This window comes from Salmo salar, chromosome ssa01 (genome assembly GCF_905237065.1).
Source record: "Salmo salar chromosome ssa01, Ssal_v3.1, whole genome shotgun sequence".
Classification (NCBI taxonomy): domain Eukaryota; kingdom Metazoa; phylum Chordata; class Actinopteri; order Salmoniformes; family Salmonidae; genus Salmo; species Salmo salar.
Window position 1 is genome coordinate 79,004,444 of NC_059442.1, and position 127,891 is coordinate 79,132,334.

At 41.8% G+C, this 127,891-nt stretch overlaps 3 protein-coding genes across 6 annotated transcripts; 1 reads left to right on the forward strand and 2 right to left on the reverse strand.

Moving 5' to 3' along the window:
• Nucleotides 1-4,004: 4,004 nt before the first annotated feature.
• LOC106612641 (delphilin) lies at nt 4,005-14,827 on the reverse strand. Its single transcript, XM_014213998.2, has 7 exons — nt 14,317-14,827; nt 13,860-14,096; nt 13,559-13,648; nt 13,115-13,192; nt 9,163-9,468; nt 8,843-8,941; nt 4,005-5,893 (listed from the first exon to the last, which is right to left on the reverse strand). Exons 2-7 carry the CDS (start codon nt 14,061-14,063, stop codon nt 5,741-5,743), a joined length of 930 nt encoding a protein of 309 aa, XP_014069473.2. The 5' UTR covers nt 14,064-14,096; nt 14,317-14,827; the 3' UTR covers nt 4,005-5,740.
• Nucleotides 14,828-19,760: 4,933 nt separating this feature from the next.
• Nucleotides 19,761-88,996, reverse strand: LOC106612630 (leucine-rich repeat-containing protein 1). Of its 3 annotated transcripts, none has more exons than XM_014213976.2 (14): nt 88,396-88,996; nt 60,633-60,750; nt 56,797-56,875; nt 51,869-51,958; nt 48,065-48,121; nt 47,417-47,480; nt 46,828-46,902; nt 46,203-46,347; nt 45,310-45,428; nt 44,706-44,789; nt 39,545-39,660; nt 37,403-37,575; nt 23,097-23,236; nt 19,761-21,265 (listed from the first exon to the last, which is right to left on the reverse strand). In XM_014213976.2, exons 1-14 carry the CDS (start codon nt 88,552-88,554, stop codon nt 21,113-21,115), a joined length of 1,572 nt encoding a protein of 523 aa, XP_014069451.1. In that variant the 5' UTR covers nt 88,555-88,996; the 3' UTR covers nt 19,761-21,112. The 3 variants fall into 3 exon arrangements, with proteins under 3 accessions (XP_014069451.1, XP_045579034.1, XP_014069460.1); XM_045723078.1 differs by lacking the exon at nt 88,396-88,996 and adding an exon at nt 69,593-70,027; XM_014213985.2 differs by lacking the exon at nt 60,633-60,750 and having other exon boundaries at nt 88,396-88,520.
• Nucleotides 88,997-111,452: 22,456 nt separating this feature from the next.
• LOC106612617 (kelch-like protein 31) lies at nt 111,453-116,602 on the forward strand. 2 transcript variants are annotated; one of them, XM_014213955.2, is made up of 3 exons: nt 111,453-111,608; nt 113,114-114,319; nt 114,481-116,602. In XM_014213955.2, the coding sequence occupies exons 2-3, from the start codon at nt 113,145-113,147 to the stop codon at nt 115,211-115,213; spliced, it is 1,908 nt and encodes a 635-aa protein (XP_014069430.1). In that variant the 5' UTR covers nt 111,453-111,608; nt 113,114-113,144; the 3' UTR covers nt 115,214-116,602. The 2 variants fall into 2 exon arrangements, with proteins under 2 accessions (XP_014069430.1, XP_014069439.1); XM_014213964.2 differs by having other exon boundaries at nt 111,486-111,608; nt 113,117-114,319.
• The last annotated feature ends 11,289 nt before the right edge of the window (nt 116,603-127,891 follow it).

The following is a 127,891-nucleotide window of genomic DNA, read 5'->3' on the forward strand; positions in this document are numbered from 1 at the left end:
CAGTGGGGGGTTGGTGGTAGATGATGATGGGGGGGTGAATCTGCAGTATAACTGGTTTAGTTTATTCGGCAGTAAAGAGAGCAGACGGAGCAGACCTGTTCGTCTACCCATGACAAGTCAAATCCACCTGAAATCTGACAGTAAATCAAGACAGCAGACTGTTGCTCCTGACTGAGTATTCTGAGTGTCTCCGAAAAATGACTCATCAGGTGGCTCAAAACAAGTTAATTATCTGTTCGGGAGTAGACTAGGCTTTAAAATGTGCCCTCCCCCACCCGGCCAGTCCATCTCACTCCTGACCAGCCAATGAAAGCAGACCTTGGGAGTGGAGTTTAAGCCCTTGAGCGTGTCACATTCCTCATTCCTGTCACAGCTGTCCCTGTCCACCTCTGCCCAATAATTTCCCTCCCCCTGTCTGGGACTGGGACTACAATATAACGAGAGGAAGAAGTGTGTACTGTATATCCTCTGTAGCTCAGTTGGTAGAGCATGGTGCTTGAAACACCAGGGTAGGGAGTTAAATTCCCGGACCACGCATATGTAAAATATGACTAAGACGCTTTGGATAAAAGCGTCTGCTAAATGTCAGATAATTTGTACATCTACTAACAAGAGAGCTGGCCAGCCTGCCCCTTCTGTCATAGTAATTGTGTTTACATGTGCAATGCCAGATGTCAGCAGACAGTGTTGTATCATAGTGTATCATTTCAAAATCACTAAGTGATTCTCTCAGCTACAATTTTGGTTGGATTTTTATCTTTCACCAAATATACTGTACACGGTGTTGGGGGGAGGGGGGTCTAAGGCATAACAGGTAACTCTGGAATGCTGGCCTTCTAGGCAGAGTTGGAAAGAAAAAGCCATATCTCAGACTGGCCAATAAAAACAAAAGATTAAGATGGGCAAAAGAACACAGACACTGGACAGAGAAATTCTGCCTAGAAGGCCAGCATCCCAGAGTCGCCTCTTCACTGTTGACGTTGAGACTGGTGTTTTGCAGGTACTATTTAATGAAGCTGCCCGTTGAGGACTTGAGGCGTCTGTTTCTCAAACTAGACACTCTAATGTACTTGTCCTCTTGCTCAGTTGTGCACCAGGGCCTCCCACTCCTCTTTCTATTCTAGTTAGAGCCAGTTTGCACTGTTCTGTGAAGGGAGGAGTACACATCATTGCACAAGATCTTCAGTTACTTGGCAGTTTCTCGCATGGCATAGTCTTCATTTCTCAGAACAAGAATATGCTGACGAGTTTCAGAAGAAAGTACTTTGTTTCTGGCCATTTTGAGCCTGTAATCGAACGCACAAATGCCGATGCTCCAGATACTCAACAAGTCTAAAGGCCAGTTTTATTGCTTCTTTAAATCAGCACAACAGTTTTCAGCTGTGCTAACATAATTGCAAAAGGGTTTTCTAATGATAAATTAGGCTTTTAAAATGATAAACTTGGATTAGCTAACACAACGTGCCATTGGAACACCAGAGTGATGGTTGCTGAGAAATGGGTCTCTGTACACATTCCATTAAAAAAAATCTAAATAAATCAGCCACTTCCAGCTACAATAGTCATTTACAACATTAAAATGTCTACACTATTTCTGATCAATATGATGTTATTTTAGTGGACAAAAAAGTGCTTTCTTTCAAAAACAAGGACATTTCTAGGTGACCCCAAACCTTTGATAGGTAGTGTATATGATTGGTGTATTTCACTGCACTGAGGTAATTTCTACTCCTACCTGAACTAATTTCTGTGTCTGGGACAAACCCTGCCTGTATTCAGTCAAAAAACATACTTTTTTCTTGTAGCATACAAATAATTATGTAATATATTGGGAGTACTCAACAAAAACCAGTGTAAACCAAAATAAACAACTGATGAATTGTAAACAAGCTCTTACGCTTTGCGGGATTTCTTTTCTTCCAGGAATCCAGTTTTTGATTGGTTTTGTCTTTTGAGCCACATGTAGACATTTATTTATTTTTGCACACAAGAAAATACAAGACAAGGGGCGCATGCAGGTTGCTGACGCCTGCCAGATCTTACAATGCCTGGATAGGTATTTTACGCATCAGCTAACCCCATCATGTTAAAGCAATCTGGTGCCCGACTGCACAGTCAATGACGTGGCACACAACCATTGGTTGATGCATGCAACGTCTGAGCAGGAGAACGTGACCAATGTGAGTTTAAAAGCCAAGTGAAAAGTGCATGTGCAGGAGAGGTAAACAACAAAAAAACTACCTGAGGGGCTTGTAAGGGCAAGTTTCAAATATTTATTGAACAAAACAAAAAATGATATCATGATTATTAAAACAGAGAAGCAAATAGTTGGGGATTTACCCAAAGAAAAACATGATGGATCAGGGATAAAAATAAATTAGATTCCGGTCAAATGCTTAATCAACATTGACAGATCAGCAGACGATTATTGGGATGAGTCATTGTATGGAATATCCAGTAGATATTTTTTTCATTTTGTATTTGAAGGAGTTGAAGTTGTTTTAGTTATTGAGGTGGTTTGAGAGACTGTTCCATAAAAACGGACTTCTGTAAGTGATGGAAAATTTGCCCTAATCTGATACAGAAAAGGGGTGTTCAGATCAGTGGCAGATCTAGGCAAATATTATTAACCTGAATTTGAAAAGAGATAGAAAAGAAACAGGGAAAAGGTTTAGTTTGAATTGGAATATAATTATAATTATTTTTTTACATTTAGGGACAACTTATTTGCTTTGAACCAGTCATCTACATTATTTAGTTCCAAATGAATTTAAGCGATACGTTTTTGACTTTCTTGATTCTAAAGAAAGTGATATGTTAGTGTCAGCAAACATCAACCCAACCCAGTAGTAATTTAAGTTTTCTTGTGTATGTGGCTGTGTAGATGTTCTCTGCACCATGGCAAAGCTATGAATGCACAGCAACCTGCTTCTGCCAGAAGGAACACTAGGGAATAACCTTGACCAACAGGCTATCCCTCACTCCATTGCATTTTGATGTATTGTGGTGTGTATTTTCTGAGAAATATGGATAACATTTTCTTCCACTTCAAATTGCTGAGTGCAGACCTTCATTCTTTCTATAGCTGTGTTTCCAAGAAATGTGAACAAAAACATCAGAGCTCTGTCTCAGCCCTTACTTCCCTTGTGGTGTCATCAGTCAGCGTCTGTCCAGACATATCATCGTGCTGCTCGACATATCAGTCATTGTGCTGCTCGATAGGCCTTTCTTGCATCTCTGTGAGAATGAAAAATGTATGACACAATGTATTAAACCAATAATTATTGAACAATAACATGATCTATCATCAAATTTGTAAACTTTCTGGCAATAATTATTTTGCACTGCTATACCCATCAGTCTCAGGACTCATACCTTAACAATTTATTAAAACACCTGCTAGCTTCTCCACCCTACCCAAGACAGTTTCACTAAACCAGATTCAGTATATTTTCACTTCAACAGATGTAATTACATAACGTCTAAATCCAATAGAAAACCCACACATAATCTGTAGTAATATGATATTCTGCCATCTGTTTATATACAGTAGAAATGACAGCTTTCTTTGAAGAAATGCCAATCTTACATTTAAGTCAGGGAGCACCACCCTTACAAGTTTATTTAATGTACAGCTTTGCAGAAATTGAGTCAAAACCCTCACACATTTTTTAAAACATGTAAAGTGTGTGTGGAAGACAAGGTAAAAAGGTGGGCACGCCGGAGGTCGTAACCTTGCTCCGCAAACACTCCAGCTATTCGAGCAGAGTATTGAGCATCCTGCAGACTAGCTGGGAATACCAAGCTGTTGTGGCCAATGGAATACAAGACGTGCACCGGCACAGCAGAAACTAATCATAGGTCAAATAAAATGTCCCTTTCAAACAAGGAACATAAATGTGTAGCTGTGTCATTTGTACATGTACACCCTTGTGAGTTGCACTTACCTCTAACTTGGAAAAATACAGAGCTTTAAAAAAAGTTTGCAAAACAAAACTTTCAGATAACTTTTTATTGAGAAATTAAGTATTTGGCAATATAAGAATGGTGAGAATGAACATCAAAATAAAATAATATCATACAAGGAAAGTGAGGTCTAAAGTGTTCCACATTCTAGTACAGTAGCAGGTAACCGGTTAAGTACAATTCTTTCTTTGATTTTACACAGATTGGAATCAGTAAACAAGGTATCATTATTCAGAGGCAATGCAGAACTAAAAACTCTGGCTAAGAGTCTTGCAGAAAATGTGGGCACAACAGAAATCTTTCATTATTTCCACAATAAGCCTCTCCTCTGCTGGTATACCAATGCTACCTTTCAGCGACAGTGGAGACTTGATGGAATAATGTCAAGGAAGACTGAGGTTTATTGCTTTGCTGCCTAGAATGATTTCTGTCGCAACTGACATCATAACCTGATCTAAACTGAGGAACATTGGTGCTTTTCAGCATGGACTGAAGAGTAAGCAAGAATATTCTCTCAGGCGAGAGTCTTCATACACAATTTTCAAAAAATAACATTAGAAGTGGCCATCGTGTACACATGGAGGTGAGAATACCAAAGGCATTGGCGAGGCATCAAACCTGAGAAGTGTGAAATCAATTGATTTTCTATCTCTCCTTAACAACATCACACTCTCTTAATTCAAAGTACATTTTAAGACATCACCACAACTACTACATGAAAGACTCCTTTCCGAGTGACTCAGACAAGTATAGAAGTATTAAGATACTAGGTTATGACATCTAGACTCATTGGCCTTTCATACATTAGAAATATTTCCACCAGGTGAAAAGACAGCATTGGGTTGCAGGTGTTAGGAGAAGGGGGCCAGGGTTCAGACTGTCTCCAGAGCCTCGGCAAGGACTGTCACACCCACTGTATAGTCACTCCAGGCATGTGACATGTTATCTAAGCTCCTACTGGGGAGAGTAAAAGGACATCTCTCTCTCGTGGCTAGGGGGGCATACCATTTGCCAAAACATCTGCTTCAGTGGCTCATTAGTAGAGGTAGCTGGAAGAATAACACTTTGCCCAACTGAACACAAACTTCTAAATTGAAAGTGCACAACAGATTTTATGTGTCGTACAGATATTTTTCCTCTGAATAACTGTCCTTTGTTTTGTGAATCTCCCTTTCAGAGACAGAGAAGCTGGAGTGTAACAATACTCTTTTTGTCTTGATTCATTGTGGTTGGTCTCCCACATGGCTGATGCAATGCAAAACAAGTCTATTGTTGTGCCAAAACAAAGACTCCCATTGTACAATGAGTTAATTCTTGCCATGGTCTTACCATTTACTGTAGCAGCCATCAACATTAATTCAACAAAACAGTGGTGTAAATCATCCCAAAATAGCAGTGCAAGGACAACAGCCATTTTTACTAGTTTCTTAATCACGTAAACAAATCTTTAGCTGGAATATAATTTTTTAAAACAAGTCAATCTATACAAAAGACAGGAGAAAGACAGTTCCCACATAATTTCAACCAAAAAAATGTAATATGTTGACGTTTAATCAACGTGGAAAACTGATTGGAAAAAGTCATCAACGTAAGGGAATTTCGTATTTTTTTCACCCAAATTTTAACCTAAATCCAATGACATGGTGACATTTTTTGTTGATTTGACATCTCAACCAAATGTAAATCAAAACTACACGTTGAACTGACATCTGTGCCCAGTGGATTGTGTATAACAAGTCAGTTGTTTTCAACATTGCAAACTTTAGGCATGTGGTCAGGGGGGATAGAAAGCACTGTTAAAGCACTCAGAGTGGATGTGGCTGTCAGGATCTTCAAAGTCCTCTAATGCCTCACTGTCAGGGTCCTGTGTCAAGGGCTCTACATCCTCGTCTGAGGTAGAGGGGTGGGTGAGGATAATCCGAGGTATCTAGCAGGAAATTGCCCAGAAATGGAACATTAATGAGTGGGAAATAAAATGAGTTAGTTTGAAGGCATACTGACATTTCACAATTGTTGTGATGAGTCCACATCTGACTATCTGTTGTCTAAATTTACACCCCAATCCCAAATGAATGGAAAAGACACACTGAATAAAATGTGGAAATTTGACGGTGTGTATCTTTTCGTTTCATCTGGGGTTGAGGTATACTATAGTTGGATCTAAACAACAGATGGTGTGAGACATGACCTAAACTTGATATTACACCACTTATGAGCTTAGAACACATCTGACAAACATTTGAAGTGAAGAATCCCGTTAAGGGCGTTTGATAGTGCTAATACTGTAAATTATGAATTATTCAACAAGAGTGTACATCTAAGGGACACTGAGATGACTGACGAGTTGCAAAGATTGCATCAGCATAGCCGCGGTGGGAAGATGTTTTGAGATGGGAGATGCTGGAAGGGGTGGGCATGCAGCTCAGCAGACATTTTTTGTAATTTTTTTTTAGAAGGGTCTGGATTTTTTTGTGCATTTTTTAAACGCATTTCATCCAATTCTACGTAATTTACATGATCGACAACATTAGCAGAATATTTTTTAATACCACACAAATGGCCAAATGCGGGCTACTGTGTGACTCACTATTCAGGTAGGATACCATTTTTTGTATTTATTATTATTTGTATATCATTGTTATTATTGAAGGCCTACTTAATAATCTAAATAAGCAAAACGTGTTTTGTTTCATTCTGTTGGGACATTTTCTTTGGCCAAATGAAGTTTCAACTGTAATGTTGTGTTGCCGCAATATAATATCCTGCTCGTATTTTCACTATGAACAACGGCTTGACTTACTTTTGATATTACCCTAATAAAGTTTAGAAACTTTTGTGAAGGTTTGGTATGGTGTGGCTATTAGCCTATTATACTGCAGGCCTATGATATGAAGACAGAGCACACTTGCCCTCCAACTGACTCCGACAGTTGAACTTGAGGTGAAGAAGAATGTTTGAGGACTACCAGAGTTATTCCTCTAATCTAACAATATAATATTTTGATTGAAAAATAACAAATTAGCCTCCTTCATGCCTATATCTGTATAGCAGATCCTGTAGCCTATCTGACATGGATTAAGAAATGCATGCAGGTGTCGTTGCATATCTCTGGGGTTAGGCATAAGCCTCTCTTCCTTTATTTATATATGCTACCATTCAAAAGTTTGGGGTCACTTAAAAATGTCCTTGTTTTTGAAAGAAAAGCACATTTTTTGTCCATTAAAATAACATCAAACTGATAAGAAATACAGTGTAGACATTGTTAATGTTGTAAATGACTATTGTAGCTGGAAACGGACGGTTTTAATGGAATATCTACATAGTCGTACAGAGGCCCATTATCAGCAACCAGGCTAATTGATCATTAGAAAACCATTTTGCAATTATGTTGTGCTGATTAAAGAAGCAATAGAACTGGGCTTCTTTAGACTAGTTGAGTATCTGGAGCATCAGCATTTGTGGGTTATATATATATTCTTTTTTTAGATGAATATCATACAGCGGATGCCTAAGCCTATAGGCCTATGTATGTAATGCCCTGATGCATTTAGTGCTCAAATCTCTGACAGCTGAACCATGAGGTGGACAATTATTGTTTTAGGAATGTAAAAACAAACAAAAGGGTCAGGGAAAGGGCATTCCTAGTCAGTTGCACAACTGAATACGTCTTCCGCATTTAACCCAACCCCTCTGAATCAGAGAGGGGGTGCTTTAATCAACTTCCACGTCATCGGCGCCCAGGGAGCAGTTATTTTGGGGGGTTAACTGACTTGCGCAAGGTCAGAATGGCCGCAATCGAAACAAGAAATCGTTTTGCTGTAAATTTGTTATAGGCTGTTTTTAAGGACATGTCAATGTGGCTTATTGGCCAATATGACTTGTTTATCGATGGCGCTGGCGGCGTGGATGTACGCCAAATAAAGGGTTACGCACCCGATGCATATGCAGGACTGGTCAATTTCTCAAATGTCTGATACATTTTCTTCTTCCCAGTCACTTGTCTGGCACCAAATTCTCCTATCGGACACCCTGATATATACTGTATATAGTATGCTACAAATAAACTTTCACTTGTTCCAATATCTCAAGATAAGCTACTTTGAAAAACAGTGCTGTTCACTTAGAATCGCTCAAAGGTTGTTGAGAATTGACAGATTCGTAGACATTTGCTTTCCAAACAGTAGGTCTACGTTTTTCTCGCTATTGTATTTTGAAATGTGTGAAGGGAAAACTGACAGCCATACAAATATAATCCATAGATGGCAGTTCCCATTCAAGTCAGGACTGGCAGCTATTGCTAGTGTACCCATCAGTTTAACAGTCAGTGCCAGGGTTAGAGGTTCCAAAATCATTGCGTGGATTGTGTCTATGGCCACAATGCAACAAGCTGTTCAACATTTAGCGCTCGTACTGCCCAAATTGTGGCCTTACCGACTAAGTGTTTGTGATAAAACTTAATCCACAGAATTTTAGAAGCTATTGATCCTCTGTAGCTGAATTACGCTCTCTGGTGTAGTATTTTTTTTTCTTAATGGCTGTTCAGACAGGAGTAATATAATTTTGTGGAAAGTATTTATTGACACATTTTGGCAAGATTATTTACATTTATTAGGGGGTGTTACAGCACCCCCCAGCACCCCTACTTCCCACAGCTATGTGCATCAGAAAGTCTTGAGGCTCTTTAAAAAAATATATCATAATCTGTCCTGCCTTCGTCTCCTTCCCATTAACTGGACTGCTTGTTAAAGACTTGACCAGGTGAAAACCAGCCTAATGATGAGCTTCCACCTTGTCAGTTTTTCAGACTAGTGCAGATAAAGGAGAGGGGGTGAGGAAAGGAAAAATGTTTGACCCCTGAGAAGATCCTTTTGCTTACCGTCATGGTATTTTTCACCACTTGAAGTGCATTGCTTTTAAACGAGACCTCCGGTTCTCGTTTCAAGAAGGACCAATTAAGATCGCTCTGCAGATCAGACTGAAAAGAACCAAAGACATGAACAATAATGAAAACCATAACCTAGATGGAGAGAATGTTCAGAGAAAACAAGACAGTATAATAATGGAGACATTTTAAAAGGACATCTTGAGGATTTTCTGAAACCTGTGAAATATCCAACCCAAAATGATTCTGTTCTGCCTCACCTTTCTTTGTCAACACAATTATAGTTAGAGCCATTAGTGGTCAACTCCACTCACCCCTCCATTGCCGTTACAGATTCCAGCCTCAATCCTCTTGGTCAGGTCACAATCCACAGAGGGCTCCGAACCTGGCTGCTTGGCCTTGGGTCGCTGGCGTCCATCCTCCAGGTCAACAAGCTGCCAGCTCATGAGAATGTCCGTCTCTGCGGTGACGGCAACAGTGCTTTCCTGCTGGGCCCGGCAGGCGTCGAGGCGCGGAATAGCCCTCTCCCTCATGACTTTCATCTTGATGCAGCTCCCAGCATTCCTCAGGACAGTGACAGCCTCATGGTGGCTGACCTCCTGCATGTCCAGGCCATTGACCTGGATGGACAAGTGACAAATGATCCGGTTGGATGCCAACGAAAGTAGAAGCAGGGGTCAAGGGTGGGTAATAGAAGCTATCACATCAAAATGTGCATTCACTGAAAATAAACAGGTATATATATGGGCCCACAATAGCTCATTCATATCCACATTTGGTCTAAGAATTTGACATTTCATTTGTAGTGCCAATGAAAGGTCAATTCTTTGACCAATATCACTCATATACTGATATCTACTCTCTAGATATAGATATTTTTGTATACTTGCTTTTAGAGCAAAATATTTTTTGTTCAACAAACAGCATAACTCTGTTGTAACAGTAGCCTATACATGCAGAAAAAGAGGCTGTCTAACACTGCAGCCAACAGTTTATGCATTTGTGTCCATCTAATGGCACCCTCCGCTGGCCAGGAGGTGAATGGCAATGGCCTTTTTTACTAAGCCTGGTATGGAGGGGATTTTTCTTTTTTTATTTCACCTTTATTTAACCAGGTAGGCTAGTTGAGAACAAGTTCTCATTTACAACTGTGACCTGGCCAAGATAAGGCAAAGCAGTGTGACACAGACAACACAGAGACACATGGAGTAAACAATAAACAAGCCAATGACACAGTAGAAAAAAAAGAAAGTCTATATACAGTGTGTGCAAAAGGCATGAGGAGGTAGACAATAAATAGGTCATATGAGCAAATAATTACAATTTAGCAGATTAACACTGGAGTGATACATGAGCATATGATGATGTGCAAGTAGAAATACTGGTCTGCAAAAGAGCAGAAAAGTAAATAAAATAAAAACAGTATGGGGATGAGGTAGGTAGATTGGGTGGGCTATTTACAGATGGACTATGTACAGCTGCAGAGACCGGTTAGCAGCTCAGGTAGCTGATGTTTAAAGTTGGGGAGGGAAATAAAAGTCTCCAACTTCAGCGATTTTTGCAATTCGTTCCAGTCACTGGCAGCAGAGAACTGGAAGGAAGGGCGGCCAAATGAGGTGTTGGCTTTGGGGATGATCAGTGAGATATACCTGCTGGAACGTGTGCTACGGGTGGGCGTTGTTATCGTGACCAGTGAACTGAGATAAGGCGGAGCTTTCCCTAGCATAGACTTATAGATGACCTGGAGCCAGTGGGTCTGGCGACGAATATGTAGCAAGGGCCAGCCGACTAGAGCATACAGGTCGCAGTGGTGGGTGGTATAAGGTGATTTGGTAACAAAACGGATGGCACTGTGATAGACTGCTTCCAGTTTGCTGAGTAGAGTAATGGAAGCTATTTTGTAGATGACATCGCCGAAGTCGAGGATCGGTAGGATAGTCAGTTTTACTAGGGTAAGTTTGGCAGCGTGAGTGAAGGAGGCTTTGTTGCGAAATAGAAAGCCGATTCTAGATTTGATTTTGGATTGGAGATGTTTAATATGAGTCTGGAAGGAGAGTTTACAGTCTAACCAGACACCTAGGTATTTATAGTTGTCCACATATTCTAGGTCGGAACTGTCCAGGGTGGTGATGCTAGTCAGGCGGGCAGGTGCGGGCAGCGAACGGTTGAAAAGCATGCATTTGGTTTTACTAGCTTTTAAGAGCAGTTGGAGGCCACGGAAGGAGTGTTGTATGGCATTGAAGCTCGTTTGTAGGTTTGTTAGCACAGTGTCCAAGGAAGGGCCAGAAGTATACAGAATGGTGTCGTCTGCGTAGAGGTGGATCAGGGAGTCAACTGCAGCAAGAGCGACATCATTGATATATACAGAGAAAAGAGTTGGACCGAGAGTTGAACCCTGTGGTACCCCCATAGAGACTGCCAGAGGTCCGGACAACATGCCCTCCGATTTGACACACTGAACTCTGTCTGCAAAGTAGTTGGTGAACCAGGTGAGGCAGTCATTAGAAAAACAAAGGCTATTGAGTCTGCCGATAAGAATACGGTGATTGACAGAGTCGAAAGCCTTGGCCAGGTCGATGAAGACCGCTGTACAGTAGTGTCTTTTATCGATGGCAGTTATGATATCGTTTAGTACCTTGAGCGTGGCTGAGGTGCACCCGTGACCGGCTCAGAAACCGGATTGCACAGCAGAGAAGGTACGGTGGGATTTGAAATGGTCAGTGATCTGTTTATTAACTTGGCTTTCGAAGACTTTAGATAGGCAGGGCAGGATGGAAATAGGTCTGTAACAGTTTGGGTCTAGGGTGTCACCCCCTTTGAAGAGGGGGATGACCGCGGCAGCTTTCCAATCTTTAGGGATCTCGGACGATACGAAAGAGAGGTTGAACAGGCTGGTAATAGGGGTTGCAACAATGGCGGCGTATAGTTTTAGAAAGAGAGGGTCCAGATTGTCGAGCCCAGCTGATTTTTACCGGTCCAGGTTTTGCAGCTCTTTCAGAACATTAACTATCTGGATTTGGGTGAAGAAGAAACTGGGGAGGCTTGGGCGAGTAGCTGCGGGGGGGGTGGAGCTGTTGGCCGGGGTTGGAGTAGCTAGGAGGAAGGCATGGCCAGCCGTTGAGAAATGCTTATTGAAATTTTCGATTATCATGGATTTATCGGTGGTGACCGTGTTACCTAGCCTCAGTGCAGTGGGCAGCTTGGAGGAGGTGCTCTTGTTCTCCATGGACTTTACAGTGTCCCAAAACTTTTTGGAGTTAGAGCTACAGGATGCAAATTTCTGCTCGAAAAAGCTAGCCTTTGCTTTCTTGACTGACTGCGTGTATTGGTTCCTGACTTCCCTGAACAGTTGCATATCGCGGGGACTTTTCGATGCTATTGCAGTCCGCCACAGGATGTTTTTGTGCTGGTCAAGGGCAGTCAGGTCTGGAGTGAACCAAGGGCTATATCTGTTCTTAGTTCTGCATTTTTTAACGGGGCATGCTTATCTAAGATGGTGAGGAAATTACTTTTAAAGAATGACCAGGCATCCTCGACTGACAGGATGAGGTCAATATCCTTCCAGGATACCCGGGCCAGGTCGATTAGAAAGGCCTGCTCGCAGAAGTGTTTTAGGGAGCGTTTGACAGTGATGATGGGTGGTCGTTTGAGCGCAGACCCATAGCGGATACAGGCAATGAGGCAGTGATCCTGATTGAAAACAGCAGAGGTGTATTTGGAGGGCAAGTTGTTCAGGATAATGTCTATGAGGGTGTACATGTTTACGGATTTAGGGTTGTACCTGGTGGGTTCCTTGATGATTTGTGTGAGATTGAGGGCATCTAGCTTAGATTGTAGGACTGCCGGGGTGTTAAGCATATTCCAGTTTAGGTCACCTAACAGAACGAACTCTGAGGCTAGATGGGGGGCGATCAATTCACAAATGGTGTCCAGGGCACAGCTGGGAGCGGAGGGGGGTCGATAGCAGGCGGCAACAGTGAGAGACTTATTTCTGGAGAGATTAATTTTTAAAATTAGAAGTTCGAACTGTTTGGGTATAGACCTGGAAAGTATGACAGAACTTTGCAGGCTATCCCTGCAGTAGATTGCAACTCCTCCCCCTTAGGCAGTTCTATCTTGACGGAAAAAGTTGTAGTTGGGTATGGAAATGTAGGCTGGGATGTAGGCTGGTGATTTATCATATGGCAGTCATAAGACCTACATGTAAACAATCAGATCGGCTAAAACTACAGGGACTATAAACATGGAAGGATGTTTGGGTCCAACCTCCAGTACTCTGTCTCCAATGTGGACCCCCGCCTTTTCTGATGGCCCTCCTTTCGACACTCTGGAAATAAAAATGCCCTGAAAAAAGAAAATATACACTAGTAGAAGTACAACAACTGGCATTTAAATGGTGAACATGATCAAGGGAATTGTTTTAATCAACTGTGGTTTCACTGCGCCTCCAATAATCTGAATCTGGATTTGTCTGGATCTCTCATGCTTCTTAAATAAGTCAGCTGAGAGCTACCACTGAAATGTAATATCAACTGCTTAAATACATATTCAGCTATATTACTGCTGGCTAACATTCCTGCCATTTATAAATGCCACTCCACAGATATTATTATTAGCTATCGTTATCATGCAGGAGGTGGTGCTTCGATTGGAGTTGCAGCAGTGCTGCATCAAGTCTGACAGCTCTGCTGCTCCTGCGATAAGGCTGACCTCATCACGCTCCTTGTAAGGCAGAGAGCCCTTCCCTCCTGCAATGCTGATTCCCAGACTGCCCCTCTGGCCGCAAACTTTGATCTGTAGCTAAGTGGGAAAAAACACAATTAGAGAACAAATGGGCCTGTATCTCAACAGAGCGACCTACAAAAAGAACTTGGCCTGCATACAAATGAAAAATTATAGTACACCTCTACCACAAAGCTTTTATACCATGGGACTTGCATTGTAGCACTAGTAGGAACTGAAGTTTGAAAAACAAATTGAATACATTATATCATAGGGCGTGCAGATTTACTCTTAAGGGCACTTTGGAGATGACTGATTTGTGTGACGAGGTCCTGTCGGCAGCCCCAGCTTGGACCTGTTTCCCGGAGCTAGCAAGGTTTTCAGTGCTATGTGGGGGGGACTGGGGACTGGGCCCTGCTTGCTGAGCTCTGCATCGCTGCAGTTTCCTGTCCTCCTGGATGTCTCCTCTGTCATGCCTGAACCTCCTAGGCATCCCCTCTCCCTCAGAGAAATGGACAGAACCATCCTGGGAGAAGGGAGGAAGAGAAGGAAGAGGGAGAGAAAGGAAAAAGTTGCAATCTGTAGCTTTCAGCAGCTTATAAGTACAACCTTTTGATCTTGACCTCTGGAGACGGAAAAAAAAATATACCCAATAAGTGGGACGTCAAAAAAGTGAGACCTCAAAATCTAAAGTAAATCAAAGACAACAAATGAGACACATGAGGTCAATGGAAGAATACGCTCACTTCTTCAAGCTGTTCCTCCTCGATCTGCTCAGCATCCTTCTCTGGACTGGAGCAGCGTCCCCTCACGCTGTCATTAACGGGGAACAGGTTGAGGCCCCCATGCAGGAGCTCCTTGGAGGCTCCCACCCAGCGCAGGCCAGAGATGGGCCAGTTGTGGCTACTGCTGCCACTGGAGGATGTGTTAGCCTGAGCATTTCTACACCCCTGGAGAGTCAGAAAATATCATGCATAGCTAAACATGTTATGATTGCAGATTAGTCTGATTGTGGATCAGAGCTCATTTTGCTGAATGAGATTACACTTCAAAGATAAGATAAATAAATCGACTTTAAAATTGTGTCATTTAGTTTTAAACTGAAATAGTGCACAGTTTTAGACTAGTGTACGCACAGTAACACAATAAACATTCGTACATACCAGTCAGCTTACAACCTGCCTTTACTTTTCTTTTAAGTTCATAAGCAGGAATGTACACTATATACACAAAAGCATGTGGACACCCCTTCAAATTAGTGGATTTGGCTGTTTCAGCCAACAACCGTTGCTGACAGGTGTATAAAATCGAGCACAAAGCCATGCAATCTCCATAGACAAACATGGGCATTAGAATGGCCTTACTGAAGAGCTCAGTGACTTTCAACGTGGCACTGTAATAGGATGCCACCTTTCCAACAAGTCAGTTCAACAAATTTCTGACCTGCTAGAGCTGCCCCAGTCAACTGTAAGTACTGTTATTGTGAAGTGGAAACGTCTAGGAGCAACAACAGCTCAGCCGCGAAGTGGTAGTCCACAGAATGGGACCGCCGAATGCTGAAGCATGTAGCGCATAAAAATTGTCTGTCCTCGGTTGCAACACACACTACAGAGTTCCAAACTGCCTCTGGAAGCAACGTCAGCACAATAACTGTTGGCCAGGTGTTTCATGAAATGAGCTTCCATGGCCAAGCAGCCGCACACAAACCCAAGATCGCCATGCGCAATGCCAAGCTTCGGCTGGAGTGGTGTAAAGCTCACCACCATTGGACTCTGGAGCAGTGGAAATGCATTCTCTGGAGTGATGAATCACGCTTGAATCCGGGTTTGGCAGATGCCAGGAGAACGCTACCTGCCCCAATGCATAATGCCAACTGTGAAGTTTGGTGGAGGAGGAATAATGGTCTGGGGCTGTTTTTCATTTTTCGGGCTAGGCACCTTTGTTACAGTGAAGGGAAATCTTAAAGCTACAGCATACAATGACATTCTAGACAATTCTGTGCTTCCAATTTTGTGGCAACAGTTTGGGAAGGCCCTTTCCTGTTTCAGCATGACAATGCCCCCGTACACAAAGTGAGGTCCATACAGAAATGGTTTATTTAGATCGGTGTGGAAGAACTTGACTTGCCTGCACAGAGCCCTGACCTCAAACCCATCGAACACCTTTGGGATGAATTGGAACGCCGAATGCGAGCCAGGCCTAATCATCCAACATCCGTGCCCAACCTCACTAATGCTCATGGCTGAATGGAAGCAAGTCCCCACAGCAATGTTCCAACATCTAGTGGAAAGCCTTCCCAGAAGAAGAGAGGCTGTTAAAGCAGCAAAGGGGGGACCAACTCCATATTAATGCCAATGATTTTGGAGTGAGATGTTCAATGAGCATGTTTGCACATACTTTTGGTCATGTAGTGTATGAGGACTGTGTCCAAGTTCTGTGAAATAGTAGCCAATACCCCAAAAGCTATTTATTTATTTTGTACATTCCAATTATCTCTATCTTAATGGCCTAGAGCAGTCAAAAACTAGATTTTCCTTTGGTATATATATATATATTTTTTTATTATTTTATTTTATTCCCCCCCCCCACACTACTGAGGTTGGATTAATACTGAAATTGTGAAAATGATAATGCCCTTTTAGTGTAAAAGATGTTTGAAAAGTCCATCTGAAATTTCTGCCTGTTTTGGTGGGAGGGAGTTTTGGCCTTTCATGGTAACACATGCAGAAAATGTGTTAATAGACCAATAAGAAAGAGTTCCAAAACTCTCTGCCAATAACAGCTAATTTTCAGTTTTCCCTTCCCCACTCAAACCACTCCCAGACAGTCCTAGCAAAAGTCTTGTTTAAGAGGTTTTTCTTTGCTAAGAAGCTATTTGTTTATCTTTTATGATTTTAATTTAAAAACAAATCAGGTACTTAATTGTTACCCAGAAAATATTTGATAAAGTCAAAATGGCTGAATTGAACCTTTAAGGCATTGCTGTTCAAAATGAGATAAATCCAGAAGTTATTGCACAATAAGAATACAAAGCCAGGAGAAAACCTGATGCACATTATACATAAATTACAATTTAACACAGAAAAAATGTGTTAGATTATGTATTGTTAAGCAGCAATAAACTTTATTGGATTATGAACTAAATTTAAATGTACCTTTAGATCATTGGCACGAATAATGCTCAGATTAAATATTTGTATTATTGAAGGATTAAAATGGAATCATGATACAGTGAGTTCACTGTGCAGGCACTAGACAGGCTGGCCAAAAAAAGCACCATGGCATGAGGAGGAATGCTATGTAATGTAGCAGTACTGTTTGAGATAATTAGTTCTTGTGAAATTATGTTCTTACCTGACGGTATATCTGTCTACATTTCAGATGAAAGGAAACTTTGTTCTCCATTCTCAATTAGTTTACATTCTTGTTAATTAATTTACACACTTGAGAACTGCATGCTCATGCAATTCAGTGCCGGTCACGACCAGCTCTATGCATATTTATCAGTAGTTGATTGTATTTCATTTCTGTTAGGTTTCAGAGGCAAAGCACCATGTACATCATTGCAGCTGTTAAGACCAAAGGATATTGTAGCAATCTAGAGGCTTTAATCAATTATAGAAGTCTACTGACATGGCAGGAAACAGTGAGCTCTGCCTTTCCAGGAATGATGAAATCAGAGAGACAGTCCCTTTGGGAGATGTACACACTTCCTTTACAAAATGGCAGATAAGGAAAAGTAAGCTATGCAGTTCCATTGGTTATCTATTAAGGACCAGAACACTTCAGAAGCAGGGTGATATCGTGCCTTCAGAAAGTATTCACAAACCCTTGACTTACATTTTGTTGTGCTATAGCCTGAATTTAAAATTGATTAAAATGGGATTTATGGTCACTGGCCTACACACAATACCCCATAATGTCAAAGTGGAATGAAGTTGTTTGAAATGTTTACAAAGTAATTAAAAATGAAAAGCTGAAATGTCTTGAGTCATTAAGTATTCAACCATTTGTTATGGCAAGCCTAAATAAGTTCAAGAGTACACATTTGTTTAACAAGTCAAATAATAAACTGCATGGCCTCTGTTTAATAATAATAGCGTTTAACATGATTTTGGAATTACTACCTCATCTCTGTATCCAACACATACAATTATCTTTAAGGTCCCTCAGTCGCGCAGTGAATTTCAAACAAAGATTAAACCACATAGACCAGGAAGGTTTTACAATGTCTCACAAAGAAGGGCACCTACAGTATTGGTAGATGAGTAAAAATATCCCTTTGAGCATGGTGTTTCAATACAACCAGTCACTACAAAGATACAGGCGCCCTTCCTAACTCACTTGCCGGAGAGGAAGAAAACCGCCCAGGGATTTTAAAACAGAGTTTAATGACTGTGATACAAGAAAACTGAGGATGGATCAACAACATTCTTGTTACTCCACAATACTAACCTAATTGATAGAGTGAAAAGGAAGCCTGTACAGAAAACTATTCCAAAACATGCATCCTGTTCTCAACACAGTGTTAGGCTTGGGGCAAATCCAATACAACATTTTTTTTATTTTTTAAATGGAACCTTTATTTAACTAGACAAGTCAGTTAAGAACAAATTCTTATTTACAATGACGGCCTACAGTGGGTTAACTGCCTTGTTCAGGGGCAGAATGACAGATTTTTACCTTGTCAGCTCGGGATTTGATCCAGCAACCTTTCGGTTACTGGCCAACGCTCTAACCACTAGGCTACCTGCCACTAGGCAGTCTGTATACTCCATATTTTTCAAGCATAGTGGCGGCTGTATCATGTTATGAGTAGGCTTGTAATCATTACGGACTGGGGAGTTTTTCAGGATACAAAAAGAAACTGAATGGAGCTAAGCACAGGCAAAATCCTGGAGTAAAACCTGGTTCAGTCTGCTTTCCACAAGAAACTGGGAGATTAATTCACCTATCAGCACAGGCAAAATCCAATAATAAAACCTGGATCAGTCTGCTTTCCACCAGATAGTGGGAGATGAATTCCCCTTTCAGCAGGACAATAACCTAAAACAAGGCCAAATCTATACTGGAGTTGCTTACCAAGAAGACGGTGAATGTTCCTGTATGGCCAAGTTACAGTTTTGACTTGAAACCCTAGGCAAATCTTGAAAATGGTTGTCTAGCAACGATCAACAACCAATTTGCCAGAGCTTGAAGCAGTTTGAAAAGAATAATGGGCAAATATTGTACAATCCAGGTGTGCAAAGCTGTGAGACTTGCCCAGAAAGACTCACAGCAGTAATTCTAACTTGTATTGACTCAGGCGGGTAAATATTTATGTAAATAAGATATTTCTGTATTTCATTTTCAATAAATTAGCCAAAATTTCTAAAAACATGTTTCACTTTGTCATTATGGGGTATTGTGTGTAGATAGGTGGGAAAAAAATATTTTTTATCCATTTTGAATTCAGGCTGTAAGAACAAATTGTGGAATAAGTCAAGAGGTATGAATAATTTCTGAAGGCACTGTAGACTTGAAAATCATACAAGCTGTTCAGGGGATGTATCATTTGCTTTTACAAGCCTAAATAAAACCAGGGCACGGTTAGGGATAATGATACTCATTGCATTGTATTAATACAATATAAACACCTACTTGAGATAAACACATGGAATTTAAACTTATTGAATGCAACATTGAATGCAGTCCATACTTACACTCTCATTTCAAGACAAGCAGACTTCACATACAGCACACGACATTTAGGTGAGGTGTTGCATACTATATACACAAGTCATGCAATGCAAGTTGGATAGACAAAACAGGAGATGAATGGTTGAGGAAAAAGTACTAACGTGTGTATGTGAATGACCACCCTGATGAGCTCTTTATCAATGGGCTTTGTTAAAACTATGAGTTATTTCTTAATTTTTTTTGTTGAAATTAAACGTTTTAAATCTAATACAATTTGAATGGCAAATACATACAGTATTTAAGAATAATCAATGATAACGGGCATGTGCGGCTTGAATATAAAAAATATGGCGTTTATGATTTGACATGTTAACAGTTATGAGACGTTAGATGACATGTTAACAATTGTGAGATGGTGAAGCAAAAACAAAAGGTCTACATTTTTCATAAAGGACTAAAGGCTGAAAGACTAATGGACTAAAAACGGAGTTAAGGGGAATAACGAATCATGTTTGGTTTTAAACCCATTTTATTTTATCAGTGGTTAAAAGTAATCCAAATCTGTAGGCTCAGTGTCCATGCCAATTTCAAATTGTATTTTTTGTGCAGCTTGATCATTAAAGAAAATAATTTAAAAAGAAAGATGAAATCCACATTAAAACAAATGTATATGGTCCTCTCCTTGAAATACATTTAAAACAAAAAAAGTTAAATCAATGTTGTAGTGTACCATTTGAAGAACAATCTGTTTTTATGAAGACGCAAAAAACTTTAAGAAGTGCATTAGTGTATGCTTCAACTGCATTTTCAAAAGATTCCACCCTGGTCCTTATTACCTTGTTTGTAATGAAATTGGCCATTGAAAGTCCAAGCTCATGTGTTAAAGGGAGAAAGTGGCAAATGTTAAAATGCAGCTGTTTCTGGTATCTGGTATTAAGAAAACATTTCAAAGCAGTAAATCGCAATGAAAGAAAGTAAGACAGCCTTGTCACTTCCACTCAATCGGTTGTGGGAGAGTGGTTATGGTACATGTTCCAAACTTAATTACAAAATTACCAAACATGTCTATATAAAAATGAGTTTAGGATTTGATTAAGAAGTTAGACAATGGAGTAGAAAAGAAGATCCGAGGCTGTCTACTCACCCAAAGGGAATTATATTGTTTTGATAAGACATTAGCAACTGCATTTTTGTTAATTTCTTTACTTAAAAAGAAAACACTAAAAAGGAAATAAAATACGTACCAAATACCAAGATATAACATTTTTTTAAATTCTGCGATAGTTTAAGAAACTTGCTATACATTGTTTTAATTTACACCATCTGAGCTGCCAAAAAGTATAAAAGTATCAATATTCACAAATGACTATACAATAACCCTTAAATCAGTAGGTCCAAAAACTAAGTATCCCCAAAATGTAAAAAGAAATATTCCCCCAGTGTTTAAAAATAAAACAAATATATATAAAGAAGTCAACAATATTTAATATACTTAAGAGTTACAGTAGTGCAACTACCTATTGTCTGTAAAAAAAAAGGAAAAAAATACATATTTAAAAAGCACTAACTTTAAAAAATACCTTTAAAAAGGAGCACACCTGTGCATATTATTGCTGTTTGAAAAGATAGCACAATAGTTTGAAAAGAAGGCACATGGGCCCTGGTAGTCTGAGCCAGATACCGTGCAGGGTATTGGAGATGAAGTAAGATACTGGACAAGAGGATCACAGCAGAGTCCCAGGGATGAGCTGCAGGAGGGGTAGGTAGATCGCAGAGGGGTTTGTGGGGAAAAGTAGGTTCAAGGGGTTGTGCAGGAGAACATGGCGAGAGACACAGGAGGTAAGAATGTTTCTGAGGTAAGAGTCACACAGACGTGGTGACTGTAGCATTATTGACCTCGTTTTTGTTGGAATCCAGGCCTTTGGCGGCATTCAGGTCATTGCGGAGGTTCTCCGCTGCTTTCTTCATAGTCTTCAGCTCGCCTGGGTGAGGAGTGGCCCGTCGCATCAGCGTTCCCTGTGGGGAGGAAACAAAGAGGGACAGGGAGGAGAAACAGTGAGACGGATCTGTAAGACTGAATGGACCCAGATTATACAACAGGTCTGTCATTCTGTCATGTATTATATTACCTTCATAGCAACGTATATAATATGTTATACACTCAGTGACCAGTTTATGCATGGTTTGTTTCTACAGACAGTGAGTCACATGGCCATGACTTGCTATATACTGTAAAGCAGGCAGACAGGCATTGAGGCATTCAGCTACTGTTCGATTGAACGTTAGAATGGGCAAAACGGGTGACCTAAGCAACTTTAACCGTGGTATGATCATCGGTGCCTAGCGCGCCAGTTCCAGTATCTCAGAAACGGCCGGCCTCCTAGGCTTTTCATGTACGGTAGTGTCTAGGGTTTCCTGAAAATAGTGCAAAAAACAACCAGTAAGTGGCAGTCCCGTGGATGAAAGCAGCTTGTTGATGAGAGGTCGAAAGAGAATGGCAAGAATCATGCAAGCGAACAGGTGGGCCACAAACAGGCAAATAACGGAGCAGAACAACAGTGGTGTGAAATTCGCATCTCAGTCCTTGTCACGGATGGGCTATTGCAGCAAATGACCACACCAGGTTCCACTCCTATCAGCTAAAAACAAGTGGCGGCTCCAGTGGGCACGCAAACACCAACACTGAACAATTGAGGAGTGGGAAGAAAAAAATATTGCCTGGTCCGACGAATCCCGGTTCATGTTGTGTCATGCTGATGGCAGAGTCAGGATTTAGTGTAAGCAGCATGAGTCCAGGGCCTAGTGCACCTTAGGTCCCTTGATACCATTTGAGCAATATTTCCATGACCCCAAAGAATGCAGGCTGTTCTGGAAGCAAATGGGGTTATGATCCGGTACTATATGAGTCTACCTAATAAACTGGCAACTGAGTGTACATATGCACTTGGACATACAGTAAGGTCCAAAATGATTGGCACCCTTGATAAAAATGTTTTTCTTTAATACTGTATATATATTGAATGCTAAAGAAAACAGGGATACTATTTTATGCTAATACAGTTGCTCAGAGGAAGAGATTTTGTTTAACAAGTAATTTTTTCTCAAAAAGCTAGGGGTCAAAATTATTGGCACCTCTGTTTTCAATACCTTACCTTCCGAAGATAACGACTATCCATACGTAAACGTCTGCACGCATGACTAAGTCGCTTTAGATAAAAACGTCTGCTAAATGGCATATTCTATTATTAATGGAACTGAGCCCTTTTCTAAAATATTTTATGAGACTTGAATTTAAGAGGACAGTCCATAAGCGCAGACGAAGGATATCAAGGATTTGGAAAGACTCTGTATGGAGGAATGGTCGAAGATCCCTTTTAAAGGCTCAATGCAGTGAGTTATTTAAAGGTATTATTGAAAACCAGGGTGCCAATAATTTTGACTTATCTTTGAGGAAAAATAATATTAAATTGTTAAACAAAATCTTTATCTGAGCAATTGTCTTTTTTTTCCTTTTACATACAATATAGCTCAGTATTTGTATTATTTATTTTATAGTCTTTTGTTGCTCATCTTTATCAAGGCTAATGATCATTTTGGACCCAACTGTAATTTAAAAGATCTGAAAGATTAAACCTACTTTTCAACCAGTTAATGGACTCAACAATGCTTTATATTAGTTGAATATATATATTTTTAAATCTCTATTCCTTGTTTAGTGAGTATTGACAGTTGACGTTTCAAATGACCCCTGTGAATGGTGAAAGGTCTTTTCTTCCTCACTACCTCCTGTCATTCCCCTTCACACGCTCCTCACGTCTCTTCACACACATCTAGCGCTTCACCTCACCTTTTCATCATCCTCGTCATCGTCATCATCCAGGAAGTGGATGGCACTGATCCTGTTCATGGCCCTGTCATCCCAGGTGTCATCCATCACGTCATTCACCAGGCTCTCCAGAGCACCGCAGCGAGCCAGGTTGTCTGAGCCTAAAACAGGATACATTTGATGTGTGTGTGAGGATAGTAATCATTCTCATCTTTATTAATAATTGGCTTTTCAAAATGATGTTTACATGCATGCTTGAAATGTAAGACCTGTGTGAAAACTAACACAAAAGTGGCCTGAATTCTCCAACTGATTAAAATCAACGTGTTTGGTATGATTGCATCACTCAATCTGCACCCACAAACACCCCCCCCCCCCAGATGAGCGCTTGGAACCATCCAGATCACAGTTCCAAATCCCAGCTTAGTCACAAGCTTACAGCTAGACAATCTCCCCCCCAACTCAAGCTCACTGACTTGACCTCCACAAGTTTTAGATCCTCATCTGCTGCTCCACAGGTGAATGAGGGCCATGGAATGGAACATAAGCACATAGTCCTCTCATTCCGAGCCATGTCAGGGACTAAGGGGGGTGGGCGTAACAAGGAACATGCTCCGTAGTCATTCACTCAATGATTCAAATAAAATAAAAACATGACATATGGGTGCAGCAACCAGGTTGTGGAGATCACGCAAAATCAACAGTTGGATCATGCCTAGATTCTACCAGGCCTCAGCTGAGTTAGTGAGCGAGCCTCTCCTCGCCGAGCACAGAAAGATTTTAATGGCTGAAGTTCAGTCGAGAGTTAAGCCTCTTTATCTGGGGCAGCAGGCAGCCTACTGGTTAGAGCGTTGGGCTAGTAACCGAAAGGTGGCTAGATCGAATCCTCGAGCTGACAAGGTAAAAATCTGTCGTTCTGGCCCTGAACAAGGCAGTTAACCCAGTGTTCCTAGGCCGTCATTGTAAATAAGAATTTGTTCTTAACTGACTTGCCTAGTTAAATAAAAAAAGCTGTCCAATCCACTGAGGTCTTTTTATTTTCCAATACATAGTAGAGGAGCAGGCCCTTTGGGGCAGTGTAGGATCAGATCAAGATCAATTAGAGCACGTGACAAACTCAAGGCATGGGATCCCACTTAATCCGGCCCGCAGGTGGTTGAATAAAAATGCTATAAAAATGTTATACAGTGCACTCTGGAAATATTCAGACGCCATGATTTTTTTCTACATTTTTGCGTTTGTTGCACTTTGTATTTTAATAAACTGAAAAATCACATTAAAAAAGTATTCAGACCCTTTACTCAGAACTTTTTTGAAGCACCTTTGGCAGCAATTACAGCCTCAAGTATTCTTGGGTATGACGCTACAAGCTTGGCACACCTGTATTTGGGGAGTTTCTTCCATTCTTCTCTGCGGATCCTTTCAAGCTCTTTCAGGTTGGATGGGGAGCATCGCTGCACAGCTATTTTCAGGTCTCTCCAGAGATGTTTGATCGGGTTAAAGTCTGGGCTCTGGCTGGGCCACTCAAGGACATTCAGAGACTTGTCCTGGAGCCACTCATGCATTGTCTTGGCTGTATGCTTAGGGTCGTTGTCCTGTTGGATGGTGAATGTTCGAACTTCGTCTGAGGTCCTGAGTGCTCTGGAGCAGGTTTTCATCAAGGATCTCTTTTACTGAGGAGTGGCTTCCGTCTGGCCACTCTCTATAAAGGCCTGATTAGTGGACTGCTGTAGAGATTGCTGTCCTTCTGGAAGGTTCTCCCATCTCTACAGAGAAACTCTAGAGCTCTGTCAGAGTGACCATCGGGTTCTTGGTCACCTCCCTGACAAAGGCCCTTCTCCACCTGCTCAGTTTGGCCGGGCGGCCAGCTCTAGGAAGAGTCTTGGTGGTTCCAAACTTCTCCCATTTAACAGGCTGACTACAACGCTCATGTTGTGTGTGCGAGCATTGCAAAATAAATGTAGAAATGTATATTATTCAATTATTGCACCCACACTGCTCGCGAGCGTCTGCGTTGCCAAGGGCTAAAATATAAGTCAGTTCTATTTGGGACGCAGATCGCGCTGCAAGTCCTGCCTCTCCCATCTCCTCATTGGTTTATTGAAGCAGGTACCCACATGCCATCTCCTCATTGGATATACCCACGTGGGTGACTGAAAAACGAATGAGGTCAGTGGCAGTAATGCACCTAATATATGAAAGTTGCCAATCACAATATAAAGTCAAGAGAAGAAAAAGCATAGAAGGAGAGACGACTAGAAACAATTTGGTTGACCGTTTTATGTGTGGATTAATTGTTGGAGTATTGGACTTTGTGCATTTCAATTAAAATAACAACTCAATGTTTATATCCAAGGATAAATTAGCTAGCAACAGCAAGCTAGCTAAATAGGACAAATTAGCTAGCAAGTGCAAGCTAGCTAGCTAAATTGCCATAAATGTTTAATGCTTTTCGACCTGTCCCCAAATTAATGTAATTGGTTCAGAGTTTGTTTTGATATTTTAATCTGCGTGTCGTGATAGTGTTTGGTGTGGGGGGACAAAATAAATGTATGACCGATGGCGCACGCACGCAGCCAGTTTGGGTTCCGTGTAAGAATGACTGTGTCCACTGTGTTCTTGGGGACCTTCAATGCTGCAGATATTTTTGGGTACCCTTCCCCAGATCTGTGCCTCAACACAATCCTGTCTTGGAGCTCGACGGATAATTCCTTTGACCTCATGGCTTGGTTTTTGCTCTGACATGCACTGTCAACTGTGGGACCTTATATAGACAGGTGTGTGCCTTTCCAAATCATGTCCAATCAACTGAAATTTACCACAGGTGGGCTCCAATCAAGTTGTATAAAAATCTTAAGGATGATGAATGGAAACAGGATTCACCTGTGCTCAATTTTGAGTCTCATAGCAAAGGGTCTGAATACTTATGTAAATGTGAAGAAGGTATCAGTTTATTCATTTTTTATAAATTAGCAAAAAATCTAAAAACCTCTTTTTTGTCATTATGGGGTAGTGTGTGTAGATTGATGAGGATTTTTTATTTTATTTAATCAATTTTAGAATAAGGCTGTAACATAACAAAATGTGTAAAAAGTCAAGATCTCGGAACACTTTTCGAATGTGTACACACACACACACACACACACACACGTCAAGGTTTTAGAACACCTACTCATTCAAGGGTTTTTCATTTATATTTACTATTTTCTACATTGTAGAATAACAGTTAAGACATCAAAACTATGAAATAACACATATGGAATCATATAGTAACCAAAAAAAGTGTTAAACAAATCAAAAAATGTGAGATTCTTCAAATAGCCACCCTTTTGCCTTGACAGCTTTGCACACTCTTGGCATTCTCTCAACTGCTTCATGAGGTAGTCACCCGGAATGCATTTCAATTAACAGGTGTGCCTTGTTAAAAGTTAATTTGTGGAATTTCTTTCCTTCTTAATGTGTTGGAGCCAATCAGTTGTGTTGTGACAAGGTAGGAGGGTATACAAAAGATAGCCCTATTTGGTAAAAGACCAAGTCCATATTATGGCAAGAACTGCTTAAATAAGCAATGAGAAACGACAGTCCATCATTACATGAAGGTCAGTCAATACGGAACATTTCAAGAACTTTGAAAGTTTCTTCAAGTGCAGTCGCAAAAACCATCAAGCACCATCATGAAACTGGCTCTCATGAGGACCGCCACAGGAATGGAAGACCCAGAGTTACCTCTGCTGCAGAGGACAAGTTCATTCGGGTTACCAGCCTCAGAAATTGCAGCCCAAATAAATGCTTCACATAGTTCAAGTAACAGACATCAACATCAACTGCTCAGAGGAGACTGTGTGAATCAGGCCTTCATGGTCGAATTGCTACAAAGAAACCACTACTAAAGGACACCAATAATAAAAGGAGACTTGCTTGGGCCAAGATACACAAGCAATGGACATTAGACCGGTGGAAATGTGTCCTTTGGTCTGGAGTCACAATCTGAGATTTTTGGTTCCAACCGCTGTGTCTTTGTAAGACGTGGTGTGGGTGAACGGGTCTCTGCATTTGTATTTCCCACCTTAAAGCATGGAGGAGTTGTTATGGTGTGGGGGTGCTTTGCTGGTGACACTGTCAGTGATTTATTAGAATTCAAGGCACACTTAACCAGCATGGCTACCTCAGCAATACACCATCCAATCTGGTTTGGGCTTAGTGGGACTGTCATTTGTTTTTCAACAGGACAATGACCCAACACACCTCCAGGCTGTATAAGGGCTATTTGACCAAGAAGGACAGTGATGAGTGCTGCATCAGACGACCTGGCCTCCACAATCCCCCGACATCAACCAAATTGAGATGGTTTGCGATGGAAAAGCAGCCAACAAGTGTTCAGCATATCTGGGAACTCCTTCAAGACTGTTGGAAAAGCATTCCCGGTGAAGCTGGTTGAGAGAATGCCAAGAGTGTGCAAATCTGTCATCAAGGCAAAGGGTGCTATTAGAAGAATCTCAAATATATTTTGATTTGTTTAACACTTTTTTGGTTACCACCTGATTCCATAGTTTTGATGTCTTCACTATTATTCTACAATGTAGAAAACTGTAAAAATAAAGAAAAACCCTTGAATGAGTAGGTGTTCTAAAACTTTTGACCGGTAGTATTAAAAAATAGAAATCTGGGAAAATAATCTCTGTCAACATTGAAATGACTAAAACCAAATCTATACTGTGTAGAAATTACAATAGACCTACATTTATAGTCTCTTCACTCTGTCCAGCAAGCTAACAGTCATACTAGAGTCAGGGGTGGCAATTCCAGTCCTCGAGGACCTGATTGGTGTAACACTTCTTTCTCCATCCCTAGCAAACACAACTGATTAATCAAATTGCATTCTAAACTGAAGATCATGATTAGGTGATTATTAGAGTCAGGTGTATTAGCTGGGGCTGGGGCAAAACTGTGACACCAAATCAGGCCCACTAGACAATCAGGGAGCATAGCGAATTCCAAAAGCGAAGGAAATAACTATTTTTTTGGTCAATTTTGACGGTGAGGAAATAGTACGGCCCTCTGGACCTCGGTGACGACCGAATGCAGCCTGCAGGAAAAATGAGTTTTACACCCCTGGGTTAGAGGCTCTGTGATCCCCACTTCCCCCTCTTAATATGCATCATCAATACAGTGACAGATCAGGGATACAGGACTCTGTGTGCTTCTCCAGGTAGTTCATGTGATAAGTGCCCCACGATTTCGATCATGTTAAGACCGAATCTAATGCTTGTAGGACCCTGGAGAATATGCAAAGGAGTGACGTAGAATGGGAATAGGATATAACCTGTAGGATTAAACAAATTTCACTCTGGGGTAGAATTTGAAGTAAAGGCGCTTATAGCTGACCTATAAATGATTACATACAGTAGGTGTATAGAGAGGCCAGTGACCCCTGAGAAAGCTTTTAGGTGATGAAATTGCCAATGACCAAGATCAAGTAATACAAATTGAAACCCATATAGAAAGAATCACTGTGACATTACAGGTCTCTTTTTACTGTAGGCAGCTGCGGTATAGCTAGTTGTCATAGTGGTTTTGACAGTAGAACATACAAAGCTCAGTGACGGCTTAAAATATGATATCCTGGTATTTTTATCATTTTTGAAGGGCAGGACGGTATTTGAGGTTTCTGAATAATAAAAGTTCTAAATATGCTTTATGGGTAGTGCATGGCCCTGGGATGGCAACAAATGAATTCCAAGTGGTTTGAATGGGCTTTTCTCCATTCTGATTGCTTTTTACTGTTCAACAAAACTTAAACAAAAATAATAGGAGGACAAAACTGACAGTGAACTAGTCCAAGAACATTGCATAGGAATTAAAATCTCTTTTTGTAGCCTCAAATCCAGAACTCAACCAATGGTTTTCCATTTGCATAGTTATTTGTTCAATTCATAATTTTCATGAATTTCTTAAATTTCCTGCACTAATTTGTTATTAATTTACACATGGTGTTGCGTTTTTTTGTTGCTAGCATGCCTCTATTTCACCCCCACCCAAAATTCCTTTATCAGAATAATTATTCTCCTCTGACCGTATATTTTCGGTTTAAATGCAGTTCTTACTTTCGTTGGATGATTTCCAGGGGTCTCTATAATCCAAGATGGTGTAGCAGTCAGACGTCGATGTCTTTGTCCTATCTTTTTACATATTTTTCTTCGCATATCTTTTAAAAATATTTTCCTAAACCTCAACTTCTAAATACTCTCCTGCAACCCGCCTCACCCAATGTGGCGTGGATCTGTTTTTTTTCCTAAAGTATTTCTATTTACTTCGGATCTGGAATCCTTCAACTGAAGCTAGCCAGCTAACTACCTACCAGCTATTAGTCAGCAAACCATTCCTAGCGGTCATCAGCTAACCTTTAGCTCGGAAAGCGTGACTCAAACAAGAGCATAACGGACCTATTATTTTTATTATAATTATATTTCTCCCCCCCCCCCCCCCAATATCCCCGGATTCCTACCGCAAACTCTGAACATTTTCATCTGGATCTTCGCAACTAGCTAAACGCAATCCCGGGTGACTATTCCTGGCTAGCGTCTCCATCCCGGAGCAAGCACCAATTAGCCTGAAGCTAGCCCGGCCAGGGCTCCTGTGCTACCACCGAAGCCCACTCCTGGGCTACAATATCCGGGTCCCTTCTACTGCCGGTACGGGGCACGGAACCCCGCCGGAATAGCGACATAATCAGACCGAGGATTCCAACAGGCCCCTCAGGCGCGACGTCCGCTGAAGGCCCATTCTGCTAACCGCTACCTAGAGCTACTTGGAACCCTACTAATTCCACGACTTGTCTATCAACGTCACCGCACGAAGGAGGCAAAAACAGACTTACCCCCATTGCGACGTCCCCCAAAGGCTAACTTGCCTGCCCCGGTCTGCTAACTGCTAGCCAGCCTGCCCCGGTCTGTTAACTGCTAGCCCGCCTGCCCCGGTCTGCTAACGGCTATCCCCGGTCTGCTAACGGCTAGCCCGCCTGCCCCGGTCTGCTAACGGCTATCCCCGGTCTGCTAACGGCTATCCCTGGTCTGCTAACGGCTATCCCCGGTCTGCTAACGGCTATCCCCGGTCTGCTAACGGCTAGCTTGTTTAGCCCCGGCCTACTAACTGTTAGCATCGGCCTGCTAACTGTCTGAATCGCCGTGTCCCCAGTCAGCCCAACCACTCACTGGACCCATATGTTCACTTGGCTACGCATGCCTCTCTCTAATATCAATATGCCTCGTCCATTACTGTCCTGGTTAGTGATTACTGTCTTATGTCACTGTAGAGCCTCTAGCCCTGCTCAATATGCCTTAACCAACCATGTTATTCCACCTCCTACATATGCGATGACATCACCGGATTTAAACGTCTCTAGAGACTATATCGCTCTCATCATTACTCAATGCCTAGGTTTACCTCCAATGTACTCACATCCTACCTTACCTTTGTCTGTACACTATGCCTTGAATCTATGCTATCGTGCCCAGAAACCTGCTCCTTTTACTCTCTGTTCCGAACGTGCTAGACGGCCAGTTCGTATAGCCTTTAGCCGTACCCTTATCCTACTTCTCTTCTCTTTCTATGGTGATGTGGAGGTAAATCCAGGTCCTGCAGTGCCTAGCTCCACTCCCACTCCCCAGGTGCTCTCATTTGTTGACTTCTGTAACCGTAAAAGCCTTGGTTTCATGCATGTTAACATTAGAAGCCTACTCCCTAAGTTTGTTTTACTCACTGCTTTAGCACACTCTGCCAACCCGGATGTCTTAGCCGTGTCTGAATCCTGGCTTAGGAAAACCACCAAAAACCCTGAAATCTCCGTCGCTAACTATAACATTTTCCGCCAACATAGAACTGCCTAAGGGGGCGGTGTGGCAATCTACTGCAAAGATAGCCTGCAGCGTTCTGTATTACTATCCAAGTCTGTACCCAAACAATTCGAGCTTCTACTTCTAAAAATTCACCTTTCCAGAAACAAGTCTCTCACTGTTGCCGCTTGCTATAGACCTCCCTCTGCCCCCAGCTGTGCCCTCGATACCATATGTGAATTGATTGCCCCGCATCCATCTTCTGAGCTCGTGCTACTAGGTGTCCTAAACTAGGCCATGCTTAACACCCCAGCCATTCTACAATCTAAGCTTGATGCCCTCAATCTCACACAAATTATCATTGAACCTACCAGGTAAAACCCCAAATCCGTAAACACGGGCACCCTCATAGATGTCATCCTAACTAACTTGCCCTCCAAATACACCTCTGCTGTTTTCAATCAAGATCTCAGTGATCACTGCCTCATTGCCTGCATCCGTAATGGGTCTGCGACCAAACGACCACCCCTCATCACTGTCAAACGCTCCCTAAAACACTTCTGCGAGCAGGCCTTTCTAATCAACCTGGCCGGGGTATCCTGGAATGACATTGACCTCATCCCGTCAGTAGATGATGCCGGGCTATTCTTTAAAAGTGCCTTCCTCACCATCTTAAATAAGCATTAGTTAGGAACAAATATACATAGGCAGTAAGAAAAGCTAAGGCTAGCTTTTCAAACAGAAATTTGCATCCTGTAGTACTAACTCAAAAAGGTAAGAGTACCTCCTCCCAGCTGCCCACTGCTCTGAGGCTAGGAAACACTGTTACCACCGATAAATCCACTAGAATTGAGAATTTCAATAAGCATTTCTCTACAGCTGGCCATGCTTTCCACCTGGCTACCCCTACCCCGGTCAACTGCCCGGCACCCTCCACAGCAAACCGCCAAAGCCCCCACCATTTCTCCTTCACCCAAATCCAGATAGTTGATGTTCTGAAAGAGCTGCAAAATCTGGACCCATACAAATCACCCTAGCTAGACAATCTGGACCCTCTCTTTCTAAAAGTATCTGCCGAAATTGTTGCAACCCCTATTACTAGCCTGTTCAACCTCTCTTTCGTATCGTCTGAGAATCCCAAAGATTGGAAAGCTGCCGCGGTCATCCCCCTCTTCAAAGGGGGTGACACTCTAGACCCAAACTGCTACAGACCTATATATATCCTACCCTGTCTTTCTAAGGTCTTCGAAAGCTAAGTTAACAAACAGATTACTGACCATTTTGAATCCCACAGAACCTTCTCCGCTATGCAATCTGGTTTCAGAGCTGGTCATGGGTGCACCTCAGCCACGCTCAAGGTCCTAAACAACATCATAACCGCCATCGATAAGAGACATTACTGTGCAGCCGTATTCATCGACCTGGCCAAGGGTTTCGACTCATTCAATCACCACATTCTTATCGGCAGACTCGACAGCCTTGGTTTCTCAAATGATTGCCTCGCCTGGTTTACCAACTACTTCTCTGATAGAGTTCAGTGTATCAAATTGGAGGGCCTGTTGTCCGGACCTCTGGCAGTCTCTTTGGGTGTGCCACAGGGTTCAATTCTCGGGCCGACTCTCTTCTCTGTATACATCAATGATGTTGCTCTTGCTGCTGGTGATTGATTCTCTGATCCACCTCTACGCAGACGACACCATTCTGTATACTTCTGGCCCCTCTTTGGACACAGTGTTAACTAACCTCCAGACGAGCTTCAATGCCATACAACTCTCCTTCCGTGGCCTCCAACTGCTCTTAAACGCAAGTAAAACTAAATGCATGCCATTCAATCGATCACTGCCCACACCTGCTCGCCCGTCCAGCATCACTACTCTGGACGGCTCTGACTTAGAATACGTGGACAACTACAAATACCTGGGTGTCTGGTTAGACTGTAAACTCTCCTTCCAGACTCACATTAAGCATCTCCAATCCAAAATTAAATCTAGAATCGGCTTCCTATATCACAACAAAGCATCCTTCACTCATGCTGCCAAACATACCCTCGTAAAACTGACCATCCTACCGATCATCGACTTCGGTGATGTCATCTATAAAATAGCCTCCAACACTCTACTCAACAAACTGGATGCAGTCTATCACAGTTCCATCCGTTTTGTCACCAAAGCCCCATACACTACCCACCATTGCGACCTGTACGCTCTCGTTGGATGGCCCTCGCTTCATACTCGTCGCCAAACCCACTGGCTACAGGTTATCTACAAGTCTCTGCTAGGTAAAGCCCCGCCTTATCTCAGCTCACTGGTCACCATAGCAGCACCCACTCGTAGCACGCGCTCCAGCAGGTATATCTCACTTGTCATCCTGTATTTATTTATCATCTTGCTCCTTTGCACCCCAGTACCTCTACTTGCACATTCATCTTCTGCACATCTACCATTCCAGTGTTTAATTGCTATATTTTAATTAGTTCGCCACCATGGCCTATTTATTGCCTTAACTTACCTCATTTGCACTCACTGTATATAGACTTTTTGTTTTCTTTTGTTCTACTGTATTATTGACTGTATGTTTTGTTTATTCAATGTGTAACTCTGTGTTGTTGTATGTGTCGAATTGCAATGCTTTATCTTGGCCAGGTCGCAGTTGCAAATGAGAACTTGTTCTCAACTAGCCTACCTGGTTAAATAAAGGTTAAAAAAAAATATATAAAATAAAATAAATTGGCAAGCTTGCCCTCCCAAAGTTGTTCACTTGTTCTGCTAGCAAGTTTGCTAGCAGTTCTTAGATGTTAGCAGTTTCTTACTGGTGATGAAAATGGATGTTTGTTAGATTTGAATGAAATTATGGCAATGTAGATTGACGATAGTCTTTCTAAAAATGTCTTTATGCAAAAGTTTAAACATATTTTACACACACACAGACACTTGTTTTCACAATTTCAAATACAATTATCAAAAACGCATATACCAACTTCAAGAGAAACTGGTGGTGGCGGAGGTGCACTGTTTAATGACATGTACAGTACTAGTCAAAAGTTTGGACACACCTACTCATTCAAGGGTTTTTCTTTATTTTTACTATTTTCTTCATTGTAGAAAAATAGTGAAGATATCAAAACTATGAAATAACACATATGGAATCATGTAGTAACCAAAAAAGTGTTAAACAAATCAAAATCTATTTTATGTTCTTCAAAGCAGCCACCCTTTGCCTTGATGAGAGCTTTGCACACTCTAGGCATTCCCTCAACCAGCTTTACCTGGAATGCTTTTCCAACAGTCATGAAGGAGTTCCCAGATATGCTGAACACTTGTTGGCTGCTTTTCCTTCACTCTATTGTGTTATTGACTGTACGTTTTTTTTACGTGTAACTCCGTGCTGTTGTTTTTGTTGCACTGCTTTGCTTTATCTTGGCCAGGTCGCAGTTGTAAATGACAACTTGTTCTCAACTGGCCTACCTGGTTAAATAATGGTGAAATATATATTTTTTAAATTATTTTTAAAAACTCTGCAGTCCAACTCATCCCAAACCATCTCAATTGGGTTAAGGTCGGGGGATTGTGGAGGCCAGGTCATCTGATGCAGCACTCCACCACTCTCCTTCTTGGTCAAATAGACCTTACACAGCCTGGAGGCGTGTTGGGTCATTGTCCTGTTGAAAAAACAAAATGATAGTCCCACTAAGCCCAAACCAGATTGGATGGTGTATCGCCGCAGAATGCTGTGGTAGCCATACTGGTTAAGTGTGCCTTGAATTCTACATAAATCACAGACCATGTCACCAGAAAAGCAGCCCCTCACCATCACACCTCCTCTTCAATGCTTCACGGTGGGAACCACACATGCAGAGATTATCCGTTCGGGTTGGTAGGTACTACAGTGCCCATAGAGTTGTCATGTTATGTTGCTACTATGATAATAAACAAGGATAACCAGCTATCTTAGTGAATCGGGCCACACAAAACAAATTGGCCCACTCACACGGCTCTAGCGTGTGTGGGGATGGAATAAGCTAGCTAGCAAGCAAGCAGTATTCTATTGATTTGAGTTGTAGTAGCTAGCAAGCAAGCTAGCTACTACAACTCAAATCAATAGAATATGGCACGTTTTGCAGAAATTAATAGTCAAATACTAAATCTGATTAATGTCATTCTTTATTTCATGGTACACTACATGACCAAAAGTATGCGGACACCTGCTTTTCGAACATCTCATTCCAAAATCATGGGCATTAATATGGAGTTGGTCCCCCATTTGCTGCTATAACATCCTCCAGTCTTCTGGGAAGGCTTTCCACTAGATGTTGGAACATTGCTGCAGGGATTAGTGAGGTCGGCACTGATGTTGGGCAATTAGGCCTGGCTCGCAGTCGGCGTTCCAATTCATCCCAAAGGTGTTCGATGGGGTTGAGGTCAGGGCTCTGTGCAGGCCAGTCAAGTTCTTCCACACCGATCTCGACAAACCATTTCTGTATGGACCTCGCTTTTAATTTTATTTATCTCACCTTTATTTAACCAGGTAGGCCAGTTGAGAACAAGTTCTCATTTAGAACTGCGACCTGGCCAAGATAAAGCAAAGCGACAAAAACAACAGAGTTTTACAATTGTCATGCTGAAACAGGAAAGGGCCTTCCTCAAACTGTTGCCACAAAGTTGGAAGCACAAAATTGTCTATAATGACATTGTATGCTGTAGCTTCAAGATTTCCCTTCACTGGAACAAAGCCAAAACCATGAAAAAAAGCCCAAGGCCATTATTCCTAATCTACCAAATTTTACAGTTGGCACTATGCATTGGCGCTGGTAGAGTTCTCCTGGCATCCGCCAAACTCAGATTCGTCCGTCGGACTGCCAGACGGTGAAGCATGATTCCTCACTCCAGAGAACGCATTTCCACTGCACTAGAGTCCAATAGCGGCGAGCATTACACCACTCCAGCCGACGCTTGGCATTGCGCATGGTGATCTTAGGCTTATGTGTGGCTGCTCGGCCATGGAAACCCATTTCATAAAGATCCAGACAAACAGTTATTGCGCTGACGTTGCTTCCAGAGGCAGTTTGGAACTTTGTAGTGAGGGTTGCAACCGAGGACAGAGGATTTGTATGTGCTACGAGCTTCAGCACTCGGGGGTCCCGTTCTGTGACCTTGTGTGGCCTACCACTTCGCGGCTGAGCTTTCATTGCTCCTAGATGTTTCCACTTCAAAATAACAGAACTTACAGTTGACTGGGGCAGCTCCAGCAGGGCAGAAATGTGACAAACTGACTTGTTGGAAAGGTGGCATCCTATGACGGTGACACGTTGAAAGTCACTGAGCTCTTCAGTAAGGCCATTCGACTGCCAATGTTTGTCTATGGAGATTGCATTGCTGTGTGCTCGATTTTATACACCTGTCAGCAACGGGTGTGGCTGAAATAGCCAAATCCACTCATTTGAAGGGGTACTATTTGATATATAGGGTATGTCTTTATTTGTGCTGAACTACTTGCTGGGGCTGAGTTAATATTATTTTTTTACCTTTATTTAGCTAGGCAAGATATAAGTTGCAGGATATCATGGTAGCCAATGTTTGTTAGCCAGTATACCTGGATTTACTAATACTGCTGCTAGTAACATTAGCAATGTTAGCCCTCAGGCTAGCATGTGGCTAACTATAGCTACCATCGGCCAACAACTGAGTTTTAGCCAGTTTGGTTATAGACGTTCAATGTCTACTATGTAAAGAAATGCTGATATGCTGAACTGCTAATAAGTGATGCGTTTCAAGGCCGCAAGTGGTTAGCTAGTAGGGGTAAGCCAGCAGAAGTGTAAAAGGTGCAATGCTAAAAGCCTGCGCGCTGTATAAGTGCAACTTTATTTTTAGCTGACAAATGTAAAAAAATCACAGGATATGGTCAAATGATAAATTGGCTTTATTCAGAGTGCCAATTTATTTTTGCAAAAACAACGAGGACTCGATATGTGGGTCTTTACTGTCTTATGTGGACAGTGGCTTCACTCCTGCTCGTCTAGTGCTCCTCTTTACATTATAAAAAATATACATTTCTCCCGAAATACAAATGTAAAGTGATATGTCGTATTGAAAGGATAAAACAAATTTTCCCTTTAATGCAGAGTGCCAAGCAGAGAAGGATCAGGTCACATTTTTACAGTCTTTAGGCACCCGAATGGTGCAGCGGTCTGAATCTCAGTGCTAGGGGCGTCACTACAAACCCTGGTTCGATCCCAGGCTGTATCCCAACCGGCCGTGATCGGGAGTCCCATAGGGCGGCGCATAACTGTCCCAGCGCCGTCCGGGTTAGGGGAGGGTTTGGCCAGGGTAGGCCGTCATTGCAAAATAAGAATTTGTTCTTAACTGACTTGCCTAGTTAAATAAAGGTTAAATAAAATAGAAATGACTCAGCCGGATATCGAACTCCCAATTTTCCAATCTCAGGGCGGATACTCTATCCACAAGACCACAGAGATGGTAGTACATGAGAAGACCTTACCTTTACTGTCAGGTTCTAAAGGCTGCTGGGGCAAGAGAACACAGGTGAGCACTTTTTCCCCCGACTCTGGATCCATGTCATTCTGGAAGGTGAGTAGAGGCTGGGACTGGTTCTCTGACAGCCACAGGGCCTTGAGTCGCAGCATGGTCAGAGATATGGGTAGGTGGAGTAGTCTGGAGAGAGATGATAATGTGTTATTGAAAGACTGCAGAGAATATTTTGTGACCCTTATTGATTTGTGGACAGCTCAGAGTCTATGTTGGTGTCAAATAGTATGACTGACTTTGCTACATCTAAAAGCATTACTGGGTCTGGTGTATAATAAGATAAATAATATACACTACAGGTCAAAAGTTTTAGAACTCATTCAGGGGTTTTTCTTTATTTTTACTATTTTCTACAGTGAAGACACCAAAACTATGGAATCATGTAGTAACCAAAAAAAGTGTTTATTCTCCAAATAGCAACCCTTTGACTTGTGTGTGCAAAGCTGTCAACTTGGCATTCTCTCAACCAGCTTCATGAGGTAGTCAACTGGAATGCATTTCAATTAACAGGTGTGACTTGTTAAAAAGGCATCGATAGGCCGTCATTGTAAATAAGAATTTGTTCTTAACTGACTTGCCTAGTTAAATAAAGGTTAAATAAAAGTTAATTTGAGCCAATCAGTTGAGTTGTGACAAGGTTGGGGGAGGGGGTAAACAGAAGATAGCCCTATTTGGTAAAAGACCAAGTCCATATTATGGCATGAGCAGCTCAAATAACCAAAGAGAAAAAACAGTCCATCATTACTTTAAGACATGAAGGTCAGTCAATACGGAACATTTCAAGAACTTTGAAAGTTTCTTCAAGTGCAGTCGCAAAAACCATCAAGCACCATCATGAAACTGGCTCTCATGAGGGCCGCCACAGGAATGGAAGACCCAGAGTTACCTCTGCTGCAGAGGAAAATATCAATAGAGAGTTACCAAACACAGAAATTGCAGCCCAAATAAATGCTTCAAATCAAATTTTATTTGTTACGTCACAGTTACAAAAAACGTGAAAAAAAAAAAAACACAATAGCACGATTGGTTAGGAGTCCGTAAAATGGCAGCCATCTCCTCCGGCACCATTCTAACACAGAGTTCAAGTAACAGACATCTCAACATCAACTGTTCAGAGAAGACTGTGTGAATCAGGCCTTCATAGTCGAATTGCTGCAAAGAAAGCACTATTAAAGGACACCAATAAGAAGACGAGACTTGCTTGGGCCAAGAAACACGAGCAATAGAGAGCAGACCGGTGGAAATCTGTCCTTTGGTCTGGAGTCCAAATTGGAGATTTTTGGTTCCAACCGCCGTGTCTTTGTGAGACGCGGTGTGGGTGAACGGATGATCTCCAATGTGTATTTGCCACCGTGAAGCATGGAGGAGGTGGTGTTATGGTGTGGGGGTGCTTCGCTGGTGACACTGCTTGTGATTTATTTAGAATTCAAGGCACACTTAACCAGCATGGCTACCACAGCATTCTGCAGCAATATGCCATCCAATCTGGTTTGGGTTTAGTGGGACTATCATTTGTTTTTCAACAGGACAATGACCCAACACCTCGAGGCTGGTTAAGGGCTATTTTACCAAGAAGGAGAGTGATGATGCTGCATCAGATATCCTGGCCTCCATAATCACCCGCTCTCAACCCAATTGAGATGGTTTGGGATGAGTTGGACTACAGAGTGAAGGAAAAGCAGCCCACAAGTGCTCAGCATTTTTCGGAACTCTTTTCCAACAGAAACTGTTGGAAAAGCATTCCAGGTGAAGCTGGTTGAGAGAATGCCAATAGTATGCATGCAAAGCTGTCATCAAGGCACAGGGTGGCTATTTGAAGAATCTAAAATAAAAAATATTTTGATTTGTTTAACACTTTTTTGGTTACTACATGATTCCATGTGTTATATCATAAGTTTGATGTCTTCACTATTATTCTACAATGTAGAAAATAGTAAAAAATAAAGAAAAACCCTTGAATGAGTAGATCTCATTTAGTAGATCTCAGTAGTTCTAAAACTTTGACCAGTTGTGTATATGATATAATGTGAATATGATCATAGGCTAATAAAGCATTACATTTGCATGCATTAAATGTAATTTTTATGTAGCCTACCGATTTCCAGACACATCAAACACATGCAGTTCTGTGGCCTGAGAGATCTCAGAGGGAATTCGTGTCAGCCTGTTCCCTCGAACACAGAAGACATTCAGGCTACTGCAGCCTCCAATCTGGATTAGGAAAGAAAGGCATACAAATGAGACAATTTAAAACTCTAAAGACACTTTTAATTTATCTTCACCATACAATTCCATATACGAACAGAGAAGGTGTTCTTTGAGGCACACAAACATCTTGAGCAGTGAGGAGTAGGCTTTGGTAAGAACAGTTCGCATAAAAAATATAATCAAAATTAAGTATTTACCTTTATACCTTAGCATTTTCTAAATCACAGAAAATGAATTTCTGTTTATAAAAATTACCTTAATTGTTCCAAAATCTATTTAGCATAATGGGCATAGATAGGTAAACCATTAAGAGCATTTGGGAGCTTTGCCACAGAATTGGGCATCTTGATGGAATTGGGCTATGGAGTTTGGCAAAGTAGGAGCTAAAATTAGCTGCAATTAGTAGTGTGTTGAAGTAGGGACCGGATGGGCCAGCTAAAGTGCTGTAGTCAGACTGTAATCTACTATCAGCCAGCGGCCAGACAGACCTGAACAGGGACCAAATACAGTAATGGAGTCTCATCGTGTTAAAAGGATCTGGCTAAGCTGATGCCCTCACTGGAGTACTTAAGATTGATTTAAAGAGGTGCCTCGAAGAGAAGTCCAAATATCAGCAGGAGTTACAGTTAGTAGGCTACACACAGGTTCTACTCAAAGTCTAGCCATTATCTCAGAAGTAGAATATACAAAGTGCTACATGTATGGGCCCACGCTTAAACAACGTCAATACCGGGTACGTTGTTTGTCTATGAAATTCATTAGAATTGTGCATTGGAAATATTAACAAATTGCAGACCTTTTTGTTTGGGGGGGGGGGTCAATACTAAATGAATATGCAACTGTTCAATTAAAATGGAAATAAGCCAAGGTTCAGCAGATATCTTACCTTGAATGTGTGGATTTAAAAATCACAACAAGATCAGGTTTTGAAACTTTGAGCCAATTATCAGTTAATTACCAAGAACATAGCTACATCCCGACACCTGTGGTAAACAAGTAGTTGTCTAGTACTATTGTTACTGTTAGAAATGTTCATGGTTAGAGATAATAAAACAACAACATTATCTGTGCAAAGTGCTGTGGACTCACACTGAGACACAGGGGCATTGTATAACTACTAAAGGCCTCTTTCAGATTAAACTTTAACCAGACGGAGCTTGCCTTCGCTTTAATAGACAAGAGGCTAGAATCAACAACAGTATCTGTCTCTCTCACACGCACACACATGAAGCAGGCATTCTGGGACAATAAACTAGTGCTGAATACACCAGAGAAATGCAGTCAGTGTGTGTGCTTGTTTTGTCTGTGCTTGAATCCCCTGGAAACAAAAGATAGCATGCCAACAGCCGGAGAGCTGAAGCCGGAGAGCTGAAATCATGCTCAAGTACGGACAGACAGACAGTCAAGTCACACACACACAATGAAGAGTCACACAGCCATGTCTAGGGTGAAGACAGTCACAGTGGGAGATGGCTTTTGTGCCTGTGAGAGTGCTCCAGGTCAGGTCGATATGACAAATCGACCTTTGCCTGCATTGTACGACTGTGGCATACGCTTCCACTGAATGGGATTCAGCTCACAGAAACCAGATTTGCTGGTAAGCAGGTGTAAGGATTAGCCTTTTTACAATACCCATTAAAATCAGAGGGGGTCAGGTTTAGTCCAGCAAAGCTCTGCATGCAAATCATACAGTGATCACTGAGGATGCACTAACCAGATTCCACTGACTCATGCCTGAGGCTTCTATAATTTTACATCCATTTGTCCGAACTGCAGGGTAAATCATGAAGGCAAAATGAGATGCGATCACAAAATGAGATGCGATCAAGGTTTATGTTAGCTTTTTCTGAGCATGTTCAGACCTAGCATGCACAAGCATTTTGCTTACAGTATTGGGGTAAAATGGTTAACATAGCATTACATGCAAACAGACAACTTCACTCACACATTGATTCTAGAGCACCCACAGAAGAAGTGGCTCACCGCAGCAAGGGAAGAAATTGCTTTTGGATCCAGTCCGCACTCATTCAGATAATACAAGAACGGGGTTGTAAATCACAATGTACAGTGGAACTACTTCACTGCTGCATCACAAAACGTGATCGATACGGTAAGATCACAACGGGAGATGGAATAAAACTTTGAGTCATAAAACAAAAAAATAAGGAAAAGTGCTTGCATCACAGAAAGAAACTCAGAAGGAAGCAGCCTCATGTCCTGACAACATAAAACATATAGCTAAGATAATAAAAGCTTGGCACAAATACACTTGACCAGTGGTTCCCAAACGTTTTATTGTCCCGTACCCCTTCAAACATTCAACCTCCAGCTGCATACCCCCTCTAGCACCAGGGTCAGTGCACTCTCAAATGTTGTTTTTTTTGCCATCATTGTAAGCCTGCCACACACACACCCACACTATACGACACATTTATTAAACATAAGAATGCGTGTGAGTTTCTGTCACAACCCGGCTCATGGGAAGTGACAAAGAGCTCTTATAGGACCAGGGGACAAATAATAATCAATAATTTTGCTCTTTATTTAACCATCTTACTTATAAAACCTTATTTGTTCATCGAAAAATGTGAATAACTTACCATAGGTTAATGAGAAGGGTATGTTGAAAGGATGCTCATAACTCTGCAATGTTGGGTTATATTGGAGAGAGTATGAGTCTTAAAAGAAAAAATCCACAAACAGTCTGTGCCTGTATTTAGTTTTCATGCTAGTGGGGGCCAAGAATCCACTCTCACATAGGTACATGGTTGCAAAGGGCATCAGTGTCTGAATAGCGCGATTTGCCAAGGAAAGATACTCAGAGCGCAGCCCAATCCAGAAATCTGGCAGTGGCTTCTGATTAAATTCAATTTTCACAGAACCGCTTGTTGGAATTTCGATGAGGCTCTCTTGTTCACATACCGGTTAGTGGACTGGAGGCAGGGCATGAAAGGGATAACGAATCCAGTTGTTTGTGCCATCCGTTTCGGGAAAGTACCTGCGTAATTGCGCACCCAACTCACTCAGGTGCTTCACTAAATGACATTTGACATTGTCCGTAAGCTTGAGTTCATTTGCACACAAAAATCATACAATGATGGAAAGACCTGTGTGTTGTCCTTGTTAATTCAGACAGAGAAGAGCTCTAACTTCTTAATCATAGCCTCAATTTTGTCCCGCACATTGAATATAGTTGTGGAGAGTCCCTGTAATCCTAGATTCAGATCATTCAGGTGAGAAAAAACATCACTCAGATAGGCCAGTCGTGTGAGAAACCCGTCATCATGCAAGCAGTCAGACAAGTGAAAATGATGGTCAGTAAAGAACTTTAAACTCGTCTCTCAATAAAAAAAAGTGTCAATACTTTGCCCCTTGATAACCAGCGCACTTCTGTATGTTGTGAAAGCGTTACATGGTCGCTGCCCACATCATTGCACAGTGCAGAAAATACACGAGAGTTCAGAGGCCTTGCTTTAACAAAGTTATCCATTTTCACTGTAGTGTTCAAAATGTCCTTCAAGCTGTCAGGCATTCCCTTGGCAGCAAGAGCCTCTTGGTGGATGTTGCAGTGTACCCAAGTGGCGTCGGGAGAAACTGCTTGCACGCGCGTTACCACTCCACCATGTCTCCCTGGCATGGCTTTTGCACCATCAGTACAGATACCAACACATCTTGACCACCAATGTCCATTTGATGTCACACAGCTGTCCAGTACTTAAAAAATATCCTCTCCTGTTGTCCTGGTTTCCAGAAGAGGATGTCTTCCTTAATTGACCCCCCATAAACGTAACGGACATATACCAGGAGTTGTGCCAGGCCTGCCACATCTGTTGACTCATCCAACTGTAACGCATAGAATTCACTGGCATGTATGCGAAGCAATAATTGTTTCAAAACATCTCCTGTCATGTCACTGATGTGTCGTGAAACAGTGTTGTTTGATGAAAGCATTGTCTGTATAGTTTTTTTTTGCCTTTCCCCCAGCATAGTCCCAGCCATATCCACGGCAGCAGGAAGAATGAAGTCCTCCATAATAGTATGGGGCTTGCCTGTCCTAGCAACTCGGCAGCTCACCATGTAAGACACTTCTAGCCCCTTCTTATTAATGGTATCTGTTGCTTTTATATACACGTCTTACTACTCGAAAGTTGTCTTAATTCTCGCACAAAAAACTTCTGTGGCTTATTTTTCCTAATTGGCATGTTTTGTTTCTAAATGAGTGAAGGTTTCATCGAGTTGTGAGATAGTACTTTTGCACATAACACACTGTGGCTGAGGAAAGACACTACTCCCAATATAGGTGAACCCCAAATCAATGTAGTTCTCATCATATTTGTGCCTCTTCGATGGTCCAATGTCCCTGTCTGTTGTTCGGTGCTTTCCCGGGTAAGGGGGCAGTAGCTCTTCGGCTGCATCAGATTCACAACTGTCAGTGTCCATGCCAGCTGGTCTAACAACAAATGTAGAATTACTGATGCTAGCATTGGATGTGCTTGTGGAAGCAGAACAACTTGTGTCGTCAACAGGTGCAGGTGTAGGTGTAGTACTGCTGGTATGGACAAGGCCTTACTTTTTTTTAACCATTTATCAGTTTTCAAGCAAACGGAATGAGCAGCAGCTACGTTTGGCTACATATGGACCGTTAGTGGAATTCCCGCGAGAGAGTAACGGTTAATGTGATTGGATGTTAATTATTTGTCTAGGCTACCTGTATTTGACATTGTGTTGTTATTTCGATGAACACTAGATGGTTTAATTTTAGGCAGTGAAACGAGGCTACTCAGGCAAGAAAAAAACCTCACCCAAATGGATAGCCCCGTTGGAAAATATAAATGGACTGTTTGAAAATGTGAAGATTTTACTTTTTTTTATTTAAAAAATAAAAGTTATTTTATATGTGAATCACATTTGTATTGTCGTACCCCAGGTTGGGAATACCTGCACTAGACTATGGACTGTGGTTCCCTGTGAAGCATGAAGGACCTACCATTCATCAACAAATCTCACATTTGCTTCAAACTATTACATGTTGAAAGACTATAGCATACCTCTTTTGGCAATGACGCTAGTCGGTTCCTATCACAGTTGAAGTTGGAAAGTCTCTTTAGTTTTCCAATACTTCTTGGCAAACTCTAAAGAGAGAAACAACAATTAAGAAATAATACATTAAACATCTACAGTTCGCACATACAGTAATAGGTGTAGCAGTGACAGTAGACCGGCTAGTGGCCTGAGCATGGGGATTACCTGCACAGTCCCACTGTGAGGATGACATAAACATATCTGATTGGCTAGTGGTAAAGAGGATAAGTTCCTGGCGCACACTTAGATGTTTTTAGCCTATTAGGAAGTGAAGACTAAGGGCATAATGGAGGTCAAAGGTCACACAATAATAAGAGAATACATCCCTTCAGAAGTAAAATTACAATTTGTTATGCTATACTGTAAGCACAAGGTCTTTCAAAGGACCGAAGAGGGCAGCCATCAGAGTTGAGTTATATAAAATTAAAGTGTTTGTCGTGGGCTGAAAAAGTCAGCCATGTGTCTTGTGATCTCAATTACATAAAAGAAAAGTAATTGGGTCTTACTTATCAAACCTGCCCTCATAATAATATGTATATATGAGCAAGTGTAGCGCAACCACAAACCCACCTGTAGCCGATTCTCAGTGAGCACCAGTTCAGTGAGACTCTCACAGTTGCCAATGCTCTCTGGTAGCTGGGCAAGCCGATTCTGGTCTGCTTTCAATATCGACAGTCGCCTTAGTTTTCCTGCAGAGAGAAAAAAAACAAAAAAAACACGTTACATACTTTGATATAGACATATGAGAGTAGTGAGGATAGCATGGCAATCAATATAATTCGTAAAACAAGTTAGTTGATTTGCAACCAACACCAGAGCCTATGGCTAATGAAACGACAGATCAATAAAACATCAAATGATTTTATATGGATTTAATGACTGTCACATTTAATTTTCCATTCATCCAAATTTATATTGTGTCCTAGGGGCACATCACCTGTGTTATTAAATCAGTTCAGTTACCAAATGTGGACTATCTTATTATGTGATTCACAATCTCTTTTGGTAAAAGTAATAAACATTGTTTCATCTGCTCAGATTAACTTCCGGTTTACGCTCAGTTTACATTGATGTTGATCCCATCTTTGACCTAATCAGTTTCAGCATGGTCCAATGCATGACATGGTAAAACAAGTGACCAATAACAAACATGTACACAAACACGCATGCATACAAACGCATGAGTGCACACAAACGTTTATTTTACTATCCGTGTGGGGACCAAAACAATTGATTCCCATTCAAAATGATATTTTCCCCAACCCGAACTAACCCGAACTTTAACCCAAACCCCTTAACCCTAATTGTAACACCAAGTCGTTTTCCTTGTGGGGACCAACGAAATGTCCCCACTTGTCCGAATTTCTGACTTCTGATCCCCACAAGGATAGTAAAATCAAAACACACACACACACACACACACACACACACTATTGTAGTGTACAGTGCAGCAGCGTGCTGACCTATGCCCTCTGGCAGAGCATTGATGAGGTTCTGGGACACGAGCAGGTCAGTAAGGGAGACCAGGCCACCCATCTCCTCTGGAAGGTGCTCCAGCTTGTTCTCTGATACATCTAGACACAGGAGGCTTTTCATGCTGCCCATCTCCTACGGGTTGAACACACTTCAATTATAAATACATTTCACAGTCTGTGTTAGTGACTAACGATAACGGTGCATCTTGTGATTGCATTATATCAACAGAAGTCACAATATTAATTTAGCCTAAAAAATGGGTGTTAGCCTTTCACTTTTTGGGGACTCAAAACCATATCATACAAGTTCAACTGTCATTTTTATTCATTTAACTTTTATTTAACTAGGCAAGTCAGTTAAGAACAAATTCTTATTTACATTAACGGCCTACCCCGGCCACACCCGGACGACGCTGGGCCAATTGTGCTGCACCCTATGGGACTCCCAATCACAGCCGGATGTGATATAGCCTGGATTCGAACCAGGGACTGTAGTGAAGCCTCTTTCACTGAGATGCAGTGCCTTAGACCGCTGCGCCACTCGGGAGACCCATAATATCAAGGCACTTAAAAAATGACAATTATTAGTCTAAATATCTAAGAAAAATCTTACTGCAGGTATTTCAGCCAACTGGTTTCCATCCAGCCACAAGTCCTTTAAGCTGACAAGACATCCTATTGTTTCTGGCTGTGTGGGAGGAAGGATTGGAGGCAAAAGAGAGAGACAGAGACAGAGAGAGAGAGAGACACACACCGAGAAAAGGGAGCGAGAGAGAGACAGAGACCGAGAAAAAAGAGAGAAAGAGAGACAATTATACACGACTGAGGCAAATGTAAACAAGACTGGAATAATTTCAACCATGTGTAAACTGTCATTCCCTAGCCTTGTCTGGTTTCAGTCAATCTCTCAGGGAGTGTGTCTCCGTCTCGGAGTTACCTTTTTATAAACATCAAACCTGACATTATGTTGTAACAGACTATGACTTAAACTCAATGGCCCTGTCACACTACCCCTTCAGGATGATAAGAGGGAGGCATTTCTATCAGTACACCCAATTAAGTTTCACATAAGAAAAGTGTTGAGTGAGATTTGAGGGCTGCTCATTCTACACATGCGTAGCTATGCATATTGTTTTCTTCAGTGTGAATGTTATTCCAAGAAATCAACATATTTACTGAGATTCGCAAAGTCAGAAACTCACCAAATTGTAAAGTTCATTGTTCCCTAGGTCAAGTTCTTCAAGTCTGTGAAGTAGCGATAGTGACCTGTGGAATGCACAAGAGGGGTTATAAAGTCAAAAAATATTACATATAGGCTTTGAAAAAAATGCAATAAACATAATCATCATACAGTGATGGATTTATATTGTATCTGCTTCTCATTCTCAGTCTGTTTCACTGCTGTTTAATTTGAACCATGTGCGAGTGAAAATGTATTGGCCACATACCAAGCAGTGAGATGGTTAGACGTTCAGAGGGAGACTGTTGTTGTGCCAACATAATAGTCGCGCATTGGCTGAATATAGACCAACAACTCTTTAGAGAGTACACTGCATTCTATATCACCTCTAAAGTCTACACACACACACACACGTCATGTGAAACACATAAGGCTTCATCTGTGGTCTACTGAATGTGTTACATGCTTGTAATGTAGACACACAGACGTTACTTCTTACACTTTGTGGAACACAGAGCGTTTGGGGAACACTGATGTCTGGGGGGTTGGGAGCAGAGCGAAATAAGAATTTCCATCTCGCATGGACTAATAAAGTAGGCCTACTTGTCTTCTGCCTCCAATTAATTTTTTGCCCTGAAACATACAGTATCTATCCAGGGTAAGTACTTACTCTGGTAAATATGTCAGCAGATTCTCTCTGAGTTCCAGTGATACTAAGTTGGAGAGGCTGTGGAGAGAGGCAAAAGAGGGAGGGACATTTGGTGTTTGTTATTGTCCCCAAATGATCACGAACAACAGAAAATACAGTAACCCTTTTCATGAGGATTATTGATTGAAGTCATCTAGAACAGAGTCGATGAATTCCAAGAATTGGGGCTTTTAGGAGCACAACATGGCTTGGAGGTAATGTCTTTGTTCCCAAAAGAAAGGAAAATAGTTGTATTTCGAAATCGCAGCAGTGGAGCTATGTAGCTCTGGTGAGAATACATTATTATGCACAATCTGTAACTAGACGTTTCTTGCCAAGGTACATATTTGATATTTTATTTAACTAGGCAAATATTTGCTTCCAATCTCCGAAGATATGGCTTGGACATCAGTGGTGAAATATAGGCCTAACTGCATTAGTTAAATGAGGAGCAGATAAATCAAAAAATCTTGTGGACTGGAACATTAAAGCCTAAAATCAATCGTGGGTTATTGCGAATCAAATGGCACAAAAAGTAAACATGTATACAGTACCAGTCAAAAGTTTGGACACACCTACTCATTCAAGGTTTTTTCTTAATGTTTTTACTATTTTCAAAACATTTTAGAATAATAGTGAAGATATCAAAACTATGAAATAACATATGGAATCATGTAGTGACCAAAAAAAAGTGTTGAACAAATCTAAATATTTTCTATATATTTGAGAGATTCTTCTTTGCGTTAATGACAGCTTTGCACACTCTTGGTATTCTCACAACCAGCTTCACCTGGAAGGCTTTTCCAACAGTCTTGAAGGAGTTCCCACATATGCTGAGCACTTGTTGGCTGCTTTTCCTTGACTCTGCAGTCCAACTTATCACAAACCATCTCAATTGGGTTGAGGTCGGGTGATTGTGGGAGCCAGGTCATCTGATGCAGCACTCCATCACTCTCCTTCTTGGTCAAATAGCCCTTACACAGCCTGGAGGTGTGTTGGGTCACTGCCCTGTTGAAAAACAAATGATAGTCCCGCTAAGCCCAAGCCCAGATGGGATGGCGTATCGCTGCAGAATGCTGTGGTAGCCATGCTGGTTAAGTGTGCCTTGAATTCTAAATAAATCACTGACAGTGTCACTAGCAAAGCACCTCCTCCTCCATGCTTCACGGTGGGAACCACACACGCGGAGATCATCCAATCACTTACTCTGTATCTCACAAAGACACGGCGGTTGGAACCAAAAATCTCAAATTTGGCCTCATCAGACCAAAGGACAGATTTCCACCGGTCTAATGTCCATTGCTTGTATTTCTTGGCCCAAGCAAGTCTCTTCTTCTTATTGATGTCCTTTAGTAGTGGTTGATTTGCAGCAATTCGACCAGGAAGGCCTGATTCACGCAGTCTACTCCTCCTCTGTGAAGCATTTATTTGGGCTGCAATCTGAGGTGCAGTTAACTCGAATGAACATCCTCTGCAGAAGATATAACTCTGGTTCTTCCTTTCATGTGGCGGTCCTCATGAGAACTAGTTTCATCATAGTGCTTGACGGTTTTTGCGATTGCACTTGAAGAAACTTTCAAAGTTCTTGAAATTTTCTGGATTGACTGACCTTCATGTCTTAAAGTAATGATGGACTGTCATTTCTCTTTGCTTATTTGAGCTGTTCTTGGCATAATATGGACTTGGTCTTTTACCAAATAGGTCTATCTTCTGTATACCTTGCCTACCTTGTCATAACACAACAGATTGGCTCCAACGCATTAAGGAAAGAAATTCCACAAATTCACTTTTAGCAAGGTACAGCTGTTAATTGAAATGCATTCCAGGTGACTACCTCATGAAGCTGGTTGAGAGAATGCCAAGAGTGAACAAAGCTGTCATCAAGGCAAAGAGTGGCTACTTTGAAGAATCTCAAATATATCAAATATATTTTGATTTGTCTAACACTTTTTTGGTTAGTACATGATTCAAAATGTGTTATTTCATAGTTTTGATGTCTTCACTATTATTCTACAATGTAGAAAATAGTAAAAATAAAGAAAAACCCTTGAATGAGTAGGTGTCTCCAACTTTTTGACTGGTACTGTACGTAAATGTCATTTCAGTTTTTTCTTCTTTTTTTTTTGCTCAAATTTCAAGAAAGCTGTTTTTGCTTTGTAATTATGGGGTATTGTCTGTAGATTGATGAGGGGAAAAAACAGTTGAATCAATTTTAGAATAAGGCTGTAACGTAGAAAAAGGTGGGAAAAATCAAGGGGTAGCTCCACCCAGGCAAGTATATGGGTCAAATGTCCCATCCCCTTCGAAATTTTGAAAGATGCAAAATTGTGATTTGTTCAAATGATCAGTGATGAAAAATCTGCACATCGGAACTAAGTTCCTCCTTAGTCGCATCCCACAGTCTGTTGATAGACACTACGATACCATTTATGTTACGTGCGTCTGTCCACGAGAGATTAATGAGAGATTAACAGAGGTGTAGAAAATAGTTTTTTCCCCCTACAAATCCATTAAGCCTACACCATTTGGGTGACAGCATTTCAGCCCTCCACAGCTAGACGAGAGAGTGAGTGAATGGATGAACAATCAATATCTGGCCTAATACTGTGCACTTATGCACGAGTAGGTCTGTCTTTTCACATCTTCACCAACTGTCACAGAGCTCTTACTAGGTCACCATGGTAACTCATAGATCAACACAGCTTTAATATGACTTAATCGAGCACAATAAGTAACATTACTCAGTCTATAATCTAGACCTACTTATCACTGAGAGAGAGAGAAACACAGCTGAATCATTCTGCAAAACACCATATTTACATTAACCATGTAAGGTTATGCTACATACAGTAATCCCTAATTTACAGCAATATGTCAAGTCAAAACAGAGGCCTATTTAATTTTACACTAGTTCAATTTTTTCAAGTGTTCCTTAATTCAAAATCTGTTGCTGCGTTGTGCATAACACAAAAAAGGGGCCTGTCAACGAGTATAGAACGATATACGGCCGGTGAGTGTTGGAGGTGTCATATAATATTAGTGCCTCATCTGATGATGATAAATCCTAGAAGGAGCCTAAAGAGAGATTATGACTGTAGCTGCTGTCTGTAGACTGTAGTCAACCTACAGTCTACTGCATGATAACTGCATGATATATTATTCAGTTATTTGAAGGGAGAGAGGGCTGGCATTCTTTTGCAAGTGAAACGTAAACGAACTTGGCAGGCTGGAGGAAATTACACAGGAAATTTCAGGGTCGCTGGGGATAGAGGGGGACAGGAAAGAAGCAGAACTTACTGATACAACTACCCTTGTAAGTTATTATGCCATAAATCAAATAACACCATTCTTGTCCCTTTGTGAAATTATACACTGGATCGTCATGAAACTACCAAAATATATTACACAGTAACATAGCAGTATTTATTAAAATAGATTGTCATGGAAACAAACACAGTTCCAAACCACATCCATTGAAGGAGGGTGTGAGTGCCAGCAACTTCCAAAAATGTCAGTTACAGACCATTTGTAGTCACAGTATGCCATTACATTGTTCAGAACTTAAAAACAGGAAGCAGTTTCATAACCACCTGTGACTAAGAAATATGACCGACAGTAGGATACAATTTCTTACACATTTTTTTTTATATTCAAAGTCACAGCCCATATGAACATCAAAAGTGCATAAGTGAGAACTAAATTCCAACCCATTAAAACACGTTTCTGTACAACAGGACGATGAAACAAATTCTATATATTTTTTTTATGCCAGAAAGAAGCACTTACTTTCCAATGTTTTCGGGAAGAGCCTGCAACGAAATGTCATTGATGGAAAGGCATGTTAAATTCTGAAGCTCTGGAAAACTCTCAGGCAATCTGCAAAAACAAGAGAGGAATTCAAATTAAAATCAGATCTTCGCAGCTGAAATACATGGTGGCAGATTCCTGAAAAATCAATGGTTCCAACTGCATATATAGGCAATAAGAATACTATAAAATATACTATAAAGCTAATACAGGCTTACTTCTTTCCTATCTGACAGGAAAGTTTAATCTATCAACAGGAACTGTAACTTTTTCTTTCCATTTAATGACAGTGCAATTGTAAAGAATTCACACCCCTTCCCTTTTTGTTACGTTACAGACTTATTCTAAAATGGATTACATTTTTAAAAAATCCTCAATGACAAAGCGAAAACAGATTTTTAGAAATTATAAATACCTCATTTACATACGTTTTCAGACACTTTGCTATGAAATTTGAAATTGAGCTCAGGTCCATCCTGTTTCCATTGATCATCCTTGAGATGTTTCTACTTATGGTAAATTCAATTAGTTGGACATGATTTGGAAAGGCACACATCTGTCTATATAAGGTCCCACAGTTGACAGTGCATGTCAGAGCAAAAACCAAGCCATGAGGTCGAAGGAATTGTCCGCTGAGCTCCGAGACAGGATTATGTCGAAGCAAAGATCTGGGGAAGGGTCACCAAGAACACAGTGGCCTCCATTCTTAAATGGAAGAAGTTTGGAACCACCAAGACTCTTCCTAGAGCTGGCCGCCCAGCCAAACTGAGCAATCAGGGGAGAAGGGCCTTGGTCAGGGAGGTGACCAAGAACCTGATGGAGACTCTGACAGAGCTCCTCCATGGAGATGGGAGAACCTTCCAGAAGAACAACCATCTCTGCATCACTCCACCAATCAGGCCTTTATGGTAGAGTGGCCAGACGGAAGCCACTCCTCGATAAAAAGGCACATGACAGGTCGCTTGGAGTTTGCCAAAAGGCACCTAAAGGACTCTCAGACCATGAGAAACAAGATTTTTTGGTCTGAAAAACCACCAAGATTGAACTCTTTGGCTTGAATGCCAAGTGTCACATCTGGAGGAAACCTGGCACCATCCCTACGGTGAAGCATGGTGGTGGCAGCATCATGCTGTGGGGATGTTTTTCAGCAGCAAGGACTGGAAGACTAGTCAGGATCAAGGGAAAGATGAACAGAGCAAAGTACAGAGATCCTTGATGAAAACCTGCTCCAGAGCGCTCAGGACCTCAGACTGGGGCGAAGGTTCACCTTCCAACAGGACAACGACCCTAAGCACACAGCCAAGACAATGCAGGAGTGGCTTCGGAACAAGTGTCCTTGAGTGGCCCAGTCAGATCCCAGACTTAAACCCGATTGAACATCTCTGGAGAAACCTGAAAATAGCTGTGCAGCAACCATCCCCATCCAACCTGACAGAGCTTGAGAGGATCTGCAAAGAATGGGAGAAACTCCCCGAATACAGGTGTGCCAAGCTTGTAGCGTCATACCCAAGAAGAGTCAAGGCTGTAATCGCTGCCAAAGGTGCTTCAACAAAGTACCGAGTAAAGGGCCTGAATAACTATGTAAATCTGATTTAATTGATATACACTGCTCAAAAAAATAAAGGGAACACTAAAATAACACATTCTAGATCTGAATGAATGAAATAATCTCATTAAATATTTTTTTCTTTACATAGTTGAATGTGCTGACAACAGAATCGCACAAAAATAATCAATGGAAATCCAATTTATCAACCCATGGAGGTCTGGATTTGGAGTCACACTCAAAATTAAAGTGGAAAACCACACTACAGGCTGATCCAACTTTTATGAAATGTCCTTAAAACAAGTCAAAATGAGGCTCAGTAGTGTGTGTGGCCTCCACGTGCCTGTATGACCTCCCTACAACGCCTGGGCATGCTCCTGATGAGGTGGCGGATGGTCTCCTGAGGGATCTCCTCCCAGACCTGGACTAAAGCATGTGGCTGGAGTGTGTCAGCAGTTCCTGCAAGAGGAAGGCATTGATGCTATGGACTGGCCCGCCCGTTCCCCAGACCTGAATCCAATTGAGCACATCTGGGACATCATGTCTCGCTCCATCCACCAACGCCACGTTGCACCACAGACTGTCCAGGAGTTGGCGGATGCTTTAGTCCAGGTCTGGGAGGAGATCCCTCAGGAGACCATCCGCCACCTCATCAGGAGCATGCCCAGGCGTTGTAGGGAGGTCATACAGGCACGTGGAGGCCACACACACTACTGAGCCTCATTTTGACTTGTTTTAAGGACATTACATCAAAGTTGGATCAGCCTGTAGTGTGGTTTTCCACTTTAATTTTGAGTGTGACTCCAAATCCAGACCTCCCTGGGTTGATAAATTGGATTTCCATTGATTATTTTTGTGTGATTTTGTTGTCAGCACATTCAACTATGTAAAGAAAAAAGTATTTAATAAGATTTTTTCTTTCATTCAGATCTAGGATGTGTTGTTTAAGTGTTCCCTTTATTTTTTTGAGCAGCATTTTTCAAATGCACTGTATAGTTTTAAGCCTTCATGACTTGATTCCCTTCTATCTAGCATGGTCACCCAGAGACAATCTCAGACACACAATGCTTCTGTCAGTGTGGGAGTGTGAAAGTTTTGTTTGTGGGTTGTAATGCCGTACCACATTACAATCCAATGCACAACGCTTAACCTGTTAGGGCTAGGGGGCAGTATTGACACGGCTGGATAAAAAACGTACCCGATTTAATCTGGTTACTACTCCTGCCCAGTAACTAGAATATGCATATAATTATTGGCTTTGGATAGAAAACACCCTAAAGTTTCTAAAACTGTTTGAATGGTGTCTGAGTATAACAGAACTCAAATGGCAGGTCAAAACCTGAGAAGATTCTGTACAGGAAGTACCCCGTCTGACCATTTCTTGGCCTTGTTGATTATCTCTATCAATTACAGGGGATCTCTGCTCTTACGTGACACTTTCTACGGCTCACATGGACTCTCAGAAGGCGGCAAAATGCTGAATCGTGGCTTTGCAGGCTCTGGCTGAAACAAAGTAGCGCGCTTGGGTAGTGGCTGGTTACAGTACTGTGAGACTCAGGCTCGTGCCCGCGTCGACCGAAAGCTTTCTTTTCCTTTGTCTGTTTACCTAAAAGGATATTCCCGGTCGGAATATTATCGCTTTTTTTATGAGAAAAATGGCATAAAAATGGATTTTAAACAGCGGTTGACATGCTTCGAAGTACAGTAATGGAATATTTCGATTTTTTTTGTCACGAATTGCGCCATGCGCGCGACCCTGATTTACCATTTCGGATAGTTTCTGGAACGCACGAACAAAACGCCGCTATTCGGATATAACGATGGATTATTTTGGACCAAACCAACATTTGTTATTGAAGTAGCAGTCCTGGGAGTGCATTCTGACGAAGACAAGAAAAGGTAATCAAACTTTTATAATAGTAAATCTGATTTTGGTGAAGGCTAAACTTGCCGGGTGTCTAAATAGCTAGCCCGTGATGGCTGGGCTATGTACTTAGAATATTGCAAAATGTGCTTTCACCAAAAGCTATTTTAAAATCGGACATATCGAGTGCATAGAGGAGTTCTGTATCTATAATTCTTAAAATAATTGTTATGCTTTTTGTGAACGTTTATCGTGAGTAATTTAGTAAATTGTTAGTAAATTCCCCGGAAGTTTGCGGGGGGTATGCTAGTTCTGAACGTCACATGCCAATGTAAAAAGCTGGTTTTTGATATAAATATGAACTTGATTGAACAAAACATGCATGTATTGTATAACATAATGTCCTAGGTGTGTCATCTGATGAAGATCATCAAAGGTTAGTGCTGCATTTAGCTGTGGTTTGGGTTTTTTGTGACATTATATGCTAGCTTGAAAAATGGGTGTCTGATTATTTCTGGCTGGGTACTCTGCTGACATAATCTAATGTTTTGCTTTCGTTGTAAAGCCTTTTTGAAATCGGACAGTGTGGTTAGATTAACGAGAGTCTTGTCTTTAAATAGCTGTAAAATAGTCATATGTTTGAGAAATTGAAGTAATAGCATTTCTAAGGTATTTGAAAATCGCGCCACTGGATTAGACTGGCTGTTGCGTAGGTGGGACGAATTCGTCCCGCCTGCCCTAGAGAGGCTAACCATATTATATCATCTGCAGGTCAGAGCACTACATATTCCCTTCCCCGACTGAGTAGCTGTAAAGCTGTCTAACAAGAACATCTAAGCCAGGGGTACTCAACTCTTACCCTACGAGGTCCAGAGCCTACTGGTTTTTCTGTTCTACCTGATAATTCATTGCACACACTTGGTGTCCCAGGTCTAAATGAGTCCCTGATTACAGGGGAACTATGTAAAAATGCAGTGGAACTGGCTTTGGGGTCCAGAGTTGAGTTTGAGAGATCTAGGCTGTTTACAAGGTAGGCAAATTGCACATCCCAGGGCATGGCCAGTCCCAAACTGAACCATATAGCATTGTGACTGCCTCCACTAGGGTACAAACTATACAGACCTCACCATGAGACAGCTGACAGGAAAACTGGCCCATATAATATTAATTAGCATAAATTACCTGTTAAATACAGCAGATCTAATACTGTAGTTCCTCAATGTCATCAATGAAATTGTCACTAAAACAGGTCCATCAGCAGTTCGAACAAAAAAGAAATCCTATCTGAAAATACCTTTATAAAAATTACTAAATTTTCCTCTCAATATAGCTTGTGTTCTGCTTGTGTTTGAACGACTCCTTCTCTAGTTGTCATGCAAAGTTCCTAGATATAACTTACTACAGTGCTGCTACAATACTGTGTTGCTACGTTATGTTTGTTTTGTTCACTCCCATTTGCTAAACATTTATGGCGACATAAATTCAAAGTTCAGTTACCTTGTTAATGGGTTTCCACTAAAGTCTGCTACTTGGAGAGCTTTACAGTTAGAAATGCTCTCTGGAATTTCCATGATGTCTATATGAGGGATGAAAAGAAATACACGTTAGATACATCTTGATCAACACACACTGTCCATTTATATTTTCCAACGGGGCTATGCATTTGGGCAAGTTTTTTAAATATTTTTTTATAATCGCCCGAGTAACCCCGGTTTAATTTTTTTTGGCAGTGAAACATCTAGTGTTCAGCGAAATAACATCACAATGTGAAATACAGGTAGCATAGTCAAATAATTATCATCCAATCACAACCGTTACTCTCTTGCAGGAATTCCACTGACGGTCCGTATGTAGCCAAACGTAGCTGCTGCTCATGTTGGTGTCTGTACTGGCGCAAAAGCCATGACAGGGAGAAATAGTGGAGTGGTAACAAGCGTGCAAGCAGTTGCTCCCAACGCTACTTGGGTACACCGCAGCATCCACCGAGAAGCTCTTGCTGCCAAGGGAATGCCTGACAGATGACCAAGTAATGCTTTTACAACATACAAAAGTGCGCTGGTTATCAAGGGGCAAAGTATTGACATGTCTTTTTGTATAGAGACCAGTTTAAAGTTCTCTGTACTGACTATAATTTTCACTTGTCTGACCACTTGCGTGATGACGAGTTTCTCACACAACTGGCATCTGGGTGATGTTTTTTCTCACCTGAATGATATGAATCTAGGATTACAGGGACTCTCCACAACTATATTCAATGTGCGGGACAGAATTGAGGCTATGATTGAGAAGTTGGAGCTCTTCTCTCTCTGCATTAACTTCATCGGGGTAGGGGGCAGTATTTTGACATCCGGATGAAAAGCGTGCCCGTAGTAAACTGCCTGCTACTCAGGCCCAGAAGGTAGGATATGCATATTAGTAGTAGATTTGGATAAAAATAAAATAAAAACTCTCAAGTCTAAAACGGTTTGAATGATGTCTGTGAGTGTAACAGAACTCATATGGCAGGCAAAAACCTGAGAAAAAAATCCAACCAGGAAGTGTGGAAATCTGAGGTTTGTAGTTTTTCAAGTGATTGCCTATCTAATACACAGTGTCAATGGGGTCATTTTGCACTTCCTAAGGCTTCCACTAGATGTCAACAGTCTTTAGAACGTTGTTTCATGCTTCTACTGTGAATGGGGAGAGAATAAGACCATATGGAGTCAAATGACTGAGAAAATGACATGAGCTCAATCTCGCGCGCTCCCGTGAGAGTTAGGTGTGTTCCTTTTCATTTCTGAAGACAAAGGAATCGTCCAGTTGTAATATTATGGAAGAAACATTCTAAAGATTTATTCTATACATCGTTTGACATGTTTCTACGAACTGTAATATAACTTTTTTGACTTTGTCTGAACTAACTGCGCGAGCACAGTGCATTTGGATTACTCCACTGAACGCGCGAACAAAATGGAGGTATTTGGACATAAAGATGAACTTTACCGAACAAAACAAACATTTATTCTGGAACTGGGATTCCTGAGAGTGCATTCCAATGAAGATCATCAAAGGTAAGTGAATATTTATAATGTTATTTGTGACTTCTGTTGACTCCAAAATGACAGGTATCTGTATGGCTTCTTTTGGTGTCTGAGTGCTGTACTCAGATTATTGCAAAGTTTGCTTTCGCCGTAAAGCTTTTTTGAAATCTGACACAGCGGTTGTATTAAGGAGAAGTGTATCTATAATTCTTTGAATAACAGTTGTATATTTTATCAACGTTTATGATGAGTATTTCTGTAAATTGATGTGCTCATTCACCGGAAGTTTTGGGAGGCAAAACATTTCTGAACATTACACGCCAATGTAAAATGGGGTTTTTGGATATAAATATGAACTTTATCGAGCAAAACATACATGTATTGTGTAACATGAAGTCCTATGAGTGCCATCTGATGAAGATCAAAGGTTAGTGATTAATTTTAGCTGTATTTCTGGTTTTTGTGATGCCTCTCCTTGCTTGTAAAATGTCTGTGTGGTTTTTCTTGTCTAGGCGCTGTCCTAACATAATCTAATGTTATGCTTTCGCCGTAAAGCCTTTTTGAAATTGGACAGTGTGGTTGGATTAACGAGAAGTGTATCTTTAAAATGGGATATAATAAGACGCCATCGTCCCACATACCCCAGAGAGGTTAACAAGGACAACACACAGGTTTTCCATCACTGTATGATTTTTTTGGTGTGCAAATGAACTCAAGCTTACGGACAATGTCAAATGTGATACAGCCCGAAACGGATGACACAAACAACTGGATTCGTTATCCCTTTCATGCCCTGCCTCCAGTCCACTTACCGATATCTGAACAAGAGAGCCTCATCGATATTGCAACAAGCGGTTCTGTGAAAATTGAATTTAAAATCAGAAGCCACTGCCAGATTTCTGGATTGAGCTGCACTCAGAGTATGCTGCCTTGGCAAATAGCGCTATTCAGACACTGATGCCCTTTGGTAACCACGTACCTATGTGAGAGAGGATTCTTGGCCCTCACTAGCATGAAAACTGTGTGTGGAAATTATTTAAGACTGAGACTCTCTCCAATACAACCCAACATTGCAGTTATGAGCATCCTTTCAAGCACACCCTTCTCATTAACCTGTGGTGAGTTATTCACAATAATTTGAAGAACAAATATGGTTTTATATGCAAGATGGTTAAATAAAGAGCAAAATTATTGATTAGTATTATTATTTGTGCCCTGGTCCTATAAGAGCTCTTTGTCACTTCCCACGAGCCAGGTTGTGACAAAAACTCACTCATTCTTATGTTTAATAAATGTATTATATAGTGTGTGTGTGGCAGGCTTACAATAATGGCAAAAAACATTTGAGAGTGCGCTGACCCTGGTGCTAGAGGGGGTACGCAGCTGGAGCTTGAATGTTCGAAGGCGTACGGAACTATAAAAAGTTTGGGAACCACTGGTATAGAGAAACAATATAAATAAACATTGGACATAAAATGAAGACAAGTTTTGTTAGCCAGGCCTAAGCTTTCTTGACCAAACTATAAAACCATTAACTATGACGTCCCTCAATCAAGATTTCAAAATAGTTCAGAAAGTCCATCCAACTAGACATTACGCTTAAAGCTACTGATCCAGACAATGTAAACAGATAGACATAAAACATACATAAAGGAGAACTGTCTATTTAAAATAATTTGAATCGCCACTAAATTATCATGGTTGTTGCGCCAAACATGGAGTGTTGCATGTGATTTGGTCCTGCTGGGAAGCATTCTGGATTTGGTCCTGCTGGGAAGCTCTGTGATGGCAGCTTTCTTTGAGGAATGTTAACCCTTTTAGTTCAGATGTTATGAGAGAAACCGCACCATTATGGCTCTGAGAAAATGTTTGATGTGTACAGTGAAAGTGAGAGGATGGATAGTGCTGAGCATGACTGGTGGTTTGAGCTACTTCTATTGCTTGTCTAGCATTACTCGCTGCATTTTCTCACATATAGGCCTATCATAGTAATAACATCTTATAACCAAGGTCTAGGTTTCTTCCTAGGTTCCTGCCTTTCTACGGAGTTTTTCCTAACCACCGTGCTTCTACATCCGCATTGCTTGCTGTTTGTGGTTTTAGGCTGGGTTTCTGTATAGCATTTTGTGACATCTGCTGATGTAAAAAGGGCTTTATAAATACATTTGATTGATTGATTGATTGTTATCAAAATATCAGCAGTTTTAAAATATTTATTCATTCATAGCACCAGTGGTTGAATCAATGTGAGTTTATTTGGTGGGGTTGAAGATCCTTCCAACAGTGTTTAGACCAGTGGTTCTCTCTTCTCACCATTACGAGAGACATCAAGTTCTACCAGCTGCATGAAGTTTGCTATTTCTGGAGGAAGTCTTTGGATCTCGTTGTCACTCAGGCCCAGCTTTCGTAGCTTTAGCAGCTGAAAAAATGGCTGAAAAAGACACACACATATTAGACTAGCTGTATAGTTGACATGGACATAGTAAAGCATTCAGTGTGAACAAATGAGATAAAATATGGTTTTCAATTGCCTACCGTTTGTCCCATCCTGAAAATGTGATGGAACAGTAACATTGATAAAACAAAACACTTTCCAGAAACCTATGAACCCAATTAAAAAAGGGGCAATCTGCAGTTGCTACTGTACATCCATTTTTGAGATTATACAATTAATGATGTACCACTTGATTCTTGAAAAATATAACTGTCGTCTTTTTATTGGTTTATTCGTACTGCCATTAGCTTTTGCCGAAGCAGCAGCTATTATTCCTAGGGTGCACACAAAACCTAAAACACAACAAGTAGACAAGAACAGTCAATCAGAATGCAAAATATAAGCTTGTTTAACTCAAATGTTTGTAAACAAAGAACATTTAAACATACACTATATAACCTCAAAATATGGTTAAAACTATAATTTGATATCATGGATGGTCAGTCCTTGCGTCCATACCTCTGTCTTTTAATTTGAGAGTGGTTACATTTCTCCAGCCCCATCCCTCAACTTTTTACCAAAACGGGGGCAGGGAAATGCTTTGTTATTGTTTCAACTGCTGATTGACACTTTAAAATGTTGAGTGACTAACCAGGTTTCCATCCAACCATTTCATGTGGATGAATTACCTGACGCATGAAAAAAAAATTTAAAAGTCACAACTGGGTTGATGGAAAGAGGAAATGTCAGTACAATTTTTTAAATGTTGATAGATCATTTGTTTGTTGTTATCCCACTACGTCTTGGGAAAGCATGCAGTTTAAGGCTACAAAAATGCAATAAGTTAAGATCAAATTCACAGGGTGGTGAAAGCGCACGGTGATGAGCTTGATGCTCCTTTCCAATAAATATTGAGGGTTTTGTTCTGGTGACATAATGATCGATGCTTGGCTGCCGTTTAACCAACAAAAAGAATCTCGCTCTTATCCGTAACAACCTCATCATGTAGGCTATCTGTAAGCTATTTTTTTTTCAGTGCACATGCCAAGACCAAAGTGGGCACATTTGCTATAAAAACAGAGTAGAGTTGAAAATGTGATGGAAACCCATTTAACTTTTTATTTTTTATTTTTTATTATTCAGTATATGGGAATTTAACTGCAAAAGTTATTTCTATGTGCACTACGTCCTCATACATAGACTTGTCTACAACAAGTCAGTTCGATTGAAAAATTTCTGGTGGGTAAATGCGCATAGTTTTTACATTATTTGCATTAAAATCTGTCGCCAACTGGATGGACACCTAGCTACTGTTAAACATATGTAATAACAGGCTAACTGAAAGACCATACTTGACCACAATCAACTCACTAAATAAGTTTTAACCAGCAAAAAGTTTAGCAATTAGGCCTAAGAGTGGTATTCAGTGGTCTGGCAAATATTGTTCAGTTCCTACCCAGTTCTCTGATGTAATCAACTAGCCTATTCTTTTATCTGGATGATGACCTACTTGGATGCTGCCTTATCCTGACACCATCGCTGTTTCATAAATATTAACATTAACCCCAAAAGACCTGTTTCAAAAACATACTGCATTTTCAAGAACACTATGGTTGTGTTGACACAGCCACCCTAAAAACTCAAATCAGATTTTATTTCTATATCTAGGCCTAATCTTTTTTTTTTTTTTTTTTGGACTGTCCACACTCAGTTTTACATTAACCATATCAGAGTTGCAGATTCACACTGGTGAGGCCTCTGATTATTTATTGATTTGATTGTATAAAATACCAATTAGTGAAAAAATTATCAGAATTTGGCTGCTTGTGTAAAGGTGGTATAAATTGAATGGGTATCAGATATGCAAATAATTGGCAAAAGATCTGAATTAGGCTGTGTTTACAGAGGCAGCCCAATTGTGAGATTTTGCACAAGTATGGGAAAAAGAGCTGTGATTGGTCAAAAGACCAATTAGTGGAAAAAGATCAGAATTGGGCTGCCTGTGTAAATGCAGCCAATGTCCTGCACATTGACCCTAGGAGTAGAGACCTATAGTGAGACTAACAGAAGTCGTGAGGGAATAGCCCTCCACTTTAATTGAATATGAATAATAATCTAAAGCATAACAGGTATAAAAAAAAATCTCTATTGAAGTAGGCCTATTTTAATGACAAGTAGCTTACTTTGATTGCAAACAAAATGCAATCAGTGATGATGGTGAACTGGACTCCAATTTGCATTTTCAAGAGCACACTCAATCTAGGCTTCCATATTTTACATTCATTTAAATGAAAATGGAGCCTAGACCTTTTACCGGTAAATCGAGTTAGCCTGTGTGTTAGGCTATTTAGCCTAGTGATTCTTAGGTGCTATGAACTCAAAAGGTAATAAGGAGTCATTCAAATCCATCAATGTTTTGATCATCCTTTACCATTGATATAACTTTCATAACTATTGCAGGCTGTCTTTATGACAAAGGCCTGTCCATCTTCGCGTGAAGGAAAGTAGATCAATACTGGGACTTTCTAGGCCTACAGCTTCAACACCAACTGCATATTATGTTTGAATGGTAGCCAGGCTGTGATTTGGCCTACTCATAATAATAATCAAATAGAGGTGACAATGACATGCTAAAATGTAAACTAGAGAATGAAATAGGCAAGCTAATAGGCCTACGTGCCTTTCTTGTTAACTGTGTTTGTGCGGTTACCTGAAAAATATTACATTGTGGTTGAGTTCTTTGTTCACAATAACACATTCTGCTATGTCAACAACAAACCTAGCCTAATGATAACTGAACTGTAAACTGGTATTCTTGGGAAGGAGGCACAGACACACACACCCGGACAATACAACCTTGGCCTAGCCTATCTGATGTGTGGATAAAACCTACACTGGTTTCATAGAATGTTTGTCCTGGCCTGAAACTCATGGTTTCAATGATCCTTTGGCCAGACAGAGGAGCACACAAGCCTCTATTGTGTTCATTATAGACTAGGCCTATTCAAATGTCCCGACAAGACAGGTCAATCAGCTGCTCCAGAATACAATGTCAGCTAGCCTAACCTGCTCTTACTGTTACCGTTATTCACCCCCAGAGCACACCCAAAACAAGAAACCCATCAAGAGGTCTGCGCAGGACAGATTTCTTCATCCCGCTGCCGCCCACAACCGCAGCTTTTCATACCGTACCCGCCCGCTCCTGCTGGCTTTCTGTCCGACCGCTTCCCCCCAGTCCCGCATATTTTAGGCGAATGTGACAACTCACTTGCCAGCCATGGTGCCAGCTATTTCGCACCCTATAGGCAACATCAAAATGCACACAAATAACTGAAGAAATATTAAATGACCTGCGATTCTCACGTGGCCCATTATATTAAGTTATCGGTATAGTCTATATCAGCCAATAGAAAGAGAGCAGAGTTGGACAGACAGCGGACACTAGCACTTTCTCTTGAGCTACGTTTTGCAGACAAATATGGGTGATTCATATTTACTTATAGGCAATGTAGTAAACTATAGCCTAATCATATTTAGGAAGTTATTATTTTCTTGGAAAGAACTGCGCCGTGCTTATCCGCCCCATGCCTACTCTATTTAATTGAGACCACATGCACCTGATCTCGCGCGTACTTGCTACAACAAGCATTTTTATTTTACCTTTAACTAGGCAAGTCAGTTAAGAACAAATTCTTATTTTCCTAGGATACAAAATGTACCCGATTTAATCTGGTTACTACTCCTATCCAGAAACTAGAATATGCATATAATTAGTAGATTTGGATAGAAAACACTCTAAAGTTTCTAAAACTGTTTGAATGGTGTCGGTGAGTATAACATAACTCATATGGCAGGCCAAAACCTGAGAAGATTCCATTCAGGAAGTGCCCTGTCTGACAATTTGTTGTCCTTCTGTTGCATCTCTATCAAAAATACAGCATCTGTGCTGTAACGTGACATTTTCTAAGGCTTCCATTGGCTCTCTAAAGCCGCCAGAAAGTGGAATGGGGTGTCTGCTGTCTCTGGGCGAAGAACAGCAGGAGAATTTGTAAGTGGTCAGCCTGGGGACAGTGACACTGGACGGATAGTGACCTGAACGCACGAACAAAACAGAGCTATTTGAATATAACTATGGATTATTTGGAACCAAAACAACATGTTGTTGTTGAAGTAGAAGTCCTGGGAGTGCATTCTGATGAAGAACAGCAAAGGTAATCCAATTTTTCTAATAGTAATTCTGAGTTTAGGTTGTCCCAAACTTGGTGGGTGTCAAAATAGCTAGCCGTGATGGCCGAGCTATGTACTCAGAATATTGCAAAATGTGCTTTCGCCGAAAAGCTATTTTAAAATCTGACACCGCGATTGCATAAAGGAGTTCTGTATCTATAATTCTTAAAATAATTGTTATGCATTTTGTGAACGTTTATCATGAGTAATTTAGTAAATTCACCGGAAGTTTTCAGTGGGTATGCTATTTCTGAACATCACATGCTAATGTAAAAAGCTGGTTTTTGATATAAATATGAACTTGATTGAACAAAACATGCATGTATTGTATAACATAATGTCCTAGGAGTGTCATCTGATGAAGATCAAAGGTTAGTGCTGCATTTAGCTGTGGTTTGGGTTTGTGACATATATGCTTGCTTGGAAAATGGCTGTGTGATTATTTGTGTCTATGTACTCTCCTAACATAATCTAATGTTTTGCTTTCGCTGTAAAGCCTTTTTGAAATCGGACAATGCGGTTAGATTAACGAGAGTCTTATCTTTAAAATGGTGTAAAATTGTTGATTGTTTGAGAAAATTGAATTGTGGACTTTTAGTTGGTTTTGTATTTTGCGCCGTGCGATGCCATTGGCTAGGGGTTCCTCAGGCGGAACGGGGTTCCGCTAGCGGAACGTCTGTCCTCAACAGGTTAAAATAAAGTAGCAATCCTAACTGACCTAACAAGGAATTTTTACTAGGATTAAATGTCAGGAGTTGTGAAAAACTGAGTTAAATGTCTTTGGCTAAGGTGCACGTAAACTTCTGACTTCAACTGTATCCACGGTTTCTGGTTACGGTAGGTTGCAATAGTCACAGTGGGTACAACATCTTCTATACACTTCTTGATAAACTCAGTAACGGTCTCTGTATATACACATCGATATTATTCTCTGAAGCTACCCGGAACATATCCCAGCCCGCGTGATCAAAACAATCTTGAAGCGTGGATTCCGATTGGTCAGACCAGCGTTGAATAGTCCTTTGCACGGGTACATCCTGTTTGAGTTTCTGCCTATAGGAAGGGAGGAGCAAAATGGAGTCATGGTCAGATTTGCAAAAAGGAGGGTGGGGGAGGGCCTTGTATGCATCCCGGAAGTTGGAATAATAATGGTCAACACAGTGTTTTTCCAGGCGGGTACTACAGTCAATAAGGTGACAGAATTTAGGTAGCCTTTTCCTCAAATAAGCTTTGTTAAAGTCCCCAGCTAAAATAAGTCCAGCCACAGGATATATGGTTTCCAGTTTGCATGAAGTCCAGTGAAGTTCCTTGAGGGCAGAGGTGGAATCAGCTTGAGGAGGGCCACCACCATTCTTCCCCGTAGGGATGGTGCCAGGTTTCCTCCAGACGTGACGCTTGGCATTCATACCATAGACTTCAAACTCTTTCATCAGACCAGGTAATTTTGTTTCTCATGGTCAGAGTCCTTTAGGAGCCTTTCGGCAAACTCCAAACTGATTGCCATGTGCCTTTTACTGAGGAGTGGCTTCTGTCTGGCCACTACCGTGAAGGCCTGATTGGTGGAGTGCTGTAGAGATGGTTGTCATTCTGGAAGGTTCTCCCATCTCCACAGAGGAACTCTGGAGCTCTGTCAGAGTGACCATTGGGTTCTTGGTCACCTCCCTGACCAAGGCCCTTCTCCTCCTATTGCTCAGTTTGGCTGGGTGGCCAGCTCTAGCTAGAGTCTTGGTGGTTCCAAACTTCATCCAATTAAGAATGATTGAGGCCACTGTTCTTGGGGACCTTCAATGCTGCAGACATTTTTTGGTACCGTTCCCCAGATCTGTGCCTCAACACAACCCTGTCTCGGTGCTCTACGGACAATTCCTTCAACCTCATGGCTTGGTTTTTGCTCTGGCATGCACCGTCAACTGTGGGACCGTATATAGACAGGTGTGTGCCTTTCCAAATCATGACCAATCAATTGAATTTACCACAGGTGGTCTCCAATCAAGTTGTAGAAACATCTCAAGGATGATCAATGGAAACAGGATGAACCTGAGCTCAATTGAGTCGCATAGCAAAGGGTCTGAATACTTACGTAAATAAGGTATATAAACTCAGACAAAAAAGAAACGTCCTCTAACTGTCAACTGTGTTTATTTTCAGAAAACTTAACATGTGTAAATATTTGTATGAACATAATGCCTCAGTGGTTGAATCTTAACTGAACAAGTTCCACAGACATGTGACTAACAGAAATTGAATAATAAGTCCCTGAACAAAGGGGGGGGTCAAAATCGAAATAACAGTCAGTATCTGGTGTGGCCACCAGCTGCATTAAGTACTGCGGTGCATCTCCTCCTCATGGACTGCACCAGATTTGCCAGTTCTCGCTGTGAGATGTTACCCCACTCTTCCACCAAAGCAACTGCAAGTTCCCTGACATTTCTGGGGGGAATGGCCTTAGCCCTCACCCTCCGATCCAACAGGTCCCAGACGTGCTCAATGGGATTGAGATCTGGGCTCTTCAGTGGCCATGGCAGAACACTGACATTCCTGTCTTGCAGGAAATCACGCACAGAACGAGCAGTATGGCTGGTGGCATTGTCATGCTGGAGGGTCATGTCAGGAAGAGCCTGCAAGAAGGGTACCACATGAGGGAGAAGGACGTCTACCCTGTAACGCACAGCGTTGAGATTGCCTGCAATGACAAACTCAGTCCGATGATGCTGGGACACACCGCCCCAGACCATGACGGACCCTCCACCTCCAAATCTATCCCGCTCCAGAGTACAGGCCTCAGTGTAATGCACATTCCTTCGACAATGAACGCGAATCCGACAATCACCCCTAGTGAGACAAAACCGCAACTCATCAGTAAAGAGCACTTTGCCAGTCCCGTCTGGTCCAGCGACGGTGGGTTTGTGCATACGTTGTTGCCGGTGATGTAAGGCAGGTACTCACCAGACAACAGGCCTACAAGCCCTCAGTCCAGCCTCTCTCAGCCTATTGCGGACAGTCTGAGCACTGATGGAGGGATTGTGCGTTCCTGGTGTAACTCGGGCAGTTGTTGTTGCCATCCTGTACCTGTCCCGCAGCTGTGATGTTCGGATGTACCGATCCTGTGCAGGTGTTGTTACACGTGGTCTGCCACTGCGAGGACGATCAGCTGTCCGTCCTGTCTCCCTGTAGCGCTGTCTTAGGTGACTCACAGTACGGACATTGCAATTTATTGCCCTGGCCACATCTGCCGTCCTCATGACTCCTTGCTGCATGCCTAAGGCATGTTCACACAGATGAGCAGAGACCCTGGGCATCTTTCTTTTGGTGTTTTTCAGAGTCAGTAGAAAGGCCTCTTTAGTGTCCTAAGTTGTAATAACTGTGACCTTAATTGCCTACCGTCTTAAGCTGTTAGTGTCTTAACGACCGTTCCACAGGTGCATGTTTATTGTTCATGGTTCATTGAACAAGCATGGGAAGCAGTGTTTAAACCCTTTACAATGAAGATCTGTGAAGTTATTTGGATTTTTACGAATTATCTTTGAAAAGACAGGGTCCTGAAAAAGCGACGTTTTTTTTTTTTTTTTTATACAGTTGAAAAAAAAAAATCTAAAACCCTGGTTTCGCTTTGTCATTATGGGGTATTGTGTGTAGATTGCTGAGGAAAATGTGTTTTAGAATAAGGCTGTAACGTAACAATGTGGAAAAAGTCAAGGTGCCAATTCTTTCCGAAGGCACTGTAGGTAGTCACTACCAAATGTCATTTTGGGGTGAGTTTGGACATTTACAAGCGAATGTGAACGAGAAACATTGTGCAAATGAACAAAGTTTGACGCATGCTTGTCTGAAGGAAGAACAGTACTATATACACACGGTCTGCGTGGAGTCGGAGTCGCTATGGGCAACGGGCCTGCCTGCTCTCCGAAGATAGAGGAGCAGCAGACGGGCCTAGAACTGAGAGGAGCAAAAATGCAAGGGAATCAAGCTGCAGTGGCAGCTGTACAGATTACTCATCCAACGGGCATTGACTTCTCAAACATGTCAAAAAGCTCACAATATGATGCCACGTGAGCTTATTAATTCAGCCACTTACTTAGATAAGTTTAACTTGCTAGTTAAGGGTTGCCCTAAAGCAGAATTATTCGTTTTTCATGCTTAAGAAATATCGTGTTGCGTTTTTTTAAACGCAGATCTAAAATGCTTCTTATTTTAATTTAATCTCAGCATCAAACTCATTTTGTGCTTCAGTTGCACTTCTCCACTCAAATGAGAATTCACAAATGGGCATTCTATCAAAAGACAGCACTCTGACTGGTGTAGCTACTTTTCTCAGTGTAGCCAGCCTAGTAACATGCAAGATTGACTTTAAGCAAAACATTAAGAAAAGTAGCTGGTTACATTATTTTTATGATAAACATTAGAAATATAATTGCCATGCATCGTTCTTTGCAACAACAAAAAAATACCTTGCTTTTTCATTGTGAGCTTATTTACTGTTGAAAATGAAGCTATTTTCTGCCGACTGTGTTGCACTAATGTACTTCCTGTGAAGGAAAACTATAGTTGCACATCCCTGATCACTGCAAAAAGACACTGTTGACTTTCAATGTAAATACACAGCTGAACTCACCTGCTCCCGCTTTCTCCATTGTACTATTTACAAACAAACACTTGACTGGCTTAACTGTTCTGGAGAACTAAGGTAAGCTTCATAATGTAAAATAATGTTACAGGTGAAAATGAAGAACGCGATAGTTTAAACGGTATTGAAAAACTATCCCGTGGCTATTTCCAAATACCCTGGTATACGGTATACCGCCCAAGCCTAACCTCGACAGCAGGGATGTGACAAATTAATAGTTTTTCTTCATGTTTAAACTGCCAAATTTACAATGCAGATGGTTTACATTGCACATCCAGCAGAGGGAGAAAATGTTAGAATTTATGCTGCTGCTGCTCTTGAGTTTCACGAGAGTGGTGCATGTAGCTTGTTGTTATCGTCCAATCACGAGTCAAACCAGCACTTGGCTTCAGGCATAGAGCCTCCATGTGGTTATTAGGAGATATCTAGGCTAATTAAAGAAAGATGGAATTAAAATGACAGAACTAAAAGTTAAATGAGAAGGACACCAAAAGCCAACAGGTAGGCAGCTACTTAATCATTTGAATGGAGTGGTTGTTAGGTCCCGTGTGGTTCAGTTGGTAGAGCATGGTGTTTGCAACGCCAGGGTTGTGGGTTCGATTCCCACGGGGGACCAGTACCGAGAAAAAATGTTTGAAATGTATGCATTCACTACTGTAAGTCGCTCTGGATAAGAGCGTCTGCTAAATGACTAAAATGTTTAAAATGTTGTTTTTGTCTGTAGGGTTCGGGAAGGGGAGAAAGCACACAGTTATGTAGTCTCAATTAGTCTACCTAACACTAGCTTCTCTCAATTTGATGCAGTCAAGACAGGTACTACATAATCAGATAAATAACTAGCAATAATTTAGTGTACCAGCGCAAGTCAAGTTCGCTGCCATCTCTCCCCCTCCCTGCTCACATCTTCATTCGCATTTAAGCTGCTGCGCTGCTTCAAGCCGGTTAATAAAGTAGCTAAAATGTCATTTTTTCCTCCTCTTACTATTATTACAGCATTGTTGTGTTATTTGTTATATGATGTTTGGGACCTGTTAGTGGTAGTTATGTTAAGGATCCCAATTACGTTTAAACGTTCTAACGTTTACTGTAGGCACACTTGATCTTGCACGTCCAACTAGGAGAAGAGAGGAACGCTACCTCACTTGAAGCAGCAAAATATGAGTGTGTGAACAAAGCAACAAACATTTTAATACAGTAGGTAGGCTAACATATACAAAGCAGAAACAATCATTTCCAAATAATCTGCGGGACACAAAAAATGTATATCATCCCAAAGTTGTCTGCGTGACCGCAAGCTCCCCCCGCAGCATGAAAAATATCAACCGCGCTGCAATGATCTCGGTCTGGACCCGCAGCCCTCTAAACCACCCTCCACACCGAAACTAACAAGTAGGTTATACTTAAACCGTTCTCCACTCCTAAGTCAATATTTGGAATCTAATTTGGTTAAGTCAGACTGAGGGATAGCCTAATGACTCCGACAAACTAAACTTCTAATTTGTCTCTGTACCAGTTTCTTTACAAAAAGAAGAGCTACTGTTTAAAAAGAGAAAATGGCAACAAAATAGAACAAAGCTAATAGACACATGCACAGCATGGTAAGCGTGATATGCTAGTTTGGTCTGTGAGTTAGGCTTTTTGATCATCACTGATAGCCCATTTCATGATTTAGGCTATAACAGTGAAGTTTAGTGTCTACCTTCTACCTTGCACATAACATTACCCAAAGGTATTAGCTTGAAAACGAAACAAAAACAACCAAAACTAGCCTACATTTAGCTTAACCTAGGCATTTTCCTGTGGCCTAACAAAGCTTTTCTAAACAACTGTACAAGCATAATTAAGACCAGTTGAAGTCACAGATTCTCAAGGACGACATGTTCAAACAGCTGCCAAATTAATTAACCTCACAAACTACTGGTACTGACTTGGTCTCTAAATGAGGGACCCCAAGAGGTCACACTAACCAACATGGCTAGGGGTAAAGGGGAATGTCAAACATTCCAAGCCATTTGACATGGTTACCTTGTACAACATCTCTGCTGGCTCAGTTGTTAAAAGGGGGAAATTATTACATAGATGAAGACGTTTAGGTGTGGTCTAGCACCCTAGCCTAGATCTTTAAAACTTGCATATTGGAGAAAGGGGTACGGTTTTGACTCGGACTGTCGTTTGTATATTAGGCTAAGTTACCATCTTACTTAACATAAGACAATGGCAATAAACTTCAGGTGTGATGCTAGGCCTAGAGTACAACAGAACAAAGAAACAATCACGTTGACCCATAACAATATTGTCCCTTTCATACTAAGACGTTTTTCCGCAGACTTTATTACACAACCAACTTTTTTCTGCATTTTCTTTATATCTGAAAGGTATTGACAGTATCAATGCAAAAGTTTGTATTTACGCCAAACAACCGAGTAATCATTTCGGTAAAGTTCTGCCTACGGCTTAGTATGAAACGTAGCCGTAATGCCGGCGCGACATTGGCACGCACTAAGCTCTTAAACTGTTGATGGTTGCTAGGCAGAGCCCGTTAACCATCCTCCAACAGGTTCTAAACTTTGCAAGGCATGTCACTTCACCCATCTGTTCGCGTAGCCTACCACTAGGGCTGTGGCGGTCACGAAATTGTCAGCCGGTGATTGTCAAGCAAATAACTGGTCGGTCACACAGTAATTTACTGTTAATTAACATAAAAACATTTAGCATCTCTTGGCTTCCACACATAGCCTACAAGCCATTTTAAAAAAGTATAGTAAATCCATCATACACCTTCATAAATCCATTATTTATTTTAGACAGGTCTAAAGAAGCATGATATAAAGAAGATGTAGACTATTTAAGAAGAATAGAATACTCTGAGTTGTCCTTATGTTAGGTCCTGATGTGGTTATGCCAAACGGCTATGGGCTACACTAGTTCATTTATCAGACAAGATTTGCTTATAATTCAGTGACATTATTTTATATTATTAAGAAAACAATTGAACAAAGCTGAATAAAATATAAATATCTTCCAAACAATTTGAGAGTGTGCACATGCGGCTATTCTGTGGTGAGTGGTTAACAAAGAAATAGGTACTTCTACAGTTGAAGTCAGAAGTTTACATACACTTAGGTTGGAGTCATTAAAACTCGTTTTTCAACTACTCAACACATTTCTTGTTAACAAACTATAGTTTTGGCAAGTCGTTGAGGACATCTACTTTGTGCATGACAAGTCATTTTTCCAACTGTTGTTTACAGACAGATTATTTCACTGTATCACAATTCCAGTGGGTCAGAAGTTTACATTCACTAAGTTGACTGTGCCTTTTAAACAGTTTGGAAAATTCCAGAAAATGATTTTATGGCTTTAGAAGCTTCTGATAGGATAATTGACATCATTTGAGTCAATTGGAGGTGTACATGTGGAAGTATTTCAAGGCCTACCTTCAAACTCAGTGCCTCTTTGCTTGACATCATGGGAAAATCAAAAGACATCAGCCAAGACCTTGGGAGAAAATGCCTGAAGGTACCACGTTCATTTGTACAAACAATAGTATGCAAGTATAAACACCATGGAACCACGCAGCCATCATACCGCTCAGGAAGGAGATGCGTACCGTCTCCCAGAGATGAACGTACATTGGTGCGAAAAGTGCAAATGAATCCCAGAACAGCAGCAAAGGACCTTGTGAAGATGCTGGAGGAAACAGGTACAAAAGTATCTATGGCCACAGTAAAACAAGTCCTATATCGACATAACCTGAAAGGCCGCTCAGCAAGGAAGAAGCCACTGTTCCAAAACCGCCATAAAAAAGCCAGACTACGGTTTGCACCTGCACATGGGGACAAATATCGTACTTTTTGGAGAAATGTCCTCTGGTCTGATTAAACAAAAATAGAACTGTTCGACCATAATTATGTCACTATTGTGGCTAGCTTCACATAGATGGGTCTGACCACCATTAATCAAATAAGAACTGTCTTATAAATTAGGGTTATTTTAGATGACACCTAGCTATATAGTTAGCTAGCTAACTATAGCTACTGAAACAGATTGTCGTTTTGCTTTGTTTTTGGGGAAGAACATTGTTAGCATCCATGAGCTAGCTAGCTTTTTTTTATGACCAGCAAGGTAGGTGTGCGAGACAACTTTACCAGAATCATAGCATACGTATCGATGAATCGTTGTGACATATGAAATACGAGTGATTGTGTAATAACTACATAAAAATATTAATGAGTGCTTTAAATTATTATGTGACGTGCAGTCATATTCAGACCCTGATTGGTCAACAAGCTTATTTGACACGCAAAGACCCAAACGGCATTCCATAGAAATCCTGGTTGAGATAGAAATGAAGAAGGAAAGAGCACAGAAAGTAAGTGAAATAAATAGTTTTTGATTGTTTTACTGGTAATGGGGACATATGTAAATAGCAACAAAATATTTTTTGGGGGTGTGTGTGTGTAACCTGTATTTAACTAGGCAAGTCAGTTAAGAACCAATTCTTATTTACAATGACCTGGACGACGCTGGGCCAATTGTGCGCCGCCCTATGGGACTCCCAATCACGGCCGGATGTGATAGAGCCTAGATTCGAACCAGGGACTGTAGTGACGCTTCTTGCACTGAGATGCAGTGCCTTAGACCGCTGCGTCCATGTGTGTGTGTTAACTGTACTAGAATGCTTAAGTGTTCACAATAAAAGTTAAGATGAGCACTCAACCCGCTGCGCCTTGGTCCAATTACTACGACGACCGTGACAGAACCTCCCACCACCAACGGACCAAGCAACAGGGTAAGGAGCAAAAAAATGAATTTTGTGGACTATAAGGAGTACTGGACTTGGGAAAACATCTTGGAGGGTAAAGGATCCTACACATGGGAGGAGATCCAGGCTAGCGTCCCACCTAGCCCAGAGAGGTTAAAAGGCTGTTAAAATTTTAAATATCAGATATCTGTATCATCTTTTTTTTTGGCAAGGAAAATATTGGATATTGGTATCGGCCAAAAATGTAATATCGGTGCATCACTACTTTAACCTGTTATGGCTAGGGGGCAGTATTTTCACGGCTGGATAAAAAAAGGTACGATTTAATCTGGTTACTACTCCTGCCCAGTAACTAGAATATGCATATAATTATTGGCTTTGGATAGAAAACACCCTAAAGTTTCTAAAACTGTTTGAATGGTGTCTGAGTATAACAGAACTCATATGGCAGGCAAAAACCTGAGAAGATTTCATGCAGGAAGTGGCCTGTCTGACAAGGTGTCGTTCTTCTTGTCTCTGTTTATTGAAGAGTGAGGATCTTAGCTGTCCCGTGACACTTCCTACGGCTGCCATAGGCTCTCAGAAGGCGGCAAAATGCTGAATCGTGGCTTTGCAGGCTCTGGCTGAAAAAAAGTAGCGCGTTTGGGTAGTGGCTGGTTACAGTACTGTGAGACTCAGGCTCGTGCCCGCGTCGACCGAAAGCTTTGTTTTCTTTCCTCTGTTTAGCTAAATGGACATTCCCGGTCGGAATATTATCGCTTTTTTACGAGAAAAATGGCATAAAAATGGATTTTAAACAGCGGTTGACATGCTTCGAAGTACGGTAATGGAATATTGTCACGAATTGCGCCATGCGCGCAACCCTGATTTACCATTTCGGATAGTGTCTGGGACGCACGAACAAAATGCCGCTATTCGGATATAACGATGGATTATTTTGGACCAAACCAACATTTGTTATTGAAGTAGCAGTCCTGGGAGTGCATTCTGACGAAGACAACAAAAGGTAATCAAACTTTTATAATAGTAAATCTGATATTGGTGAGTGCTAAACTTGCCGGGTGTCTAAATAGCTAGCCCGTGATGGCTGGGCTATGTACTTAGAATATTGCAAAATGTGCTTTCACCAAAAAGCTATTTTAAAATCGGACATATTGAGTGCATAGAGGAGTTCTGTATCTATAATTCTTAAAAGAATTGTTATGCTTTTTGTGAACGTTTATCGTGAGTAATATAGTAAATTGTTAGCAAATTCCCCGGAAGTTTGCGGGGGTATGCTAGTTCTGAACGTCACATGCTAATGTAAAAAGCTGGTTTTTGATATAAATATGAACTTGATTGAACAAAACATGCATGTATTGTATAACATAATGTCCTAGGTGTGTCATCTGATGAAGATCATCAAAGGTTAGTGCTGCATTTAGCTGTCTTCTGGGTTTTTGTGACATTATATGCTAGCTTGAAAAATGGGTGTCTGATTATTTCTGGCTTGGTACTCTGCTGACATAATCTAATGTTTTGCTTTCGCTGTAAAGCCTTTTTGAAATCGGACAGTGTGGTTAGATAAAGGAGAGTCTTGTCTTTAAAATGCTGTGAAATAGTCATATTTTTGAAAAATTGAAGTTTTTGTATTTTTGAGGAATTTGTAATTCGCGCCACGCCTATCATTGGATATTGGAGCAGGTGTTCTGCTAGCGGAACGTCTAGATGTAAGAGGTTAAGCTAAATGTTCTGATCTGTTGCGACCGCCACTTTGCATAAAAAAGATTTGTATTCATTTGGGATCTATCGCATCCCACAGCTGTCCCAGACTATGTTTGGAATATTTATTTCTTGCACAGAATAGGTCGACTTTTGTACTGTGGGTGATTGACATAGGCTAGTGCTTTTGCTGTTCGTTAGGCCTACTCATCTTGTTGGCTGACGAAGAAATATCTTCAATATGCACCTCGGAATTGGATAAGGATGCGCGCAGTTGTCCCCTATGCGTCTGTCTTAACTTGTAGCCAGTGAGAAAGACCCGATCACATGGCGGAGAGCCGTGTGGGAGGTAGCCTAGTGGTTAGAGCGTTGGACTAGTAACCAAAAGGTTGCAAGATCGAATCCCCGAGCTGATAAGGTAAAAATCTGTCGTTCTGCCCCACTGTTCCTAGGCCGTCATTGAAAATAAGAATTTGTTCTTAACTGACTTGCCTAGTTAAATAAAGGTAAAAATAAAAAAGAGCAATGCAAGTGAGACGCTTCAGATTGCACAGCACACATAGGGAGAAGGGCACAACGCAGCACTCCGTGCCGCAAAAGGCATGGATTCTTTTAGGGTGCATTACGGCCACAAAGGGGATGCCGCGGTGACATTTGAGGCATGATCAAGTCCTTGTCAAATTGTGAATGAGAGACTATTGGAGTGTGTACAGCCTGTGCAAAAAAACAAAAATCAGAGCCCATCCCTTTTCAAGCGACTTTTTTCAAATCGTCATTAGTCGTATCATGCAGCCTTACAATGTATTAATGTATTAAAAATCAATGTATTAAAAATCAATGTATTAAAAATCACATTCCCAGAGGGTCAGAAGTTTACATATACTCAATTAGTATTTGGTAGCTTTTCCTTTAAATTGTTCAACTTGGGTCAAACGTGTCGGGTAGCCTTCCACAAGCTTCCCACAATAAGTTGGGTGAATTTTGGCCCATTCCTCCTGACAGAGCTGGTGTAACGGAGTCAGGTTTGTAGGCCTCCTTGCTCACACATGCTTTTTCAGTTCTGCCCACAAATTTTCCATAGGATTGAGGTCAGGGCTCTGTGATGGCCACTCCAATACCTTGACTTTGTTGTCCTTAAATAGGTATGCATGGCAGCTTTGACATTGGTTTTTAACATTTGCGTTAAACTAGACATCGGGCCGATACCGATGTTGGCATTTTTAGCTAATATAGTCCGATTCCGATATGTTCACCGATATATCGTGCATCCCTAGCTTGAAGTTTTTTTATAAAACTATTAGGCTATTTCTTCACATTACAAGCACAGCAATGTGCACATGGTAGTAGGCAAATGTTCCATTAGCGGGAAAACACCATTATCACAAGTGACCACAAAAGCAATTATGCATGTAATGCTTTTATTATAAAAAAGGTGCATTTTTATGGTGAAAATGATCTTCCCAAAACTTGAAACTCACTCGCTGTTTATGTATGCCAGTTAAGCTCTACACCCCTTGTAAAGCAGAATAATGTGCTTAATTAAGAAGTTCTTTGGCCACTTTAGTTGTGATACAAACCGTATTAAAACATATGAGCTAGACGACTATGATTCAAAGAAGTTGCAACAACAACAAAAAATCCATTGTTTCTTATGCTGGGCATCATTCACAAGTGATAATATATAATTCACAAGTGATAGGCTAATATTGTCACCCATCAGGCTATTCTTGATTTAATCTTGTCTTTACATATACTAAATAACATATGCACCTGTATCGAAACAGGGGCAGCGGGAAAAATAATAGGTCACCTATGCACTTAAATAGCGAATGGTGGATGCTTTTCTCTGTGGTTTATTTTCATGCCAGCCAGGTTGCTTATATTTACAACAGGAGTATAACTTATGTGCTTAATATTAGGAAAGTTAATAAATAAATATCGTAGGCCTAGCCTATAGAAAAATGGGATTCTCTTAAAGAGGACATCAAAACTCTATTCTCCCGCAATTGCATAGCCTATAGAAATGTTGCGCAACATGAGCTCAGGGGCTCTCATGAAGTGTTTGATTAGATTTTGAATACCTTTGCATTGATGTCAGAGTGAGAGGGAGAATAGAGTGCTGACTACCAGGCAGTCAGCAAGTTTGGTAGGCTACTAATGACCAGCAGTAGCATCAGAGCTTGGAGAAGCCTAATTACTGTGACTAAACGGTCATGTGGAATTTGACTGCCTTCATGACACGTGACCACCGGTGTGTCGGTAATACGGTCACCACAACAGCCCTACCCACCACTAAGCATGCACTGTTTTCTTAACCACAACTGGATGGATGCATAAAATAATTTATATGGAAATAAATAACCCTGAATGACTGAAATAAAGTAGGCAAATGCAATTCAAGGCATGTATCAAATTGTTGCTTACTGAAACTCCCAAAGTCATCCACTCCTTGTAATAAATTTGAAGCAATAGCCTACCCGCGTGTGATCAACTAGATTATAAATGCAGCACCATTTTGATTGGGACAGCACCATCATGCTGTGAGACAAGCATGGGGACTTGTCTTGATAAATCAATAAATGTCAGATTTTTGTTTTCCCTGAATCTCCATTTGGATATTGGTTAGGCTACAATTAGGCTGGGAAAATGTTACCTAAATTGAAGTGAGTGCTGCCCATGATCATCTTGTCTAGTATGCTCATTTATTAGAACATTTTGCCATGTTATGTAGATTAACTAATGGATTATTTTGCTCTACACTCGCAGTCGCCTAGTAGCCTAGGCCTACTCCTGACCAAAAGCATGTGACTTCACCGACTTGTTTGATAATCAATTAATGTGATTTTGTTTCACTGAATCTCTGTCTGTATAGACAATTTGGTTAATTGGTTTCTGGTTAAGCAAATAAGTGAAGGTGGTATCCAGTGCATTCGGAAAGTATTCCGACCCCTTGACTTTTTCCACATTTTGTTACGTTACGCATTTTAAAATGGATTACATTGAAAAAAAATACAATCTACACACAATACCCCATAATGAAAGTGAAAGCCAATTTTTTGCAAATCTATTAAAAACAAAAAAAAACGTATTGATATAAGTATTCAGACCCTTTGCTATGAGACTTGAAATTGAGTGCAGGTGCATCCTGTTTCCATTGATCATCCTTGAGATGTTTCTACAACTTGATTGGAGTCCACCTGTGGTAAATTCAACTGATCTGGGAAAGGGTAGCAAAAATGGTCTGCTGCACTGGAAGGTCCCCAAGAACACTGCAGCCTCCATCATTCTTAAATGGAATAAGTTTGGAACCACCAAGACTCTACTTAGAGCTGGCAGCCCAGCCAAACTGAGCAATCGGGGGAGAAGGACCAAGAGGTGACCTCCCTGACCAAGAGGTGACCAAGAACCTGATGGTCACTCTGACAGAGCTCCTCTGTGGAGATGGGAGAACCTTCCAAAAGAGCAACAATCTCTGCAGCAATCCACCAATCAGGCATTTATGGTAGAGTGGCCAGACGGAAGCCACTCCTCAGTAAAAGGCACATGACAGCCCACTTGGAGTTTGCCAAAAGTCACCCAAAGTCTCTCAGACCATTAGAAACAAGATTCTCTGGTCTGATGAAACAAAGATTGAACTCATTAGCCTGAATGCCAAGCGTCGCTTCTGGAGGAAACCTGGCACCATCCCTACTGTGAAGCATGGTGGTGGCAGCATCATGCTGTGGGGATGTTTTTCAGCGGCAGGGACTGGAAGACTAGTCAGGGTTGAGGAAAAGATGAACGGAGCAAAGTACAGAGAGATCCTTGATGAAAACCTGCTCCAGAGCGTTCAGGACCTCAGACTGGGGCGAAGGTTCACCTTCCAACAGGACAACAACCCTAAGCACACAGCCAAGACAACGCAGGAGTGGCTTCGGGACAAGTCTCTGAATGTCCTTGAGTGGCCCAGCCAGAGCCCAGATTTGAACATCTCTGGAGAGACCTGAAAATAGCTGTGCAGCAACACTCCTCATCCAACCTAACAAAGCTTGAGAGGATCTGCAGAGAAAAATGGGAGAAACTCCCAAATAAAAGGTGTGCCACGCTTGTAGCATCATACAGGTGTGCCAAGCTTAAAGCGTTATACAACACTCGAGGCTGTAATCACTGCCAAAGGTGCTTCAAAGTACTGAGTAAAGGGTCTGAATACTTATGTAAATGTTATATTGTAGTTGTTTTATATATATATATATATATATATAAAAAATCTAAAACCTTGTTTTTGCTGGTAGATTATTATAATTTTTTTATTTTTAATCTACCTGCCACAGTGGCTGGTGGACCAAAAAGTTATTTGCCCTACCCTGACTTTGTTTTGTGAATACAATGATTTCCCCGTTGTGGATTTCCCCAGTGACTGCAATTCAATTGTGGTCACTGTTACCGGTTTGGTAACAGAGTGAAGTGCTTTAATAAATTAATAATTCATAAACAAAATAGTTATCAGTAAAAACACTAACATTTTTTTTTTTAGGGGGTAGATCAGCTTTAATAGTGTTAACTATAACTACATTTGTAGGTCTACCTTTACTTGGTACTTATGTGAACTCTCATAATCCTTCCTGAAAATATGTTAAAGATATATGTCGGGTTTTGGTAACAAAATGACAAGACATTAGGCAATATTTCTTAAACTTACAGAAGGCAAATACTTTCTGAAAAACGAAATATAAAATGTTGATATTAATTGTCACGGGCCGTTACTACAACATTATTGTGTTGGTGTATTTCTAATAAGACTTTTTCTAGTATACTTTTTTTTATAAGACCCCTTTCCCCATCTGAGTGACCAGAAATCAAAGCATTTGCTTTTTACACATTTCTGGGATGGAACATGGTTGAAAAATATCTATGCCTTAATTTCCCCAAAATATAGACTCCTAGCTTTCATTCGACACCAAATTTGATATGCTCCTATAAACTTCACATTGTTGCTCATGGGTCCTATTACATGGAAATGACCAAATGTAAATACTATAGGCCTGTCTTGTGTTAAGGCAAGTGTTACATCACCACCTTGATAGCAAATGTGATGGGACCACACATTGAGCAGAGCACATTACAGTACAACAGTGATCTGGGGGATTTATTCTGTTTGACTCATCTTGCGCTCACTCAGCTAGCCTAGATAGTATTAGTTACATGCCAAGGAGCACCATCAACTATGGTTGTGGTCTTTCTTACAGCATGGCATGCAAAGCAAGGGAGCTCCCCTCTTCTCCTACTCTCACACAAAGATATTAGATGAAAGCTTAGAGAATGATGAATGGGATGAAAATGCATGTTTTCTCAATGTTCCCTAATGTTTTACCTTGGGTCATTTCCATGTAAAAAGGACCCATGAGCACCAACATGTGAAGTTCATAGTCGCATATCAAATTAGGTGTCAAATGAAAGCTAATGGTCTACATTTTTGGGAAATGAAGGCAGATATACAGTACCAATAAAAAGTTTGGACACCTACTCATTCAAGGGTTTTTCTTTATTTTACTATTTTCTACATTGTAGAATAATAATGAAGAAAACTATGAAATAACACGTATGGAATCATGTAGTAACCAAAAGAAAGTGTTGAACAAAACAAAATGTATTTTATATATTTGAGATTCTTCAAAGTAGCCACCCTTTGCCTTGATGACAGCTTTGCATTCTCTCAACCAGCTTCACCTAGAAGGCTTTTCCAACAGTCTTGAAGGAGTTCCCACATATGGTGAGCACTTGTTGGCTGATTTTCCTTCACTCTGCAGTCCAACTCATCCCAAACCATCTCAACTGGGGTGAGGTCGGGTGATTGTGGAAGCCAGGTCATCTGATGCAGCACTCCATCACTCTCCTTCTTGGTCAAATATCCCTTACACAGCCTGGAGGTGTGTTTTGGGTCATTGTGCTGTTGAAAAACAAATGGGGATACCTAGTCAGTTGTATAACTGAACGCATTCAACTGAAATGTGTCTTCAGCATTTAACCCTCTGAAGCAGAGAGGTGCGGGGGGCTGCCATAATCGACATCCACGTCTTGGCACCCAGGGAACAGTGGCCAATGCTCTAACCACTAGCGCAAACCAGATGGGATGGCGTATCGCTGCAGAATGCTGTGGTAGCCATGCTAGTTAAGTGTGCCTTGATTTCCAAATAAATCACTGTCACCAGCAAAGCACCACCACACCTCCTCCATACCTCACGTTGGGAACCACACATGTGGAGATCATCCATTCACCTACTCTGCATCTCACAAAGACACAGCGGTTGGAACCAAAAATCTCCAATTTGGACTCATCAGACCAAAGGACACATTTCCACCAGTCTAATGTCCATTGCTCGTGTTTCTTGGCCCAAGCAAGTCTCTTCTTCTTATTGATGTCCTTTAGTAGTGGTTTCTTTGCAGCAATTTGACCATGAAGGCCTGATTCAAGCAGTCTCCTCTGAACAGCTGATGAGATGTGTCTGTTACTTGACTCTGTGAAGAATTTATTTGGGCTTAAATCTGAGGCGCAGTTAACTCTAATGAACTTATCCTCTGCAGCAGAGGTAACGCTGGGTCTTCCTTTCCTGTGGCGGTCCTCATGAGAGCCAGTTTCATCATAGCGCTTGATGGTTTTGTGACTTAAGACCTTAATTTCTTAAAGTAATGATGGACTGTCATTTCTCTTTGCTTATTTGAGCTGTTCTTGCCATAATATGGACTTGGTCTTTTACAAAATAGGGCAATCTTCTGTATATCACCCCTAACCTGTCACAACACAACTGATTGGCTCCAATGCATTAAGGAAATAAATTCTACAGATTAACTTAACAAGGCACACCTGTTAATTGAAATGCATTCCAAGTGACTACCTCATGAAGCTGGTTGAGAGAATGCCAAGAGTGAACAAAGCTGTCATCAAGGCAAAGGGTGGCTACTTTGAAGAATCTCAAATCTAAATTATATTTTGATTTGTTTAACACTTTTTTTGTTACTACATGATTCCATATGTGTTATTTCATTTTTTATTTAACTAGGCAAGTCAGTTAAGAACAAATTCTTATTTACAATGACGGCCTACAAGAAGGCAAAAGGCCTCCTGCGGGGACGGGGGCTGGGATTTAAAAAAAAAATATAGGACAAAACAGACATCACAACAAGAAACACCATAACACTACATAACGAGAGAGACCTAAGACAACATAGCAAGGCAGCAACACATGAAAAACACATCATGCTAGCAACACAACATGACAACAACATGGTAGCAACACAACACATGGTACAAACACTATTGGGTATAGACAACAGCAAAGGGCAAGAAGGTAGAGACAACAATACATCACGCGAAGAAGCCACAACTGTCGGTAAGAGTGTCCATGATTGAGTCTTTGAATGAAGAGAAAACTGTCCAGTTTGAGTGTTTGTTGCAGCTCATTGCAGCGAACTGAAAAGAGGAGCGAGCCAGGGATGTGTGTGCTTTGGGGACCTTTAACAGAATGTGACTGGCAGAACGGGTGTTGTATGTGGAGGATGCGGGCTGCAGTAGGTATCTCAGATAGGGGGGAGGGAGGCCTAAGAGGGTTTTATAAATAAGCATCAACCAGTGGGTCTTGCGACGTGTATACAGAGATGACCAGTTTACAGAGGAGTATAGAGTGCAGTGATGTGTCCTATAAGGAGCATTGGTGGCAAATCTGATGGCCGAATGGTAAAGAACATCTAGCCACTCGAGAGCAACCTTACCTGCCGATCTATAAATTACTGCTCCGTAATCTAGCATGGGTAGGATGGTCATCTGAAATCAGGATTAGTTTGGCAGCTGTGGTGAAAGAGGAGCAATTACGATCCAGGCTGTATCACATCCGGCCGTGATTGGGAGTCCCATAGGGCGGCGCACAATTGGCCCAGCGTCGTCCAGGTTTGGCCAGGATAGGCCGTCATTGTAAAAAAGAATTTGTTCTTAACTGACTTGCCTACTTAAATAAAAGGTTAAATGTAAAAATAAATTAAAAAATGAAATTAAAAACCAAGTCTAGATTTAACCTTAGCCTGCAGCTTTGATATGTGCTGAGAGAAGGACAGTGTACCGTCTAGCTGTACTCCCAAGTACCTGTATGAGGTGACTACCTCAAGCTCCAAACCCTCAGAGGTAGTAATCACACCAGTGGGGAGAGAGGTATTCTCCTTACCAAACCACATGACCTTTGTTTTGGAGATGTTCAGAACAAGGTTAAGGGCAGAGAAAGTTTGTTGGACACTAAGAAAGCATTGTTGTCAAGTTTTTAACACAAAATTCAGGTTGATGTCTTCACTATTATTCTTCAACGAAGAAAATAGTACAAATAAAGAAAAACCCTGGATTGAGTAGGTGTGTCCAAACTTTTGACTGGTACTGTATGTTTCTCAACCATTGTCCATCTTAACATTTTGGCATAAGTAATGTTTTTTATTTCTGATCAAAGAGATTTCCATCTGGTGTCTTATAAAACACATACCAGAAAAAGTCTTAAGGTATTAGAAATAAATCAAAACACAATCAAATTGAAGTAAAGAACCCTACCAACTAATATCAACACATTTAGTCTGACAAAGTATTTGCCTTCTGTAAGTTTAAGAAACATTGCCTTGTAATTCCATTACCAAAAACGTACATATCTTTTATTTCTCTCCCTCATGAGGATAGTGGAAGTTCACAGAACTAACAAATAAAGGGTAGATTTACCAATTGGTTAATGTTTTTTACTTTTTTGTTTACGAATTAAGTGATTAAAACTCGTAATTCTGCCTTTATCCATCTCTCTTTTCTCTCCAGTTATTGTGACCTCTCCCGGCCCTTACTGAAACATACCCATGAGCCCGCTCTTTCCATTTACTGTAACCAGTGTCCGCACCCACTGAGTGCCGACTGACACCGGACGTCCATGGACAATGAAAAGTAGTTGATACTTGGTCAGTTTGCCCTGGCCTTGACTTCAACATCCACAGATGTAGTTTTTTGGGCCAAGACAGACCGGCCTTGATTTGGCCCAGACAGACCGGCCTTGATTTGGCCCAAACAGACTGGTTCAGATTTGGTCCGGTCACCAATCATAGGATGTCCATGTTTCACATGTTTGGACAGCACAGTACAGTGAAGCACAGTAAAGAAAAGTATTGTATAGTTCAGTACAGTATAATGTACTGTATTGAACTCTGCTCCAGGGTTTCCCAAACTCGGTCCAGTGTGTAGAAAACTACCCATATATGCGAAGGATGATATTGTATATTTCTACCTTTGTGAACCTACTCAGGATGCACTATGAAGAGAATGACAATCATGTCTACAATTATGTTTTTCTGTGTAGTACAGATCAGGGACCCATGATGTAATTCCACTACCATAAAACTGTTACCGGGTGTAAATCCACTTCACTTACTGTAGTTCAATAAGCTGTCATGTCATAACTGACACCCCATTTTTCTGAAGACATCTTTGAATCTTAATTCAGAACAGATATTTAGCAGTTTTTGGAAATCGTGGTCGATAAAAAAAACAGCGATTTTTACCGTAATTCTGTTACCAAACTTTGCATCTGCACAGTTCTTCCAGCAAATGCCTTGTCAATGCCATATAGGCCTAAGCTTAGCCCTTGATAATGACTCTCAGTACTTGTTTATGGAAAACAATCGAAAGACAGAGTGGACTCAGGGGTCACGTTAATGCAGAATTAACTCGTTAAATCTTGCTGCGTTTTGTAAACGCAGATCTAAAATACTTAGATAAAATGCAAGATTAACTTTTAGCAAAACATTAGGAAATGTAGCTGGCTACATTCTATGATAAACATTAGAAATATGATAGCCATGCATCGTTTTTGCAAAAAAAGACTGCTTATTCATTGGAAGCTAATTTACTTGTGTGGCTGCCAGCCCAATTGCATTGCACTTCTCGTCATCTGATGAAAATTAAGCTATTGTCTGCCGAATGTGTTGCACCAATGCATTTTCTGTGAAGGAAAACTATTTGCATGCCCCTGATCACTCAATCTAAGCACTCGATTGACTATAAATACGCAAGTGAAATGGTTAAAACGCAGATAGTTTGCACTTGTGAAATTATTTTGATGTGACATGAAAGTTGAGGGATTTATGTTTCTAGAACCGTACCGCAATTGAGAATCAATTTAGCTTTAGATGCAGTGGCATGTACTCATGGATGCCAAGGGAAGCCAGGCTTCCCCAAATATTTGACCAATAAATACAGTAAAATAATTTGTCTTTCATCTCTCTGTGTGTTTTCATAACTTTCCATCAATTCGCAAGTGACCAAATCTCACTGGAGAAATCATCCGAGCAAGGGAAACAGTGCCCCTCCATCTCAGTATGTGTAGCCCATGTATTTGATGCTGTCTGGACCAAAAGAGTATAACATGTTGCTGCCATAGCATTTGATTGATTAAAGCCAGCAAGCATTTGGTCTCCCTTGATTTAAAAAAATCATAAATTAGCCAATCAGCATTGAGCTGAGCTCAACTGTGGGTTGTCCTGGTGCAGTAAAATGCCCCTCAAGGGAGGCCAGTTGGGATTTGGCTTCAGACCAATCAAATCACTTGTCTGTTTCTAGTCTGCTTATGTTGAGGTCCTGCAATAGCTAGCTTGCTAAATTTGCCCTTTCCTAAGCCATGGATGGAGATGGGGATTTGGACTTGTGGTTTTGACTTAATTCTCTGCACAGGCCAATGATTATGACAGTGTTTCTGATCTAACCATAAGTGAATATGTTGTGCCACTGGCCTGAGACGATTGAAGTTCAATATGTAGACTAGTAGGCTCACATTACCTAGCCAGCTAGCTAACTTAGCTGGTTCATTGCTGCCCATGGGAGGAAGTCAGGCTAATCAAGCATTTTAGCTAGGTAGCCCGTGACAACAAAAACTTAAAGTGTACTGTATCTGTATGAAAGACCCATAGACCGTTGACAACATGAAAGACAGGAAGATGGCATTGGCGTTCAACTAGTCTATAAGTAGGGCGAGTCAAAAATGTTTGTTTTACTTGCGCACACACACACAAGTACCATGGACGGCCACATGATATTTTGCAACATTGATTAGACTAATTGTTTTTGGTATATTTAACATTTGTTTTCAGTGTATTAAACTAAACACATAGCTTTGTTGATTTGATGATGTTTAAATGTTTAAGTTTAAATATTGCTGGAATAGCTGAGGCTGTGCTCATGTTCTCTTTGTGCTGACTCTGTTTTTCTAAATCAGTAGCTGTTTAGTAAACTGTTGAAAACATTAAAGTGCTTGACCATGCCGCAGGTGATAACTGTTTGTATGCAATATTTGCTTTGTGGACTTCACCGACAGATCTTGCTCTCCGGTTTTGTGATGAAACAAAAGTAGGTGTTGTTGAATTCATTCCATCACTGTGACTTGTCTTTTTGTTGCCACGGTCTTATTGTATAACACGGTGATGTATGAACGAATGTGTTATAGAGTAAACAATTCCATTATCAAAACATGTTGTAATATGGCTTTTTAACTGACTTGGCTTGCTCAGTGATTTTACCCACACACTGCAATTGTTTATATGGAGTATTTGGCTATTTTGTCTTCCAGAGACAATTCACCTCTAAGCAGAACATGTAAAGGTCCTTGGACTATAAGGACTAAAGCTAAACTTCTTTAGTCCGTTATTGGGCTAAGCCTAGGCCTAACTGTTGTAGTCACTTCAAAACCACAGGGCCAGAGATACTCATCATTGTGACAGGCCTATTTCACCTTTCATCTTTCAAATACTGACAACTACCATATAGTGTATACACATAGCCAGATATGTGTGACAATCAAGCTGATTTTTATGATTTTTATGTAGCTTGGTTATTGAATAAAGAAGTTTGCAGCTGATTAATCTTCCCTCGTCATAATAAAGATTCAATAGCATGACAGTAGAAAGTGTCATTTTTGTAGTAGGCGATGTTTTTCAGTTTGCATAATGTCAAATAATAGGGCGTGTGCATCATTCCACGTAAAAAAATCTGTCCAAGGAAAATGTCTACGACATACGCGTTGCCTCTCTGTCCTGACGAATGGCGATATTGCGTAATGATGTCCCCCCTGAGATGCAATCATGTGCCTAACGATCTGGTTAAACTGCAGGTTATGGTATTTTCCATCACATGAACAACAACACGTGGTCATTGGTTACATTTAATTTACTTACAACTTATGTTTGTTCCTGACATGCCACCATGTAAACCTTATCAGTGAACTTCGCATTCTACAGGTTTAGCTTAGCAGCTAACTTAGCCAGTTGGAAAACACATTCTGCTTACCTTGGGCAAGTCACTGAGTTGGTTAGCATCCAGCAAAAGCTCCTCCAAACTCCGACTGTAGCGGTAGATCTCATCCGGAACGTACAACAGAGAACAGTGCCGCTTATCGATCAATTCAACATGACGATTGCACCGCCACAGGGGTATACACTGAAACATCACGGGGTGATGGCAAAATCCGTTCTTAAAAAATATCCCGAAAAGACGTCAAATAAAAGAAACAACTGAATACGGCCAGCTACTACTCAAACTGAACTAGCTAGATGGCTTGCCAAACACCTTCTTGCTCTTCGGACGGAATTTCAAAGAAAATAAACATCGAAACCACCTCCACAGGCGTAAATAAATTGCACTGGACACCATGGAATACATACGCTGTCTATCTCACTTTGAATACTTATAGGCACCTGATTTTTCGCTTGGTTCTTTATCCTTTAATCACGTCACCACTGGGATGTTAGTAGTTTTTCTAATCGGGTCCAGAAAACGATCACATCTCTGTTTTATTTCGTGTAACCTACTGTTTTCCTTGTCCCAGAGTTAATTTCCTCTCAGTCCAGTGTCTGACCCGGAACATTCACTCCCTCATTCCAATCTGACGTCACCAATCCTAACCGCTCCTCCCTTTGTATATCTCCCTCCCCCCTCTAGAAAAGTAGAAGCCAGAGAGGATTATAGATAGGCTTCTGATTCATTCTTCAGTTGGCCTACTGTACCTCAGCTCAGTGTTATTTTAGCCTGAAATAGCCTACAGTTATACATATCTTTTGACCTTTTTACTGTTTTTTTATACAGTTCATTCTGGAGTTATACTTTAGAGTAGGTAGGTAGAGTACAAATAACAAAATAACATTTAAAAAATGTATTTCAGCATGGGCGATTTTTTTAAATAAAGCATTTCTCTCAAATGTAAACCTGTCTTTATGGGCTCCCTGTCTGAATTGAACATGTAAACCTGGGGTGCATTCAGTTTGGTTCAACGTTTGATACGTTTGCCGGTTTGTAGTGTACTGAATTACCAAAAGGGTGTGCATCATTCTTCAACCGCCTTTGAGGTAGGGCTACGTTTGCTCCCGTTTGGTGGGTGTGGCGATGTCTGGCCTAATCAATATGGGTGTGACCATCAGAAATCGCAAAACTCATGCAGCCCAAATACACAACCGCCCTCTGGGTCACAATCACACTGTTCTTCACTGGTCGTTGAGTATAGTAGTTTCGTTTGACTTGTTAAACACCGTTCTGTCATACTGAATGCATCCAAATGTATGTCCATTTATCAAAATTAATGAATACAAATATAGAACCCATTTTCTAAATAGTGAGGGTGTAGCGTCTGAACTCAAGTCATTGCTTGCCTTTGTAAATCAGGATTAATAATTAGTCTCCACTTGGTGAACATCTAGGTCAGTGGGTCTCCCTGGGGTTATATGGTATACCCACAGGTGATACTTGGGAAGACTCAAGAGCATAGGCATAATGATCAGTTGCATATGATGGGATACCTTGGGTAGAGCAGAATGTGATTAGGGTATACAGTAACCAAACATTTTGAGAACCAAACAAATGAGAGCCTTGATAATATGATGGGCACGACTGACTTGCCTCTAATTCTCTTCTCTTATCCACTAAGAGGCACTAGTGCCTACTTAATGACAACACTAGCACCCTGAAAAGAACGCTCACATTATGTCCACAAGTGGATGTAAGGCCAAAAACAATCATGCGTGGTTTATGAAATTTAAAGGGGAATTTCACCCTGGCTTTGCCATGGCATATAGTCATTACTATATTAACAACATGATGTTTTTATCATAAACATCACAATTATCCAAACTACAAGCTAGAACTAGCACATTTTCATTTCACTGGTAGAATCGGGAAGTTTCGACTCCCTGTGTATTGGTCTGCTCAGAGTGAACCACAAAGTCCGGCATTCATAGCTAATGCTGATACCGCCCGCTAGGTAGAGGGGGCTTGCCCACAAACTTGAATAATGGCGTTGTTTACCTCGAACGACCAACACACAGCAAATCTCAGAACTTCTCCAGGCAAGATTTTTTGGAAAACGTTTGTTTTTCACTGTTTGTCATCATGCTCGTATAGTGTTCTGTGCCTGGCTGTGCTAATTACAAACAAGCGCGAAAATGAGTTATCTTCTACCTACCAGAGATTCACCCCAATTCTGCCAGTGGCTTGGGCTATCAAGACCCTTACAAAAAAAGATTGCAGTTTTGAAACTGCAGTAAAAGTGCAGAAACTTCAGTCCACTGTGGTATTTTGGACTCAGTAATTGCAGAATAACTGCAGTGTACTGCAGTTGAATATAACACATTAGATCTGGTAAAAGATAATACAAAGACAAAAACAACAGTTTTTTTTGGTATTTTTTGTGTACCATCATCTTTGAAATGCAAGAGAATTTTATTATTCCAGGTGCAACTTCGATTTTGGCCAACATACTCATCATTCATACACAGCGATTATTTTACAAGCAGCATGGGCAAACAGCTTGTTTGACAAAGACAAAGATGGTCCAATAGCTACAGTGAGCTCCAAAAGGGGGTATTTTTGGGGGGTATTTTCATCCAATCGGATGAACCGTTTAGAAATTACAGCAGTTTTTGTACATGGTCCCACCAATGTTGGGAACCAAAAGTATTTTGTCACAACCTAATCTGTTTCACCTGTCTTGTGCTTGTCCCCTGTGTATTTATACCTGCGTTTTCTGTTTGTCTTTTGCCAGTTCATCTTGTTTTGTCAGGTCTTACCAGCACGTTTTCCGTTTCTCATGTTTTCAAGTTTTTGTTTTCTAGTCTTCCCAGCTCTGACCTTTCTGCCTATCCTGAACCGGAGCCTGCCTGCTGTCCTGTACCTGCCGGACTCTGACCTGGTTTACGAACCTCTGCCTGCCCTCGACCTGCCTTTTGCCTGCCCCTTTGTGATAATAAATATTCAGATAATCAAACTATCCGCCTCCTCTGTCTGCATCTGGATCATATCCTGAGTCGTGATAGTACGAACTGGCCAAAACTGACCCAGCAGACTCGGACCAGATTCGCAAATCTGTCTCCTCCCAAGGAGCCACCATTGGAAGACACTTCAAAACCTTATGAAAAGACTCCAGACCTTGGCGGAATGCCATGATCACGCTTTCAATGCATTGCTAGAGCAATTCCGCAGATTATCTACTAGGCAGCAAGCCACTACAATAACCCCCAGACTCTCAGTAACCCCACTACCAGCGGCGCCTCTTCCCAGCCTACCCCGGCTTCTCGAGAACCCAGCTTACCTCCTCCAAAGCGCTACGCTGGAGATCCAGGAACCTGCCGGGCGTTTCTCTCCCAGTGCTCCCTTATCTTCGAGCTGCAGCCCTCTTCGTTTCCCTCAGGTCGCTCGAAGATAGCGTACCTGATGACGCTGACGTCCGGGATGGCACTCGCCTGGGCTAAGGCAGTGTGGAAGCAACAATCCACCGTTTGCTTCAGTCAGGAGGAGTTTGAGGCGGAGGTTGGAAAGGTGTTCAGTTCTCCGTCGTCTGGGAGGGAGGCTGCTCAGAAGCTACTTCAACTGCGTCAAGACCCCATAGTGTGGCAGACTACGCAGAGTGCCTGCAACCCGGAGTCTCTGTTTGACACATTCCTTCATGGATTATTGGAGGTTGTTAAAGATGAGCTCGCAGCCCGGGAGCTTCCCATGGACCTTGACTCTCTCATAGCCTTGACCATACGGATCGATGGGCGGCTGCGAGAATGTAGGAGGGAGGAAGTCCGTTCCCGGTCACACTCGCTCGTCCATGACTCCCACCTCGCCTCCAAGGAATCCCGGAAGTTCTTGGCGTCTAAAACACCGGGAAAATCCGATGTTACCCAAGTTCCCTCGGGAATCACAGAGGGCTGTCGACTTGCCTTCTCTGGAGCCCATGCAACTGGGCAGGGCTAGATTGTCTCCTGCTGAACGCTTACGCAGACTGAGCACCAAGAGCTGTCTTTATTGTGGAACTACAGGACATTATATATCTACCTGTCCATTAGAAGACCAGGCTCATCAGTAGGTACGAGTACCCTGGTGAGCCGTATGGGGAGTGTCCAATCCTCCATTACTCGTACCCCTATCTATGTCATCCTGTTGTGGGGTGACCAGTCCAAAATGTCTCTGGTTGCTCATTGACTCTGGGGCCGACAAGACCTTTATCGACATTATCCTGGTGTCAGAGCTGGGAATCTCCACACAACCGCTCTCCATTCCCATGGACGTCAGAGCACTGGATGGGCGCTCTATTGGCAGTCACCCACAATATGGTTCCTATTAACCTGTGAGTGTCAGGTAATCACAGTGAGCCTAGCAGTTCCTGCTCATTGAATCTCCACATGTGCCTGTGGTTTTGGGGGTTTCATGGCATCAGAGGCACAATCCCCTGATCAACTGTGTTACTGGTTCTATCATGGGTTGGAGCCTGTTCTGCCACGCGCATTATCTGCAGTCGGCGCAACCTGCCACGGGACGTCTTCTTGTGGGCTTGGGAGAAGCCTCGGATCTCTCCGTCATTCCCGCAAAGTACCAGGACCTCCGGGAGGCTTTCAACAAGACCCACACTACATCTCTCCCTCCGCATCGAACCTACGACTGCAATATCGACCTTCTCCAAGGAATTACACTGACTCGGCGGCGGCTTTATTCACTGTTAGATCCGGAGACTAAGACTATGGAAAGGTACATTGAGGACTCTCTTGCTGCAGGTAGTATTCGCCCATCTGCCTCCCCCGCCGGGACTGGGTTCTTCTTTGTGAAGAAGAAGGACAAAACCCTGCACCCGTGTATTGACTATTGGGGCCTTAATGACATCATGGTTAAAAAACGTTACTCTCTACCACTCATCTCCTTGGCTTTCGAGCCTCTCCAGGGGGCTACGATTTTCTCGAAGTTGGACCTTCGGAACGCCTACCACCTGGTTCGAATACAGGAAGGAGACTAATGGAAGACAGCCTTTAACACAGCTAGCGGGCACTACGAGTACCTCATGTCATTCGGACTGACCAACGCTCCCGCAGTGTTCCAGGCCATGGTCAACGGTGTGCTCCATTACATGTTGAACCGGTTCGTGTTTGTCTACCTCGACGACATCCTTGTTTTTTCCCGTTCAGCTCAAGAGCACGTCCTCCACGTCCGACAGGTCGTTCAGCATCTCCTGGAGAAGCCGCTTTTTGTTAAAGTGGATAAATGTGAGTTCCATCGCTCCACCATCTCCTTCCTAGGATACATCATCGCTGCAGGAAATATTCAGATGGATTCTGACAAGGTGAGAGCGGTAGTGGATTGGCCTACACCCACATTCATAGCGCAGCTGCAACATTTCCTGGGGTTTGCTCATTTCTACCGCTGTTTCATCCGGGGTTACAGCACCCTGGCTTCCCCCCCTCTCAGCACTCACCTCTCCCAATGTTTCGTTCACATGGTCTCCAGCAGCTGACCGGGCATTCTCGGATCTCAAGCATCGATTCACTTCAGCTCCCATCTTGATCCATCCGGAACAGTCCCGTCAGTTCATGGTGGAAGTCGACGCCTCGGACGTCGGAGTGGGGGCCGTCCTGTCCCAGCGTTTTGCCGAAGACCAAAAGCTGCATCCCTGCGCTTTCCTTTCCCATCATCTTAACCCTGCTGAGAGGAAATATGATGTGGGAAATGGAGGAGTGGAGGCACTAGTTAGAGGGGGCGGAACATCCATTCTTAGTGTGAACTGACCATATGAACCTGGAATGACTCCGCACCATATGAACCTGGAATAACTCCGCGCCTCAACTCAAGGCAGGCTCGATGGGCCCTGTTATTCACTCGGTTCAATTAAACTATCTCCTACCGCCCTCGGTCCAAGAATGTGAAGCCTGACACGCTCTCACGCCTGTATAGCCCCGTTGCTACACCATTTGACCCCAAGGGGGGAGGTCTGCATGTTCCCTGGTCCTGGCATAGGCACATTCATCTAGACTGACCTGCCATCCTGGCTCCCGTCGGACCCTGGCTTTCATCCGACAACGTTTTTGGTGGCCCACCATGGTTCCTGACGTCTCTGCATTCATCGCCGCCTGCACTTTGTGTGCACAGAATAGAACTCCACAACAAGCTCCAGCTGGCGTCCTTCAACCACTCCCTGTTCCTCACCGCACCTGGTCTCATATATTCCTGGACTTCGTCACTGGTATCCCTCTGTCAGATGGCAACCCCACTATTCTTGCAGTGGTGGATAGGTTTTCCAAAGCTCCCCAATTCATTCCCCTTCCCAAGTTACCCTCTGCCAAGGAGACGGCCCAGCTCGTCTTCTGGATCCATGAACTTGCAGTCAAAATGGTCTCCGATCATGGTCCTCAGTTCTCATCCCGGTTCTGGAAGGCATTCTGCACCCTCATTGGGTTGTCGGCCAGCCTGTCCTCCTGTTTTCATCCCCGTCTAACGACCAGTCGGCTCTTTGTTGCTTAGTTTTCGCCAACCCCACCACCTGGAGCCAGCAACTTGTGTGGGTGGAATACGCCCACAACACCCTTCCCTGCTCGGCCACTGGTCTCTCGCCCTTCGAGTGTTCCTTGGGATATCAGCCCCAGCTCTTCCCAGAGCAAGAGGAAGAAGTCAGCATACGCTCTGCCCAGATGTTTGTCCGCCGCTGTCACCGAACCTGGAAGAGAGCCCGGTCCGCTCTTCTCAAGACCACCTCTAGGTATCGGCGACAGGCGGACCGCCACCGGACCTCTGCTCCCCGCTATCACCTCGGGTAGAGTGTATGACTTTCCACTCAGGATCTGCCCCTCCGGGTGGAATCCCGCAAACTTTCCTGACAAGGTGAGAAACCTGCGTTTTCTGTTCGTCTTGTTTTGTCAGGTCTTACCAGCGTGTTTCCCGTTTCTCAAGTTTTTGTTTTCTAGTCTTCCCGGATCTGACCTTTCTGCCTGTCCCGAGCCTGCCTGTCGTCCTGTACCTTCCGAACTCTGACCTGGCATCTGCATCATATCCTGAGTTGTGATACTTTTATGTGTATTAAAGTAGTCAAACATTTAGCATTTGGTCCCATATTCCTAGCACGCAATGACTACAAAAAGCTTGTGACTCAACAAACTTGTTAGTTGCATTTGCAGTTTGTTTTGGTTGTGTTTCAGATTATTTTGTGCCCAATAGACATTAATGATAAATAATGTTGTCATTTTGGGGTCACTTTTATTGTGAATAAGAAGAGAATATGTTTCTGAACAGTTGTACATTAGTGTGGATGCTACCATGAGTACTGATAATTCCGAATGAATGATGAATAATGATGAGGCACAAAGATCATAACCCCAAGACATGATAACATCTCACCATTACCAATAACAGGGAAGGGGGGGTGTATTCATGAGCCACAAGCTTGATGTAGTCATTGCATACTAGGAATATGGGACCAAATACTAAAGTTTTGACTACTTAAATACACAAGTGAATTGTCCAAATACTTTTGGTTCCCTAAAATGGGAGGACTATGTACAAAACGTGATGTAAATACTGATATGAATATGAAAATGTGTGTGTATTTGCACAGACCAAAAAATCCCATACCAATATTTATCCATTGTCCATAATAGCTAGCTTTGAGTAAATAGCATTCCTTTAATGGGCAACTCAACCACCTGGTAGAGCATATTTTTCAAGAGTTCCTAAAATTATGAAGCAACATTTAAATAATTTCATCATTCCAAAATGTTTTAGACGTCAACAACATTTTACAGTCTTGTAATTTCCCATTTTATACACAATTAGTACTGAAAATGTGTGATTAATGAGGTTCGGTTTTGCTAAAATTCACTTCCTGGTTTTCAAAATACAGGAGTCTGATAATGAAAACCAAATTATAATTTTATTAAATGGCATTGGTTGAGAAATAAAATATGCAAACAAAATTCATAAGTTTAATTTCATTTAAAATTGGTTGTCAAAATTATCTCAACCGCCCAGCTCATTTTCTGTGAAGAACATGTAAAATAACAAATTTTCATTGAGTGCATACTGTGCACCCTCCTACACATTTATATTACATATGTGGTGTTCGGGTCCACTGGACGCGAGGGTAATAAAAGTGTGGAAAAGTGTGTGTGTGTGCCTTCACACTGTCTTCCTCCTCCCTGGGCTTGCTGTTTCAACATAGCACCAAGAACCTGCCTGTCTCCCGCTTTTCTCGCACTCTTTACCCTTTGTAGTGTGTGAAACTACACAATGTCTTGCGGGAACTTGCACAATGTTATTACAATACATATTTTCAATACATTATTTTGATACATTGTAAAAAAAAAATGCAGTACTTTCCCACACTCTACCCCAGCCAGGTGCAAATTGGAGGAGTGACACAACTAATACGACAGCAGAGAGACAAGCTAGCTGCAATCAGGTCAGTGTGTGACAAGTGGGTGGACCGCCTTCCCCTGTTTTGCAACCCTGGGCCCAATGTTGCTGTTGATGAGCAGTTTATGCCATTTAGGGGCCGCTGCCCCTTCAGGCAGTATATACCATCTAAACCCGCAAAATACGGAATCAAGATCTGGGCTGCATGTGATGCTGCTTCATCGTATGCGTGGAACTTGCAAGTGTATACAAGGAAGCCAGATGGAGGAGCCCCTGAGAAGAACCAAGGGATGCGGGTTGTCCTGGACGTGACAAAGGGACTCCGTGGCCACAACATCACATGATAACTTTTTTAATTCGCACAAGCTGGGACCGGAGCACCTCAAGAGAAAGCTGACGATGGTAGCAACAGTATGAAAAAACAAGCCAGAGCGCCCACTTTAACTGTTGAATAAATGGAACAAGCCTATCAATTCCTCTAAGTTTGTGTTCACGGCCGACAAGTCCATAGTGTCCTACGTGCCAAAGAAAGGAACAAATGTGGTACTCATGAGTATGCTGCATAGGGATGGGAGAATCTGTGGCCAGGAACATCAAAAACCAGAAATCATAATGGATTACAATGCCACAAAAGGATGGGTGGACAATTTAAACAAGCTGGTGACTGACTACAGCTGCAAAAGAAGAACCCTACGCTGGCCACTTGTGATATTCTTCAACATCTTGGACATCTCGGGGTATAGTGCGTTTGTCATCTGGATGGCGTTGAACCCAGATTGGAACAGAGGGAAGCTCCAGATGGCTCTTTCTCGAGGAGCTTGGCAAGTCATTGGTAAGACCTCAAATCCAGAGGAGGCAACATATCCCAAGGACCCCGGTTTCATGACGTGGCCCTTTTGGGGTGTATATCGTGGCTCCCCCCCTCTCTCACTCTCTCTCCCACATCAGGATTTACAACGGTCATAAATACCTGGTAGAAACTGCCATGCTGTATTGAGGGAGAGTATTGAGGGAGAGTCTATGGAGAACAAAGTGCTACTGCTGCCAAAACTCCTAATCCCCAAAATGGGAGAATTAAACAATATTTATATTTTTGAGAGTGTGGGAATGGTCCGTGGGCACTTAAGGGACAGTCATGTCGAGTGTATTTCATTCGGAGATCTCATGAAGGACAGGAAACACACATAACTGTATCTCCTAATGTGTGCATTTCCCAGCTGTCAGGTTTACATCTGAATGTTGTATAAGATGAATGAATAAGTATAAGAATACTTTTGAAAATATAACAATGTGATGTAGTCTTCTAAATGAGAATTGGTTGTTTTATGGTAACTTATGCACAGTCAGTAGCCACGCCCAGGTGGGCACAAACACGATGAGAAGGCCCCTTTTCTACCCAAGTATAAAATCCCCCGTGACGCAATTCACACCAGACCACGCAAACCACGGTGTAATCTAAGGTTGCAAATGGTTTAATTTGTAAGACCATACAGCATGTAGTGTTGGCTACACGGCTAGAAATGGTTGAACTTTAAAACATTGCCACAGAAGGAACAAATCTTAGGTGAGGCCTTTTCAGTCTGCAGCTGGAAATCTACGTAGCCTAGGACGAAGAATCCCAAAAGCCGCGGAACATCTATTCTATGCGACAACATGGGTATGCCTGATGTATCCACTTGGAACGCAACCAGAGACTTTTCTGTCGACTCTCTCCATCAGATGGACCGGCGACCACAGAGAGAAACAACAAGACATACACTCATAAATATGTAAATTGCAATTTATTTTAGAATGAGCGGTCGTTCATGTAAAGTATTAGCAATTTCCAAGGTTGCGACGTTCAGTAATGACACTGATGAGGTAATAAAATTCATTAATGAACGACTGTTTTGATAAGATATGAAAAGATCTAGAGTTATATTCAGGAAATTGACACTCTATAAACATCATTTTTCCGTGGTGCCCCGACTTCCTAGTTAATTAAAGTTACATGATTAGTTTAATCGCGTAATTAAATTACACATAGAGAATTGATTTGATAATATACAGTCTTCACATTTAATGATAGTCAACAACACGACACCGGCTTCTGCAGCCATAGTGAGGAGGATTCAGGAGGAGGATGCTGGTGCCCCATCCGCCCGACCCACAGAACCAACAACTCCAATACCGGAAGTTCTAACTAAAGAGTTTGGTGCAGTATTTCTCAAGTACATTTTTTTTGCAATGTGTTGTCTTATGTAAACAAAGTAGGAGCTGCTGGGCAGGTCTGTCTCACTGTCTATGCTATTGGATAGAGAGCATCACTGCAGCTGTTCACCGCATGTTAGTGGGCAAATGGACATTGTCAAATCAAAACCAAACCTTAATTTACCCGTTGTGACACACGGATGTCACGAACTCCGTTTTAGACAAGACTGACTTTGTGACCCAAATTATCCTATTTACACTTTTAGTACAATAGGTGTTTTTGAAAAGGATTTGTTGCTTTTTAAAGGCATTTGCTCTTTAAAATACACTGTTGGTGATAAACTGTAAACCACACACACAGACCAAGTAAAGGATTAACATTGAACATGTTTGGTGTCCTGTTTTTGAATAGCATCAGTTCGAAAGCACCATCAGCAATTTCTGTTAACAAACCATTTCTGTTGTATTGACACTGCCAAATTATGTCAAATCTAGTGTACAATGTCTGTTACGATGATTTGTTTATGTTCCACTGGGCCTGAAATAATGGCATGCTACAGATGGTAGAGTAAATGCAGGGCAGAGACTATGTACACCACCAGTGGACATCAGACCGAGGACAAGTGTGCCGTCTCTAACCAGAATGAAACCTCAAAGGTATTTCAACCAGCACCATCACATCAATCTCTAACAGCCATGTTATGAACCTGCTTAGCTACTGTTGCTGATCATTTTCATTTGGGGGAGTAGTGTGTAGACCATGGGAATAAAAACATTGTCCATGGTCAGATGTCTTTGGGCCACCAATGAAAAACAAATAAGTTCAATGACATGAGAAAACACAACCTTATGCTACATGGTATTGGTAAGAATACATGATGTCAAAATAAAAATGCAAATGGTGATGTGTATAATAAATAATCTATTTGAATTTCATTGAATTAAAATCTACTTCCTTTCATTCAAACGTAATTAAAACATTGTGTTTCCTGTGAGGTGTGAATTGATATTGGAATTAAATAGCAATTCACAACTCAATTCAGAATTGACCCCAACCCTGTTAAGATCCTCTCATATTTTAATAAACAAAGTCTAGCCTGACAACTCCAACGAGGACTCTGACAAATTGAAAGGGTCTCATTTAGCCCTGTAGCTAGTTTCACTCCAGATCTATTCATAGCCTCAGATGGTCGGGGGACAGATGGCCATGTCTTTGTTAACCCAGTGTCTGGCCATTATTTTTGAGTAGTCTTGCTCACGTCACTTGAAAACAACTGGTCTAACTGTTGCCAAGTCACTTCATCTTGATGTTTTGGTGCAGTTCGGGGAAAATATTGATTGAGGAATTATTTGTTTGAGGAATGTAACCGTCTTTCTGGGCGATTTGTGATGTTTTATTTGTGCTTCCCATGTCTGTGTTTTTGTATTTTCATGTAAATTCAATACCAGTCGAAAGTTTGGACACACCTACTCATTGAAGGGTTTTTCTTTATTTTACTATTTTCTACATTGTAGAATAATAGTGAAGACATCAAAACTATAAAATAACACATATGGAATCATGTAGTAACCAACAAAAACTTTAAACAAATCAAAATATATTTGAGATTTGAGATTCTTCAAAGTAACCACCTTTTACCTTGATGACAGCTTTGCACACTCTTGGTATGCTCTCAACCCGTTTCATGAGGTAGTCACCTGGAATGCATTTCAATTAACAGGTGTGCCTTGTTAAAAGTTAATATGTGGAATTTCTTTCCTTAATGCATTTGAGCCAATCAGTTGTGTTGTGACAAGGTAGGGTGGGTATACAGAAGATAGCTCTACTTGGTAAAAGACTAAGTCCATATTATGGCAAGAACAATACCAACAGAATGAACTACAAACAAACTAACTAGTACTACATAACATGTTACTATACTCTATACATGGGCCATGTGCATTTTCGTCTGGTCTTTCCTGAGATAGCTCCTCTCTGAGATACTTAGGTGAACGGCCTCTCTCCCGTGTGGACCTTCAAGTGCATCTTCAAAACATACAAATCACATTAAAAATAGATATTACATATACTTTATCTGTGCTAGATTGAGCTTTCCTGACATCATGGAACAATAGAATCATAAAAAATAAAACCTGTCTCTCTAGGCAAGCTAGAGCAAACGGTACAAATATTTGAACGTAACAAAAATTGCAAAGATGTTTATATACAGAGGCAGGACATCAAATCACATACAAATTATGAATAAATAAAAAACACAAATATGAACTAATATTGAAAAAGCAGGTGGCAAGCCAGGTGGCAAGCCACATAATACTAAAAACATTCAGCCATGATTATCACATCAGCCACTTATAACAAACTTAGGGTACAGTGCTTAGATTAAAAAAATATATATATATATATATATATATGTATGTATGTCGGTACACTGAAAAGAGCAATCATTAAAATCCAGACGGAAAATATTTACACAAGAAGCAACCTAATATCACAGTCAAACTCTCAGTCATTTAGTAAATACACCATTCTTTAATCTAATCCAGTTAGTATTAGATTAAAGTGAGAGGGGGGGAGATGGGAGGTATAGCAGAGGGATAGATAGAGGGTAAAAGAGAGGGATAGAGAGTACGTGGGAGGGTCGCACTGAAATTCAGTGTAGGGTAGGGTAGGGTAGGGTAGGAGATGTTTACATCCTCCGAGATCGTTATACGAAAGACTCCGAGTCCATTTTAGACATCAGTTGAATGGTGTTTCTATATTTTTAGTTCTCTGCCTGAATGTCCGGCAGATTATTATTATTTATTTTTTTATTCAGTGTATGTTTAACCTTGGTGCCTTTCAGGTTTAACTGATAAAATGTCCAATTATAATCACATGACAGGCAAGTCACCAAGTTCGCTCAAATGATCGATGTTCAGCGGTCATTTAACACTTCAAACCAATGCCCAATACTACTGCCACACTGTGGAAAGCCCAAACTTCCGAACTTGACCTTTGTCAAGCCATGACTTAAAAGTGATCCAGTTTTCATTTGGAAGAGTCAGCTTTTTAAACCAACATGGCACAGTTTCTTTTTTTTTTACATTGTAGTAAACAATGTAGTGAACAATGACATACAAATCATTAAAATCCAGACGGAAAATATTTACACAAGAAGCAACCTAATATCACACAGTCAAACTCTCATTTCATTTAGTAAGTTCACCATTCTGCCATTCTCACTAAACAGGGGGGTGCTGACATCTCATCCTCCCCACCTACCCAACAGTATGGCCCCTCCCTCGCCTTCGAGACGTTCGGTGTCTTTTTGTTGTTGTTGTTGTTGGGAGTCTGTCAGTTTTTTTTATGTTAAAAATTGATCACCGTAATTGGTCGCCATGTCTAAACACATATGGGACACCATTTGAGGGATTTTAAATGATATTATTAGTAACCAATCAGATCAGTAACCAATCAGTGAAAGAAGAGGAAGAAGCTTTCAGAATGAAAGAGGAGGAGGAAGCAGTTTTTGGAATTGAAATAATAATTTGACGAAGAAAGGACTCCTGTGTTATTGTTGACAATTGCAGCGGTAATTGCAGACAATTGCAGAGGTAACAAGGAAAAAATTAAAATAAAAAGGGAAAATAATTTGACGAAGAAAGGACTCCTGTGTTATTGTTGACAATTGCAGAGGTAAGAAGAGGGAGTTTTGTGCCCGACAGGATACAGCCAGACCTGGAACCCAGAGGAAAAAAAAAAAGGGAAAATAATTTGACGAAGAAAGGACTCCTGTGTTATTGTTGACAATTGCAGAGGTAAGAAGAGGGAGTTTTATGCCCGACGGGATACAGCCAGACCTGGAACTCAGAAGACGGTGTCCTGGAGAGGGTCCCATGGAGGAGACCTATTCTTTTCTGTTTGATCTATTATTTAAATAAACACCCTTGAAACTGTCACGCCCATGAGTTGGGGTGGGTATTCTATGTCCTTTTTTCTATGTTTGGTATTTCTTTGTTTCGGCCGGGTATGGCTCTCAATCAGGGACAGCTGTATATCGTTGTTGCTGATTGGGAGCCATACTTAGGCAGCCTGTTTTCCTTTGGGGTTTGTGGGTGGTTATTTTCTGTTAAGTCATTTGTTACCTGACAGAACTGTTTGGGTGTTGTCTTTTGTTTAGTTGTAAAAGTGTTCTCATTTTCCATAAAATGTCATGATGAGCACTAACCACGCTGCGCCTTGGTCTACTCCATTCAACAGCCGTTACAGAAACTGAGCTAATCCTTCTCTCTCCGTGTCTGATATGGGTAAACGTCTTGACTAAACCCCCGGTCTGCCACAACAAATAAGTAACTTGAAACTCTGACCGGAGTTTGTAAAGAAGAGGAGAACTGAGCATGAGCAACTTACCAATCACATGGCTGATTGGTAAGATAGCTAGGGCTACTTTTTGACCTGTCCAAGAGCTCGAACGATAAGGATTTCCTGTGAATTATATTAATCAACAAAAAAGCAATACAATTATACATAAACAGCAAGTTGACACACACCTTTGAGTTTTCCTGAATGGGCAGAGACTATGGTTTTTGTCAGTCTTTGGAGCTTCCATTCTCTTTCCTCATATAGCCTCATGTGCATCTCTTTCCAGGACTCGTACTCTTCCAGCTGGGTATTCCTAAAGTCTTGCTGACAGTGATTTTCCCATAAGTGATCAGTCAATCCAACGTACACCTGTCAGAGAGCATTGGCTGATCAGTCACAATGACAAATCTGCTCACAGTAGATACTGACAACATATTTCTTACAAAACCTTACAAATCTAAGCCATGAGTATACACAGAAATTAGGTGTAAGAACTTGGTGTAAGAAACATGAAAAAAAACATCACCAAGCCTATCACATGCCAAGGTGAAGCCATTACCTATGCAATCCTATCAGATATACAGGAAGTACTTGTGGGTAGGCACGCAGGGGTCAATATAATAATAAATATATGCCATTTAGCAGACATTTTTATCCAAAGTGACTTACAGTAATGCATGCATACATTTTACCCATGTATGGGTCAAGTTAGGTTATGGGTCAAGTATGGATCAAGTTAGATTATGGGTTAAGTATGGATCAAGTTAGGTTATCAGAGGTCTTTCCAGCATTAACCCTTGCAGGCACTACACCTAAATCAGGACTCTTCAAAATCAGCTTAAGACTGGGATTCTTACCAGTTTGCACTCTTCAATACAAAGCAGCTGATCAGGTGTACAGTGTTCTAGTACTGGCTCAAGGATTTCAAATGGGACCCCTCTGATCTCATAAAGCAATAGGAAAAGATCGCAGAGCCTCAACATTCCCTCAGTCCAAAGGACTGCCTGTGTGCGAGTGTTGAGGTTCCCTGCCTGAGCCATACTCACAGTCAATGTTGTTCTGCAGTGCCCGGATACATTGCTGGTACAAGGACATCATGGTTGGCAGAAAAGAGGACTTGGCACCAGAATAGACCTGCCTCTCCCGGTCCATAATGACAAAGCAAAATAGGTTTGACGAAACTTTTGCACATTTATTAAACATAAAAAACAGAAATAACTTATTTACATAAGTATTCAGACCCTCTGCTATGAGACTCGAAATTGAGCTCAGGTGCATCCTGTTTCCATTGATCATCCTTGAGATGTTTCTACAACATGATTGGAGTCCACCTGTGGATAATTTAATTGATTGGACATGATTTGGAAAGGCACACACCTGTCTATAGAAGGTACCACAGTTGACAATGCATGTCAGAGCAAAAACCAAGAGCAAAAACCAAGCCATGACGTCGAAGGAATTGTCCGTAGATCTCCGAGACAGGCTTGTGTCGAGGCACAGATCTGGGAAAGGGTACCAAAAAAAATTCTGCATTGAAGGTCCCCAAGAACACAGTGGCCTCCATCATTCTTAAATGGAAGAAATTTGGAACCACCAAGACTCTTCCTAGAGCTGGCCGCCTGGCCAAACTGAGCAATCTGGGGAGAAGGGCCTTGGTCAGGGAGGTGACCAAGAACCTGATGGTCACCCTGAAAGACCTCCAGATTTCCTCTGTGGAGATGGGAGAACCTTCCAGAAGGACAACCATCTCTGCAGTACTCCACCAATCAGACGGAAGCCACTCCTCAGTAAAAGGCACATGACAGCCCACTTGGAGTTTGCCAAAAGGCACCTAAACGACTCTCAGACCATGAGAAACAAGATTCACTGGTCTGATGAAACCAAGATTGAACACTTTGGCCTGAATACCAAGCGTCACATCTGGAGGAAACCTGGCGTCAACCCTACCATGAAGCATGGTGGTGGCAGCATCATGGTGTGGGGATGTTTTTCAACGACAGGGACTGGGAGACTAGTCAGGATTGAGGGAAAGATGAACGGAGCAAAGTACAGAGAGATCCTTGATGAAAACCTGCTCCAGGGCGCTCAAGAGCTCAGACTTAGGACGAAGGTTCCCCTTCCAACAGGACAACGGCCCTAAGCACACAGCAAAGACAACGCAGGAGTGGCTTCGGGACAAGTCTATGAATGTCCTTGAGTGGCACAGCCAGAGCCTAGACTTGAACCCAATCGAACATCTCTGGAGAGACCTGAAAATAGCTGTGCAGCTATGCTCCCCAGCCAACCTGACAGAGCTTGAGAGGATCTGTAGAGAAGAATGGGAGAAACTCCCCAAATACAGGTGTGCCAAGCTTGTAGTGCCATACCCAATAAACTGTTTTGAGCACTTCTCCTTTGAGCTGTTTTGAACCTCCACTTCAGTTTTCAAAAACTTGTTCTGCAAAGCATCATCCTTGTCTGTATGGCTGTATTAGGGAGAAATTCAAACATGCTGTTAATGGACAGTGGACACAATCATCATACAAATTATTCCAAATGAGTCAAAGCAAGTACGTTAAGTACACTGTACCTTGAGGTCTCTTTTGGAACCAATTTCTTATAGTGTCTGACTAATAATGTCACGTCCTGACCAGTAAAAGGGGTTATATGTCATTGTAGTTTGGTCAGGGCGTGACAGGGGGTGTTTGTTTTGTGTGTTTTGGTGTTTTTTGTTTAGGTTCTATGTTTTCTATTTCTATGTTTAAATCTAGTTTTCTATTTCTATGTTGGGTTTTTGATAGGACCTCCAATTAGAGGCAGCTGGTTGTCGTTGAAATGTGCACGGTGTCGCCCATACGCACGCACAGTCCGGTGCGGCCAGTAAGGGCTCCGCAGCGTTGCCGGGCGAGAGTTGGCCGGTCCCAGCTCCACACAGGAGGCCTCCAGCGACGCTCCTCAGCCCGGAGCTTCCAGCGACGCTCCTCAGCCCTGAGCCTCCAGCGACGCTCCTCAGCCCTGAGCCTCCTGCGACGCTCCTCAGCCTTGAGCCTCCAGCGACGCTCCTCAGCCTTGAGCCTCCAGCGACGCTCCTCAGCCAGGAGCCTCCAGCGACGCTCCCCAGCCTGGAGCCTCCAGCGGCGCTCCCCAGCCCGGAGCCCGTCGTTGACGGTGGCCACCCTCCCTTCCCTCCCTTTAAGTTTGGGGTTGTTTTTGTGGGGTTTTGTTTTTGAGGTGCATTCGGGGTCTGCACTTTTGGGGGGGGTACTGTCACGTCCTGACCAGTAAAAGGGGTTATTTGTCATTGTAGTTTTGTCAGGGCGTGACAGGGGGTGTTTGTTTTGTGTGTTTTGGTGTTTTTGGTTTAGCTTCTATGTTTTCTATTTCTATGTTTAAATCTAGTTTTCTATTTCTATGTTGGGTTTTTGGTAGGACCTCCAATTAGAGGCAGCTGGTTGTCGTTGTCTCTAATTGGAGGCCATATTTAGTTGAGGTTTGTGTCACTTGTGTTTTGTGGGTGGTTATTTCCTGTATAGTCTGTGCACCTTTCTTTTGTGCACCTGTCTTTTGTTTAAGTGTTAATTCTAATAAATTAACCTCTCTTGGGGAGGTGGGACGCTAGCGCCTATGACAAATAAGCCTGGCTTCTTCTCCTGCAAACAGTTTACAGCTTTACTGATTCCGGTCTCCTAATCAGAATCAAGACAAACATACATTCAATTGAATAAAAATCGGTGCATGCAAGCCACAACTCTTCATGCTAAACTATATATATAATATATAATACAAATATATACAAAAAATTAAGTATAGGAGTGTCTTACTGCAAGAATGTCTAGGGTTACAGCCAACTCCTATAGTTTCTTTATGATTTTCAGGACCTGTAAAATAAACAGATGTCTATGCATAAACCATAATGTTTAGCATAAACCTTCAGTTTACATTAAGATCAGTGGAGGCTGCTGAGGAGAGGGTGGCTCATAATTATGTCTGGAGTGGAGCAAATGGAGTGGCATCAAACACATGAAAACCATGTGTTTGTTGTATCTGATACCATTCCACCAATTCCGCTCCAGCCATTACCATGAGCCCATCCTCCCCAATAAAGTTGGCACCAATCACCTGTGATTAGGATACATTATAATACTGTCCTTGCACAATTATAATGGCCAACATTATTGTTTATCATAAACTACCATGGACATCATGCAGAATTTGTGTGAAAAAGTACAAAAGAAAATGTGTATGAAAGCTGAAACAAATTGACATACATCCCAAAATGGTAATCCTTGTTTCGGTTCACTAGAAAGTCAGAATTGCTGAAGGTGCATTCTGAGAAGGAGCTATGTATGGGAACACTACCCGCCCAGCTAGGCTACTCCTTTTACTATGAACTATAAATGGGCAATGCCTGCATCCACCTTGGTTGTAAAATGTGGCTGCCTACGTAGCCTACATGTATGCAGCAGAGGCCCCACATGCAACCCAGAAACATAAGGCACACACTTAAAACAAGGTCTTCACACATGACAGATGGTGAGCGCTACATCTGTATTCATAATTATCTCAAACAAAACCATTCCAGTTAGTGTTTCTGCAACTCAGTGCTGAATTGACAGATAGCAGCCACAAGTTGGGCAACTGGCTGGGTTGTTAATTATAGCACCAGAGCATCTCCCCTTCCCTTCAACACTCTCCTCCACCCCAACCTGGTCTCATAGACTAGATGTAACATAGTAAACTTATATCCGAGAAACACTGAAATGAGTGTGATATGTTACGTTTGGTATGGTTACATAAGTCCAAAGGTTACTTATGACAAAAATGAAAGTAGGGTGCTTGGTCGGGGTGGGCGTATAAAGCGACTGTCTAGCAACCCAAAGGTTGCATGTTCAAAACTCATCACGGACAACTTTTGCATTTTAGCAACTTTGCACCCTCTTACTACTTTTTAGCTACTTTGCAACTACTTAGCATGTTAGGTAACCCTTCCCATAACCTTAACCTTAACCGTAACCCTAACCACTAGCCTAATTAATGTTAGCCACCTAGCTAACGTCAGCGTTAGCGACTGTTAGCCACAGCAATTTGGAATTTGTATTATATCATATGTTTTGCAAATTCGTAACATATTGTACAAATTGCAATTCAGAACATATCATACGAAATGGATGATGGACATCCACAAAGTAATGCCAAATGAAACATAACACATCATACTAAATGGCGTGTCCCAGATTTACATTTACTATGTTATGTCTACCCCTGCTTCTCCACACTCCCAATCCAATCTGAAGTGGTGCCTTCCCAATGCCTTCTCAGACACAGCAGCATACAATCAGTCACAAGAAACTCCCATGTAAACTTTAACAATAGTTGTTTGTAAACTCTTTCAAACATTCATTAGTGTCAAACAAAACAAGCATTTCATGAATTGATTTAGGAAGCAGCTCTACAGACAATATGCATGTTTAAAATATAATAGGCCATGTGATTTATTTCGTAAATCAGTAGCCTAATGTACAATAATTGGGATTCAGTCGACAAGGCAAACGAGGGCTACCAAATTTGAATCATTGATGTCAATCTATTACTGTCCAGGATGTGAGTAATTGTACAATAAAGAATCAGATAAAAACAGGCAATTACACTTGTTGTTAGTGCGTCTAAAATACCTTCCTTGCTTCTTTTGATTCTTTGAGCTTAAGTTTTAACTGCAACTGTGACTGGATTCTCTGACAATTTTATGGGATTTCCTCTGACACCGCCTATTATATAGGTCCTTGATGGCAGGAAGCTTGGCCCCAGTGATGTACTGGGCCATTCAAACTACCCTCTATAGCGCATTACGGTCAGATGCCGAGCAGTTGCCATACCAGGTGGTGATGCAACCGGTCAGGATTCTCTCGATGGTGCAGCTGTAGAACCTTTTGAGGATCTAGGGACCCTCTCCTGAAGGGAAAAGGTTTTGTCGTGCCCTCTTCACGACTGCCTTGGTATATTTGGACCATGATAGTTCGTTGGTGATGTGGACACCAAGGAACTTGAAACTTTCTACCCGCTCCACTACAGCCCTGTCGATGTTAATGGGGGCATGTTTGGCCCGCCTTTTCCTGTAGTCCACAATCAGCTCCTTTGTCTTGCTCACATTCAGGGAGAGGTTGTTGTCCTGGCACCACACTGCCAGTTCTCTGACCTCCTCCATATGGACTGTCTCATCGTTGTCAGTGATCAGGCACTGTTGTGTCGTCAGCAAACTTAATGATGGTGTTGGAGTCGTGTTTGGCCACGCAGTTGTGGGTGAACAGGGAATACAGGAGGGGACTAAGTACACACCACTGAGGGGCCCCAGTGTTAAGGATCAGCGTGGCAGACGTGTTGTTGCCTACTTTTACCACCTGGGGGTGGCCCATCAGGAAGTCCAGGATCCAGTTGCAGAGGGAGGTGTTTAGTCCCAAAGTCAAATCAAATCAAATCAAATTGTATTGGTCACATACACATGGTTAGCAGATGTTAATGTGAGTGTAGCGAAACGCTTGTGCTTCTAGTTCCGACCATGCAAGTAATATCTAACAAGTAATCTAACAATTTCACAACAACTACCATATACACACAAGTGTAAAGGAATGAATAAGAATATGTACATATAAATATATGGCTGAGTGATGGCCGAACGGCAAAGGCAAGATCCAGTAGATGGTACAGTATATACATTTGAGATGATTAATGTAGGGTATGTAAACATTATATAAAGTGCCATTAAAGTGTTTAAAGTGACTAGTGATACATTTATTACATCCAATTTTTAATTGTTAAAGTGGCTAGAGATTTGAGTCAGTATGTTGGCAGCAGCCACTCAATGTTAGTGATGGCTGTTTAACAGTCTGATGGCCTTGAGATAGAAGCTGTTTTTCAGTCTCTCGGTCCCAGCTTTCAGTGTTGCTTGCCTCGAAGCGAGCATAAAAGGTATTTAGCTCGTCTGGTAGGCTCGCGTCACTGGGCAGCACGCATTTTGGTTTCCCTTTCTAGTCTGTAATAGTTTTCAAGCCCTGCCACATCCAACGAGCGTCAGAGCCGGTGTAGTAGGATTCAAGCTTAATCCTGTATTGACCCTTTCTTGTTTGATGGTTCATCTGAGGGCATAGCGGGGTTTCTTATTAGCGTCCAGATTTGTCTCCCGCTCCTTGAAAACGGCAGCTCTAGCCTTTAGCTCGATGCAGATGTTGCCTGTAATCCATGGCTTCTGGTTGGGATATGTACATACAGTCACTGTGGGGACGACGTCATCGATGCACTTATTGATGAAGCCGATGACTGAGGTGGTGTATTCCTCAATGCCATTGGATGAATCCCGGAACATATTGTAACGGCCGTCGTCGGTGAAAGTAGGAGACCAAGGTACAGCGGAGGATGTGTATTCATATTAAATATTTAATTAATAGAAACACTATAAACAAACACGAAAAAAGAACGACAGCCTACAGTTCTGCTAGGTACAAAAACTAAACAGAAAGCACTAGACAGAAACAATCACCCACAAAAACCCAAAGGAAAAACAGGCTACTTATGTGTGACTCCCAATCAGCGACAACAAACTACAGCTGTGCCTGATTGGAAACCACACGGCCAAAATCAACGAAACAAACCAACCTAGAAAAAAGAACATAGATCGCCCACCCAATGTAACACCCTGGCCTAACCAAAATAAAGAACAAAAACCCCTCTCTATGGCCAGGGCGTTACACATATTCTAGTCTGTGCTAGAAAAACAGTCCTGTAGTGTAGCAGCCGTGTCATCTGACCACTTCCATATTAAGCGAGTCACTGGTACTTCCTGCTTTAGTTTTTGCTTGTAAGCAGGAATCAGAAGGACAAAATTATGGTCAGATTTGCCAAATGGAGGGCGGGGGAGAGCTTTGTATGCATCTCTGTGTGTGGAGTAAAGGTGGTCAGATGCCGAGCAGTTTCTGCAACCGGTCAGGATGCTCTCGATGCTCTTGAGGTATTAAACTTGGTTGACAACTAGGCCTGTGATATCAAGCCAGAAATATGGATTTTAATGTAGTCTATACTATATGAAAAGTTATTCAGGGTGATCCCAGCTATCATATTACAAATGAATACACTATTGTTAGGGTGTCGGATTGCCTGATTAGGAGTATGGTTTCAGCCTTCAGAGTCTCCAAACTCATGAGTCTTCCACACACGTATTGTGCAATACTTGTATTCGCATATGCTCAGAGGAGGAGCTTGCCCAGCTCTTCTGGCACCATTGAGTATAGCGAGTCTCTCTCTCCTGCACACTATCTGGAGGTGCAAGTCTTTTCTTCACCGGCTTCTCATATCTTTGGTAAGTATGTCCCCGTTTAGGCCATATTATTCCTATGTCATTGAATTTTCTCTGTGTCTGTCAATGAAAAAAGTTGCCTATATGTGTGTCAACAGGTTTGGTTTAATCTTGGCACAGTGACACAATACAGTAGCCTAATGTGTAAGTTTGAAACCATAGTTGTATTGTCAGTGTATTTCCATCAGATTTCCAAATAACTAGGCAAGTTTTTACTATATGCTCAATATTTTATTGTAGGCTGGTATTATTATTGACTGTAGATCTGCTGACTTTTTCAATAATGTTTATCAATTCTAGAAACGTGGATTATTTCATTGATTAGTTGATCATTGGGACATCTTGTAAAAAATAATCGTAATAATAACAGAAGTTTTTAGAAGGACATTAGGCCAGGTCCTCATGCCACAAAGTCTATAAAAGGAACTTCATGGCTGAACTATCAAGCGTTGCTATTCCTGGACATGGTACTGATAAATCATGACAGATGCAGAGAGAGGAATGTTGACTTGCTGACTTGGGCTATAGCATTATTCTGGTATAGTCCTACTATACCTTCTGTCGTTTTAATTCATTTGATGGGTGGGGGGAGTTGGCAGTTTATAGTAATCATGTTGACGTTGATTATGTCTAACAAAATTGCTTTAAATTTGTATTAAATATAAATGCCAAAAATGCAACTAAGATAGAATAGGCCTTCACGTGGTTTGGGAATGTAATGCCCTTGTCACAATCCTCTCCAAATGTCAGAAGAAGAAAAAAATGGTTATGTTTTCATTAACGTGTTGAACTTTGGTTAAAATATCCAAATTGCAGTATAAATGCACACATTTTTTTATTTTTTATTATTCAGACAGCCTTATGTAGCCACTTCATTCCCTTATTCACACTTCAATTTATTTGAGTATATACTTTCTTAACACTTATTTTTCTAAAAACTGCATTGTTGGTTAAGGGCTTATAAGTAAGCATTTCACTGTAAGGTCACCTGTTGTATTTGGCGCCAAATTGGATTATGATTTATTCTACCACTTTGTCAATTATTCCACGACATACATTATCAAATGGCAGCAGCAACATATCAGAAACATATATAACATGCATAAATGCAGTATGCAGTATTGCATAAATGCAGCATAAATGCAGTATTTCTTTACTTACCTATTGTTCACTTAATACCTTTTTTGCACTATTGGTTAGAGCCTGTAAGTAAGCATTTCACTGTAAGGTGACACCTGTTGTATTCGGCGCACGTGACAAATAAACTTTGATTTGATTTGACTGATAATTTCTAAAAGCAGACCTACTTATAACCACAAGTATAGGTAATGATTATTACCTACTATATTACACATCTGATTTTGACAATATTTTGTATGACAATATTTAGTAAACTGTACATCAGTCAGATTTGCCTTCAATGTATTATTTACCATTCGGTGTGGTGATTGTGATTGTTAATATCCAAAGGTTGCTCTCTCTCTGTCATATTATTATTTTCTTTACAGTAGGTCTGGGCTGTGTCCCTCTGCTGCAGACATGGCTCCCAAAAAGAACAAGACTGCCAAAAAAAACAAAGGGGATATCAATGAAATAACCATAATGGTCGAGGATAGCCCGATCAATAATATCAATGGGCTGAATACCTTGTTGGAGGGAGGAAACGGCTTCAGCTGCATCTCAAGTGAAGTCACTGACCCTGTTTATGCTCCTAATCTCTTGGAGGGTCTTAGTACCATGAGGCAGGACAGTTTCCTCTGTGACCTGACCGTCTCCACCAAGTCAAAGTCCTTCGATGTCCACAAAGTTGTCATGGCCTCCTGCAGTGAGTACATTCAGAATATCTTAAAGAGGGATTCCGCCCTCACGAAGATCGACCTGAACGACCTTTCACCCACAGGCCTGGCCACAGCCATCACATACGCCTACTCAGGGAAACTAACCCTGTCGTTGTACAGCATTGGCAGCACCATCGCAGCAGCCATGCTGTTGCAGATCAACACCCTGGTGAAGATGTGCAGCGACTTCCTCATGCAGGAGCTCAGTGCGGAGAACTGCATGTACGTGGCCAACATCGCCGACACCTACAACCTCAAAGAAACAAAGCAGGCCTCCCAGAAGTTCATGAGGGAGAACTTTATAGAGTTCTCTGAGATGGAGCAGTTCCTGAAGCTCACTTACGAGCAGATCAATGACTTCCTCAGTGATGATTCCCTGCAGTTGCCCTCTGAGATTACAGCCTTTCAGATAGCCATGAAGTGGTTGGACTTCAACGAGAAGAGGCTGAAATACGCCCCAGATCTTCTGACCAACATCCGCTTCGGGACCATCTCAGCCATGGACCTGGTCAACCATGTCCAGAGTGTGCCCAGAATGATGCAGGACCCCGAGTGCCATCGTCTCCTAGTGGACGCCATGAATTACCACCTGTTGCCCTACCAGCAGAACATTCTGCAGTCCCGCAGAACAAAGGTACGTGGTGGCCTCCGGGTCATGCTGACAGTGGGTGGACGACCGGCCTTGACGGAGAAGTCTCTCAGCAAAGAGGTCCTCTACAGGGATGATGACGATGTATGGAATAGGCTCACAGAGATGCCAGCCAAGAGCTTCAATCAGTGTGTGGCAGTCCTGGATTGCTTCCTTTATGTTGCTGGTGGTGAAGACCAGAATGATGCCAGGAACCAGGCTAAACATGCTGTCAGCAACTTCTGCAGGTGAGGATTTGAGTCTATATAAGCTTATTCTATTGTAAATGTATTTTCTCTGCTCTTAAAGTATGGCCGATATTACACAGACCATGACAGGCTATTGTACTGTACATTCAATTGTGTATTGAATAATAATATGAATCTAATACATTTTTATGGGCAATTAGGTATGATCCTCGATTCAACACCTGGATTCATTTGACCAACATGATCCAGAAGCGCACCCACTTCAGTCTCAACACCTTCAATGGCCTCTTGTTCGCTATTGGTGGTCGTAACTCTGATGGATGCCAGGCTTCAATGGAGTGCTACGTGCCCTCCTCTAACCAATGGCAGATGAAAGCCCCCATGGAAATCCCCCGGTGCTGCCATGCCAGCTCTGTCATTGATGGCAAGATCCTTGTTAGCGGTGGTTACATCAACAACGCGTACTCCAGGGCTGTGTGCAGCTATGATCCTTCCACTGATGTGTGGCAGGATAAAAACAGTTTGAGCTCCCCTAGAGGCTGGCATTCCGCTGCTACAGTCGGAGAACGGGCTTACGTGATTGGTGGCAGCCAGCTGGGTGGCCGTGGAGAGAGGGTTGATGTCTTAGCTGTTGAGTGTTTCAACCCTCACAATGGGCAGTGGAGCTACTCTGCCCCCCTGAACACAGGAGTGAGCACTGCTGGTATCGTCAGCATGAATAATAAGATCTATCTTCTTGGAGGCTGGAACGAGATTGAGAAGAAGTACAAGAAATGCATCCAGGTGTATAACCCTGACCTCAATGAATGGACTGAGGACGATGAGTTGCCAGAGGCTACAGTTGGCATCTCATGCTGTGTCGTTACCATACCCACACGCAAAACACGAGAGTCCAGGGCCAGCTCAGTTTTATCTGCGCCAGTCAGCATATAGAGTCTGGTAGGTCGTTTGAAAAGTAGTTTACTTGCTAATTAAAGCAAGACCAAAAATCCTCTGGCCAGTTCATTTCAGAAAATCCTTTATGGCTTTCAATGCAGAAAGTGATCATCCCTACTTAAGGTCAGAAAAAAAGTGATAACATACAAATGTCACACATACAACTAATTTGGAATTGAATCAGATATATTCAAATTGTTTTCATGAGTTTAATTAAGGCTTTAATGTGTGACAATTCAGGAAGTTGTTTGTGTTGTGAGACAAATTAAAATCTTCTATTATGATGGGAACATTTCTTTTCTTTTGGGGCCTATTCAGCCATAATAGTTGAATCAGCCACAGACCATAGCTGTTATTCCCAATATAATACTTATTTGATGGTATATGTGCTAATAGTAACTGCATTATTTATACAATACACATAAACATGCCCATATATTGAACCCTTGTTATAATGTCACTATCATTATTTTCCAGTGACATAAAGCTAAATACACTGTATATAGTATAAACAAAGACTGGACATATGATGATGGAAGACTGTATACTTAAAACATCATATACAACTGTGAAATAACATTTCAACTTGAAAAGAAAATGTCTCTGAAATTAGATGTCAATGCAGAAGGTAAAGGAATTACTTTGTTGCTGGATTAATAAATCATGAAGAAATGATATATTGTATCTACCAGGAGTAGGTGCTGTTGGTTAGTATTTGTTGCTTCTTTTACTTGAGCATTTAACACACTACACAGTACAGTTATGTGAATTGGGATGAATTTGATCACTCTTTTGAGATCTTCTTGCGCAGCAGGAAATGCAGATGAGCTTAGTGAAAACCCATAAATTCACTGAAAACCCATACTAACACATGGTTATATTAACAGCACTTTTCATGTACACTACTTTTGGCCAGCTAATAACCTAACCACCGATCAAGCAACATTGTGGACTAAACATTCAAATCCTGTTGCTGCAGGATTATTTTGCTGTGACAATATAGGTCAAATTATGATCCTATGTACTGTCCTGCCTCAGAAGAAGCTGGGAGAATGTAGTTATGATGAAGGTTGAATGGGTCAAAAATTAATTTGACAGTGGTCATATATGTTTTGTAAAGAATTGTGAATACTGGAACATTAAGCTATTAGCCTGAGCTGTTAAGGGTGTGGGCACTCTGCAACAGTGCCTCTTAATTTCCCTGAAAGCTCATGATTTGTCTTGTTCTTATGTTTACATTTTTAAACGGTGCCCTCACTTGTAGGTGAAGCTGGAATGTCTCATCATACTGTACTGCTATGGCTGACTCTGTAAAACAACACATTTCACTGCGCCTATAGCCTTTTTCTTCAAGGCTATACACCACTATAAAAAAAACTACATAAATATTGTCTGAACTTGACTATTTCTATGTTATTTATACAAAGCTATATTTTACTGTCATATATGCAAACACATATTTCATTTTATCTTTGATATGAGTTTTCATACTTTCATGAGGCCACAGAAGCCAAGTAATTTCATTTGCAGGCATACATCTACAAAAAAGTTATTCATCATCAATCAATCAGTATAATAACTGTACATGAGTAATTTATTTAGTTTGACCTGTTCAATGGAACCAAGGGAATAGTCTAATTAAATGAGTGAGCTAAATCAAGCACACCTCAAATACTTTCTATATTTGAAAGTATATTACATGTATTTGACCCAGGTCTGCTGAACAGGTCTGAGCTTACTTGGCCTATTTGCAGTAAATCCCATGGCTGTGAGACATATTTGCCTATGAACTTGAATAATCATACATGAGCCACCTTCTTTCATGGTCTAACTCCACCCATTGTTGAATCGTTGTGACTATCAGGTTCAAACCTCACGTAGAGAAGAAGTACAAGTAGTAGACTACAGAGGGCGACATTTTCAGTCCTCTTCACAGTGTCGAAGTGTGCAAAAACAATTTTAGCCCTGTAATTTGCAGCATAGATAATACAGATCATCTCAAAACCAACATCTGTGAGTTATCAGTAATACATTGCAGATCTAAGGTTAACAGTGTGTATATGTGAAACAATAACGTCAGCAATGTAGGTCACTCTAAATGGCAATATGACTTAATCATTATTCCATCAAGTTTGCTTGCCCCATTTTGCTATTTTCAAAAGAGCGATTCTGTCTTGATATCTGAAAAACCTATATTGTTGTTTTTTACTATATAGTAATTTGGTTAAGAAAATAAACCTTTTTAAGTTATAAAGATGTTTAATTTAATCAAGTTTAGAATAAGACTGTAACCTAACAAAATGTGGAAAAAGTAAAGGGGTCCGAATACTTTCCGAAGGCATTGTAACTAATTATTTTCTCCCCATCAGCAACCATTTGTGAACAGGAAAGAGGTAAGGCTGAAGGTGAGGTTTTTGCCATTGATGGGCATAGCAGCTTAGATCAGCTCCTGGCCTCTCATCAAAGATACTGGTCGGTCACACACAAACACACACACAGAAAGCACTGATTTCATTATCAATGGTGGTTATGATTAGCCTGGTGGAACCAACAGCCATTTTATATTTCACTTCAGATATCATAAAATGTGAAGTGAAATAGAATGGTGAACACAGCACTTAGGCTGGCTCCATCGAGCTTGGTTATGCCCTGGACATTCTATGCATCCAAGTAGAAAATATGCAACAAATAATGTCAATTTACATATATTATGTTTCACAATTAGGTTATCAAATGTATCAAAGTAATGAAGTGGGTTACCTTCTGTATTTGTACAAATGATGAGCCTGTGAAAGCTGTTGCCGCTGACAGGTGAAGGTTGCTGACAGCGAGAGCATGTCTGCATGATGCTGATGAGGGCCCCCTTGCTTGTCTTCTCTATGCTGCATGTTCACCTGCAAACTGGACAGCTCTCAAACAACTGCAGCATGCAATTGTATGAGGTGGTGATGACTGGGAGGTCCTGCGACAGGGTGATATAATAGACAGCCAAATGGTAAATTGTATTTTGTTCTAATGAAAGGACAAAGCTTTTTGATAATGCACTTCACAACCAAAATGACTCTACAGGTCTACTGAAGAATTAGCCTACTATTTTATCATGCCAGGTATTTTTTTATACAGCTTTTCACATTTTACATAACACACATTACCTGTCGTTGTTGATGAAGTCATCTGTGTCATCAGGGCAGTAACTCGGGACAATATCAGAGGTCTCATGATGGTGTGTCCTTTTCATAGGAGTCAAGGGAGACTCTGGCAACAACGGAGGAGGTGTCACAAGAGTACTTGTGTCGCATTACACACTTTTATTCTGAGCTCTTGCCTGAGAAGCTGTGAAAATAGCAAGTGAACAATGAATGAAAATATTTTTTGAGGTACTACACCATTGCAATCACATTGCTGGACATATTATGATACCCACATTTGGTCCTTCTGGTTGGTCCCGGCATCTGTTCATGACCAGGGGATCAGTCTGGCAACCAACTGTGCACTTTGTCTAACAGAAAAATAGAGTCAACAATTGTCATCGTCCCTCAATTATAAAACATAGCTCAAGAAATAACGTAATCTCATTTGGAAGCTAATTCTATGACTGGCTCCAGATTGGATTAGATTCAGGCCTGTGACACTATCAAACCAACTGTGACATATTTTGCTATGGCCCTGGGTTGGTTTGTTTTTGTTACTGCTAGTTGGTGTACTGTTGTAGTCAGACATGAGTTAGCTAGTACCACCATGCAACATGGACTCAGGAGTAGACGTAACATAGTAGATATAAATCTTTCTCCCTGCATTTAATATGATATTGTATGTATTAATTTGTGGATGTCCATCATCCCTTTCATATGATATGTTTCAAATTACGATTCTTATTATATGTTACGAATTGCAATTCTTACAGTATGTTATGAATTTGCAATACGTATGATATGTTATAAATTCCAATTTGTGGTGGCTAACGTTAGCTAGGCTAGGGGTTAGGGTTAAGGTTAGGGTTAGAGTTAAGAGTTAGGTTAAAGGGTTAATATTAGGGTTAGCTAACATGCTAAGTAGTTGCAAAGTAGAAAAAAAGTAGTAAGTGATTGCAAAGTTTGTATTGAACTAAAATGCTAAAGTTGTCAGTGATGAGATTCGAACATGGAACCTTTGGTTTGCTAAACGTTCACATTATATGTCTACCCATCCACCTCGACCTACCATTCTTCCTTCGTTTTTTCCTTAACCTCTCTTGGGTAGGGGGCAGTATTTTCACATCCGGATGAAAAGTGTGCCCAAAGTAAACTGCCTGTTACTCAGGCCCAGACGCTAGGATATGCATATAATTGGTAGATTTGGATAGAAAACACTCTAAAGTTTCTAAAACTGTTAAAATAATGTCTGTGAGTATAACAGAACTGATATGGCAGGCGAAGCCCTGAGGACAAACCACCCCCACCAAAAAAAAAATTCAACCTACCACTATTTTCAATGGCTGTCACTTTTATTATAAGGCGAAGTCCTCCCAGATTTCAGTTCCTAGGGATTCCACTCGATGTCAACAGTCTTTAGAAAGAGTTTCAGGTTGGTTTTTGGAAAAATGAGCCAGAAATGTTTGTTTTTCTAGGTGGTTCCCATTTTGGCTGTAGTGTTTCCAAGCACGTAAATGAGAGCGCGTTCTTTGGTATTTTCCTCTGGTAAAGACAATAACGATTGTCCGTCTTAAATTTTATCGTTTATTTACGTATTAGGGTACCTAAGGTTTGATTATAAACGTTGTTTGACTTGTTTGGAAAAGTTTATTAGAAACGTTTGGGATTCATTTTGTATGCATTTTGATGGAGGGAAACTGGGTGGATTATTGACTGAAGCGCGTCAGCTAAACTGAGTTTTTATGGAGAATAAAGAAGGACATTATCGAACAAAAGGACCATTTGTGATGTAACTGGGACCTTTTGGAGTGCCAACAGAAGAAGATCATCAAAGGTAAGGAATTTATTATATCGCTATTTCTGACTTTCGTGTCGCACCTGCCTGGTTTTGTATGCGGGGCGCTGTCCTCAGATAATCGCATGGTGTGCTTTCGACGTAAAGCCTTTTTGAAATCTGACACAGCGGCGGGATTAACAAGAAGTTAAGCTTTATTTTGATGTATTACACTTGTGATTTTATGAAAGTTAAATATTTATAATTCTGTAGTTTGAATTTCGCGCTCTGCAATTTCACCGGATGTTGGCCAGGTGGGACGCTACCGTCGCACCTGCCCATAAGAAATTAAGTAACCTTCTGTCTTATGTAACCATACCAAACATAACATGCTAATTTGAGTGTCCCGGATTTACATTTACTATGTTACATCTAGGCTATGAGACCAGGCTGCACCATAGCTGCATTCAATATTTATTTGTGCCCTAGACACGGTTTGCACCTCAGAGGCTAATGTGACTGTTTCATGTAAATTGCACTAATTTACAGTGGCATGGAAATACGACGACTTTGCTAAAGTAGGCATATAACTAGTAGGAAACAACTTTGCCATATTATGTTGTAAAATGTACTTTAGAGAGATGGCAATGTTGCCATTACTGTTACTATCAAAGTTAGTCAAAAATAACTAGAAATGCTAAAGTTGGCTAGCTAAAATAAGGTGGTCCCATCAATCTTAGTTAGCTGGTTAAAGTTATACTGCATCTAAGGTCAATCTGGCGACATTACAATCATGGCAAATGTTTTTCCTACTAATAATTAGCTTTCTTTTGAAATGTTTCCAAGCCAAAGCTGAGTTGTTGGCAGTGCATCATGCTGCTAGCATGCATTGCATGGTCAATCCGTAAAGGGCTTTTCAGTCTCAAGCGGCCATGAAACAAGGGAGCCCCATTCAATGATGGGAAGCAAAATGGCCGGAGGGGCGATTTGCAAGTGGAGTTTGGCAAAAGGGGGCATGATTTGTTGACATAATTGTAATCCAAAACCAACCATAATTTACTCATTGTGACACCTCGAGGTTCTAAACTCTGTTTTAGATGAGACTGATTTTAATTCCAAAATGATCCTATTTGCACTTTGTAGTAATTTTGCCACTAGAATAAATGTTTGTCACGTGTGCTCCCTCTCTGTCCTCTAGGTCACCAGGCTGCTCATTATGACGCACACCTGGCACCATCGTTACACACACATACGCATAGTCAGACTCACCTGGACTCCATCATTTCCTTGATTACCTGCCCTATATGTCACTCCCTTTGGTTGCTTCCCCAGGCGTCATTGTTTCTGTTTCATGTCTGTGCGTTGTTCGAAGTTCTTGTTTTGTATTATGTTCCGTTTATTTTATTAAAACACTCACTCCCTGAACATGTTTCCCGACTCTCAGTGAACATCGTTACAGTTTCTGACTCATATCGACACCACATAGACCATTTAAGGGATTAGTTGTTTTTTAGGGGCAGTCACTTCTTAGTTAATATACTGAAATTTGACACATTTGCAATTGGAAGTAAAGAAAATGTTGCAGTTTTAAAGCAAGTTTAAAGCAGTTTTACACATTTTGCAACTTTGTAACAAATTTCATGCAATTCTACTCCTTTTGGCATGGGGCAGAGAGATATTTGTGCAGTTTTATAAATAACAAATTCCATGCAATTCTACTCATTCTGCCATGGGGCGAGGAAAAATGTTAAACATGTATTGTAAATGTTTATCACCACAGCATTTAATGCAATTCTACTAATTGTACCATAGGGCAGAATTTTTTTCTTCAGTTTTAAACCAAATTTCCTGCAGTTCTACTAATTTTGCCATGGCATATACCATGTTAATGATATCTGAGTGAGAGTGACTAAGAAAATCAATGTGGGCTCTCTGGAGGTAAGGGCTCCTGGGCATGTGACCTGCATTCCCAGTCCATATAGAAAACTGGCTAAACTAACTTACCAATCAAAAATTATTAGCTGACATGGTTAATTGAGAGACTCAGTGACTGACAAAACAAGATAAAAACTGCTGATGCACAAACAAATTTCGAACTTGCACCTTGTGTATTCTACTATTCTAACTCTCAACAGTAAGTTGAGATCCCCGACTGAGTTTCTAAAAAACTCATGAGTCGGTGGCCCCATAGCGGCCGAGGACCCTAAGTGACCGCTTATGCCTCTGTTGTGGAAAACTGTATCCAAAGAATCTAGGCAGAGACTATTTAAGGTATAATAGTTAATCTTTAATACATGCAACTGCAAGGGAGATCCCTCTCTGATCTCAGTTAGGGAAGGAGCTCGAAGATTAAATCGTTTCATGTAGGGATGCACGATATATCGGTGAACTTATCAGAATCGGCCGATATTAGCTAAAAATGCCAACATCGGTATCGGCCCGATGTCTAGTTTAACACCGATGTGCAAAACCGATGTCAAAGCTGACGGGCATACCTAAACTCAGCAAAAAAAATAAACTTCCTCTCACTGTCAACTGTGTTTATTTTCAGCAAACTTAACGTATAAGTATTTGTATGAACATAAGATTCAACAACTGAGACATTAACTGAACAAGTTCCACAGACATGTGACTAACAGAAATTGAATAATAAGTCCCTGAGCAAAGGGGGGTCAAAATCAAAAGTAACAGTCAGTATCTGGTGTGGCCGCCAGCTGCATTAAGTACTGCAGTGCATCTCCTCCTCATGGACTGCACCAGATTTGCCAGTTCTTGCTGTGAGATGTTACCCCACTCTTCCACCAAGGCCCCTGCAAGTTCCCGGACATTTCTGGCAGACTTGTTTACCTGCTGCTGTGCGTTTTGTTGCTAACCTTACTTTGCTAACTGACAACTTTACGGTTTTTACTTTTCATTTACCGTTTATATTTTTTGTTTTTCCCTCACTCAAATTTTTTTCGTTAAACTTTTTCACTCCGGACGCTTTATCTGGACGTGGTTCATCAGGACCTCCACCAGACGAAGCTAAGTAGTAACATTAACATGATGCCATCTAATTGCAGTCGCTGTACTCATAATATACAGGAGAACAATCGCCTTACGGCGAGGATAGCTGTGCTGCAAGCCCAGCTTCAGACGCAATCTTTAGGCAAGGGTAATTTCAGCGTAGGAAAGGATGAAACGGCGTCTGTGCCACCAGTAAGTACAGATAGTAGTATAAATCCCCTCGCACAGGCCCCGCAGCCGGACAACTTTCTCATGGCTTCTGGAGGGAAATGCTGTAGGAATACTCAACCGGTGTCGCTCATTCAGCCGACAGAAACTGATTCTCCCCATTAAGTAGCAAGTCGGAGTCTGAGGCCAAGCCTTCTCTAATCTCTACTCCTCCCTTTACGGGGTCTGAGACGCTGAAGCCTCCCACCATTAGCTCTGACAAATTGAAAACCCTAGTCATTGGCGACTCCATTACCCGCAGTATTAGACTTCAAACGAATGATCCAGCGATCGTACACTGTTTACCACGGGGCAGGGCTACCGACGTTAAGGCTAATCTGAAGATGGTGCTGGCTAAAGCTAAAACTGGCGAGTGTAGAGTATAGGGATATTGTTATCCACGTCGGCACCAACGATGTTAGGATGAAACAGTCAGAAGTCACCAAGCGCAACATTGCTTCAGCGTGTAAATCATCTAGAAAGATGTGTTGACATTGAGAAATTGTTATGGGGAGTGATGAGCTCTACAGCAGTCTCACAACTCAATCGCTGGTTGAAAACTGTTATCTGCCCCTCCCAAAATATAGAATTTGTAGATAATTAGCCCTCTTTCTGGGACTCACCCACAAACAGGACCAAGCCTGGCCTGTTGAGGAGTGACGGACTCCATCCTAGCTGGAGGGGTGCTCTCATCTTATCTACGAACATAGACAGGGCTCTAACTCCTCTAGCTCCACAGTGAGACAGGGTGCAGGCCAGGCTTAGTGGAGTGTGCCACTAGCACAGTCAGTGTAGTCAGCTCAGCTATCCCCATTGAGACCTTGTCTGTGCCTCGACCTAGGTTGGGAAAAACTAAACATGGCGGTGTTCGCCTTAGCAATCTCACTGGAATAAATACCTCCTCCATTCCTAACATTACTGAAAGAGATTGTGATACCTCACATCTCAAAATAGGGCTACTTAATGTTAGATCCCTCACTTCAAAGGCAGTTATAGTCAATGAACTAATCACTGATCATAATCTTGATATGATTGGCCTGACTGAAACATGGCTTAAGCCTGATGAATTTACTGTGTTAAATGAGGCCTCACCTCCTGGTTACACTAGTGACCATATCCCCCGAGCATCCCGCAAAGGCGGAGGTGTTGCTAACATTTATGATACCAAATTTCAATTTACAAAAAGAAATGCTGTTTTCGTCTTTTGAGCTTCTAGTCATGAAATCTATGCAGCCTACTCAATCACTTTTTATAGCTACTGTTTACAGGCCTCCTGGGCCATATACAGCGTTCCTCACTGAGTTCCCTGAATTCCTATCGGACCTTGTAGTCATGGCAGATAATATTCAAATTTTTGGTGACTTTAATATTGTCATATCTGTCGGAAGGATTGGACCAAGGCGCAGCGTGTAAAGTGCTCATCTTCTTTTATTAACGTGAACACTTAACCAAAAAATAACAATACGACAAAACAGTTCCATAAGGTACAAAGCAGGCTGCCTTAGTATGGCTTCCAATCAGAGACAACGAAAGACACCTGCCTCTGATTGGAAACCATACTCGGCCACACATAGAAAATTAACATAGAAAATGAAAACTAGAACAAATCCCCATGAAACAAACCAACCCCAAAACACACCAAAAACAACACCCACTGCCACGCCCTGACAATACTACAATGACAAATGACCCCTTTTACTAGTCAGGACGTGACTAAAACAAAAAACAAAAAAACCCACAAAAACAACCCCAAACCTAAAGGGAGGGAAGGGAGGGTGGCCACCGTCAACGACGGTTCCTGTGCTACACCCCCCCTTCGCCAATCCTCCCACTATGGAGGTGGCTCTGGCTCCGGGCGTAGCTCCCGTTCTGCGCTGCCGACCCCCGCTGGAGGCTCTGGGCTGTAGACCGTTGCTGAAGACTCTGGGCTGCAGACCACCGCTGAAGGCTCTTGGCTGCAGACCACCGCTGAAGGCTCTTGGCTGCAGACTGTCGCTGAAAACTCAGGGCTGCAGAGCCTCGCTGGAGGCCCCAGGCTGAAAGGCGTCGCTGGAGGCTCCGGGCTGAGGAGCGTTGCTGGAGGCTCCGGGCTGAGGAGCGTAGCTGGAGGCTCCGGGCTGAGGAGCGTAGCTGGAGGCTCCAGGCTGAGGAGCGTAGCTGGAGGCTCCGGGCTGAGGAGCATCGCTGGAGGTTCCAGGCTGAGGAGCGTCGCTGGAGGCTCCGGGCTGAGGAGCGTCGCTGGAGGCTCCGGGCTGAGGAGCCTCTCTAGAGGCCCCGGGCTGAGGAGCCTCTCTGGAGGCCCCGGACTGAAGAGCGTCTCTGGAGGCCCCGGACTGGGAGGCGTCGCTGGAGGCCCCGGACTGGGAGGCGTCGCTGGAGGCCCCGGACTGGGAGGCGTCGCTGGAGGCCCCGGACTGAGAGGCGTCGCTGGAGGCCCCGGACTGAGAGGCGTCGCTGGAGGCCCCGGACTGAGAGGCATCGCTGGAGGCCCCGGACTGGGAGGCGTCGCTGGAGGCCCCGGACTGGGAGGCGTCGCTGGAGGCTCCGGGCTGAGGAGCGCCGCTGGAGGCTCCGGGCTGAGGAGCGCCGCTGGAGGCTCCGGGCTGAGGAGCGCCGCTGGAGGTTCCGGGCTGAGGAGCGTCGCTGGAAGCTCCGTGCCATGGATCATCACTGGAGGCTCCGGGCCATGGATTATCACTGGAGGCTTCGTGCCATGGATCATCCCTACAGGCTCCGGGCCATGGATCATCACTGGAGGCTACGTGCCATGGATCATCCCTACAGGCTCCGGGCCATGGATCATCACTGGAGGCTCCGTGCCATGGATCATCCCTACAGGCTCCGGGCCATGGATCATCACTGGAGGCTCCGGGCCATGGATTATCACTGGAGGCTTCGTGCCATGGATCATCCCTACAGGCTACGGGCCATGGATCATCACTGGAGGCTCCGTGCCATGGATCATCCCTACAGGCTCCGGGCCATGGATCATCACTGGAGGCTCCGTGCCATGGATCATCCCTACAGGCTCCGGGCCATGGATCATCACTGGAGGCTTTGTGCCATGGATCATCCCTACAGGCTCCGGGCCATGGATCATCACTGGAGGCTTCGGACCATTGATCATCACTGGAGGCTTCCTACGGGGAGCTGGAACCGGTCTCACCAGACTGGGGAGAAGCACCAGAGACTGGGTGCACAGAGCAGGCACAGGGCACACTGGGCCGTGGAGGCGCACCGGAGGTCTTGAGCTCAGGGCTGGCACACCCTGTCCTGGCTGGATGGTCACTGTAGCCCAGTAAGGGCGGGACGCTGGCACAGGACGAACTGTGCTGCGCTGGTGAACGGGGGGGTACCGTGCGTAGAGCAGGCGCAGGATAACCTGGGCCGTAGAGACGCACTGGAGACCAGACGGCGCACTTCTTCCTGGCTGACGGCCAACTCTAGCACGGCAACTGTGAGGAGCTTGCACCGAGCGCACCGGGCTGTGAGTGCGCACCGGCGACACAGTGCGCATCATCGCATAATACGGTGCTTGCTTGGTCACTCGCTCCCCACAGTAAGCACGGGGAGTTGGCTCAGGTCTCAACCCCGACCTCGCCAATCTCCCGGTGTGCCCCCCCAAAAAACGTTTTGGCGCTGCCTCTCAGGCTTCTGTCGTTGATTCTCCCCGGTCCAGGTCGTCCTCCCAGTCAGCGCACGCTGCTTGTGGTGGGTTATTCTGTCACGTTCTGAATCTTCAAATTCCCTGTCATAAAGGAGCCAAGGCGCAGCGTACAGGTAATTCCACATCTTTAATTGAGGAAACCGAAACCAAAACAGTAAACTGGTATGCAGCAAGAAACGTAACGCACTGTGCCGTACACACACGCAAATAACAATAACCCACAAACACAGGTGGGGAAAAGGCTGCCTAAGACAACGATAGACAGCTGCCTCTGATTAGGAACCATACTCGGCCCAAAACAAAGAAATACAAAAACATAGAATGCCCACCCCACACCCTGACCTAACCACATAGAGAAACAAACCCTCTCTCTCAGGTCAGGGCGTGACAGGGCATAACAGTTTGTGGGCATCGTTTGTCACTGTTATAGTGCAATTAATGTATTGTTTAGGGTTGTGTTATGTAGTGTAGTGGCTTTGTTGGCATGCATCTAAAAAAAAAAAGTTTTTTTAGCCCCACCAAGATTTACATGCTAAAATCGACACTGTAACCAGTGTATAGTAAAATGTACTAATGAGGAACAATGGGTACATATTGTCACAACTTCCGCCGAAGTCGGTCCCTCTCCTTGTTCGGGCGGCGTTTGGGGGTCAACGTCACCGGCCTTCTAGCCACCGCCGATCCACTTTTCATTTTCCATTTGTTTTGGTTATGTCTTACACACCTGGTTTCACTCACCCAATTACCTGTTTATTATTTAACCCTCTGTTCCCCATGTTTGGTTGTGAGTGATTGTTTGTTGTATTGTGGGCTTGGTAATTCTGTTGTGTTTTGATGACTTTGAGTAAAGTTATTTTTATTTACTCATCTCTGCAGTCCTGTGCCTGACT

Bases quoted from the DNA above. Each gene is read 5' to 3' on its own strand.
- LOC106612641 (XM_014213998.2), bottom strand. From the start codon at position 14,063: ATGCCTAGGAGGTTCAGGCATGACAGAGGAGACATCCAGGAGGACAGG. The intron at 8,942-9,162 runs GTGAGTGGAGTT...GGTTCTTTTCAG, and splicing joins TCTGTAACGGCAATGGAGGG to TCTGATCTGCAGAGCGATCT. The intron at 5,894-8,842 runs GTAAGCAAAAGG...ATTTCCTGCTAG, and splicing joins TGGTGAAAAATACCATGACG to ATACCTCGGATTATCCTCAC.
- LOC106612630 (XM_014213976.2), bottom strand. From the start codon at position 88,554: ATGTTTCAGTGTATACCCCTGTGGCGGTGCAATCGTCATGTTGAATTG. The intron at 37,576-39,544 runs GTAGGCTACATA...ATCTCTCTCCAG, and splicing joins TTTGATGTGTCTGGAAATCG to ACTACTCCACCTACCCATAT. The intron at 23,237-37,402 runs GTAAGGTCTTCT...ATCCTGTTTTAG, and splicing joins TTTAGAACCTGACAGTAAAG to GCTCAGACAACCTGGCTCGC.
- LOC106612617 (XM_014213955.2), top strand. From the start codon at position 113,145: ATGGCTCCCAAAAAGAACAAGACTGCCAAAAAAAACAAAGGGGATATC. The intron at 114,320-114,480 runs GTGAGGATTTGA...ATGGGCAATTAG, and splicing joins GCTGTCAGCAACTTCTGCAG to GTATGATCCTCGATTCAACA.